At 36.5% G+C, this 144179-nt stretch overlaps 10 protein-coding genes and 1 long non-coding RNA gene across 16 annotated transcripts; 6 read left to right on the top strand and 5 right to left on the bottom strand.

Annotated features, from left to right (window-relative positions):
- Window positions 1–12458: 12458 nt before the first annotated feature.
- LOC135073851 (uncharacterized) lies at window positions 12459–15110 on the bottom strand. The gene is made up of 2 exons (XM_063968073.1): window positions 13359–15110; window positions 12459–12549 (listed from the first exon to the last, which is right to left on the bottom strand). The coding sequence occupies exons 1-2, from the start codon at window positions 14835–14837 to the stop codon at window positions 12472–12474; spliced, it is 1557 nt and encodes a 518-aa protein (XP_063824143.1). The 5' UTR covers window positions 14838–15110; the 3' UTR covers window positions 12459–12471.
- A 10822-nt stretch (window positions 15111–25932) lies between these two features.
- On the top strand, window positions 25933–34981 carry LOC135073853 (fatty-acid amide hydrolase 2-B-like). Its single transcript, XM_063968074.1, has 9 exons — window positions 25933–26224; window positions 27630–27812; window positions 28169–28388; window positions 29670–29887; window positions 30220–30349; window positions 31142–31281; window positions 31637–31777; window positions 32240–32509; window positions 32973–34981. Exons 1-9 carry the CDS (start codon window positions 25988–25990, stop codon window positions 33273–33275), a joined length of 1842 nt encoding a protein of 613 aa, XP_063824144.1. The 5' UTR covers window positions 25933–25987; the 3' UTR covers window positions 33276–34981.
- Window positions 34982–42229: 7248 nt separating this feature from the next.
- On the top strand, window positions 42230–58664 carry LOC135073850 (guanine nucleotide-binding protein G(q) subunit alpha). Of its 6 annotated transcripts, XM_063968072.1 has the most exons (10): window positions 42230–42516; window positions 42996–43199; window positions 46296–46480; window positions 47288–47442; window positions 48685–48813; window positions 48983–49111; window positions 50653–50782; window positions 51092–51245; window positions 52794–52901; window positions 54160–54302. In XM_063968072.1, exons 2-10 carry the CDS (start codon window positions 43082–43084, stop codon window positions 54240–54242), a joined length of 1191 nt encoding a protein of 396 aa, XP_063824142.1. In that variant the 5' UTR covers window positions 42230–42516; window positions 42996–43081; the 3' UTR covers window positions 54243–54302. The 6 variants fall into 6 exon arrangements, with proteins under 6 accessions (XP_063824142.1, XP_063824141.1, XP_063824140.1 ...); XM_063968071.1 differs by lacking the exons at window positions 48983–49111; window positions 54160–54302 and adding an exon at window positions 56309–58664 and having other exon boundaries at window positions 42231–42516; XM_063968070.1 differs by lacking the exons at window positions 48685–48813; window positions 54160–54302 and adding an exon at window positions 56309–58664 and having other exon boundaries at window positions 42233–42516.
- Window positions 58665–59301: 637 nt separating this feature from the next.
- Window positions 59302–61092, top strand: LOC135074181 (uncharacterized). Its single transcript, XM_063968482.1, has one exon. The coding sequence runs from the start codon at window positions 59302–59304 to the stop codon at window positions 61090–61092; it is 1791 nt and encodes a 596-aa protein (XP_063824552.1).
- A 362-nt stretch (window positions 61093–61454) lies between these two features.
- Window positions 61455–64053, top strand: LOC135074179 (uncharacterized). Its single transcript, XM_063968481.1, has 2 exons — window positions 61455–61650; window positions 62328–64053. Exons 1-2 carry the CDS (start codon window positions 61455–61457, stop codon window positions 63953–63955), a joined length of 1824 nt encoding a protein of 607 aa, XP_063824551.1. The 3' UTR covers window positions 63956–64053.
- Window positions 64054–88009: 23956 nt separating this feature from the next.
- Window positions 88010–106148, top strand: LOC135074177 (lachesin-like). Its single transcript, XM_063968480.1, has 9 exons — window positions 88010–88015; window positions 88904–89111; window positions 89544–89693; window positions 95901–96029; window positions 97174–97311; window positions 99140–99289; window positions 103921–104004; window positions 105251–105340; window positions 105923–106148. Exons 1-9 carry the CDS (start codon window positions 88010–88012, stop codon window positions 105940–105942), a joined length of 975 nt encoding a protein of 324 aa, XP_063824550.1. The 3' UTR covers window positions 105943–106148.
- A 4976-nt stretch (window positions 106149–111124) lies between these two features.
- LOC135074157 (putative nuclease HARBI1) lies at window positions 111125–112895 on the bottom strand. Its single transcript, XM_063968464.1, has 5 exons — window positions 112379–112895; window positions 112027–112308; window positions 111485–111872; window positions 111271–111404; window positions 111125–111181 (listed from the first exon to the last, which is right to left on the bottom strand). Exons 1-4 carry the CDS (start codon window positions 112631–112633, stop codon window positions 111274–111276), a joined length of 1056 nt encoding a protein of 351 aa, XP_063824534.1. The 5' UTR covers window positions 112634–112895; the 3' UTR covers window positions 111125–111181; window positions 111271–111273.
- An 803-nt stretch (window positions 112896–113698) lies between these two features.
- On the bottom strand, window positions 113699–114947 carry LOC135074175 (bombyxin B-6-like). Its single transcript, XM_063968478.1, has 3 exons — window positions 114865–114947; window positions 114288–114471; window positions 113699–113869 (listed from the first exon to the last, which is right to left on the bottom strand). Exons 1-3 carry the CDS (start codon window positions 114937–114939, stop codon window positions 113736–113738), a joined length of 393 nt encoding a protein of 130 aa, XP_063824548.1. The 5' UTR covers window positions 114940–114947; the 3' UTR covers window positions 113699–113735.
- Window positions 114948–118446: 3499 nt separating this feature from the next.
- On the bottom strand, window positions 118447–122450 carry LOC135074156 (uncharacterized). The gene is made up of 3 exons (XM_063968463.1): window positions 122370–122450; window positions 120785–120968; window positions 118447–118885 (listed from the first exon to the last, which is right to left on the bottom strand). Exons 1-3 carry the CDS (start codon window positions 122385–122387, stop codon window positions 118692–118694), a joined length of 396 nt encoding a protein of 131 aa, XP_063824533.1. The 5' UTR covers window positions 122388–122450; the 3' UTR covers window positions 118447–118691.
- Window positions 122451–126253: 3803 nt separating this feature from the next.
- On the top strand, window positions 126254–127087 carry LOC135074174 (uncharacterized). The gene has a single exon (XM_063968477.1). The coding sequence runs from the start codon at window positions 126254–126256 to the stop codon at window positions 127085–127087; it is 834 nt and encodes a 277-aa protein (XP_063824547.1).
- Window positions 127088–137398: 10311 nt separating this feature from the next.
- Window positions 137399–138054, bottom strand: LOC135074155 (uncharacterized). Its single transcript, XR_010257761.1, has 2 exons — window positions 137926–138054; window positions 137399–137737 (listed from the first exon to the last, which is right to left on the bottom strand). It is a non-coding gene; the product is annotated as an uncharacterized LOC135074155 (long non-coding RNA).
- Window positions 138055–144179: the final 6125 nt, after the last annotated feature.

Genomic DNA, 144179 nt, shown 5'->3' with positions numbered 1-144179 from the left:
TGAAACATTTGGCAAAACATACTTTGCCAAACAATAATTTGCTAAACAATAATATGCCAAAAACGACATTTGCGAATTAAAAGTTTGCAATAAGTTGTTTTGCCAAATGAAAATTTGCGAAACGTTGTTTGCGATGTGATAATTTGGGAAACGTTTTTTGGCCAAACATTAGTAATCCAATACTTTTATTTGTATCATTAAATATCACTCCCACGTCAGTCAACGTCTTTCTTCGTAAGTTTGAGTTTAAGTTTAGAATTAATTCATTCCCGGGAATTATCGATCAAGTCTTAACTTTGATTTCTAATTTTAAACTGACTCATAACTTTTGTATACCTCATTCAATACCATTGGTTTATCACTATATTACATCTATACTTATAATAAATCTGTAGAGATGTCAATTCTGTACATGATATATTTTCAAAATAAATATCAACTAAGGGGGTGATTAGTGATCGATACTAAAATTTTTGTCTGTCTGTCTGTCTGTATGTTCCTTATAGAATCAAAAACTACTCGACGGATTTTAACGAAACTTGGTACACTTATTCTTCATACTCCTGGGCAGGTTATAGTATACTTAGGAATTCCCACGGGAACGGGAATTAGCGGGAAAATCCTTTTATATGAAAAATCTAAACCGCTTAAGTTAGGCGCTTGAAATTTGGCATGCAGGTACCTTAGTAAACTTAAAGCTTAGTTACAACAGAATATTGCAAAATTCCCACGGGAACGGGAATTAGCGGGAAAATCCTTTTGTATGACAAATCTAAACCGCTTAAGTTAGACGTTTGAAATTTGGCATGCAGATACCTTAGTAAACTTAAAGCTTAGTTACAACAGGATATTGCAAAATTCCCATGGGAATGGGAGTTAGCGGGAAAAAACATTTGTATGAAAAAATCTAAACCGCGTAAGATAGATGAAGGGGGTAAAACGGGATCCACGCGTACGAAGTCGCGGGCGGCCGCTAGTTTTTTAATAATCCTTCAACCGAGTGAATTTAATATTACGGGTATTAATGCGCATAACGTTTAAACATAAACATTCAAACACTGGCTTGTGTGAAAAGAAAAAAAAGAAAAACAATAAAATTCTCAATACATTTTGTTTGAAAAAGTTTCCCGCGCAAACTTGTTTCAACTATTCCGTGTTTATTTCATAAGGTTAAGATAACTATCGTAAAATGCTTTCTATGTATATGATTTTTTGTTAATCTAGTATAGCTAATCTAATTCTGAAAATAATAGTGGATTATTTTAAAATTATAAACAAATACTTATTATCTTCCATTTTGCAACTTATAACGCCATCTATGGGTGAGTAATAGACGTTTGAAAATAAAGAGTTTCGTTAAAGTACGATGAGTTTTGTTCACTTTTTTAGGGTTCCATATTACTAAGTTTATTTATTTAAACATAAATACCATTGCTAAATAGACAAATAAAAATCTAAACATTACTTTCGAACTCATCTTGTTGCTTACCATAAGAGTTTTGTAAAGATTTTTAATTTAAATCCAATAATGGAAATAAAACAATTGAATTTAAATTAATCTGCTGAATAATATTTTTGCATAGTAAATAGGAAGAATAATCTAAATTCAGAATAATTCTCAGTTTCTTCGAAATGGGTGAGAGCTGCCATCTAGTTTCAGTTTTACTTCTCATACAAAGTTCAGTTGCCTAGCAACGCTTGTCTGGTCGTACTGGTGACGATAAAAATCAACAGATGGCGCTGCATAAATATTAAATTATTACAATAAAGCAAGATAGATGTCACTAGTACTTCTCAACATAACAGTCATGGCGGGAAATAAAACTTTATCCTCTGTGCTTTTTTCCTGTGATGCGGATTTCTGCAAGAGTGCGGATCTAGTCTCTCTAAACTGTGGTATGTTATCACTGGTTGCGAGCGTGTTGCCCGCGTAATAGGAAAAACTTGTATGAAATAATGAAATTCGGGCAGCCCGCCTGCGGACCAGAAAAAGCAAAAAATAGGAAAAAGGCAATCAGTGAGTACTCTGACTGTAGGCAAGTAGAATGTTGTCTATTTATTTATGATGATTCTGTAGGTGTTTTTCGGTATCAAATAGGTATTTTGTATAAGAGTATAAATAGGTAAATAGCTAGTTGATCGTCTATCTATCTAATTCATTCACCATTTTCGTTAATTGCGATTCGTTTCCGTTACCTTACAATATTGAATAAACCATGTAGGTAGCTAATAGATTCACTTCTCCTCACAAGAGCAGCTGCTGCAGCTGATTGATCAATTAGCATAGAGAAAATATTTTCATTAAAACTTATACATACCTACTTACGATTAAGTAGGAACATTCTGCGTGTTGCTTACAAACACGAAATAGGTTACAAGCTTTTCCCGGTTACGGAATAAGGTTAAACAGTGCGTTGAATCGTAAAAGTCGATTTCATTGTTCTCGAATCTCAATACCTCGGTTTGCGAGCCGGGGATCCGACAGACTCTCACAACTTTCACATTGCACTTTAAACACCATTAGACGCGGTATCATTCAGGTCTCTGTGACCAATTTGTAGTGCAAAAAATGTTTTGACAGTCCAACTGAGTGGGAAAATATGAAACATGATTTTGGTGCCCGGGTAGCAAGGTAAAAAGGTTGTAAGAAAATAGTTTTTATGAGACTGAGAGATAATGCAGCTGTAGATACCGTTATTTTATTATACAAGTAAGTACTCATCGTCTAATGTCAATTGAGAAAATTCGAGACTTTTTAATACTAATTATAGTAGGTACATGTGCATTGAGATTTTTGAATATAATATTTTAGATCACACATTAATATCATCAAAACCTAATTGAAATTAAAGTTTTAAGTACTAATCAGTACTTTCAGTATACAACAAACTAACTTTCAAGTAAGTTATTTTTTTAACAAAACTCCAAACCCCTTGCTTAATTGAATGCGATGTTTTCGAAAAACTTTTCAAAGATGGCCGACTGGCATCAGTGTAAACCATGTCATCAAACTTTCTTGTCATCTCAGTACTAAGTAATAGGCGGCCCAAATGATGTTTTCCTAACACTGCTACTGCTCTCGGTTGCACATTACGTAAGGGCCCTGACACACTGAATGCTATAATGTCACTATTTTTAAAATAAGACAGGTAGGTAGGTACTTAGGTAGGTACTAGATTCTAGCAGCTAGAATCTCCTTTCCACTTTCACGCACCTTACATTTTATTTATTTATTAATAGGTACAGTTACAGTACATAGTACCACTTATTTAAGAAAAATACAGCTACAAATCACCTCAAAGATGTCATGATTAACATGGACAGGTTGGATAAATTTGACAAACCTAATCAAGAAAATCCCACTACGAGTAGAGGTTTAAGTCATTAAAATTAGCATGAATATAACGTAACCAAATATGCAAGGAGTAAATTGTCAACTAAATATTTATATCAAAATTATATGGCGCTCAAGCTTAAGAATTTTATTGTTACTAAAATATTAGCATAGTGATGCTAATCCCAACTAATATTATAAATGCGAAAGTAACTCTGTCTGTCTGTCTGTCTGTCTGTCTGTTACGCTTTCCCGCTTAAACCTCGCAACCGATTTTGATGAAATTTGGCATAGAGATAGTTTGAGTCCCGGGAAAGAACATAGGATAGTTTTTATCCCGGTTTTTGAAACAGGGACGCGCGCGATAAAGTTTTTCTGTGACAGACAAAATTCCACGCGGGCGAAGCCGCGGGCGGAAAGCTAGTGATGCTATATTTTAAAAGTGTGCAAGTAGTGACTTACACACATTAATAAATTAAGCTATTTTAAATAGCCACACACTTTAAAATATTTATCGCATCAATGGATAGATCATACAATGAAGATTATTTTAAACATTTTTAGCTATTTGAAAATTCCACGTCCCTTAATTGCGTTAAAATGGTGTCAATCAACATCAACATTTAAACCGTTGCATTCCACTCCAAGATTGCAATTATTATAACATTACAATAATGTAATCTAGCCCGGTTATCCGAGTACAGTTAATTCTAACTGCATGCAGTGTGCACAGTGCATTAACTACCGCACACCGGGCCGTCTACTTTCTGTAATACGCAGCAGACATCGACTCCTGCGCATCGAGTATCGAGTCCGCTCGGCGCACCGTTCTCGTGCGCACGTTACGATCTAACTTGGAAGTGTTGTGTTTTTATTTTTTGGAAGTGCACGCAAAAAGTTGTAAGTGAAAGTTTGATTTTGATATTTTTTAAGTTACGCTCATGTGTGTAGTTTTCAGTCAACTTTTGTTGAACTGGTTTTGAAAGCTTTATGGAACTTTTGCTTCGTGTAAGCTTTGGAAAGAAAGTATATACGCAACTTTAGAAGCTTTCTGAAAAGCTACTAATCGTCAATTGGAAAATACGTGTTCTTGGATATATCGAGCCTTTACCGCCATTTTAGCGCAACCGACAAAAACCAAATTTTACAGGGGAAGGTTTTTTTTAAATATTTTTAATCAGAAGTGTGCTAATAACAAGAAAAATGACATACGTTAATGATTTTTAGAGATTTAAATATATGACTGAAAATAAAACTAAAATAATGAGTATTTATGCCATTTATGGCGCATACTATATTTTTGCTGTCACAGTCTATAGATATTCGGGCGTTTACGATAACATTACCTATCAAAATTACTATGTCCAAGAAATTAAATTTTTGAAAAAATAGGCATTTTAAAAGATGTTTAAATGAAATATCCACATAATAATCAAAAATTATTTATTCATGAGAAATTTATTCTTGTACAAATCAATTAACACCACTTATTCAACCACTTATTGCATCTAGAGATTGCAAATATTCAATTGTTTTCTATTTCGAATATTCGAAAAATTTTTCAGTGATATTCGAATATTATTCGAATACTTTCAAAAAATAAAATGCACTTAAAATATCAATGTTTTATTGCTGGTTTTATTGCTTTAAGAACTATGTTTTAACTATCCTAACTATATTAATATTAATATTAATATTAATATTAATATTAATATTAATATTAATATTAATATTAATATTAATATTAATATTAATCCCAACTAATATTATAAATGCGAAAGTAACTCTGTCTGTCTGTCTGTCTGTCTGTCTGTTACGCTTTCCCGCTTAAACCTCGCAACCGATTTTGATGAAATTTGGCATAGAGATAGTTTGAGTCCCGGGAAAGAACATAGGATAGTTTTTATCCCGGTTTTTGAAACAGGGACGCGCGCGATAAAGTTTTTCTGTGACAGACAAAATTCCACGCGGGCGAAGCCGCGGGCGGAAAGCTAGTATATTATAAATGCGAAAGTAACTCTGTCTGTCTGTCTGTCTGTCTGTCTGTCTGTCTGTTACGCTTTCCCGCTTAAACCTCGCAACCGATTTTGATGAAATTTGGCATAGAGATAGTTTGAGTCCCGGGAAAGAACATAGGATAGTTTTTATCCCGGTTTTTGAAACAGGGACGCGCGCGATAAAGTTTTTCTGTGACAGACAAAATTCCACGCGGGCGAAGCCGCGGGCGGAAAGCTAGTTTAACAATAAAGTTCTTAAAACAGTTATAAAATTCTCAAGATCATCATAATTTCAGCCATAGGACTTCCACTGCTGAACATAGGCCTCCCCCAATGACCGGTTGGCACCGGCCTGTATCCAGCGCTTTACCTTTTTCTCGAAATTTGATCTTCCTAGCCGAATCGTTTGTCAGAGGTAAACATACTTGTCAACAGTCAACAGTCTCGAGAATCGAGTTCTAACCGAAACATGGACGTTGGACAAGCTTCGTTTTGTCCATTATCATCCGAAGGCCTACCTGTTGGGAGACTCGATTAAAGTCTTCGAGCATTGTGCCAAGGTCTTCAAGCGATTCTGCCATGACCACAATATCGTCAGCAAACCGCAGCTGAGTGATGTATTTGCCATTAATAGGTATTTATGCCGAATCCTTTCCATTCAAGGAGCTTGAAAGCGTCTTCCAATTCAGAGGTCAACGGTTTCGGAGATATAACATCTCCCTACCTCACGCCACGCCGCAGAGGAATCACCCTTGTGCTTTGCTCCTGTACTCGGACCGACATGGTAGCGTTTCTGTACAGGCATTTCAGCACTTCGATATACCAATAGTCGGAGAGACTGCAGCACTGCTTAAGTCTCGATCGAATCAAAGACCTTCTCATAGTCCAAGAAGAGCACCACCACGCTTCTATACCATGCCTCTGGCGTTGTTCCCTGAAGTAAGACGGAGTTAAAGAGTCTCTGAACGAGTTTCGGTGTTCCACCTGCGTTCAAAAGCTCCGAGGTTATGCCGTCATCACCTGGTGCCTTGTTGTTCTTTAGCTGTTTGAGAGCCTTCCTAATCTCGTATAGGCTGATAATACGGGACGTCTTTGGTATAGTGTCGCGTTAACCTATCTCTTGCGTCTGTTGCTGAGCTATTAATAGGTTGGGAGGTATATAGCTGTCCATAGATCTTTTTGATCTCACCCAGAACCTCGGCTTTTGTTGACGTTACTGTCCTCCGTCTTCAGCATCGTCAGCTGACTTTGATCAATAGAGTTGTCTCTTTCAAGTTATTTGGAACCTTGGTTTTGCTCTATCGCCTCTTTTATACTATGTGTATCAAAGTAGCGAAAGAAACACAACTACGTAAAAATGAACAGAAAAGGTAGAAACAAGACAACTTAGTGTTCACAAATGCAGTCGGTAACATCAATGACTAGTTTTTTTAGTTGGTGATATGTATTTGATGCTTCCGACTGCATTTGCAAACACTAAGTCGTCTTTTTTCTATCTTTTCTGTTTATTTTTGTAATAATTATTTACTATTCGAATACTAATTTGAAATTAAAAATTCGTATATTCGAATATTCGATTGCAATCTCTAATTGCATCAGAACTTTTGCTGATATAAACAACAGGTTTTTTTATTAGTAAACGCCCACAGTGAAGCGCTAATGTCGCTTGCGATAACAAGTGCGGTCGCTTGCGATAAAATGCATGTGTCGCTTACGTTAAGTTTTAGAAAAAATGTGTATTCACGATAATTTTAGCACTTGCTGTAACTTTGTAACGGTTTTTCTTTGGCGGGAAACACCAACAGGGATGGGTCCGTTACGGTTCAAAATACTAGTATCGATAAAAAACGGTTTTTTGACAAAAGTGTCGCTTACGATAATTTGGCGGTAAAGGCTCGATATTTAAAAACACTACACACGACGTAATATACATATTTTTAATTACCTAGGTATAATTTCAGAATGCGTACTAAATACATAAAACTTCATTCAATTCAATTCATTACCTATAAATACTTAAATGCGAAAGTAACGGTCAGTTTCAGAGCCACTGACCAGATTTTGATTAACTTGGTTTACAAATGGAAGGACCTAGGATCGTTAGTACATTTGCGTTGCAAAATAAACTTTATGTGTAATAGGGGATGAAAAATAATTTGCCTTCGTAAACTGACTCTTTCAGGCGAAGGGTCTGAAAATTCGTATTTATTAGTTATGAAATCAAGAGATCTAATAATGGTGAAGCATAGTGCCAAATAGTACAAGAAAAGTAAAATGGTGGTTCCATTCTTCCACTCTTCCCGTAAAAGGAGACTACGGTAGAAATATGTAAACAGTCAGGTCTTCGCAACCTGTCTGGCAAGCGCGAGGAATGTAGACCAAATCCTCTATTAAAATTAGCCTCTGGTAAATTAGAGAGGGCCGTGCTCCCTCTAGTGGAGACTAATGCCCGTTTTCACCATCTATCCCTAATTTTTAAGTGACCCCTATGAAAACAAAATTCCTGCTATGTGTTACCATAGGGGTTACTTAAAAATTAGGGATTGATGGTGAAAACGGGCATAAGTGACCTGATGATGATGAAGTAGAAAAAAATCTGTAAGGGACCGACATTTTAAAGACATTATAGTTAGATACCGTCATTCAATGCAAAGCATTCGACATGTTGTTATGAATTAATTTAAATTAATAGTCAAGGTAAAACTTCCTGCGTAAATACAACAAATACATAAGTAAGTAAACATTTTCAAAACTGTCTTTGACGAAATACTGTAGGTAACAGTAACAAAGCAAGAAAAACAAGTCAGGTTTTATGGTATCATACGAGGGCAAAGTTTATAATGTGGTCTGTTCAAAATGGTGTTATTAACTATAGTTAGGTATAATTATTATTTTACTGCCAGTTTCTAATTAAACACCATTTTCCCTTGTAAATGTTAGGATTTAGCGTGTAGTATCTATCAATTATTATTTACGACTTATTATTATGGATTACTTTTAAAAATAACGCAGAGACATGATCTGATGCAAAATAACTTGGGTTGTTGATTGGTTAAGATGCGGCAATTTGTGAAAACTAGAGGTAAATGTAGACTAAGTCCTGAAAAATTAACTAAGTAATAACAATTATTATTTTCATTAAGCCTAAATGGCTAAATGTCTTCACTGCAGAACCACGACCTTCTTTAATTTACTAGAATGGAGGATGCTATGCTGTCCAGGCGGGCTGAGAAGTAAGGCCATATTTTATGTCCCTGAGACTGAAATCCAATAAAGCTAGAAAGTTTAGGTTTAGACATTTTTTCATAGGACCTTTGACTTTCATATTACCACTTGTTTGTGTTTTTCAAGTATGACAATGGATTGTATGTTTTACCTCGAATAAGTGTAAACATTTTAAACAGGTACAAAAAAGGTTAACTATAAAGTTAACTGTTTATAATACATACAAGTTAACTTAACATAACAAATGGATTTTTTTAATATTGAATTGTTATATCATTTTGCACAATTCTTATCGGAGTTAATGGGTTACTCCGAGACAAATGAATATTAGTCTGGGTGTTTTTTATGATTGTCTATATCAATATCTCTTTCCCATGATTTAGCTTTGTTTGTAATAAATAAATAATAACTTTATTGAATTCACAAGATCTTTACTTTGCCTGAAATTAATGAAAGCCTTTCAGTCAGCCTTTTTTTTACCGTTCCATTGTAAAATAATGGAATAATTTTTCCTTTTCTAAATGGCAGCAATTAAAATTATGCAGACATCTCGCTCGAAAGTGTCAGTTTTGCAAATGTGACGTTCTTAATTTTGGCTAAATTTGCGTCACGGCAATTAAGTCCAACGTAAAGTAACGAACGCTAGCCCACCAAGATAACACTATACTCGTAGTATCTTATGTTGTTGATATTAGTGCTATTTTGCAACAAATGCATAGTCTGATATGCTGGCGGCCTAACATAACTTTATTGTGTAATGGCCATCACACGCTCGCCAGTTCAGTTTCGCAACCAAAAAATACAAAAATGTTATTATTTACGCAATTTCTTTAAAAAATAACAACAAACTCTCGAGATGACCATGATGATAGAAATAAGTTGAAGATTTATTGTTTATATTTATACTTTGTTGATTAAACACATCTACTATTTGATTATGATATTGACTCGAAAACTTGCTGGTTGTCTATCGAATTCTCCAATTTCGATAATCTTGTAGTATGTACCTATACTTAACCCGTAAAACGCGTCGCCTCACTTCACTAGAACTTAATATGATTTTTTTCCTTTACCTGAGGACTGAGTGTGAGTTTTCATCAAACGCGCTACCTAGCGCGTCAAAAAATTACATTAAATGTATGACGGATTGTACAGCGACCCTAGCGGGAAACGTTCAAAAACTAAAATTTCCATACATTTTTTAATTTGATGTAAACTCACACTCAGCCCACTGTTGGTTTGTTGTGTGAATTGCATGGAATCATGCACCTTCTCCTTCTCTTTGTTATGGTCTATTTTTAGATAACTAATGTATAGGCACCTGCAGATGTAACTATAACGGCAAAAACAGGTATATGATAAGATCCATCTGCCAGCTCTACTAGAGCAACGGTGGAGAAAATTGCCTCTAAATGTAGGTTAGGCTGCGAAGTATTATTTTATTGCAAGCCAACATAATATATTTCAAGTTTGTATTTTATTACTGGTTTGGGATAACCAATTTCATTACATGGACATTAATCCTTCCAATTGCCTATCAAACCTGTTCTTCTACTTTTAAGCTTTGGGCAAGTACCTATAAATAATTTCAAAAGTTAAAAGTATATTGTTTTATTAAAACCACTGTTGTATGATGCAAATAGTTTTAATAAGTGAGCTTGTAAACTGTTACAATTATTATTGATATTACTTTGTTAATCACTACAAATATATCGAAATCGTCTCGTGTGAGCCGGAAGGGGAAGAGCCTCGCCTGTCATAAAAGCGACCTCTTAAAAAACATAAAAAAGATAAGGCATTGGGTGTTCGCATGTTGAGACAACACCAACACGTTCCCTTCTTTAAAATTAACAATAATATAAGTACACTGAGTAAATCCACTTAGTACTATACACTTATACAGTTAATACATTGCTTCTACATTGTACACCCTATGAAGTTAGCATAGTAGGTATGTGTAAAATATTAAGTAAACGAGCATTATGAATTTATACAATTAAACATTGATGTTACACTAAACATCCTGGCAATGATAATTTTAAATTAATATAAGCAAAATTATAGTTTGCTCTTACCTTAAATACTAGAGGTACAAAATTAAGAACTAACAGTAACACTTAACAAAACATTTTACAGTTAATGGTAGGTATTGTTAAATATTAATAAGCAACATAATCCTTTAAATATGATGGTTTCCTCGACTCTCTTTTAGGTCTAGAAGAGTTTACAACATTAGGTACTATATCAGTTTCTTCATTATGCTGAGATGAAATTGGGGCCTCCTCAGAAGTCAATTGAGAATCTATAGAAGTCTCTTCTAAAGTTTTATTACAACATTTTAAATTATGAGAGGAGTCCTGTTCTTGATCATGAGAATTATGATCAATAGCCGAAAACGAAGCTTCGTCATTATTACTAGAGGTAGTAAAGCTTGCACGAGAAGGACGTATGTGTAACAAATCTCGTCTGTATGAGGTATCATTAACATCTACAATATATGATCTATCAGAAAGAATATCCGTGACTACCCCTGGGGTCCAAGACTTACTTACCGAAGGTTGCAACTGTACAGAAACAGGTTGACCTATTTCTAGTTTGGTGGCCTTTTTTGCCCTTTTATCATAAAAATATTTGTTACCTTCATGTTTCTTTTGAATGTCTTGAGAAACATTTGTAATTATTTGAGGTTTCAGAAGCTCCTGTACCACAGGTAAGTATCCTCGAGTTCTTCTTGAGAATAACCGCTGTGCTGGACTGGAATTAATTTTATTAGGAGTATTTCTTAGAGTTAATAAATTCAACCAAAAATCCTCATTTTTATCTGTTGTCTTATGCAACAATTTTTTAGCAATTTTAACTGTAGCCTCTGCCTTGCCATTTCCCTGAGGATGGTGGGGAGAAGATGTTACATGAGTAAAGGACCATTTTTTGGCAAACTCTGAAAACTCCTGATTAACAAAGTTAGTACCTCCATCTGTTACTACCACCTCAGGGACTCCATGTCTTGAAAAGTTAATCTTACAACAGTCTATTACTGATTTAGCTGACAGATCTTTTAGTTTATCTATCTCAAAGAAATCAGAATAGTGGTCTACTGTTATTAGGTATTTATGTTGTTTACCATTATGTGTGTAAAAGAAGACATCCATTGAAACAATCTGAAACGGATATTCTGGAATTCTATGAGACTGCATGGTCAGTTTTTGTTGACTAGGTTGGAATTTGTTGCAAGTGGAACAACTTTGGATCATGTCTCTAATGTCTTTTGATATTGACGGCCAGAAGATGGCGTCCCTAGCTAATTTCAGAGTGTTTTCTATACCCGAATGTGCTTTGTGTAGCTTGGTTAACATCTTAGTTCGTAAGTTTTCAGGGATCAACACTGCCGTATTTTTTAAAATTAGGTTATGATATGTTGTCAAATCATTTTGAAAGCTAAAATAAGGTTTTAGAGAATCAGGCACATCTTTAAGATAAGTAGGCCATCCCTGATTGACAAATTGAAATAGTTTGATATAATTTTCATCATTTTTTCCCATATCTCCGATTTCCTTCAGACATGTATCAGAAATATGTATATTTTCTAAGGGATTTATTTTTTCTATGATCTTAAATATTTTCATGTCCTTAGATTTATCAATATTTTTGCAATCTAAATAAAATCTAGATAGTGCATCTGCCATGACATTTTCTTTACCTGATATAAACTGTAATTCTAGAGTATATCTCTGTAGGATTAGCAACATTGACTGAAGCCTCTTAGGAGCATGCAGCAAAGGACGTTTAAAAATGCTCAAAAGTGGCTTGTGATCCGTTTTAATGATAACTTTTGGATTACCTATGATTAATTGATCAAACCTCTTACAGGCGAAGACAACGGCGAGAAGTTCCTTCTCTATCTGAGCATACTTCCTTTCAGTAGGGGTCAGGCACCGCGACGCATATGCCACTGGACATCCCTCCTGGAATACTGCTACTCCCAGTGCTCCTTCGCTAGAATCACATTCAATGATTAGTGGATTGTTTTTGTCATAATATTTTAAAGTTTTCAGATCACTCATTAATATCTTTAGGTTTTCAAACTCATTCTGTGCTGTTTTATCCCAAACCCAGGTTGCTTTATCATGGGTAAGCTGTCTAAGGTAAGCCGATCTTGTGCTCAAATTTGGTATGAATCTACTCAGGTAAGTTACAACTCCCAGAAACCTCTGGAGTTCTTTTTTATCTTTTGGAATAGGTATATTTTTTATTGCCTCAATCTTAGATGGATCCGGTTGCAGTCCTTTATTTGTAAATAAGTGGCCATAATATTTGACAGAGGTTTGTAAGAGTTTCATTTTTTCTTTATTAAGTTTACAATTAAATTTATTTACTCTTAGCATTAATTGTTCCAGATTTTTGTTATGGTCTAATATAGCTTCCGACATAGAATCTCCTACCCCATACACTAATAAATCATCGACTAGTGCCTCTACACCTTTAAGACCTTGAATCATTTCACTCATTTTCATTTGAAAATAATCAGGTGATGAAGAAATGCCAAAGGGAAGAACTTTCCAGCGATATTTACCAAATGGAGTCCAGAATGTTGTTAGTTTACTACTCTCTTCAGTTAAATTCAAATGCCAAAATCCTTTTTTAACGTCAAATGTGGAAAATACTCTTGCTTTCCCTAATTCAGGTAAAATTTCATCTATTGTGGTAAATTGATAATTAGGTCTTTTAATTGCTTTGTTCAAGGGAATAGGATCTAAACATATTCGAAAACTATCATTTTTCTTAACTATTAAAATATTACTTACCCAATCTGTATGGTTTTCTTCTTTTGTTATGATTCCTTCCTGCTCTAGTCTTAATAGTTCCTCTTTTAGTTTCGGTCGTAATGCTACTGGGACTCGCCGTGCCTTTTGTATAACTGGAGGTATTGTGTGGTCTACTTCCAGATTTACTTCACCTGAAAAGCTTCCCTTACCTTCAAAGGCATTTATGTGTTTGTTTATTATTTCCTGAGTCTGTTGAGAATAAATACATGAAACCTCTTTACAAAATTTCACAAGACCCATTCTAGTGCACGCCTTACAAGAGAGAAGCGGAATGTGGTCCACATGGACCACCTGAAAGGTGACCTGGTACTTAGCAACTTTTCCTGACACTCGTACTCTAATCAAAATGTCAGTTTCCCCGAGGACCATGATATTATGCCCACTAAAGCTAAATAAAGTCTTATTAGATGGCCGTAAATTTTTCTTGGCAAAGTCCACACCAAACATCTTCTCCAAGTTTCTTCGTCCAATTAAACACTCGTCCGCAGCCGTATCCAACAAACATGTTGTAGTACTCCACTCTTGTTTTCCATATCTTGATTTTCTTTTATACTCAATTTCACATTCAGCCAGGTTCTTATTGTTGTTCTCCACTATTTTATTGATAATAGATATTTCTGATTCTGATCCGGTACTTGTGTCTCTTGCTTCCTGTTCTATAACTTCTTTTACTTGCTTCTTCTTTTTACATACAGTCTCGAGGTGGTTACGGCCTTTGCAGTGTTGGCAGACTTTACCCCAAGCAGGACAAATTTCTTTTTGAAATATATGCATTGTGCCACAGAAACGACATTTTCCTTTCTTTTTATTTTTTACAGCTTTGATCTCATTGGGTAAAGTTGACATATTTCTCATTTGTGAGTCCGTGGCTTCTGCAGCTCTGCACAGGTTGACTGCTTCACCCAGTGTTAAAGATTCTTTCTTCAGAAGCTCCTTCTTTATTGTATTATTTTTTATGCCCAACACTATTTTATCTCGCAGCATTTCATCCTTATCATGATAGTTGCATTCTTCAATTAGCTGTAGTAAGGAGCTGTAATATATGTCAAAAGATTCACTGTGTTGGTTGGTGCTCCAGAATAGGTATCTATTATAGATTATGTTCTTTCTAGGAACCATGACTGAGGCCATTTTATTTAGGACTTCAGCCGATGTGGTTTTTTCGGTTTGAATAATACCGAAATTTGAGTATTTTTTCAATGCTTCTTCACCAATCGCATTAAAAAGTATTCCTACCTTTCTAGGTTCCTTTTCTTTAGGCCATTCTTGAATTTGTGTGGCTCGGCAATAATTTTCCCATGATCTTAGGAATAGTTTGTAAGCATCTTCCGGATCTATCTCTACGTTTACCGGCGTGGGCCACGGAACACTAATATTTTCCAATTTTTCAATTTGTTTTTGCATCGTTTGAAGGATGGATGTTTGCATGGCCACAATCGTGGCTAGATCTTCCGCCATGATGGTGATGAATGTTTTTCTTTATTATATCCACAATCACCATCCCACTTCTGACACCATGTTTTATTAAAACCACTGTTGTATGATGCAAATAGTTTTAATAAGTGAGCTTGTAAACTGTTACAATTATTATTGATATTACTTTGTTAATCACTACAAATATATCGAAATCGTCTCGTGTGAGCCGGAAGGGGAAGAGCCTCGCCTGTCATAAAAGCGACCTCTTAAAAAACATAAAAAAGATAAGGCATTGGGTGTTCGCATGTTGAGACAACACCAACAACTCGTTATTTGTGTGGAAGTAGACCTAGAACTCAATGCCACAAAAATATAACAATCACAAAACGCGTTTTATTATACAGAGCTGCTTTAAATTAACGGTTGTGTAAAAAGGATATATTGTTTACCTACCTACTTCGTTCAATTAAATATTTTCCACTATTGATTGAACTTCCTAAAATAATTCGTAATCCTGTTCTGCTTACGGAGTTTCGAACATTTTAAAGTTATCAGTTTAAAGTAATATTAGTTCAGAAGTAAGGCCAGAAATAATACTCAATTATACAATACCAGTTTTATTTTCTTCTACAGACGGTATCACACAGAGAGGTCCTCTCGACTCGAGCGCTCGTAACAGAATGGATCGCGCGAGACCGAAAACAACCGTTAGCAACCGAGCGCATTCCAACTGACATAACTCACATTCCAACTTATTATTTCGCTTACCCGCATTTAATTATTAAAACAACAATATACATTTAAATTTCCAATTAACATCTGTTTCACAGTAAAAATGCTTACAGTCGGCCATTCTGAATCAACTGAGTCCTCCAGTTGAATTTAGTATATACAAAAATTAGAAAACTATAAACATTATTAGTAATAATAATTGTTACTTAATATTTCATCCTCATCATAATAAATCAACATTGTTATTTCATTATCATTTTACATAAACTAATTTCATTATAAATACAATAATAAAATAATACTAATATTCAATATACTACTAAATACTCATCAAAATATTACTAACTACTCATCAAAATACTACTAATTACTCATTAAAATACTACTATATACAATTTTATATTAACTATAACAAAATTCCGTTCGGCCATCTTATACCATAATTGTTCCACCAATTATAATACTGCTTACGACACAATTATAATACTACTTATAACATAATTAGGTACTCATTACCAATCACTAATAATACCAAGAAAAGAAATCCTTCTGATCATTTGCAAAACAGAATCAGTGCTATAAACATTTTTTTTTTTTTAAACTAAATCAGAATCATTTACATCACAGTATTATCTTATAAATTCTAACATACTCATAATTTGTAATTCATTATTAAATTCCACTATGTGAAGACTTATCCATATTCATCACAACATACAAAAGTAACACACTCATAATATGTAATTGTCAATAGACTCCATTGTGTGTAAATCGTTCCAACTACAAAATCATATACAATCTAACACACTCATAATTGTCAATAGACTCCATTGTGTGTAAATTGTTCCAACTACAAAATCATACACAATCTAACACACTCATAATTGTCAATAGACTCCATTGTGTGTAAATTGTTCCAACTACAAAATCATACACAATCTAACACACTCATAATTGTCAATAGACTCCATTGTGTGTAAATTGTTCTAACTACAAAATCATACACAATCTAACACACTCATAATTGTCAATAGACTCCATTGTGTGTAGATTGTTCTAACTACAAAATCATACAAAATCTAACACACTCATAATTGTCAACAGACTCCATTGTGCGTAGACTTTTATTTCACAAAATAAAATACCATCTTAATTTATCAAATGACTCACTGAAACTATTTCATAATTCAATAATTTATCATAAACGTACACATTTTAATCATTGACCTCATTATCGCTACACTCATCAGCGGTCTCAATATTGTCATCTATATTCTGTGACACTACATTTGTTTCACCCTCATCATTGCCTGCACATCCCAAATCAGTCCGACTATCTCCGCTATCAGTTAAACTCTCCTCATCTGTGTCTGCCATCCCTTCTCGAGTGAAACTCAACCAAGGGTGGATTTTGTCTAAAGCTACAACTGCCTCATATTTACGGTTTTGTTTACGTGTCAAAGGCGTATCTTCGACCGCAAACCTATCATTGTTTAAAACCTTGACAATTCTGTAAGGCCCCTGCAATTTAGCCATTAGTTTCCTAGATTTTCCATCATTACTTCCAACCTCTCTCTCAATCCTAACTAAATCACCTGTTTTATATTTCCTACCTACTCTCCTAGTTTTATCAAACCTCTCCTTTTGTTTTGCTTGTTCCTCGTCAATTCTAGCGTTTACATTCTCTCTTATTGTTTGTAAATTTTCTTGTGAATTACCTACTTCACCCTGTTCAAGCAAAGATGTAACAATACCATCACTTTTGGCTCGCAATTTAGTTCCAAATAATACCTCAGCTGGACTTTTTCCAGTACCCTTATTTATCGTTGTATTGAGACCTAGCTGAATCTCTTCTAAATGGACATCCCATTCATTTTCCTTACAATTGTGATTTTTCACCGCGAGGGAGGCCAAGATGGTACGATTGTATCGTTCCACTTGGCCATTCGCTCGCGGTGTCGCTACCGCGTTTAAGACATGTTTGATTCCCAGACTATTCACAAAATCTTTAAAACTCTTACTAGTAAACGATGTACCTCTATCACTAATCAATCTACTTGGTATTCCAAATAAACTAAAATATTGGTTCAACACTTTTATGGTCGACTTAGACTTTGTATTTTTAACTGCATATAAATTGACATATTTAGTGTAAGCTTCTACAAGTACCAATAAATAACTATTTCTAGATTTACTGCGAACAAATGGACCCAAATGGTCCATATGTACCGTGTGGAAAGGCTTATCTATTTTCGGAATTGGGTGAAGCATTCCTTGCCTTTTCCCAGCAGGTATTTTATGGTAACTACACTCTAAGCATGATTGAACATACTTCTTTACGAATTTAGTCATTTTTGGGAACCAGTAAAGAGATTTTAATTTGTCTAACGTTTTGTCTACCCCAAAATGACCAAGTTCATCATGGCATTTTTTTAGTAGTTGCCATCTAAACCCCCTCGGAACTAACCACTTTAATTGACTGTCAACAACTCTATAAACTTTACCTCCCTTTATGCGATAATTTTGATAAACCTCATTAATTTTAGGCGTCTCAGGGTCCTCTAAAATTTGCTTTACTCGCTGAACTTCTTCGTCAGCTCCTTGAATGGTTGTTAACCAATCTTCTGTTTCTACCGCTAAAATATCGAAAACAGGCTCAGGCTCGCATGATTGTGGAATTGCGTTTCGGCTGAGTGCATCAACATGACACATGCGATTACCCGGCCTATACTCAATACCACAATCATACTCTTGTAGCTGAAGCCACCATCTACTTATACGTGGTATTATATCTCTTTTGGACAAAGTAGTGCGCAATGCGTTACAATCGGTTACAATTACAAACTTTATGCCTAAAACATAGACTCTAAATCGTTGTAACGATGCGATAACAGCTAACGTCTCTAATTCGAAGGAGTGATATTTTTGTTCTTCTTGAGTCGTTTGTCTACTATAGTAGGCTACCGCTCTCCACCTACCTGTATTATCCTCCTGAAGTAGCATACCCGCTATGCCCGTCTTACAGGCGTCTGTATGTATCTGAGTATTAGCTGTTACGTCATACAAAGCTAATATAGGCCTTTTTACTAATTCGGACTTTAGTGTAGAAAATGCTTTTGCCTGTTCAGTACCCCATTCCCATCTACTGTCCTTTTTTAACAATCTTGTCAATGGATTAGCAATTATTGCAAAATTTTTAACGAATCGGCGGAAAAAACTAGCCAAACCTAGGAATTGGCGTACTTCATGTTGATTTGTCGGACACTTAAAATTTTCAACAGCCTCAGTTTTCCTTGAACCAGGTCTAACCCCGTTTTTGCTAACCTCAAAACCCAAGTAATCTATTTCTTGACAGAAAAATAAACATTTAGACAATTTTAATGTTAAGCCTGCTTTTTTAATGAGTTCAAGAACTGTTTTTAATCGTTCCATGCCCTGTGATATACTATTAGCTGGAATTATAATATCGTCCATAAATGCAAACGCTTCATTTTTGACGTCTTTTAGCATTTTATTTATTGTTTTTTGGAAAACTGAGGGTGCGTTGGCTAACCCAAAAGGCATGCGTGTAAATTGATATTGGCCATCAGGCGTAACGAAGGCAGTTTTATCCTGTGACGATGGATCCAAAGGAATTTGGTAATATCCGGATGCTAAGTCCAGCGTTATGAAATACTGATAACCACCTAACTGATCAATTTGATCTTCGATTCTGGGTAGCGGATAATGTTCTTTTATCGTTTTAGAGTTTAAAGCACGATAATCTACACAGAGTCGTTGATCACCAGTTTTCTTTTGTACTAAAAGTATTGGACTAGCATACGCTGACTCAGACTCCGTGATAATACCCGAATCCAACATCTCCTGAATCATTTCCTTTACTTTATTCCTCTCAGAATAAGCAAGTCTATATGGTCTATATACAACCGGAGTAGTGTCTTTCAAAGTAATAGTCATTTCCGTTAAGTTTGTAAGTCCTAAATCAGTCAATCCAAATGAAAAACAACTCCTGTATTCCTCCAACAATGCCTTTAGTTTAATTCTATCTTCAACGTGTAACTCACTACCAGTTTTTAAGCAATCTTCAATATGGTCCCCCTTTTCACATTCTAACATTCTAATATTTAAGCAATTGGTTTCATCAATTAAATGTGCTCTAGTCAACAACTGTCCATTTTTAAAATTAATCTCGTGTGAATTTAAATTAACTACCATAATGTGACCTTCACCTTGTGTAATTGTGTATAACCCAGGCATAACAAAATAACTATTAATACCTTCGTTCCTTACTGACTCTCTAACATAAACATTAATAGTACTGTAATTGGTATCTGTCCTGATTGGTACCATATTAATAGAATTTACGACAACATCACAACTAATTACCAGTTTATTCTTACATTTTTGATTCGCAATGTCAATATCAGGTTTCTTTTGAAAAACTAAATGTTCATCAGTTTTAATTATGACTACTCCCGCTTGTTCTGTAAACGTATGCCCTAACAAAACAGGGTGTTTTAATAACTCATCTGGTACTACTAATACCTCTACAGATATCTTAACCGATTGTACTTGTATTTGTACAACTGCTCTACCTATAGGTTCAATAATCGCTTGACCAAATCCCTTAAGCGAAGGTAGATCATTTGTACTGTATATAACATTCAAATCACTAAAGTTACTTAGACGAATCAAGGTACTCTGACTACCAAGGTCAACATAGCAAGTCATTGGTTTATCATTGACAAATATCGGTAGAATATACTTTTCGTCCAAACCTCCAGCTAATTTAATCTCCGATACTGCCTTATCCTTTTCAACAGATTTATCAACACCTTGACTATTTTTATATAATCGTTTACAATTAGCGCTTTGATGGCCAAGTCGTTTACATATATTACACGAAACTAATGGTTTAGTGCACTTGAACGATGGGTGACCAACTTCGTTACAGTTAAAACATCTTAAAATAGGTTTTGAACTATCATTAGCACCATCAAATCGCCTTTTTGTAAACGGTTGACGATATGACTTTTCCTTTGCGTCTTCAGTTTTAACTGATTTGAAAAATGAAAGCAATTCCTCGGGATGCGAGTAGTTTGCAGCCTGTGCTCCTAACCTCAATCCCTTGTCTTCTAAACCATCTAACAGACAGTCTACTGCCCTCTTACCATTGATGTCACAACGATTTAGCAAATTAATTTTATGATAATAATATGTCTCCAATGGTTCGTTAGGTTTCACTTTCCTATTAAGCATGTCATGTAAAATTTGAGCATAATTCTCAACAGTAGGAAACTGTGCAATTAATTGCGCCTTCCACTCAGCCCAGTTATACTTTAAAGTACGCAAACCATTGTACCACACTTTAGCCAAACCAGTAAATTTAGGTAACGCATAATGAAGTAATTGTGTTTCAGACCAATTATACAAAGACGCACATTCTTCTACCTTATTGATCCATATATCAACAGTTTGCTCTTTATTAGCAGGGTCAAACTCGGGTAAAGCATTAGTTGACATACTAAAATGGTTTTGTGATTGAGAAGCCGATGAGGGCAGCGATTTTATCAATTCCATTACATCCTGAATACTAAAGTTGTGTTTATCTACAGTTTTTGAAGCATTCTTTTTACTACTACCTCGATAACTATCTAAACTATCAGTACATGATGATTCACTCACGGTTTCACGACGCCTCCGCTTGTGATGTGGTGCTTGACTTTTTACGCGATGGCTGGAACTCCGTCGAACGCCACTCCTGCGATGTCGATGTCTTCGTCTCGCTCTGCGTTCACCAGAAGACTTCGAACGTGAGCGCGATCGTGAGGGCCGCGTCCTTGTTGCAGCAGTTCGTCGCGAATCGGCTCGGCGGCGTCTGCGTCGGCTCACGTCGGAGCCGTCACGTCTCCGAGACGAACGGCCTCTGGACCCCGTACGGCCCGAGCTACTCGAGGGCCGCCGCGAGGGACGGGAGCGCCGTGCACCGGAGCGACTTCTCCTTGGACGTTTGCGAGGCCGCCGCGTGCGACTGCGACTGCGGCTGGGCGGCGTTGCTCTTCCGTCTTGAATCTCCGTAATTCCCGCGTCATCCCGACGGGGTCCGTCTTGCTTTTCCATCCCCCCATGATACGTCGACATTTTTGGTCTGAAATCAGTTTGGGTGGGAAAATCACTAACTGTGCTATGAAGATTTACTATATAATCTGAGTTTTATTTTATGTCTAGTGTATATCCGTTTAAGTCAACAAAATATTTAATTTCAATTTACACTAACGTAAAATTCTCAAGAAAAAGATAGTTATTGAGGGTATTCCTCAAAATAAGTACTTATTAATAAATAATTATATTTATTAATTATGATTTTATAATGATCACTCATGAAACCACCATGATGGGGTAGATTTTTAAAGATTTACTAACTATAATTTGTACTATCACAAAAATAAAAATATCAAAGGTATTTTACAAACTGTATTTTTAATTATGCTAAACCACATATCCAATTCATTTTTATATTGTCATTATACAATAAACACTCAAGATGGACAAGATTCTTACGGATTAAATAAGAAAAAAATGTGTCACTCACCTTATATTTTCACCAAACTTTTTAACTTACTTGTCCAGTCCGTGGGCGTGATTAGAATATTAAGTAATATTCCCGTTCAATCCCACTTCTGAACTAAAGTAATATTAGTTCAGAAGTAAGGCCAGAAATAATACTCAATTATACAATACCAGTTTTATTTTCTTCTACAGACGGTATCACACAGAGAGGTCCTCTCGACTCGAGCGCTCGTAACAGAATGGATCGCGCGAGACCGAAAACAACCGTTAGCAACCGAGCGCATTCCAACTGACATAACTCACATTCCAACTTATTATTTCGCTTACCCGCATTTAATTATTAAAACAACAATATACATTTAAATTTCCAATTAACATCTGTTTCACAGTAAAAATGCTTACAAGTTATGGGTTACACCATCTTACTTTAACTTTGACAAACGTCAAAAATCTGTCAAAAAGCACCGGTTATGGTCATAGGTTACCGTTAAAGTTAGGTAGCGCATTTATTTTAGTTATTGGTGTATTTCTGTTTGACAAACGATACGTCAGCTGCGGTTGCGGCTTCGAATCCAACTAGGGGCATATTTTAGTAATAGGGTGATATCATGCGTAGCCATGGACATAATACAAAGTATTGTAAATAATTATGCACTTAAGTATGATTCTTGTTGTGTATCTAATTGCTATGGAAAAAGGTCTTCCCTAGGTTTTGGGAAAATTGTGATAGTGAAAAGGAGTCTACGGAAATAGCGATCCTCCGTAATCCCGCCAATAGCGGCCTAAGAGATCTTTTAAGTGGGCACGCTTGCCTCATGGAACTGAAACCCATTCTTCAAGGCGTTCTTTATACCTTCTGCAACGTCTACTATAACAACTGGGGATGCGTAAAGCACTTCCTCCTATAAACAAAAAGAATGACATTAATGTCAGTTTAATTTTTTCTTTACCTCTTACTTTACAAATTAATCGACACTGTCATACGACACGACACTAGCCAAGATCGAGAGAACGCCCGCGGTTTTGTAAGCGCTTGACCAACCAGAAGGCTTTTAGCAATACCTCACGTTGCCCAACTTATACCTAATACTCATAATCGCGCAACAAACAAGTCCCTTCACAAAATTGGTCGGACCTTTTAGAGGACGATGTAAATGCATTAAAATTCTCGGATTTAGCCATAACCACAGAATACATAATAGTAGCAACAGAAATTGCACTCCTTTGTGTAGGATCAGATGCCGGCATTTTAACGGTAATAATAATAATGCAAAATATCCAACGCACATGGTGCATTCGAAATCGCACCTTACTACTACGCTCACAAGAGCGCAATTTTTTTGTGTTCAGAATTGATCTACCTCACAGCTCAAGCGTCAGGGTTGTATAAGCAAAGTAAAATAAATAAAAACTTAATTTTTTATTGTATTTACGATTGGTAAACTTTAATTTAGTGGTGTTTGTATAATCGTACCATCTCTAAAGTACCTATTAATAAACTTCAGTGTTGCGATAATTCGAAATTGGACAAACAGTTTTAAAAGGTGTAGTGTCGGAAAATAGACACGGTGAAGTAAAGTTAATGTTTTTATTAGCTAAAATAATTTTTTTGCTACAGTTTTTTGTCATAAGTATTTCAAAATTATTTTAAAAGTGTAGTTTTTTATAATAATTTAAATCACTACAGTTAATTATTACTCCTAAATATTACGATTTTCCATTAAAGAAGAATAACAGTGCCGTTGAAACAATAAACCTTGATTGCGACGATGATACACCGAGCGTGTATAGAAATACGCGTGTGCTCACAGGCGCGTCACGGCGCGTGGCGGCCTTTACTGATTTGCAACTTGAAGTTGTCGCGCGCTGTAGGTAATTATCTCGGCCGGCATAGGCGAGTGACGGAGGCCTGCCATAACCTTAATTTAATGCAGGTATCGTTTTCAGACTCGACGCTGAATCGATTTAAAATGTTTAGAAATATTTGCAGAATGACTAATGCTGCGGAGATTGATCAAAGAAAATCAGGGATGCTATGGATATCCGTAACCGTAATCGAAACTTTCGGATATCCGAAATGAAAAATATCCGAAACTGTAACCGTCACCGATTCAAAAGTTTCGGATAGTTTCGGATACTTATAGGCAGTTTAAATTGTTTTTTGATAGCATTATGTAAAGGCATATATATATCCTGATTTACCTTTATAATGCCATCAAGTATACATTTTTATTTTTTTATTACCTTTTATTCGATGTAAAGTGTGCGGCCATGAATGAACCATGTTGGACAACTACTTATTGCAAATTGCATTCTAAAGCACAGATATCCGTAATCGTAACCGAAACTTTCGGATATCCGAAATATAAAAATATCCGTAACCGTAACCGAAACCGGTATAATATTATTCCTATATCCGTAACCGTATCCATAACCGAAACTACATATCCTAATATTAATTATAGCATTAAGTCCGCCACTGTACAGTGGTATGTGCAAAAGTGTAAATAAATAAAAAAATAAATAAATATCCAAACATCCATTTAAAGAAAATCTCGATTTTAGGAAAATCTATACTATTTTAGAACAGGGCAGGTACCTAAACAATGCAAGTATAAAGAGTACCTACTTATAAATAAATTCCTAACGTGGTAGGAGTGATAGGTACAAGTTTTGTTTTGTTTGGGACTAGCTGGCGCTGTGTGAGTGTGAGTGGACAAGTTTTATAATTATTTATTTTTCCTTTTTTCATTTATTCTTATCCTTTTTTCTGCAAACAGAATTATTTATCACAGTCATTTAGCAACGATCGCAAACTGGATGGGTGGGATTCCATTCTGTTAATAGCAATACTGGGACTTGACTCAGTTCTATGTTCTGACTGAACAAGTTTAGTGCTATAAATTATTATGAGCACAAAGCCAATAAGTTCAAGAATAAGTAGGTATGTTGGAGTAATCGCGTACCAAATTTTTTACATAATAAATATCATTTATTATTTATAGGTATAGTTATAACAAATATGCATGAGTTGCTATCCAACTTTTGAACAATGAATTAGGCAAGTTAGTAAGATTTGCATGAAAAATAATGAAATGGTGTACATAAGGTGAATCTAAAGTCATGTAAGTAGGTACAATTCTTAATTGTCTTACACACTTGCTGGTCTGTTAATTAGACATTTGATAATTAATCAAGTTACATGAGTGGGATAAATCTTAAGATTATGCACGTGCACTGCAGAGATAGTTTAGACACTATTGTTACACAATAACTTTTCTTATCATCACGTAATATGTAGTAACCAACTGGAGATTCGAATACCTACAGTTGATACGACGCGTAAAATTAGGTGGCTCTTATCAATCATTGATACGCTAATTTATTGTCTAATCTGGTATTTAAATATTAGAACATGGCCATTTGGTGTAGTGGTGGACTCTGTGGACTACTATGCCGAGGTCGCAGGTTCGATTCCCGTTCAGTAAAACATTTGTGTGCATGAATACTCGTATATTTGTTTGTACTGGAAGGGTGTTTTCTATTTTTAATACGTATGTAGGTATTTACAAAAAAAAAGTATTTAAGTATGTCTATACCAGTTGTCTAGTAATAACAAGCTTTGCTTAGTTTGGGACTAGAGGCGCAGTGTAAAAAATGACCAAAATTTATTGAAATACCTACCCAACGGACCTCGCTAAAACTTCCATTGATAAAGTCTCTTGAAAGATGCGCTCGCGAATCCGATGCAATCATTACGTTTTGTATAGAATACCTAACGTTATTGTAGTTTAATCTACGATAACAGCCCGTTCATTGTGACCCGACCTTCGTTCCCAGTGTATTCCTTTAATCTGTGGCGGGCAGACGCTTATTTGGTTCCCACAAAAATGATTCGGTTCTTAAATAATTTATTCAACTCCTGCTTTAACGCGGGCGTGAAAGTTTGTACGCGTGCAGTGCTGATTGTTATAAGTGCCGTTATCTATCAGCTGTTTGTTATTGTGGAAGTGTTCTTGAACAGCTACCATTTGGTGTATCCGCCGTACTTGGAAAAGCCGATAATGGAAATTCAAAATTTCATATCCAAAGTTTTTGGGTTCATTATGAGAGTTGTTGCTACTGAGGTACAGCCAGTTGCTTATTATTAGCTTACATATTAATATTCTTCTTCGTATTTATCATTACTCACTTAAACTGGCGGCTTCAGACGACGTCTTCTCTCCTTAGACTCTACATTTTAATTACTTAGTTTGTTCAATTTAAAACATTAATTAGTTTAGGCTTGTTATCGGTTTGTCTGTCTCCGGTTTTTATCTTTGACCGTCTGTCAATAACCTCACAAATGTCGCTGCATTCCACTCTCGATTGCTGAAACTAATGCCCTACTAATAGATAAGAAATAAATTAAGTCATTCATAATATCAATTTATCAATCATAATTCAAAACTCCTATAACTATTTGTATAGACAAGTAGCATTCCACGGTCAGTAGTTGACTAGTCTACAAGATTAGTCGTAAATATAAAGTACTTACTTACATTTTTAAATCAAAATTCCAATATTTAGTATCGAAAGCATTAAACTCATCTCTCCTACACAAAAATTCCTTCCGACTGAATTAAACTTTTATACAGTTTTCATTTGTTTTATTCAGATTATTATTTTAAAATGCACCACCCACATTGAATGCTAATATTAATCACTCACAACTAATCAATAAGTTTATTTTTCTGTGTCGCACTTATGAATCGGAACTAGGCTTTCTGAGTGTGGAACTACATATAGAAAGTTAATTAATTCTTCTTGTCTACTTAAATCTATGTGAAAGCTAGATACCTAAATATGCAGAAATATTTACTAGAAATCTAAAACACACCTACTGAATGAATTCAAAACGTAAAATGCGGGTCGTAGTGACAGGTTTTCACACACGCTCGACCGGTTTCCCTACGTTAATCATTATAATGATAATGATCTGTTTACATAACATCCAATGTACAAACAAACAAGTTTCCTTGGCATTGCATCAATTGAGTCCAAGAAGTGTTACTTACTTTTACTACAAAGATTTATTTGAACATCATAATGAACTTTCAGGTACCTACGATGAGGTTGTGCATTTCGTACGTGAAAGGTATTAATCTAAACACAGTGGTATCTATTATGGTTGTAATAAAAATGAAAAAAAAAAATGTTTAGTATAATGTGCTGTCAATATACAATAACTAAATCGACAGGGTCAAACAATAAATAGGTGCTGTTCAGCTAATGAGCCATCAGTTACATAATGTTGTTTTGTCGTGAAATGGCCTACAGATAAATATATTTTGAGTTTACGAATTCTTATCTAGCTACAAACTATATTTACATTACCTACTGAATGCAGTGGAGTTTGGCCGGCCTGGTGGCACGCACTCGTACCGTACGATCGCGGGTCGATTCCCGCTCAACCCAAACGTGACTATCTATTGTCTGTAAATCTTCTATGTAAAAGTCCAAAGATATTTATTTATCTTTCTTTGTCCACAGACTAACATGCTGAATGGATTCATGCGAAGGTTCCTCCGGTTCCTGGTGTCATTGTTGACGATCATAGTATATCCTTTGACATATTTTCTAAGCATAAAGCGAACGAGAAAATGTCCGCCTCCCGTAAACCCCATACTGTTCAAATCTGCTACTACTTTGACAATGATGATCAGAAACAAACAGGCAAGTCAACATTCATTTTGTATTTGGGCCCAAGGACTTTTGAGTCTTGGGTCTTAATTTGGGTATTTACTTCATTTTCTATTTACTTCATATAAATATGGTAAATGCTACATTTTCATTTCAAGAGAAAGATCCTGTTCACTATTTTTATTAATAAATTATTTTATCACCAGTTTACTTTATCTAAGACTTGCATTGATACTTGTATTATTAAACTCATGCACTTCACTTATCAAACTAAATATTATTTTATTATTATGTAAGCGATAACCGATAACGCATTCTTTATGAAAATTATAAAGGTTACAGTCAGAGTTAAGAGACTCAGTTAACTGACAAAATTATTATATTTTCAGATCACTTCAGAAGAAGTGGTAACAGCATACATAGAGAGGTGTAAAGAAGTAAATCCGTTTCTCAACGCCATCGTAGAGCCGCGGTATGACGCAGCCCTGAGGGAAGCCCGGGCCATAGACAAGATGATTGCGTCAACTACCCGCACTCCAGAGGAACTGGCGAAGGAATACCCTCTGTTGGGCGTACCCTTCACCGTGAAAGAGAGTATCGCTGTCGAAGGTAAGAAGCGGCTGACATTGTAAGCTCATTCAATGCGTCAAACCACGGGTAGATGTAGTTAGACACAGTCATGCTCACCTTGAGAAGTCCGGATACATACAATTTTCGAATAGAAAAACCTCTTCAGGTTAATGTATTCAAAATCAGTATAAAACTTGTTTACCTTAAGAATCTTGTTTGTTAAATAATTAACAAAAAAAAAACACGTCGTCTAGTAGCGACACGGTTATCACCTAAAGATTTGTATCATGTATGGTACAAAAACCATCAACTTAGCACTCTACACTTGTGTAGCTGTTGGATTAAATATAAGAGTGTCTAAATATAAGACTGTTAAGTATACATCCCCATTGTCCTGAAATATACGATTACGAGAGACAACAAGAATAGAAACAGAAGCAACTGTGGTGCAAAATCTTTCAATCGTATCGGTTACTTAACTCCTACCAAGTGCACCGGGCAAATCTAGAAGTTAACAATGAGTTTTGCAATGTTACACAAACCACCAATCAGCCGCTTGCCTGAACGGATGCCCGCACTAACCATGGCCTAGTGAATGGCAATTTAACGCACTACCTATCGTTACATCATTTTAATATCTACATAATGGAATGACATTTGAGATGTATAAGAAAACGACGAGTCCTCGTTGGCGATATTAATTTGCATTATGTAGCTGCAACACTGTGGCTGGCAACATTGCAAAGAATACCTACCAATCAGAATATGCACGTAGCCGATCATGATATGCACGTAGCTGATCATATTATATCGATCCAGGTGTAGTAGTATGGCCTATCATCATCATCATTTCAGCCATAGGACGTCCACTGCTGAACATAGGCCTCCCCCAATCCATGTTGATCGATTGGTAGCGGCCTGCGTCCAGCGCTTCCCTGCTACCTTTACGATGTTGTCGGTCCACCTTGTAGGTGGACTATGATCCTATGGCCTATGATCTTAATCAACTAAATTATTATTTTGTAATCAACTAATTTATTACGTACATAGTTAAAAGTCTCGTTATCTCAGTAGAATTTCGGATAGTTCAACAACCTGTTGCAGTTCGTACAGTCAATCATACTTCGTAGTCTTACACATTTAGAATTCGTAACAATTCGATCGTTTACTTTTAATAATTGACCTTTACAATCGTTTACTTTTAATAAATTACCTGTGCGAGACTGCTTAACGAAATCACATTTACTGCCAACATTAAAATACGTTCATAAGAATCACGATGTGATTAATTAAATAGCTTTTTTCTCTTACCTATTCCAGGCATGAGCAACGACTGCGGAACAGTCTACCCGTACCGAAACCCTGCCAAAGCAGACGCTGCGATAGTGCGCCAGGCCCGAGCAGCAGGGGGAATCCCCATAGCAGTCACGAACACCCCCCAGCTGTGCATGAACTGGGAGACGTATAACAACGTGGTGGGAGTCACCATGAATCCGTATGATCAGAAGAGGACCACTGGAGGGTCGTCGGGTGGAGAGGTTAGTTCATTATCTTTAAAATGATAAAACTAAAAACTCATAAAACTCATTTATTTCTGTAAATAGGCTTAAAAAAGCACTTTTACTTATTTGAAATGTAAGAAGTAAGAATGACAGGTTTTCGTTAATCATTCTTTTCTATTCTTTCTATCAAATAAAATGTACGAAAACCTATTTCAAAACTAAATTATTTACTTTTCCTCTCGTGATTTGCAACAACTATACCTTTTCGAAATCTAGTCACCATCCAGTGTGACAAATCCTTATCCGTTTATAAAGTTGCTTTTCATCTTTTCGAAAACCTAACTTTCTTTCTTTAACTTTAATTTCAGGTGGCGCTGATATCGTCTGCAGCTTCAGTGATTGGTATGGGATCAGACATCGCCGGGTCCCTGCGGCTGCCTCCCATGTTCACTGGGATCTTTGGACATAAACCCACGCCCAGGCTGTTATCTGTCGAAGGTAGGCACTCAAAGAGCACACTCTTAAAATACAAACTAAGTATGTACCTACTTAGATAAGACCTACATTCTTAACATCTAATCTGATCTAATTACTATAATTTTGAACATCATACCTTAGTTTCAGGATTCAACTCCTTATTTATTAGATACTAATGTCTTTATCAGATCGGACCTCGTACCTACTTCGTGCAGAAGAGCACAGAATGTAGATTATTATTTTGAACTTGAAAACTTCTAATTAATATGGAGTGTAGACCTTGACATTAGCAATAGCATAAGGCCACTTACCTTCATTGTTTCTACTCTACTTTCTTAGATAGCGTGCGTGACATGTCTATCAGTTCTGTTTATCTCTAACGGTCATACAATGAACGCGTAACGAATTCATAAACGGCAATGCATCGGCCTCGATTTCTAGCCAATTGCCCAAGAAGTAATACTTACTTCAGCCAGCGGTACTTCAGTTACTTACCTAATACGGAAATGCATACGACTGTGTAACAACATGCAACACGCGTTACAGAATTACCTACAATCCTACGAACTACAGTAAAAGTTTAACTTTCGTTCGTTTCAGCCGACTGACGTCCACTGCTGGACAAAGGCCTCCCCCAAGGATTTCCACAAAGACGGTCCTGCGCCGTCCGCATCCAGGCACCTCCCGCGACCTTCGCGAAAAGTTTAACGGCCCTACCAAAAATAGATTCCAAGTCCAATAAATTTTAATTATCATTATCTTTAAAATAAAGCAACGCTTATAGAGACAAAATTCGACATAATCTTCTTTCAGGTCATGTGCCAGACAGCAGAGACGAAGACTTCGAAGAATACTTCGCCCTTGGCCCCATAACTCGTTATGCCGAAGACCTGACCCTACTTTTGAAAATCTTGAGGCAGCCAAGCGGCCCTGACGTACCTTTGGACAAGCCTGTAAGCATCTCTCATATTATACGGTAGGATACCTACTTACCTCGTGGGATCGTATTTACATTAAATTAAGAGAAACACAACTTTAATAATAACCAAAAGATTTCTCGCGGGTTCTCCCAAGTTCATCTACGTCTATCCTAGACCAACCGCACATTGCGTGAGTTTCCGTAAATCATTTTTTTATTAGGTGGACCGACGACCTCATAAAGGCAGCAGGAAGGGGCTGGATTCAGGCCACCAACTGGCCTTTGTGAAAATCATTGGGGGAGGCTTATGTTCAGCAGTGGATGTCCTATGGCTGCAAAATGATGATGACGATGATGATTTATTTATTCTTCATATTTTTAATTTTCAGGTGGACGTAACTAAGCTAAAATACTACTACATGAATGGGGATAACAGCAACGTGACTAATTCAATAGGACCTGATGTAAGAAAAGCTATGGAAAAAGCAAGGGAATACATGAAAACTACTTACAACATTGAAGTACAAGAAGTAAGTGGAACTGAAAATTTTCCTTTGCCTAGTGAGTTTTGGCTTTGGCCCTTGAAAAGTTTTCCATTGTTTTCACATAATATCTACATACAGAGTAACTGTTTGTCTGATCTTTAATAACTAACGCCCATATTCATAAACGATGCTGCTTAAGTGAAGCAGCAAATCGAACGCACAGCATTGAATAGAGTTCTGTAATTGGTTTTGTCACCACACACATTGTCACCCTGTGCGTCCACGCTCACTGCGAGACCTCATAGTAATGTTAGTGAATATGGGCTTAAGTAAGTTTAAGTACTTAAAGTATATTATGTCCATTCTATATGTAGGTATATTCTAGGGTATGCCTTGTTGGTTGTCCTATTAAATAAATAAAAATAAATAAAATAAAAGCTATTGATAGTGACCAATTTTATCGCCATCAATTAAACATTAAGTTAACTTCTCCATGTTAACCTACAGCTCAAGATCAAGAACATCGAACACATGTGGGAGATCAGCATCCGAGTACTTCTCCACCTCAAAAAGATCCGCAACATCTACACCGACCCGGAGAACCCCGACAAACTCAAGTCAATGTGGCCTGAAGTCCTCAGGAGAATAGTCGGCCTAACAGACAATAACTTCACGTGTGTGGCTTATGGACCTCTCATGAGGTTGTCTAACACTTTACCAAAAAGCAATTATGATAAAATGATAAAGATTTTCGAAGAGGTGAAAGCAGAGTTTCAAGTAAGTAAAAACGAAAGTCAGTCAATCAGTGTGTGCTACCAGTCATGTTTGGAACGTGGCCTCTCAATATAGGCCTTATAAATAAGCTCAAAATTACACAGCGTGCTATTGAGAGGGCTATGCTCGGTGTTTCTTTACGAGATCGAATCAGAAATGAGGAGTCAGGCAATGGGCAGGGCACATAGTACGCAGAACTGACGACCGATGGGGCAGCTAGGTTCTGGAGTGGAGGCCACGTGCCGGAAAGCGCAGCGTAGGACGTCCACCCACAAGGTGGACTGACAACCACATAAAGGTAGCAGGAAGGCGCTGGATGCAGGCCGCCACCAACCGGCCATTGTTGAAATAATTGGGGGAGGCCTATGTTCAGCAGTGGACGTCCTATAGCTGAAATGATGATGATGAATATTCTGAGTAAATGCAGTAATGGAACTCGACATAAATGTTCTTCTGTTCTTTTCAGAGGGTCCTGGCTGATGACGGTGTCCTGTTCTTCCCGACGTTCCCCTACACAGCTGACCTGCACTACAGAATCTACTACAAATTCCTGAACTGCAGCTACCTCACCATATTCAATGCGTTAGGGTTACCCGTTACAGCGTGCCCTATAGATTTCACACCGAAAGGTCTACCAGTCGGTATACAAATTGCTGCCAATAAATCCAATGACCATCTAACTATAGCTGTGGCTAAGGAGTTTGAAAAAGCCTTTGGTGGATGGGTCCCGCCCAATAAAGATCTCTTAACGAACGTCAAAACAGCTTAGGGCTTCAGTACAACTTTCGGAACATGGGACAGGAAATGACTAAATGAAGGTAGTAAGGTAATAATGGTAATGCCATTTTGATGACATAGTTGTTTGGGATTGGCAGTAAATTATTGTATATTTTTAAAGCGGGACAGGACCGTGAAACAATCGGTTTACATGGACTGAGCATTGTGTTCGATTGCTAACTTGTAACGTATGTAATCCGTGTCGAACAAGACTATCTGTCAAGTAAATAGTATAAAATGCAGGTAGGTAAGTATTATTGTTTAAAATAATTTGAATGTGTGCAATATTTTAACATCACAAACAAACTTCACATAGTACCTACTACGATATTGGTGCCTATTTATTAAATTTAATAAAATATTAATTATAACTCGTAATTTTGTGGTCTAAAATATTCTTAGGCACCAATCTACATCACACATCTAAAGCTCAGACTGTAAGTGATATTTATTTGTAAGTAATTTTATATGGGACCAATTTTCTCAAGTTAATAACTACTTAGATATTCTTTAATTTTTTTTAACCACCGTTTGACAAAAGCATTAAAATTATGATTGACTGCATTGGCTGAATGAATCGTAGAAAATGATTGTTCAAGTGACAATTAATTAATCGTCGTCGTCGTCGTTTCAGCCGAAAGACGTCCACTGCTGGACAAAGGCCTCCCCCAAGGATTTCCACAAAGACCGGTCCTGCGCCGCTTGCATCCAGGTAGTTACTTCCCGCGACCTTCACCAGATCGTCGGTCCACCTAGTGGGAGGCCTGCCCACGCTACGTCTTCCAGCTCGTGCAATTAATTAATACTGTACTAGAATTCCGAAACCGAGTGTAGGTCAGTGTTTAACTTTCTCTGCACAATTAACACCTAAGGCGATGGAAAGACTACTTAAATTAATAACCTACTATTATCCAAATATACCAACGATAGAAATGTAGTTCAATAATCAAAATACAAGGCTATGATGTTACTGACACATTATAAACTTATGATAATTTTAATTGTAACAAACAATAAATCAAATAATATCTCAATTTCACGGATAAGAAGTAATCTGAATAAAATGTATGACATGTGTAATGTGTATAGAGTTAATGAATTATGAAAGCGTATTAAGCCTAGCCGCAGACTCCAGACTTTTTGTCGACCGATAGTTGAGTCGAGGTGTTATTAATCACTATGGACAATAACGAATGAAAGTGGGCACATTAGTGGGCACTAGGTACACCGATTTGATATCGTCCGATTCTTCATACTAATTAGAATCGGACCCAACTATCTGCCGACAAAAAGTCGGTGGCATACTTACAGTTTTCCATGTGATCAAAATCGATAGGTTTTGGTAACTTTTTATTCTTATATCTTTTAGGTGTCTGCTTCTTCTATGCTTTTCTCCATTAATCTGTTTTTCTTTGTTGGTGAAAAGAGGATGTTAAAATAATATAACGGTATTGTTTTAATAATTGTAATAAGAAAACCTTGCCAAATTTTAATCACTTTTTGATCGTGTTGTGAGCATGATTTGAAAGTTATTTAATTCCAAAATCCTGTGATGTTATAATTACTTTAATAATGTTTAGAACAATGTAAAATACAATTTAGTGTAGGTAGTTATTTGGAGCAGGAAGTAAAAATATACGTAAGTAATTGTAAATTAAGTACATACTTACACTAATAATGACATAAAACATTTTGTGATATTGTTGTTTCATTTTGATTTGTATTTTACTTACCCTTTGTTTCACCGTTTAGGAAAAGGAATGCTGTAATCAGAACTTTTAATCTTTGTAGTGCCAGTGCACAAAACGTCTAAAGAGAGATTTTCTACGTAGTATTGAATTGGCCTAACTTTATCTTAACCACGAAACAAGTGTTTAATTAAATTAGTCAATTTCCAAAGTGGATCGCGTGCTTCTATCAACTATTTTAAACTTCCCGCCAAAAAATGAGCATTTCGCTCTATGGTAACTCCTACCACTGACTATGGTCAATGGAGTTTCCATAAACGAAAATTATGTACTGGCCATGACCATATAAACTAGCAGCCTGAAAAGTATACTACTGATTAAACTACTACTTGTGCTACTACTGACCACTGCCAATCTCAGCCAAGTGTAGATCTATCTTTCTAGCTAGACTATTAATTTTGACCCCAATTGATGCCGCATGGCTACAGCTCACCAACAGAATCTTAATATTATGTGATTTTAATCATAGTAAAATACCAATTTTTAAAATAAGATGTCTATTTAAAACAACATTGGCAATGGCGAAGTGACCAAGATTGTACAGTGTTTCAAGGTTAATCCCGTATGTCTAGGACAAGCACGCGACATTGTGCCCCGTCGTATTACGTTCGACATACTTAGGGCTTCGCTGTAAGTTATGCAGAGTTGAAATAATCAAACGAATATTTTTTCATATTGGTTTCGAGCATACCAGTCTTTATTATTTTTTAATGATATTTAAAAAATGTAAACAGTATTACACTCACTCACATTTTAATTAAAATGGATTGATGGCATCTATTCATTTATCTTAATAATAATCGTGGATAATGCGATGAAAAACTCACAAAACTTCATATTAAAAATTGCTATTATGGTTAAAGGACAGTAACTAGTTACACAGTACACTTCATTTCCAGCTGTGATTTCCAGAGTAGGCCACCCTCTATTGTGAAATACAGGTAAGTATAGAAGTATTAACTTAGGTCATAGGACGATGAGTAGAAATATTAAGGTCAACAGCTATGATTTGAGAAAAAGGTCATTCAACGAATCTGACACAGTTGGACAGCAATTGCTTAATCTAATAAGAGCAGACATAGCAAAGCGGATTATCAAGCTGAAGTGGCAATGGGTGGTGCTTGTGGAGCTCGTAGTGCGTGATGAATTGACGGCCCGGTGTGGGTTAAGAAAGCTTTAAAAAGTGTAAACCGCACACAGGAAAGCACAATGAAGTAAGGATAGAAGCTTATTGTAGTAATGATGGATGGACCATTATTTTCTAGCTAGAGGAAAGCTAATGTTACGGAGTGAAAATTTTAATAGTAATGTTAACTAATAAAATAAGTTAGATCCACATTTTTTAAATTTATCTGTTATGGGTACGCTATAGTAATGTCTAAATATTAACTACACAAGAATTTAGTTAAGAAAAAAAAAGCACACAATGTGAAATCCAAATTATGATTCGATTGTCGATAATCGATTAAAAGCTTCGATTGCCACAACCATACCAAGTTACGTTCTATGGAAAGCATAGACCAAAGAGCATAAAAGAGTAAGAGACGGCACTCCATAGATATTTTTTGAGCTCACGCACACATATGCATTTTAGAGAACGACCCGCAAATCTTTACCAACCGCACAAACTACGGGCGGAGCTACCAACATAATGCCTTATTTTCTGACAGTATTAGTGACGTTCGTAATAACTTATCGATTATCGATACTTTGCTAGGGTTGTAATTGCATATCGATATCTAGTATAGGAACCTTCAATATTTTAATGATTACTATTTTTATTTTATACTATGTGTAAGTAAAACGAAGTTTTGTAACGTAAATTATTTATTTCGAAATAAAATAGGTATATTACAATAAGTATTGAACATGACATAGCAGTTGTAGGCATGAGGAATTATTGAAAATTATAACAAAGTACAGAAATGATAATTTTGTAAACTTTTATTTTCACAACTTTTTCTAAGAAAAAATAAGATTTTTATTTATAAACATCTTTAATTTTCTTATCAGCTGATCGAACCTCAGCCTCAAGATTACTTTTCAATGCTTTGTTGCTGTGCTTTTTTACTTTTGTCAGCAAAATTGTTTTCACTTTTTATGAAGCTGTCATTAATGATTTTACAACTTTTTCTTAGAAAAAGGTAACTTAATATTTTAAACATCTTATCATAAATGTCTTTATTATGTTGTTGACATTTAAACCAACCAAAATTACAATTTGTACTCAACATTAAGAAAATGAATTTTCCAACATTTTCCATATATATCTGGTCGGCAATATGGTCATGATAAAATTGTTTAGCTTCATTTACGGTGGTACATAATTGAATTGTTGGATAAACGAGACTTTTTTTATCATGCCACCATTCGCGAAGAGATATATATGCATACAAATCATTGTCAACAGGAGTTTTCACGCTCAAACACTCTTCACAAATTAAACAAGAACTGTTCTGTAATAGTTTGGCAGCTAAATACCCGCTTACATATACTACTGGTTGGTTTTCAAGGCTACACAAATTTTCAATGGGCTGTTCTAAGTTTTCAGGGTCCGGGATAGACAACACAGGATAAAATTCAGTGTCTGTGGAATCTTGAACATTAATTTTTATTTCTGTTGTTTTTAAATTAGTTTTTAAAATGTCTTTATATTCCAGCATATGTTTATTGTTGTCTGCTTCACAATTAGCACTTCTGCTATGAGGCACTTTCAGCCCAGTAACCATGCTTGTTTTAAGCGCTGCAGTAAAGTGCGTGATAGTGGGATTTCTATTGGTTACACTGTGTTGCCTAATGATTCCAAATAAGTTTTCCAGAGAGTCTTGGTTAAACTGTCTAAGGTTCATATATTTAAACCCTTCATTCTTTAACTTTTCCCAAATATCGTTTAAGGATTTGATAGATATTTGATATCCCTTTACGCATTTAACATTTTTTAGTATCGTGTTTTCTGCTGTTATAAATTTTATGGTTTTTAACTTATCAGTATAAAAGGTCCAAGACTCAATGTGATTACTTGATGTGGAAACATTTTCCCGGATCCCTTTCTTTACGTCATTTAAAGATGATGGACCATTTGTACAATCAAATAGTTTATCTAACTGTTCAATCACAAATGCTGTATCATTGCAATCAGAAACTTCTTTCCATGCCATCATTTTTAAAATAGCTGCCACGGTATTACTCAGAGCATGCGCAGCATACTTCACCCTCATCTTAGTTTTGAATGTTGGATTTACAATGGTACTATTCAGTTTTTTAAAATTTAAAAAATTTCTGTTGTGTTCTTCTGCAACTACCAAATGCCTCCATTGTGCAATTTTTCCATCGAAAGACATATTTCCACTTTTAAAGAAATTATTTCGTAATGATTTGAACAAGTGAGGGATGTCATAGATTATAAAAATTTTGTCATTATTTACAGAGAAAAAGTTGCTATCTATGCCTTGTCCACAGTTTCTTTTTAACATGTTAAGAGCTCCTATATTTGTAGATCCCTGATCACAAACTGTTGTTAGAACCATAAATCCGATTTCTTTTAATTTTTTGATGATGTCCGATATAATTTTTGCCAGTTTTGCTGTTGATATTGTGCCTTCCACAAAATAGTGCGCAATATATTGTTTGTATTTATGTTTAGCACCCTGTATCATAAACACTAACGCATGGTCTGCAATTTTCTTTTCTCGTCCCATGTTCTCGCCCTCTCCATAATCCACGTAGCCATCCACTTTATCAGCAATTTCGTTATAAATTATCCGTTTCTTTAACGCCATCTCGTCAAATATTAACGAGCAATATTTATTTTCCTTTGGCATACTTGATGCTTTTGCCTCTAACATATCAATTATATTTTTATTTATACCAGGCTCCATTGGTATATTTTTTAAAATCCTTTGGAGCGTTTTAGTGCTTGGTAGCGTAAACAGCTTTTGCATATAGCGGTATGCTTTAGGGGACCGTTTAAATATAGCCAAAGCATATATTTTGTTGGCTAAAGTCCACCTTTTTCCTTGTGACTTTTTTTTGTTATTCTGCACTACATCCTTTACTAACGATGTCAGCACTTCCGAATCTAACTTGTCTAAATTCACTCTTGACTTCGCTATATTCCTTATTGTTTTTTTTGCATTTTGTAACTGTCGCCAAAGCCTCTTCTCTTTAATTGTAAATGTTGATGAAGTGTCTGTAATAAAAACATTTCCATTAGTAAAAAAAACAACATTAAAGCAAATTGAATTGAATATTGGTTAATTAATCAGCAATTTTACTTAGTTTTTTAAATTATGTATGTTTTATCTTACCTTTCATTTCAATGTTTTTCTTAGGTCTTTTATAACTGTGGACTAATATTTCTGCCTGTGCATCTTGATGGCAAATGGTTTTATCATCTGAAATATTATAAATATGCAAATTAGTTTAAAATTTATTTTGTTGTTTTATGAAACATATTATTTCCAAATCAATCAATCATTATCAAGTTTTAAAAAAAATGCAAAGACAGAATAATGATAGCTCTTCTCATAAAATATGAAGCGTGGACCCACCTTCAATAACAATGACATAATATTAAATTAAAGGCATTTAGAGGTTTTAATGTTCTGCATTCTGGATGCGGTCTGCGGGTATGTCAAGACAATCTGTAAGTGGTCGTGATAAGGCAATCAGTCACGTGTGCTTTGCGTTCTTTGTTCGTATCCGCACGGTCAAATCGCATTAATATAAAATGTACAGAAACCTAGAATGTTGTACATATAAGTTCATTTTGACCTGACTGCAGACTGCAGAACGCATCCAGGGTGGCATTCTTTAGTTTGAGGGAAGGCATATTTTAGAAGGTAAATAATTAGTTTGTACACTTACCATGAGTAATGGGTTTATAGGTCATATGTTCTGGTGCATTGGAAGTAGAAGGAAGAGGTTCAAAAGTTGTTTTCGCAGAAATACCAGAATCTGGTATATCCACAGCTCCCAAACATGTTGAATTTAGTTGTTTGGTTGTAGTTGTAAGGGGAACTGAAAGCAGATAATGAAATGTGAATTGGGTAATAAAATGTCATGTTCTTTTCTTACCCAACTTTAGGGTACAATCAGTCTAGTACATGTCTTGCTCACATTAAAAATTACTAGCTTATAAATATTATTAAACTAGCTGACCTGGCTAATTAATGTAGATTGCCTAAAATTTTTCAAATTGGTCCGGTACTTTTTTTGAAGAATTTGTATTACACAAATTACTAAAGTCCCTCTAACTCAACACACATTCTAAGCTAAATTGTGTTACGAGTGGGTTTACTACAATATTCAAGCTGTGGGGTTCTAACCCGCACTTTAGGCTATCTTGGCTTCGAGTTACGGAGCCGATCAAATACAAACAAACAATTAAATATTTCCTTTTTATATTATTAGTATAATTTTAGATAAACATACCTCGTTCAACTGGATTTGACTTCTTTGGAATGCAATATGAATGATCATAAAGAACTGTAACAAAGTATAGATATAATTAATAATTGAAATTATATATTATTTATTGATAAGCGTACAACACATGTTTGTGGTTACAAAGAAAGAACCTTGTTAAATTGCAATCGGTTGGTTTGTTTTGGAAACCAAAGAAAATTAATTAAGACATCTAAATAATTCAGAAAAATTGATAGATAGTAAATTAAATTTAAAAAAAATAATTGAAGTCATCATCATACCTGTCTTGAGGTTTTCTTTATTGGAGTCTTTTACATGAAGAGGAAACTCTGTCAAAACTTCATCTGGCAAGATGGGATTGCTCAATTCCAGTGTTGGAATAGCTGAGTTCTTCAGCCGAGTTCCTTTGGCATTGAAGGATTCAGGAGTGAAGTGCCCACCACAAACAAACTTCAGTTGGTGTAACTTTTCAATAGGTACATATGCTAAGTCTTCTATGCCAGCATTTTTAACCCACATTCGACAACTGAAATAAGAAATACCTATTAGAAAAGAAAAAGAATAACAAACTGAAATTTATTCATCAACTAATTTCTTTTAGTATTGTTATGCAATTCATTTACAGAGTACGAAACAAAATACTGAAATTAAAAATTGGTTATGGTTATTTACTGTATGATTAAAAATATTAATCCCAGCCTTTAAGTTTACACAATCAGTAAAATTATCTTGTAATAAATGAGTGTTATTAGAAACTTACCGGTCAGAATCCAGAGGAAAACTACTCAAAAGTAAGGGTGATCCACCACGACTTCCCCTCTTATTACAAATAACGCACTTCTTGTTGTTTCTACTCTCCATTATCAGTAGAAGCCTAAAATGAAATAGGTATTAATTAAACAAAGCCTATAATTTCTCTCCAACCAGTGTCAATGCCCTGGTTCATGCATTTACCAGTTTTGATAGTACATTTACATTTTCATCACATAGGGTTGTTTTTAATGAAAAATAGATTTGTAATAGATCTAATATTTCAAGTAAGTAGATAACATACCCATTAAACAGAAAAGTAAATAAGAGTTTAAACTTCTGTAGAAGTTGAAACACAGCTTATTTAAAAGAGTCTCTATCTCACAAAAAACATAACACTGAACAGCAAACTTTATCACGCCCGATACGGAGGAACTTAATCAACTCAACGTAAACGACAGAAAAGTTTATTTACAGTAATATTGCACCAAATCTGAAAAAATAACTTCACACGAATCAATTCGCCGGTTTAAAACTCAAACTCAATTGACAGACATTTTTTTTCATTTGTCAAACTAACAATACTACCAACATAAGGACACTAACAATTATTTTTAGTATGGTGGTATTGATCCGCGGGTTCCCCTGCTATAGTGAAATCAATCCAAAATGCACTTTATTACTTAAGGGATAAGGTTGTATATCAATTGCTACATATAGAGACTAGTTTTTGTATGAGAAGTGTCTACCCACTGGCATAGACAGCCAACTGTTTTGTTTTTTCTGTCGGCTCCGTCGCTAATGTGATCAAGGAATACGTCGTGATGCTGCTAAAATATATTTATCGGTCATTTAATTTATTTAATTATTTAAATAAAATACTGAATTTAATCTCTAAATTCTCAAAAATATACTTTAATTTATAAATTAAAAATTAAAACGTAGTAATGATAAAAATCACTTCAAAAAATGATGAATGAAATAAAGTTGAATGACAACTGACAGATAATCTGTCATTAAATTTGATGAACATGGGAATTAAATTCAATTTTCGTCTTCAATTAATCAAAATTTACATTTACTGAATTAATTTTCGCATTTTAGCAGTTTTTTAAAATCCACCCTGAATTCCAGACAACTATTTTTTATTTGCTAATACTCTTACAACGCACGCGCAGAACATCTATCGCCCGAAATTTCCCAGCGCCATATTGAGAGGCGGACGTTGTATGACTTGAGTGATTAATCGTGGTTAGTGCAATAAATTGAAGTGGAACAGTTGATCGTGCCCTATGGATATACATTTGGGTACGTAATAAGTTAAAAAATGCAAAAACAGTGCCTCAAATATCGTGCAGTGAGCCTTGGCGAGTCACATCGTAACCTAGACATAGGCCGTTCTAGTTATCAGTAGATTACCTAGGTATCATCAATCCGCTGTTTGCTTACAGTTTTAATCTTATTAATACACACGTGTGGTGAATAGCCATAGGTTTCTTGAATCTAGTTACATTAACGAGATTATACGATCGCTCCGCAAGGTTCCACGGTCGTATATAAACGGATTTCGAAGTGTTTATGTCGGCAGTTGACAGAAGCGTTTATGTATATGACCGATCATAAGTCACCACACCCAGTGACCGCCGGATTGTCGGTTTTAGTATAAAATAGTTCTTAGTTCGGATGATTGTTCGCGCGTCGTCGCGTCGGTGCGTGAAATAGTGCGAAATGGTGGTTTTCGTGACACGTAAAGTGAGATGAGAGTGTAATTGTAATATAATTTCTAGGAGTGGTGTGCCTCGGTTGAAAGGCCTGCCGAAAGGACAGGGCTCCGCGCGCGAGGACGGATTGCGGCCCTCCGCTCTGAGGAATCATGGAGTGTTGCATGTCAGAAGAAGCCAAAGAACAGAAAAGAATCAATCAAGAGATAGAGCGGCAACTCCGAAAGGACAAACGCGATGCCAGGAGAGAACTCAAACTGCTACTGCTTGGTGAGTCTTTTTCTAGCTATGTTACTATTTTCAGACACTATTTTCCATGTTGGACATGGTACCCAAAGTTAAATTTCTTTACTAACCTCAAACAGGTTATCATTGGTATGGCAGATTTAGTGCATCCAATACTAAGCTAATTATTACTTACCAGATGAATAAGCATAATAGAGTAGTACTTGATATTTTTGAGAAATGCAACATACCGACTAACCATAAAAATAATTTTGCTTACAGTACATTAATAAATTATTACCAAGCTGAAAACTTATTTTATAGGGCTTTACAAATCCAATTTAATGTTGCAAATTATGTCAGTTTTTTGTCTGAAAAACTGTAATATTTTTGACGTAAATTCAATAGTTATTTTCGCAATCAAATATCTGCTAGAACAAAGTGTGATTTATTGAACCAATAAATATGCCTACTTTGCTTGTAAATCTGCACGGAAGAGGAAAAAGTGGGTTGACCCCAGTTAAACTTGACAAATAATTATGGCTGCTGATCTGATGAGTCTGTACGCTTATCTATCTTTGAAGTGTTTACCTTATCTGTAGAGTAACATTCAAATAACTTGATTTCCCTATTAAGAAATGCATAAAGCATTATTGTATTTCAATATCACTTTTCTGCCCCGAAGTATTGAAAAATGAAAGTATAAAATGTATTGTTAATTGTTATAATTAATTTGATCATATAAAAATAATAGTAGATCAGATGCAACATCAATGAATAAGAAGAGACTTCTCTAGCTATAATTGATTTTTTGTTAGAGTAACATTTTCCAGCTTGTAACATATGAACAAAAGCTGTTAATTACTCGGAAAGAATCAGTCAAATTGCATGAATATAACATTCCTTGGTTAGTGTGACATCTCATCTATGATTTTTAAAACAATGAGAGAAAGGGCACTATATCAGCTCATAATATGAGTGTCATATAAGTTGATCAATATCTCTATAAATTGGACTCACTAACTTTCTTGTTACAAACAAGAGCTTTTAAAGATTTTCTTGTTTAATATTCCTCTATAAAAAAAAAATAATTCGATTTAATGCAGTAGGATTCAATTCCAACCAAAACTATTTTTATGGCCATTTTCAGTAGCTCAAAAAGGGTCTAAATTTATCACTGATACACATTGAACTGATACAACTGATACTGAACAGTTGATTAACATTTAGGTATTTGATTTGAATTTTTCTATCAAATCGTTTATTGTTTCGGTCAAGGTTATGCTGTAAATTGACCTGATCACAAGGTCTGGTTCAAGTAAATAATTGAACATAATGATCTCATGAGAACAAAAATACCTACTTTACAAGTCTTATAAAAATTTTCTCAAATATATTAACTAGGACCAGGTTACGTTTGAGCAATCAATTATATTATTTACTTACTGCCTTATTATCTAACAATGTATGTTTAGCTCAAAATACTATTTTAGTTATAGCTAAGTTTAACTCAAATACTAAATTATATTTTGAGAAATAATTGGGTTTGGTGTCATAAATATAGCTTTACCAAAAACCCACAAAACTGCACTGATAACTATTTTATTTCTACCTTCTAACTACTAATATTAATTGAACCATGACTGCATAATAATTATAAATTACATATTTTTATAATCATTGTATAATCCAACATATCATTCCTCATTTATATATTATTTTTAGTTTGTAAGAGCAAAATTAAGTAATAAGTTGCCCATCCCGAACTCCAGAACTTATAAAATGACAAAAAATAAACTGATCGCTAAAATGAGCCGACTTAAAAGTTAGTAGTTTGGCTTCTGTAGGCATTAATTTTTGTGTTTTTTCTAGGACTGTTATTTTAAGGAAAATATTGTAAATATTCATGCCATTATTTAATTCGAACACTGGTTTTCTATTTTGTTTGAGTCTGGCTGTTCTGGGAGAAATCAAATGGCAAATAGCCCAAATAAAAAAATATAAATGTAAAAACATACCTAATAGAATTGTACATGGCATTCGCTTTTGAGTTCTATTGGTGATACATGATGTCACTGTCAGATTCACCATGTGAATGAAGTTCATAATTTCGAAGCGAACTGACTGCCCAAATCACAAGGAATTGTCACAAGGAAACATATTTAATAAATTATAAACCATCATAAGTTATATATCACTCGCCAAACCACAATTATTATCACAAAAATGTGAACATTGGACTATTATGTTTATTCAGTGTGAGAATTTAGAAATTAATTTCCTGACTTTGAAACCAAAATTAAGTTAATATTCATACAGTGTGTTATTTTTATACTTGATCAAAGAAAAAGGATTGATTCTATTGATAAAAATGCAACAATTTTTTCCAAGGTCCAAAGTTAAATTACTTATTAAGTAAAATAAATTCCATACAAATTATCATCAGCACTCAGTCATTTAATATGGGGATGTCACTTTTTTTGTATTCAGCCTGTAGAAAATGTAGTTGTATTTTTTTTTTCGAATCCGATCTTTTTGTTCATATTAAAAAAATAACTAAAAGCACTCTCTATATCATTTAGTTAAAGAGCATACCTAATATCGATTGAAATAATAAAATTCCCATGACTATCTTTAAAATTTATCAGATCGCTTCAAACACGCGTATATTTTAAAGGAGAACCTCTCATCAACCATATAAAATTACTCAGCTCATAAAATCGCTAATTTAATGACTTACTTCCGTTTTCGTTCTTATTGCTAACATGTTCGTTCAAAGAGTATAAATTGCTAAGATCTTCCTAGGTTATGTTACCATCATAGAAAATAGTTTTTCTAAAGACTTAGAGTATTTCTGTGCTGCATGTGGATGCCCCTACAATTCGGCATCAACGGGGTTATTCCGAAAAACGTTAATAAAAGTTTCGAATGTTGCCATCTCTCTCACGAAAAGCGAGTTGCCAGCATGAGTAATGGTGACAGATAGACCCGAAACTGGATAAAATAGCGTTTCGGAATAGCCCTGCTGATCACTCGATTGTTTTTGAACCTTAACACTAGACAAAATAAGGTGGCAATTGCTACTGCCATATAAAGGTGCGTTTTTTATTGAAGCACTTAACATTCTACCCTCATCATCAGGTACTGGCGAGTCCGGCAAGTCAACATTTATCAAGCAGATGAGAATCATCCATGGCTCCGGCTACAGCGACGATGACAAGCGTGGATTCATCAAACTCGTTTACCAGAACATCTTCATGGCGATGCAGAGTATGATACGAGCGATGGATCTTCTTAAAATACAGTACGGGAATCCGTCCAACGCTGTAAGTTCATATACAACATTAAGGGCCCTCGCCCACGGCGACTTTTTGTAGAGATGCAGTCGTGCTGCTGTAGCGCGTTAGTAGCGCGTTAGCATTACTTCTGTACTGCGTTGCAAATGCGACTAACGCGCGTTAGTATCGATGCTGTCGCGTGTTTCGTAAACGCACAAAAAGTCGTCGTGGGCGTGGGCCTAAAGTCTTATAGGTAACTCCTCTGGAGATGCTGATGAGAATGGGCGTGGTGATCGACCATCATTTACACACATGCCTGTTTTCATACGTGTACATATGTATGCAAAGATGGGCCTCTTTTAAAAAAAGCCAGTTAAATTGGGCACTTTCGCCTAAACTAAGCTGCATAGCAACAGCACTGCAAAACCAGATACTTTCGACTGTTAGTGTTGCAGCACTTCTAAGACTGTTTGCAATTTGTTTTACACAAATCTACATCCTAAAAACATGAAAGAAACCTACAAAGTTCAGCTTCATAAATTCTTGTCTCCCACTAATCAGTTGAAATTGGCTAAATCACACAGCATTGTGCCTCAAGCATTTTATGCCATGTGAGTCCAAAGTATTAACACCAGTAAGGCCCAGAACAGACGGTGAAACGCAACTGCAATGAAACTGCAACTTTCTGATGATTCTGATGAATTAAACTGAAACTGAAAGTTTCAAACTGGTCGCGTCATGTGTGGTCTCTCAACGGACGCTATGGCAGAAACTTAGATAGTTGCGTTTCACCGTCTGTTCTGGGCCTAAGTCTTTGACTAGCTTTAAACAAAAAATATGTTTAAACCTTTGCAGGAGAAGGCAGAGTTGATATCATCAATCGACTTTGAGAGTGTTACAACGTTCGAGAGCCCGTATGTGGAGGCGATCAAGGGCCTATGGGCCGACTCCGGCATCCAGGAGTGTTACGATCGCAGGCGAGAATACCAGCTCACCGATTCAGCCAAATAGTAAGTCATCTGATATTTTTAGTCTGTAGTGTCAGAATTTTGACAAATCTTAATGATAATTTGGAAGTTAAAGTTGAATTTACACTAGTCAAATGTGGTCTGTCATGTAACCTCGAAATGTCCCATCTGATTAATGTAATTTAATCTCAAGATAATCCAACTTTCACTGGTTGGGTGTGATAAACTGCCCAAAGTCGTAAAACATGACCAGGATTTGTGCCATTTGCAAGATACTATTTTTCAATACCTTGTAAAATATTTAGAGTGTACTGTATAAAGGTTTGTTCAGACACCAATCAATCTAAATTAACTGGTAAAAAAATTACACTTTTATTTCTGCAATGACTCAATAGCAGATTGTTTTACATGAGGATCTAAGTTCTGTAGTGAATTCATATTTTTCGCCTGTGTTGTAACAGCACAGGCGTTTGACTCTATGAGTTGCCATGCCCATTGTTTCTCATAACCACATACTATTTTTTTTACCAGTTACTTTTTATACACCCTACTTGGACCCAAGTCACAATATTGCTCACATAGTAAAATTAATAATTATGTATGTTAAAATAACTTTTTTTTGTCTCAATTTTTGAGGCTTTACACATTTTTTTGTACCAAACATAATACATAAATAACTTTGGAAATACCTGTTACAAGTTTACAAAACTATGCTGAACATCCACAATTAGATGAACACAGCGATTACCTCATTGATATTACGAGCTATTGAATTCGCTGCGGTATACATGTATCACTCACTACTCTGAGTAATTGCAGATTGTAATAGGTAATTATCCTAATATAAATAATGGCATGAAATGCCTTAGACGACGATAACCGTAATGACCAGTATGGAGTATAGACTCTAGGGTATTTTTTAGTTATTGGCACAGATATACCTATAACATTTTGTTTGCTACATCAAAAACTACAAGACCTAGTATTAGCATATTTATTTTTAAACCAAGTTTTTGTATTCTATGCTAATGCTGAATCTATAAATAAATGAAAAGTTTATAAGCTAGCAATGGCATTGGTTTTAAGTGTATTCCCTACATTAGTCATGTTGACCCATTTTAGCATGTTCGAAACTGTTTCTCAAAATAGTGACACGACAGATCGAAGTCCGAATGGTTTCCAAGATAAAAGACGCACCGTACACCTAGTTTACACGGCGTCGTCAATAAACTATGCTTTTGATTGTGTTTATAGAATGGTGTCTAAGATATTGGTTTTCTGTAGCTACTTGCAGGAGATAGACCGCGTGGCGGCTCCGAATTATTTACCAACTGAACAAGACATCCTCCGCGTGAGAGTGCCCACAACGGGCATTATAGAATATCCGTTTGACCTGGAGGAGATAAGATTTAGGTAAAACAAGTGCGAAACGCACGCTTCGCTTCGATGCATGTTATGTGTTGCAATGGGGACTTTCAGCGATTTCTCTTTGGTGTCATCGTGAATTTACCGTTGTATAACGGTGAGTTCTCGAGCTGCATGTTACTCGCTTCTGTTTAGATGTGCATGAACTCGATTTCAGTTATTTAAGCGATCTGGCCAGGATCGAGAAAGACGATTATCTGCCGACCGAGCAGGACATCCTTCGAGCTCGTCAGCCGACCACCGGCATTCTAGAGTATCCGTTCGATCTCGACGGAATCATATTTAGGTATGTGCAGATGGTTTTAATGTACCGTCCAGATGCTCCGCGCGTCCCGGCTAGAGGCGCTAACATACCACCGTTTGATAACGTATTTAGATTCCCCTTTGAGTTCGGTGTAGTTCAGATGTTTCACAGGTTTGTATTTGCATGCTTATGGTGTTTTAACATTGTCTGGCCTTTACTAACATAATACCAATCACTTATGACATAAACGTAATTTTATCCTACAAATGAGTCATGACAAGTAATTGTTTGATTTACTCACTGCCGTAATTTTGCTTTACACCGTATTACAGGATATTCTGGGTGTCATGAGTGGTTAACGTTTTATGTGGTGCTAATAAAACCTCTTAGCGAATCATACTCAATTTTGGTGTTTGTGCTAACTTCACCTTATCGGTTACTGTTTATAGTATTTGTTGTAATAGAAACTGGATAAATTGAATCATAAGAACAGAAACCGCCAGTCTTGATACATTAGATTAGAGGATATGTTAACCAACTTTCCGCAATAAGTGATCTATGTGATCGGCACTTTATCATTCTATATTTTAAGTTTAATTTTGACACGGAAATTGCTAGCGCTCTCTCCGAGTGTGAGCTCATGTCATGTTATTAAAGCATTTTACCTGTTGAGTGATATTTCCTGCAATGTGTCCACTAATGTATTTAATTTCGGTGCAGTGAAATTAGATAATTTTCCCGCATTATATTGGACCTAATAACATACATAATAAGGTTTAAATGCTGTAAAAATTAAAGCTTGTTATATATTTTTTTCTTAGATAACAATATTTTATGTGCAATTACAGTAGTCTAATTTAGGTATACAAACAGGCAAAATAGCTATGACAAATAGTCATTGTTGTAAAATCTCTTCCCTAAACCACTGCTTGTTCCTGTAGCCAAGTGCATCATGAATCATCCTTTATCAGCTTATTGTTATAGAGAACTTGTAGAATGTGAATTTATATTACTATTCTTTTTCTTATCTGTAATATTTGATAATCTTATCTTAAAGTGATGAAATATTTATTTGATAGCTGAGACTTATCTCGGGAACTGATAGATTTGTTTTTATCTATTTTTATCAGACGAACAGCAGCACTGTTTAGTGTTCTATAGAAAATTACCAATTTTATTGAATGAAACTTATAGAATGCAAATTATCTGCGGAAGTGTGTCATTAGCTGACACAATGCAGGTGCATGACTACAAGGAATTGTTTGTAAACCTTTAGAACCACTAAAAATATGTAACTGATTAATGAATATAATTGAGTACGTTTTTTCTTGCTTAGCTGCTGTTTGTGTCGTAATGGCTACCATGATTTTTTACATTATAAAATGTAATACAAAATTAATGGAAAAAATATTCCATAAGAATGACTTATCAGAATCTCATGAGAGAGTAAGAAAGAAAGTAAATATGTTTGATGTAATTTCATCACAATCTTACAGTACATTTTTTATACTAGTCATTTATAGGGAGGATAAACTTGGTTCGTGTCAATTCGTCGAAACTAATGCAATATATTTTCCAAACAGAATGGTGGACGTCGGGGGCCAAAGATCCGAGCGAAGGAAGTGGATTCACTGTTTTGAAAATGTCACATCTATCATATTCTTAGTAGCTCTTAGTGAATATGATCAAATTTTATTCGAATCTGAAAACGAGGTAAGCATTATTTTGATTATTTCTTATCATTCTAGTGAACATAAAGGTCATAAGAACTTGAGACAGATTTTTTGTGTGTACCAACCGGAGCAAACCATGCTATTATACTGTATACGTCTAAATATTCCATCGAAATATCAAGTTATCTGGCGAATCGAAATGTCAAGATATCCATCTGATACTGTTAAGAAGGTTCTGCAGCCGCCAGCCATCTAAAAATCATTGCCATGTATAATCTTTTATCTTAAGTGAAATTGCATTTCCAGTAACTTTTCCGCGGTACTAATAAAATATCAATATTGTTTCCAGAATCGAATGGAGGAGTCAAAGGCTTTGTTCAAGACGATCATCACGTACCCATGGTTCCAGCACTCGTCGGTGATCCTCTTCTTGAACAAGAAGGATTTGCTCGAGGAGAAGATCATGTATTCCCATCTAGTGGACTACTTCCCAGAATACGACGGTAAATATCTTTTACTACTGCTTTTTCTTCTATTGTTGCGACAACCAGGGGGCTACTTGAAATGGAGGGGCTACCTAGATTTCCATAACCCTGTCAGACTTTGTGGCCATAAAACCTGACAAGACTCGTGCTTTTGCACACTTTACTAATATTTTCAAGGACCTAAGTCCTTGATTGAAGCCTGTAATATTCAAGAACTGGGAACAAATACGCAAAGTGTGTGTGTGTGTGGTCTGATAATTACCGAAATTTTGTTTGAGTGTACCATAAAAGACACGAAACATGAGACCATGCTCTCTGTCAAAAGTAGTACAAGTTTGGTCCATTTTTTTTGAAAAGGCAAAGTGAAATGTTTCTAATGTTCAGGTTCTTCTTCTTCGTCCATGAACATGACACAGTAGGTGGAAATCATTGAGGGAGGCCTATGTTCAGCAGTAGACGTCCAAACATTGTCAGGTTCATTCTTTGCACTACAATGGGAATCAAAACTAAAGTTGATTTTGGTTTTAACAACAATTCTAGGTCCAAAACTAGATCCGCCCCCAGCAATGGACTATATTCTGCAGAAATATCTGAAAGAGAATCCAGACCCGGACAGGTCTTGTTACTCTCACTTCACGACTGCCACAGGTTGAATAAGACCCCTATGATATAATACATAAAACTGCTAGTTATTCCGTAGTTGAGCTAGAATGTTTTTAAGCCAGAGGTTTGGGATACTCGCTAGTTTTAAGCTCTTTTATTCACTGCGTATTCGGATTTGAGTCTTCATTGGTAAAATTACCGGTAATTTGATATTTTTACATGGTATATTTGGCAATCCACCAATGTTTTAAAAACTGTGCTCTAAAAACATAACCCTCCTAACGCAGCCGGTTAATGAATCCGATATTATGGTTCGTTCTGTCTCGAGTAGTTACAGTATATTGAGAAAAAGAGCTGTACTCGTGTTATCTATACTAATATTATAAAGCTGAAGAGTTTGTTTACTTGAACGCGCTAATCTCCGGAACTACTGGTCCGATTTGAAAAATTATTTCTAGTGTTAGATAGCCCATTTATCGAGGAAGGCTATAGGCTATACAACATCACGCTACGATCAATAGGAGCAGAGCAACAATGAAAAATGTTGCGAAAATGTTTTCACGCGTACGAAGTCGCGGGCACAGCTAGTAAATATGTTCGGATCAAACTCCCCGCACCCCGCGCTTCCATCGACCATAAAGTGGTGGGGGGGCGCGTCTTCGTGGATGAGACGATCTAACGATCGATCTTATACCTTTTGTGCAATTGCACCAATATTATTATTGCTATTACGATCAACGTTTATGAGCAGAACATTTGTTAAAACTTCGACCACAACCTAATTTTTACCACACCAAAATTAGTTCAAGTATCATGTTAGAAGTAATCTATCGGTGGATTGTTGAGTAATTGTGTCCCATTTTGAGCATTAATAATTAAATAGTTACGATTAAATATAGTAAAAGTTTTACCATTGAAGCAAAAACAAGTAGAATCGCTAGTTCATCCAGTGTGGTGTGACAGGTCCCCAGCGCGACGCCATCACGGCGCGCGAGTTCATCCTGAGAATGTTCGTTGACCTCAACCCCGACGCCGAGAAAATCATCTATTCGCATTTTACCTGCGCGACAGGTAAGACTTCATTTTTGTACAAGTTTTGAGATTTTGGCAAAGGAAATTGTAAAATAATTGACATTATATCATTGGATCAAAAGAAACGAAACGGCTGCTAACAAATCGATTAGGATCGAAGTCAATTTAAGAAAACAACATTTTGCAACATGACACGTCATGGTTATGGTTATTATACAAAACGATAACAAAAATATCTTCATTTTATTCGTTACAGATTACTCTTACGATATTTTAATAAAAATAAGTTATTTAGTGAAACATCTGCTGAAAGTATAGCTCCGAAAATTCGTCTAAATAGCACATCAGCTAAAGTTTCGTGGCGTTACGCGTTACTTTCGTCTAACAACAGCTTGCTTTCGTGAACCACCAATACTTAGATTTTGCACTTTTGCGTCAAGTGCGTGTCCCTGCTCTAAAAAAGTTGTATGTATAGTGAAAGTTCATTAAATCTTCCATCTTGTGGGTGGTCATCTTCTAACAAGACTGGTGTCAGATTTTAAAGGCTGCCGTAGGCATCTGCCTTGATTTTTGAAAACGTATATCATCTAACATGCGTTTAAATATTCATAAATTAACATGTTTAAGTTATCTGGAGTACATTTCTTATGGACACTGAGGTGAGATTGTATGTGTGTTGGTTTTTTTGTGTTGCAAGCGAGTAGATTATGTATTTAGACGTAAATAGTAGATCTAGACATTGCTTTAGTTACACGCTTGTTAAAGGTTTTCTTTTCTTTGTCTCTTGTTTGTGGTCTACATGCTATAGTATCTGTAAAATCAATTTGCTTATTCCTAGTTTAAGTTTTTAATGTGGTTTTTGCTTTATTTTATCCTTATTATTGTTATTGATTAGATGAGAATGCCATTACAAAGTTATAAACGGCCAATAAAAGAAATAACTCATTATTAATATTTGGCCATGTGTGTAGCATGATTATACAGCAATTTGTAGATTTTAATTGTGTAGCCAATTAAATAAGAAAAGTCCGTACTATGTACGATTTGGCTTGTAATAAATGACACTATACTCAAAACTTTATTCCAACTCAAGCACACGACAGTTTTGAGTTAGAAAAAGAGATTAATTTCAAGTATCAAGCTATATCAGTTTGATGCTAAGGCGTTTAATATGTAAACGCCTCTTTACAAGTATTTTTTGTCATTCAACAAATATTTTTATTTGCTTTATGCCTTCTATTGCATGTACTTTTATTTATTTTTTTACTTTTGCATGCTACCTTGGATATTTTTAAAGATACGGAAAACATTAAGCTTGTGTTTTGTGCGGTAAAGGACACCATAATGCAGTCCGCCCTCAAGGAGTTCAATCTCGCATGAATTTACAGCTTACTTATATTTATGTTGTTAACACCATTAAACATTTATTTTTAATACTAATCGCATGTTGTTTATTTATTTTAACCCTTTGTTGTTTTACTATCCTGAAGATGAAGTTTTAGCGCAACTATACATTAGGGCACCCACCACAAATAGCGAGATACAAATACATTTAGTATATTATCTGTGATAACTATAATAGGCATGATGACAGATTGTAAAGTTTAGATAAAAATTACTTTTATAAACTTTTGGTTTGAATACTTGTTTTACTAAAAAAAATGCAAAGATGCCAAGAAAATTACTTACGAAATGAATAAGAAGGTGAGTATAGACAGGCCTGGCTCACTCCGCGCGGTACATCCGATAGTTACCTACAGCGAAGCGCCCCGCCGGCGGGTATTATTATCAGTCGAGTGTCACGCGCGCGCCCGTCAGGACGCTGGCGTGCGTTGTAGTACCTAACTAATTCTATGATCGAAGTATTATTACAAAATGGACATAAAGAGAAAAAAATATTATTGTGCGGCGTTCGGGTTTTTAAATTCGAAAAGAAATCTACCGGATTTATCTCTTTTTTCACTTCCCAAAGATGCTGAAAGGTATATTGGCCATGTAGGTAATCAATAATTCTTAGGATAGTATAGGAATCTAACCTACCATGACTACTGCTCAGAATGCGTTCGTTCGTTTCAGCAAATTAATGACGTCCACTGCTGGACAAAGGCCTCTCCCAAGGTTTTCCATAATGAATGCGTACTTACCTACATACGTACCTCATTACAAATAAGTATATTAATTATTTTTTTACTAGACACTACTAGACAGCAACCCTAACAGCGTAAGAAGAGTTCAGAGGCACGCGATAGAAAGAGACAAAACTTGTAGGTGAATAAAATTGTAGGTACGTGGTGCTGTGCGAGCTGAATTCCACTGTATCGCGTCGTAGCAAGACTCGCATTTATTTAAATCGTCTTGCGGAGTAATCCTTCTGTACCTGTACTATTACTTATTCTGTGGTATAGACTAGAGTATGTAACGTTGTTACGATACAGTAAAAAAAATTACGACATTCGGTTCGTGATAGTTGATTTGATACACTTATAACATTTCATAGAGCGGCTCGTTGTTCTGTTACAAGTAAATGCTCTAGTCTATACTCACCTTAAATTGCTCGAACGTGACGTCATAGTCAAGTAGTCCGTTATATGAGATTTGTACGAGTATATCTAGCTAGGGCATCTTTATGCCTTATTCTTCAAATAACAATATAAAAATTTGTAATTACTATTTCCAAAACTATCTAGTATTAGTCTTATTATCTAGTGATTTGAGAAAACTTATCTTTAATCACAAAGTGAAGTAATATTGGGTATACCGAGACAGGTAACTGTTCTAGTAAATACGTCTCATCTCTAATATCGTAGCAAAAACTCAAATAATTCCGAAACCTGAGGGGCCTGGAATTTTATTTTTAGGGCACAATTAGGTTTGAATTTAAGCTATATTTTTCATCCACCTAGACCCAACAGGTAAAATTGGTACACCATTTTTGTAGTAGTAGCTGGGATAACGTTATCCTGGCAGAATCCGTTTTTCTTGTAAACGGCTGAAGGCTCGAATTTAAAATGTCAGTCAATAAGAGGTCCTAATTATTTGCGTCATTAGATTTTTAAAAGACAACATTTTGCTGGGATAACCCACACAGTGGCCCAACTGGTGTATTTTTGGATTATGAATATGAATAAATATTTTTTACACTTCCACACCAGTGGCCACCACATATGATTACACCTAGAAGGCACTTTATTAGTAGAGGTATGTAATACATTTTTATCTTTGAAATTATTTAAAGAATTCTGGCAGATCTTCATAATTTTAAGTAAAGTTCTACAGAAAACGTCTTCGAACAGTTTGATGCGTCAATTATTTTACAATTTCCACGTTATTGTTTCGATATCTATTATAAAAATTGTTTTATTAAAAACATACAAGGTTGTTCTTCCGAATTATTTTGTGTTCTGCACTGTGATATAGGTACATGAATGTTGTTTTAAAAATTTCAGATACTGAGAACATCCGGTTTGTGTTCGCCGCGGTCAAAGACACAATCCTACAGTCCAACCTAAAGGAGTACAACCTCGTCTAAGCGAAACCACCTGGTCACTGACACAAATCTGTGATTGTGTAAAACACATAATTTAAACATCATCACTTCACGACAGAATGTGTAAATTCACGAACTGAGATCAGACGAAGTTTTCATCTAAAAAAATGATTTAAAAAAATAAGTATAGATTGTAAGTCATTTAACCCAAACTAGGATCGGGGCCGGCCCGCCCCGTCCACGGATCGCGCGACGCGCCAGGTTTTTTGACATGTTTTTTTATGATGAAGTTATTCACAATTTATGTAAGTGTCTGTATCAGTGAATATTAAATTGTGCATTTTAAAGTTATGGTGAGTCTTGGCCTTACCATGAGCTGCTTTTAGTCATTGTTTTAGGATTTTTGTAAAGTTTGTTGCCATATCTTTCTACATTAGTATACATTTTTATTGTGTCCAGACGGATTTGAACAAACTAGTCCAATAAACTTATGCGTATTTTATCAACCTCGTGGGTCGAGACAGTTGTTGCTGTTCTATCGACGATGATGTAGTAGTTCGTGGGAGCCTCGTCATAGTTTCGATGTCGGTATCGATGAGGCGGCGCACGTCTCGAACCCTCGACGCGCCCGGGCCGCGTGTCCCGGGCCCGCTACCTCGCCGACTGTCTCTATACAGATATCAATATAACATAATAATATATCACTACCGTTTGTTCTGTTAGCTTGGAAGATTTATATATTTATTATTGTATTTAAAGATTACGTTACTTTTGTACATTGGAATTTTATTATTTAAGCTGTTTATATTTAAAGATGGTGTTTTTCTACACGAATTGACGTCAAGCAAATGATTTATGTTAACTGTAGGCTTTATGTATGCGATGGTCTGGTGTATTTGGTTTTTTTCCTAATGTGTACGAAAATTCCAATCAGCTAGCCGTACGTGAAATATAGGAAGTTAACTACGTTAGTTGTTTAAGGACATTTTTGATGCATTTGATATAAACTTTTTTTACTAGAAACCCAAGGGAAATACCAATAAAGCGAACGTGAAAAGTAAATGTAAAAACCGAATCAGATGTTTTTTGCACGAAAGCTTTTACCACATGAATGTAATATATTGTACATTTGGGTCTAAATGTGTGTGAATAATTGAGCTGACAGTGCAGTGCCAAGTTTTGCTATTGGCATTCTTTTATATTATAAACTTAAGCACAAATATACATACGTTTATAAATGTTTTCCATATTTTATAGTTCTATCATTCTATGCTTAATTTAGTGTGTTGTGTTACTTTAGTTATTTATGTATAGTAAGAAACAAAGTTTCTATTTTGGTATGTAACATAATATTAACTTATTCGTTGTTGTGTCATTATCATTATTTTTTATACATTTTAAGCATATCGATTTCTTCAATGTAAGCACACCGTGACAAACTGACCTGTCAATAGCAAAACTGTATGCTTTTTTTAATATACAGCTGTCTGAAATGCTCAAAATAATGTGAAATATAATAACTTATCGCACAAACTTTGTAATTGATGTAATAACCCACTGAAGTGCAATCTCTGTGTATGCCCTGTACATAGAAACTATATTTCTTTTGTGCAATTGTACAGCAATATTGTGAATTAGTTTGGGCCCGGCGTGGTAACCGCGCGCGTGACGACGCGCTGAGGCCACACACGACTCTGTGCTTTATAATCATGCGAATAGATCAGTATTTTCCATTCGCCGCTTTATTCGTAAAGCGGTAGTAAGGAGCAGTGCGTTCTCTTGAAATTCGTAACTGATCGTCTGGGCGCGTGTATTCCTCCGGCATTTATCTTTGGAGATGATTTAATCCCGCCCAGCACGCGAAATCGGAATGTTAGCTAAAACAAAACTAAACACAGCACAAAATGAGCAGAGGTCAAAATCCGCTAAACGACTCGATTTATGTCGGCTCCTCTTTCGCTCAAGCCGTGCAGGCGGTATGGGTGAGGGAGACGGACAGTTTTTCGGAGGCTGCCTCTAATATTGGGTACTAGCAGTAGAGTAGGCGCGTGTCGTGGCCGCGCGTCGCCGCGCCGACGCCGCGGATTCGTATCTTCCTTACGAATGGACTGAAATTCATGTATTGGAGATTCTGTTTATTTTTACGGTTGGGCGATGACTACAGAATATTGCTATAACTATATTATAGTCTAACGTTGCTTTACCTTTTGCGTGAGATTGTGAGAATTTTAGCTTAAGTTCCGACTGAAGATGGATGCCTGTATGAAATATTGTAAATTATAATTTCTCATAAAATATAATTTTTTTCAGCTAAAGCGAGTTGTTTTCTTTATAAAACTTTGCCATACTCGTAGAATAAGTTAAAACGTATTTTTTTGCTATAGGTCGCGCACCAAAAATTGAAACAACACGTAAGCAAAGATTGTATACGTTTGTTGCGCATATACAATCTTTGCTTGTGTTCAAGACTTCATCTGGCAACTTCTGATTGATTTGTATGTTCTGTTCTAATATTATTACATCAGTGTTAGTATTATTCGCCTCAACTTTCGTTGCGCGACCTATATTTTTTCATTACTTCAAAATTATTTTGAACATTTGTTTTTCTGTTTTAGCCTGTTTCTACATAATTTTTGTGAACTTGCTTTAAATACTCGTTTCATTTCTTTAGACCACCATTAAAAAGTCGACTGATTTTCCGGCAGATCATTTTTCATTCATGGTATCTTAAAATTTTATATCGAAATAAACTTAAAGCTTAACAACTGTAAAATGGAGCTATGTGAACCAATAAGCAAACCGAGAACATAATGGACTTTAAAGTTTTAATTACAATGCAATGAAACCATAACGTGCTGGGTGGGTACTAATTCACTTCCGTGACTCGATACAAATCGCCATTGTTATCCAGATTTGTACAACTATTCTAACGCGGTCAGTTCAACGGACATCATGTTCATTGTCACCAACGTGGATTTTAATTTACTTTTGCCCATCGAACCACCCGACGAAATTGCAGAAAGTGCTGCGAAGATAGCAATCTACAACTTTCAATGGAGTTACACAACGTTCGTGCTTTTCAATTCAACAGTCGCTGTTAGTAGTGTAAGACTATTTTTGCGTCTATACAAAAAAGGACAAATTATAGGAAATGGATCATTTTATCCTTCCTTTGCTGAGACAACAAGACAATTCGTTCTATTCGGCACCGACCTTGACAACATTGAATTGATGTTGAACTGGATGAAGTCTCATAAATTCGACAACTCGGGTAATTTTATCATTCTCTGTCTATCTAAAACGCCTCAAGAATGTGATGAAACTAGAGCTGTGAACATGTTTTGGAACCATAAAATAGTAAACGTCGTTTTTATGAAACAGCCAACGAACGAAGTGACCGGATATACGTATTACCCTGAAGAAAGTTGTCACATTCACAGACCGGCCAAAATGGACTCAGTGCCGTGCCCTAATAACAACACATGCTTCGGAATATTTCCTGAGAAGATGGGTAACTTACATTGCTGTCCGCTTATAGTCACCACTTTCAAGCAGATGCCGTATATGAACATAACAAATGGGATACCACATGGTGCGGACGGCGATCTATTACTTCTCATCGCTGAGCGTCTAAACGCGACCCTGAAAATGATGACCCCTCAAATAGGAACTGGCTGGGGGAGTCTCGGTGTCGATGGCGTATGGACCGGATCTCTAGCAGACTTATTAGATGATGTCGCAAACTTTTCCATGACATCAGCTGCAATCACCCTAGCCAGATTTTCACACTTCCAAATGTCAAACGCATATTACTCAGTAAATGTCGCCTGGATCACGCACCCAGCTGAAAAGAAGCCTGCATCATTGAAACTGTTTTATCCCTTTCAAACATTGTCGCAGATTGTATTGGCTATTAGTTTAATTTTCGTCGGCATGTGTGCTTGGTTTGTCAATAGCAAATATTGGCCGACGCATAATTCTGAAGAAGTAAGCAAGTCTAACGGAATACTTTTCTATTCTTGGATGATATGTATGGGACTGCCCTCTACAAAACTGCCTGCAAAGAAAGAATTTCTATATCTGGCTTTAATTTGGATATGGTACTGTTTCCTTATAAGAACACTATACCAAGTTTGCCTTATTAACTCCTTACAGGGGAACTTTTATTATGGTGAAATTAATACTATTGAAGAAGCATATGACGCTAATTATTCATTTGGTGGAGGTCTAGCTCTGAAAGAATACTTTATTGATTATCCATTAGTTTATGACAACTGGAAAAATATTAATCCTTCTGACATAGTACCAACTTTGATGAACCTATCAGGAAAAAAGTTTGTGCTGGCCATGAATTTAGAAACTGCGAAATCGGTCATCAAGAAACATAATCTGTCTGTACATATTCTACCGCAAAACATTGTGAATAGCCCAACGGTGATCTTTTTTAAGAAATTTTCACCTGTCGCTGAATCTATAAACATAATTTTGAGGCGCTTGGTTGAATCTGGTTTGACGGAGAAGATATATAAAAAATATGCCAGTAAAAAGACTTTAACGTCTCAAGGCAACGAACCCATTACTTTGGAGCACTATACAGGGTGCTATGCTATTCTTTTTGTTGGATGGGCTGTGTCCTCTGTAGCATTTATGATAGAATTATGCCATAGCCACTTTATAAGATGGAAATGCCGTGTGAGTGTGAAATTTAAGAAGAAATTCCATCGTAGTAAAATCGAAATTTAGTGTGTGAGTACTTTAGATGTAGATACTTAGGTGCTATAGACCACCTCTATCGATAAAACATGAAGAAAAAATGTAACAAGCTAATATTTTAACGATGCAATTTTACAAAAAACTGGTATTGTAATGTTGTAAAGTTAAATCATTTCATCCATAAATATCGAACCGTCCATTTTCATAATTGCTCACTGACTGATGACGAATTTATACCTAGGAAATTATTTTATCTATTTATCTACTATTTCACTTTTTATAACAAAGCAACATGTAAAATCGCAATTAGAAGCTACATTAACACTGTTATAACTACTATGTAGCGGATAACAGATTGCACGGCATTTTGCTTTATTGCTACAACTGCAAACATGGACGTCGACGTGTATTCGGATAAAATTGAAACATCTGACAATCCCAATGATTTGGTCGGTGAACTCGAAGATCCAGAAGCTATAGTGAAGATTGGTACTATAGCAGCAAAAGTAGCCTTCTACAATTTCGAGTGGCGGTTCGTTACACTTGTCATGTTTAATACCATGCTTAATATCGGCGTAGACAGGCCTGGCTCACTCCGCGCGGTACATCCGATAATTACCTACAGCGAAGCGCCCCGCCGGCGGGTATTATATCAGTCGAGTGTCACGCGCGCGCCCGTCAGGACGCTGGCGTGCGTTGTAGTACCTAATTCTATGATCGAAGTATTATTACAAAATGGACATAAAGAGAATGAAATATTATTGTGCGGCGTTCGGGTGTTTAAATTCGAAAAGAAATCTACCGGATTTATCTCTTTTTTCGCTTCCCAAAGGTGCTGAAAGGTATGTTGGCCATGTAGGTGATCAATAATTCTTAGGATAGTATAGGAACCTAACCTACCATGACTACTGCTCAGAATGCGTTCGTTCGTTTCAGCAAATTAATGACGTCCACTGCTGGACAAAGGCCTCTCCCAAGGTTTTCCATAATGAATGCGTACTTACCTACATACGTACCTCATTACAAATAAGTATATTAATTATTTTTTTACTAGACACTACTAGACAGCAACCCTAACAGCGTAAGAAGAGTTCAGAGGCACGCGATAGAAAGAGAAAAAACTTGTAGGTGAATAAAATTGTAGGTACGTAGTGCTGTGCGAGCTGAATTCCACTGTATCGCGTCGTAGCAAGACTCGCATTTATTTAAATCGTCTTGCGGAGTAATCCTTCTGTACCTGTACTATTACTTATTCTGTGGCGTAGATCCATTTTTAAGGGGCTACAATCAAACGGTCTATTTAAAACTGGGCAAGTTCATCCCAAAACATCGTATACATGTTCCTCAATTTGTTATCTTTGGACAAGAAACCACAGAAATATCAGAAACTTTGCAGTGGCTAATCCAGAACCGATACGACAACACTGCTATGTTCCTTATAATCTGCTCATCTGCGAGTTACAAATGTGATGAACATGACATATTTAATACATTTTCACGATTGTACATGCCAAATGTAATTTATTTGAAACCAACTGAATATGGGAGTGAACCTTTGGTATTTACCTATTTCCCGGTGCTCCCAGGAAATTGTAGGAACAATAAGCCGATACTAATAGAACTTTCCAACTGTAACAACGACGTTTGTTTCAAGAATTTGTATCCGGAGAAATACAGTAACATGCATAAATGTGCCTTTATTGTATCTACATTGGAGCAACCTCCATTCACGCATCTTACAAACGGAACGAACGGCACTCTCGTTCTATCTGGTGCCGATGGTGACATAATAAAACTTCTTTCAGAAATACTAAACGCAACATTAGTGATAAGAACTGCAGAATCCAATGAATGGGGCTATTACAAAGATCATAATTGGACGGGATCCTTAGGGGACGTGTTCAATAAACGAGCTCACGTTTCATTGTGTGCAGCTCCTCTCACTCCACAAATCAATGGGAATTTCCAAATATCCTTCACGTATGCGAGTATCGATATAGTATGGGCAACAAGATTACCTGCCCTTAGTCCATCGTATGAGAAACTGTTTTATCCTTTAAAAGTTGAATCCAGAATAGCTCTGTTTTGTATATTTGTTGTCATAATATTAATGAACTTTTTCATGAATACTAAATTATGGGAGGATATTAGACACATATTAAGTATTGGATCTACTCATTTTAGTTTATTTTTTTATTCGTGGGCAGTGTTTTTGGGAATGCCTCTGGTTAGACTACCCTCGAAAGTAACGTTAAGGGTCATAATTCTCAGCTGGATATGGTTTTGCTATATTATAAGAACAGCGTACCAGGCTGCGCTTGTAAGCTCTATGAAGGTTCTATTGTATGAGGATTACCTGCAGAATTTCGATGAGGTATTAAAAAAGAATTATCCTTTCGGTGGATTGCAGTCATTATGCGATTATTATTCGGAAGATGAAACCGTATTTGAAAAATGGGATATTGTACAATTTGGCGAATCCCAGCTCATTCTAGATGAACTATTAAATGGAGCTTCTGATTTTGTTATAGCAGTGAACAAAGAGTTCATGGTACACAGCATGATGCGGTACAATGGCACAAAACGACTGCAAATATTGCCTGAAAAAATTGTCAACAGTCCAGCTGTTTTGTATTTCAAGAAATTCGCCCCTCTGCGAGCTTCAGTAAGTCATATTTTAAGTAAAATTGTGGAAGGGGGCATCATAGACATGATTTACTCTCATTACTTGGATCGAGGAGATTATTTATTTCACCACGAAGAACTCCAAGGTGATGAACCTTTAAATCTGAGCCATGTCAGCAGTTCTATGATCATATTAGTTATTGGTTGGAAATTATCCATCCTTTATTTTGTGGTAGAAATATTAAGTAAGAAATTAGAGAGAAGATAGTTTGAAACGATTAATTAAGATTCACAACCGACACTTTTAGGTAATTAGTACTGTTAAATTATTTAAACTAAAATAGGTAAGTGCCGCCAACGCAAATCATTTACAAGCCATTTGGTTAATACGGCTTAACTGCACAAAGTTTGTTAATTAACTTAATAGACGCTTTTAGAAAGAATTCGTTTTATAACCTTACAAATTAAAGTAATTGACTTTTTATGCTTTTCTCTTGATACCTTAACTCTTTGAAATGTTTCTTTTTGCCTTACATTTAAAGGTACTTTTAACTATCGAACTTTTAACAAGATACTGAAACGTGTCAATAGATATGATTCTTGAAACTTATTTCCTTCTCAGGTTCTGGTTTAGGTAATCGTTGTAGGAATACCAAGAAAGTATTTTACATTATTCCATACGCCTTAAAAATAAAAGGCACTGAAAATGTGAAACAGAACTATCATAAGAATGCAAAATTGCCTGGACGTGTTGCCAAGTGGAAACTATTATTTATATTTCTGGTACTCGGTGACACCGGCGTCATGTCTGCATAGATCGCTAGCCAAAGACCAATTTCTTAACGGGAAAACCCATGTTTATCTAATTCTTATTGAACCAATCACTAAATTCCTGTTGACTCTTTATTAAAAAAAAGGTTCATTGTGTTAGGTAGGTACGTTTCAGTCAAATGAAGTCCACTGTTGGACAAAGGCCTCCCCCAAGGTGCGCTGCCCGCATCCAGGTACTCATTTCCCGCGACCTTCACCAGAGCGTCGGACCACCTAATAGGAGGCCTGCCCAGACTACATCATCCGGATCATGGTCGCAACTCGAGAACTTATCTACCCCAGCGGCCATCGTAAGGCTACGATCTCTCTCTCTCTCTCTCTCTCTCACTCACTCTCTATGAGCTCTACCTAAGCTAAAGCGGAGTATTGTGTAGAATAAGATATTTACGAACACCTCAATAATAAACAGTGGAATGAATTGTATGAAGTGCTTATTAACCTACCTATCACTTCATTTATTGTTAGAAATATAAGTCGGTAGCAAGAATGACTTCTCGTTATGATTTTAATATTATTATCGCACATTGCGTAAGCAGGCGACGAAATAGGAATCGAGATAATGGTCGTCAGTCCCATAAAAGTAATGCACTTGGCTACGCTGCTGGCATGGGGTGCAATCGGTCATTGGACGCAGCGATGGTAATAGGACTTGGCAGTCTCCACAAGTTACACATGCCTAATATCGCGTTTCAAGGCTTATTGTCAACTACATTATACACATTTATAGCCTATATAGGTACTCGTAGTATAGTGGTCTAGTCAAGAATACTAAAATTATGAAAACCTTAGGAAATATAGAGGTCCTCGATTCATGTTATTATCCTGTAGTTAACAAAATTACAGCAAATCATTTCTAATATTTAAGTGTTTAATTTAACATCATAGGATTGTAATAAAATGCGGGAAGCTGTTTGCTTGTTCCAGGAAAATTATCTGACCATTTACTTCCTAGGAAAAGCAATTACCGCCTAATTTAGTTGTAGGTAATAATAAAATTATTCAAATCAAAATATTAGTTCATCATCTCGTAATCAAATTCAATGTTGCTTTTTGTTTCATTCGTATTTTTCATCGTTTCACTTTTGATTATTATATTTAGCATGCAAAATATTCATAGGTATATTTTGAACCGAATTGCCTGTCTACTCTACTTATAATATAACCACTGTAATATTTTCGTTTTTACTTTATGCAGTTTCGATCATATTTCTTTGAAAAACAAGAGTTATTTTATATTTACATACATACAACAAAAGCAAGAAAGTTAATAACGCATGCGCGTCGGGGTTCCTCTCGAGCTACAAAGTAAAGGAGTATTTTGCTCAGTCGAGGTGGTATATCAAGTCGGTTCACACTGGCCACTTTTATTCCTTCGCGCGGCCCTCTATACCACGAAAAACTTTTTCTACAATTGGGCTGGATTTGCCAGCAATTGTCTGTGTATTCTGTGAAAAAAAGAGTGAAAGTTTACCACGTTTCAAATAATTGTTAAAATGAGTTATTTCAAAGTTCTTATTCCCGCTTTGCTGATATGCTTCGTGTGTGCGAAAGGTAGGTAAACTTAATTTATTTTTGTAAGTCTATGGTGGTTGAATGACCAAATTCTTAACTAGTTAAAAAAAGTTTACTCGCTTTTGTTTTTAATTATTAGGTTTTTAATTAAACCTATTACTTTGAAGAATTTTCGCATTTTGTAAAAGGTCCAAATTAGAAAACCACGTACAATACTGAACATAAATTGCCTCCATCGAATAAGCTTTTCCCAAAAATATATTGATATTGCAAAATGCCTTCACAAAACTGAAGGATTTAAAACTTGATTGGTAAGACGTGTTATTCGTAGTCTAAAGTTGCCTACAAACACCCTTTACTTATTTACTTAGTTTTAAATTAAACCGACACCAGACATGTGAAAGTAAATAAAAGCTTGTAAAGGTGCATTTACGTGAAAACATTTACGTGTTAATCGGTCAGTGTATAGGAAACGGGGCGCTATGGGGCACGAGACTTAGAAAAATTTTTTTTTGAATTTTTGGCTTTTTTTGCCGGGAATGTTTAGAATAGATAAAAATAAGACTAATCTTCAGATAACTTTTTTTTCTAGGACCAACCGTTAACTTTCTAGAGCCAATTAAAAGTGCGCTATCAACACTTAGAATAATTTCGACGAGTTTTTTTTTTCTTCAATTATTCCTTGTTTTCTTGCAAGAATCGCATAGAAGACGTAAAACAAAGCACAAAAGCTTATATGGTCTACCTCTCTAAAACAAACGCTTTCAGATTTAGAGCCAATTAAAGGTGGCTTCCGACACAGAATAATTTCGATCAAAAAATGTTTTCCCGAAAGTGGCGATTCTTTTGATGCCATCATGTAGGGGACCTCAAACCAAGAAAAAAAGGTCATGTACTTCATCCCCGTAGGACCAACCCCCGACCCTCTAGAAGCGATTCAAGTTTTACGGTTTTTCCAAAAAGTTCTAATTTTCGCAAATCTATGCTGTCATCGTCTAGAGGATGTCGAACCAAGGAGAAAAGGTCATGTAGCCCAATCCCGTAGGACCAACCCCCTCCCGTGTAGAGACGACTGAAGTTCTAAAGCGTGCTTGTATAGGAACCGGGGCGCGACACTTAGAATAATTTCGATCAAAAAATTTTTTCCCGAAATTGGCGATTCTTTTGATGCCGTCATGTAGGGGACCTCAAACCAAGAAAAAAAGGTCATGTACTTCATCCCCGTAGGACCAACCCCCGACCCTCTAGAAGCGATTCAAGTTTTACGGTTTTTCCAAAAAGTTCTAATTTTCGCAAATCTATGCTGTCATCGTCTAGAGGATGTCGAACCAAGGAGAAAAGGTCATGTAGCCCAATCCCGTAGGACCAACCCCCTCCCGTGTAGAGACGACTGAAGTTCTAAAGCGTGCTTGTATAGGAACCGGGGCGCGACACTTAGAATAATTTCGATCAAAAAATGTTTTCCCGAAAGTGGCGATTCTTTTGATGCCATCATGTAGGGGACCTCAAACCAAGAAAAAAAGGTCATGTACTTCATCCCCGTAGGACCAACCCCCGACCCTCTAGAAGCGATTCAAGTTTTACGGTTTTTCCAAAAAGTTCTAATTTTCGCAAATCTATGCTGTCATCGTCTAGAGGATGTCGAACCAAGGAGAAAAGGTCATGTAGCCCAATCCCGTAGGACCAACCCCCTCCCGTGTAGAGACGACTGAAGTTCTAAAGCGTGCTTGTATAGGAACCGGGGCGCGACACTTAGAATAATTTCGATCAAAAAATTTTTTCCCGAAATTGGCGATTCTTTTGATGCCGTCATGTAGGGGACCTCAAACCAAGAAAAAAAGGTCATGTACTTCATCCCCGTAGGACCAACCCCCGACCCTCTAGAAGCGATTCAAGTTTTACGGTTTTTCCAAAAAGTTCTAATTTTCGCAAATCTATGCTGTCATCGTCTAGAGGATGTCGAACCAAGGAGAAAAGGTCATGTAGCCCAATCCCGTAGGACCAACCCCCTCCCGTGTAGAGACGACTGAAGTTCTAAAGCGTGCTTGTATAGGAACCGGGGCGCGACACTTAGAATAATTTCGATCAAAAAATGTTTTCCCGAAAGTGGCGATTCTTTTGATGCCATCATGTAGGGGACCTCAAACCAAGAAAAAAAGGTCATGTACTTCATCCCCGTAGGACCAACCCCCGACCCTCTAGAAGCGATTCAAGTTTTACGGTTTTTCCAAAAAGTTCTAATTTTCGCAAATCTATGCTGTCATCGTCTAGAGGATGTCGAACCAAGGAGAAAAGGTCATGTAGCCCAATCCCGTAGGACCAACCCCCTCCCGTGTAGAGACGACTGAAGTTCTAAAGCGTGCTTGTATAGGAACCGGGGCGCGACACTTAGAATAATTTCGATCAAAAAATTTTTTCCCGAAATTGGCGATTCTTTTGATGCCGTCATGTAGGGGACCTCAAACCAAGAAAAAAAGGTCATGTACTTCATCCCCGTAGGACCAACCCCCGACCCTCTAGAAGCGATTCAAGTTTTACGGTTTTTCCAAAAAGTTCTAATTTTCGCAAATCTATGCTGTCATCGTCTAGAGGATGTCGAACCAAGGAGAAAAGGTCATGTAGCCCACCCCCGTAGGACCAACCCCCTCCCGTGTAGAGACGACTGAAGTTCTAAAGCGTGCTTGTATAGGAACCGGGGCGCGACACTTAGAATAATTTCGATCAAAAAATTTTTTCCCGAAATTGGCGATTCTTTTGATGCCGTCATGTAGGGGACCTCAAACCAAGAAAAAAAGGTCATGTACTTCATCCCCGTAGGACCAACCCCCGACCCTCTAGAAGCGATTCAAGTTTTACGGTTTTTCCAAAAAGTTCTAATTTTCGCAAATCTATGCTGTCATCGTCTAGAGGATGTCGAACCAAGGAGAAAAGGTCATGTAGCCCACCCCCGTAGGACCAACCCCCTCCCGTGTAGAGACGACTGAAGTTCTAAAGCGTGCTTGTATAGGAACCGGGGCGCGACACTTAGAATAATTTCGATCAAAAAATGTTTTCCCGAAAGTGGCGATTCTTTTGATGCCGTCATGTAGGGGACCTCAAACCAAGAAAAAAAGGTCATGTACTTCATCCCCGTAGGACCAACCCCCGACCCTCTAGAAGCGATTCAAGTTTTACGGTTTTTCCAAAAAGTTCTAATTTTCGCAAATCTATGCTGTCATCGTCTAGAGGATGTCGAACCAAGGAGAAAAGGTCATGTAGCCCACCCCCGTAGGACCAACCCCCTCCCGTGTAGAGACGACTGAAGTTCTAAAGCGTGCTTGTATAGGAACCGGGGCGCGACACTTAGAATAATTTCGATCAAAAAATTTTTTCCCGAAATTGGCGATTCTTTTGATGCCGTCATGTAGGGGACCTCAAACCAAGAAAAAAAGGTCATGTACTTCATCCCCGTAGGACCAACCCCCGACCCTCTAGAAGCGATTCAAGTTTTACGGTTTTTCCAAAAAGTTCTAATTTTCGCAAATCTATGCTGTCATCGTCTAGAGGATGTCGAACCAAGGAGAAAAGGTCATGTAGCCCACCCCCGTAGGACCAACCCCCTCCCGTGTAGAGACGATATTATTACCACCTAGGTAGGTAGGTAGGGTCATTGCGCTGGTTTTCCGTCCAGCTCCTGTTTTCGTCCATTTGACCGAGTTGCCACAAACAAATACGTAAAATTTGAATACAAAGCTACCTTTCCGTGCAAGTTTGAACTTATTGCAATCTATAATATCTAAGCAACAGTTCTACCTACATACAAATGTAATTTGACAAGTAGTGACTCCAAAAAACCCTACAAAAGTTGTTGCTGGATACAGGTACTGAAAACGTCATCGGGTTATAAAAAATGTGCCGGCGGTGAACTTTCACGGTGAGTAGGTATATTATATTTTATTTACTGTTTTAGCTACTTTATGTAATGTTTTTGGCATAAAATATGTCTAATTAATAGCATAATAAACACTATTTTAAAGGTTTATTAAAGTTTTTGTACAAAAATCTTAGATAAATGAAGTTGACTAATAATAGGAAACCCTAACACCTAGTAATATTTTGTAAAGATAATTTTTTTTCTTCCAATATGATCTTCATTGCTATTACTTTAAAAAGTTTAGTTTACGTCCACTTTTTCACAGTGTTATACGTTATACTTAGGTACCCACTATTAAAAGGATGTGGACGGAAACTAAAAACACTAAAAACCAGATTGTGACAGTGACGAGAACCGGCGCAATGACCCTACCTACCACGTGTTGCGATAAAATTATTAGGATTAGGTACCTAAGAAGCGAAGCCGCGGCCGCGGTCCGATAGAAGCTACACTTGGCGTCAAACTTAGATTAATAAAGCGCGTCAAATTAATCGCACCTCCCGCGACAAACACTTTCAAACGGCAAACGTATGTACCTATCCCCACATCCCACCAATATATTGGTATCATTCTAAAGCCTAGATCTAATTAAACTTCATTTCATTATAGGAAAGGTTTTTACCTCAAAAATGTGTCTTTAGAAGGATCCAGTGTCTCTTTTTAAAGCGACAGGTAGTTACGCTTGAGCCAACTTTTATGGTTATAAATCTGTTTTGGGATTTATCGCTATTCGCTATCCATCTGTTAAAGAAGACGTCGAGTGTAGTTGGCCAACAGCGAGCGTGTCAATATTCTACCTAACCTATCACAATAATAGAATGCTACATCACTGCCTACGTTCTACAAAAATCTTCCATTCCTATCTAGCTAGCTAGGTAATGCAGGCTAAGTAGCCTACCGTTTTCGTTAATTTTATTCAATCATCAAAAATGCATATAAAAATTATCTTCATACAAAATCATTAAACCACAAAACAACTTATTGTCCCTGTAGGATAAGCATCAGGGTCAGGTTTCTTTACTATTATAAAGTTTTTATTTATTTTTGGTAGGATAGACTAGGAGCTGACTAATTTTTTTAATCACCTATGTCATGTTAATATTTATTTGAAAAAATATGATTAAGTAAAATATGGGATTGAATCATGTGCCTACCTATTTATTCAAATTAAATAATAATCGTGTAATTGTATTTTTTATACTAGTAAGTATTACTTTTTTATTTCTCTACTTATCAAAATTATAATCCTGGCGCAGACGGGTAAAAATGATGAAACACTCAAGGAAGGATATTTTTCTGTTTAATAGGTTACACCTCCAATATGGTTTGTAGTTTTGTGTACAAACAAATACGTGCGGGCCGCGGTATTACGTTCAGCGCCGCGGCCATAGTAGAATCCGCGGCATAGCCACGCGAGTCCTTCTTAGCAACGATATTGTCGGTGTGTGCGTGGGACGACGCATACGTACGGGCGCGCTCACAAACAAAAACAGTGCTTAGATTGTCACCCTTAAATCTCGTTGGGTACCGCTACGCGTAAAAATGTACTCAATTATTCCGCCTATAGAGTCTAGACTTGGGTACTTCCTGAATGAATGATACAACTGAAGTAAGAAGAGTAAAACATAGGTACAAAGAGCGAGACAGATGCACGGCCCGGATCGCGTGACCCCGGTCAGAGTTCAAGCTAGTTTCGCGCCTAATCCAATCCAACTTTAATATTTGAGACAGTGCAAGCGGAAATATTCTTTATTGACTAGGAATTAAGACTTATTTTTTTATGGTTTCAGTATATCTCGGAGGTGATTTTTAAGTAAAGTTTGTTTATTTTTGTAATTTTTGCTAGTTGAATACAACTTGTTTTAATATTATTATTGTGACCGACCGAATTTATTGATTTTTAATTACGCCAACCTAAATTTTTGACTGCCGATAATCTCCAGCTCCAGCTCCTAAATGTTTGATTTGTAGTCATTACAACAATAGATAATACATAAGCAATGCAATTTAACTGAATATGAAGTAGTAGTGAATAGGTAGATACCTACTACATCTGCTGAACTTGTTTGTTGTCAAAACTAGGTAGGTACATGAAGTTTGTTCAATGCCGATAAATTTTGACATGGCCGATGATGATGAGATATTTTGAAGGTGTATCTACTTGACGTAGTAAAAGAGTTCGCAACTGCGCTAAATAGCTCTTAAATTCATAATAAGAGTAGATAGGTACCTAAAACTTTATTTAATCTTACTTAATCTATATATATAAAAATGAAACCCGTTTCGCGTTGTCACGGCATCACGTGTGAACGGCTGAACCGATTTCGATAATTCTTTTTTTTTAATGTTTGTGGAAGTCCAAGGATGGTTCTTACGGAAAAAAATATTAAGAAAATCTCTACGCTAAGGCGGTACGAAGTTCGCCGGGTCAGCTAGTCTAAAATATATAACTCAAAGGTGACTCACTGACTGACATTGTGATCTATTAACGCACAGCCCAAACCACTGGACGGATCGGGGATCGGGCTGAAATTTGGCATGCAGGTAGATGTTATTATGACGTAGGCAAGTAGGCATCCGCTAAGAAATGATTTGACGAAACTAACCTTATGGGGTAAGGGGTACTATTACCACTAAGTAGGTACTTATTTTGTGCCCACGCTTACGAAGTCGCGGGCGGCCGCTAATCCTACTAATATTATAAATGCGAAAGTTTGGATGTCTGGATGGATGTATGTTTGTTACTCTTCCACGCAAAAACTACTGAAAGGATTTTGATAAAACTTTACAGCAGTCGTTTTTATAACCCAGAATAACATATCCTACTAATATTATAAATGAGAAAGTTTGGATGATTGGATGTATGGATGTCTGGATGTTTTTTACTCTTTCACGCAAAAACTACTGAACGGATTTTGATGAAACTTTACAGATTATCCTACCTAATATTATAAATGAGAAAGTTTGGATGTATGGATGTCTGGATGTTTTTTACTCTTTTACGCAAAAACTACTGAACGGATTTTGATGAAACTTTACAGTACCTAATCCTACTTAATATTATAAATGCTAAATTGGATGTATGGATGTCAGGTCTGGATGTTTGTTACTTTTTCACGCAAAAACTACTGAACGGATTTTGATGAAACTTTACAGTAATATTATTGTTTATAATCCAGAATAACATAGGCTGTAATTTATGACGATCTGTGACAAATGAATTTTCACGCGGAAATTAGAACTTTTTGGAAAAACCGTAAAACTTGAATCGCTTCTAGAGGGTCGGGGGTTGGTCCTACGGGGATGAAGTACATGACCTTTTTTTCTTGGTTTGAGGTCCCCTACATGACGGCATCAAAAGAATCGCCAATTTCGGGAAAAAATTTTTTGATCGAAATTATTCTAAGTGTCGCGCCCCGGTTCCTATACAAGCACGCTTTAGAACTTCAGTCGTCTCTACACGGGAGGGGGTTGGTCCTACGGGATTGGGCTACATGACCTTTTCTCCTTGGTTCGACATCCTCTAGACGATGACAGCATAGATTTGCGAAAATTAGAACTTTTTGGAAAAACCGTAAAACTTGAATCGCTTCTAGAGGGTCGGGGGTTGGTCCTACGGGGATGAAGTACATGACCTTTTTTTCTTGGTTTGAGGTCCCCTACATGACGGCATCAAAAGAATCGCCACTTTCGGGAAAACATTTTTTGATCGAAATTATTCTAAGTGTCGCGCCCCGGTTCCTATACAAGCACGCTTTAGAACTTCAGTCGTCTCTACACGGGAGGGGGTTGGTCCTACGGGATTGGGCTACATGACCTTTTCTCCTTGGTTCGACATCCTCTAGACGATGACAGCATAGATTTGCGAAAATTAGAACTTTTTGGAAAAACCGTAAAACTTGAATCGCTTCTAGAGGGTCGGGGGTTGGTCCTACGGGGATGAAGTACATGACCTTTTTTTCTTGGTTTGAGGTCCCCTACATGACGGCATCAAAAGAATCGCCACTTTCGGGAAAACATTTTTTGATCGAAATTATTCTAAGTGTCGCGCCCCGGTTCCTATACAAGCACGCTTTAGAACTTCAGTCGTCTCTACACGGGAGGGGGTTGGTCCTACGGGATTGGGCTACATGACCTTTTCTCCTTGGTTCGACATCCTCTAGACGATGACAGCATAGATTTGCGAAAATTAGAACTTTTTGGAAAAACCGTAAAACTTGAATCGCTTCTAGAGGGTCGGGGGTTGGTCCTACGGGGATGAAGTACATGACCTTTTTTTCTTGGTTTGAGGTCCCCTACATGACGGCATCAAAAGAATCGCCAATTTCGGGAAAAAATTTTTTGATCGAAATTATTCTAAGTGTCGCGCCCCGGTTCCTATACAAGCACGCTTTAGAACTTCAGTCGTCTCTACACGGGAGGGGGTTGGTCCTACGGGATTGGGCTACATGACCTTTTCTCCTTGGTTCGACATCCTCTAGACGATGACAGCATAGATTTGCGAAAATTAGAACTTTTTGGAAAAACCGTAAAACTTGAATCGCTTCTAGAGGGTCGGGGGTTGGTCCTACGGGGATGAAGTACATGACCTTTTTTTCTTGGTTTGAGGTCCCCTACATGATGGCATCAAAAGAATCGCCACTTTCGGGAAAACATTTTTTGATCGAAATTATTCTAAGTGTCGCGCCCCGGTTCCTATACAAGCACGCTTTAGAACTTCAGTCGTCTCTACACGGGAGGGGGTTGGTCCTACGGGATTGGGCTACATGACCTTTTCTCCTTGGTTCGACATCCTCTAGACGATGACAGCATAGATTTGCGAAAATTAGAACTTTTTGGAAAAACCGTAAAACTTGAATCGCTTCTAGAGGGTCGGGGGTTGGTCCTACGGGGATGAAGTACATGACCTTTTTTTCTTGGTTTGAGGTCCCCTACATGACGGCATCAAAAGAATCGCCAATTTCGGGAAAAAATTTTTTGATCGAAATTATTCTAAGTGTCGCGCCCCGGTTCCTATACAAGCACGCTTTAGAACTTCAGTCGTCTCTACACGGGAGGGGGTTGGTCCTACGGGATTGGGCTACATGACCTTTTCTCCTTGGTTCGACATCCTCTAGACGATGACAGCATAGATTTGCGAAAATTAGAACTTTTTGGAAAAACCGTAAAACTTGAATCGCTTCTAGAGGGTCGGGGGTTGGTCCTACGGGGATGAAGTACATGACCTTTTTTTCTTGGTTTGAGGTCCCCTACATGATGGCATCAAAAGAATCGCCACTTTCGGGAAAACATTTTTTGATCGAAATTATTCTGTGTCGGAAGCCACCTTTAATTGGCTCTAAATCTGAAAGCGTTTGTTTTAGAGAGGTAGACCATATAAGCTTTTGTGCTTTGTTTTACGTCTTCTATGCGATTCTTGCAAGAAAACAAGGAATAATTGAAGAAAAAAAAAACTCGTCGAAATTATTCTAAGTGTTGATAGCGCACTTTTAATTGGCTCTAGAAAGTTAACGGTTGGTCCTAGAAAAAAAAGTTATCTGAAGATTAGTCTTATTTTTATCTATTCTAAACATTCCCGGCAAAAAAAGCCAAAAATTCAAAAAAAAATTTTTTTTCATAAAAATTTTTCTAAGTCTCGTGCCCCATAGCGCCCCGTTTCCTATACTCCAACCTGTTAATCTAGTTTGTTAACTTTAAACATGTTAACCGGTGTTATTTTGAACTTTGTTAATTGAATTTCCATATTTTCCGAGTAACCACCACAATTAATTAGCCGTTTCGTTCGTGTCACCTTCGTGACTGTATGAAGGTAAATCGCGCAATTGTAAAGGTTACTTCATCATCAGCCCATCGCAGTCTACTGCTGGACACAAGTCTGTTAATTACATTAATCTTGTAACTGTCTGAAATAAATTGATTTAAGATTACCTAACATAAATTGTGGAACTAAGTACGGCCGCAGGTAGATAGGTATAGTTTTTACGAGGTGTACAAAGCACATCTTCTCGCTCTACGTTCTACCAACATATTATTATTCTGTGGTACTACTAAATTAGATACCGATTCTTATTTCATTTTTGCTGAAAAAAGTTTTTTCTATTATCTTAAAAAATATTATTACTTCTCCATATCTATGAAAGGCCTACTATTAATTTACGCTCACTAAACATTTTCTGATTTTAATCCATTAGGCAACTAAGGTAAACGGCTACTAGTTCGTGATAGTACGTAAGTTCGTAAGTTTTTTTTCTAACTCAAATAATAAGCAAATGGAATATTATTTATTTATAAAAATTCTTCATTACTACAAAAACTCTATTATTTAAGCTATCTAAAAAACTAAGTACCAACATTGTGGCGCCAAAAATGAGAGCAATACGAAGCTTCAAACTCTCAGAGAGCCAAAAACAGCCGTGCGGCGTGCAAAGGTTGCTCTCACCGTAAGGTTAGCGCTCCAACTTCTTAAGCTTATAAAAAGGCGAGGGAACGTCCATTTCAATAAAACTTGTAATAGTGGTTTCATGTGTTCCTTGACAATTGATTTGGCATAGAAAAAAGTTATATGAAAACGTAGAATTCCTTTAAAATTGACTCACGAAATAGCGTGCATATTATTTTTCGGGTGTCCCCTATTTCGTGACACTACCGATCCAAGGATATTATGGATAACATTTTGATGCTTGGTGTTTAAATAATCATTTATGATAATTTAAATGTAAGTTATGAAACAAATAATGCATTTATTTAAGTTTCTCATGACCTAAATTCGGTATATGTTTCGTCCACTAGAATTTATATGACACGAGTTTGAAGTTCACATATATGACCAATTTTAAGATAAATTTGCATAAGTAGTACCAGCATAATTTTGTTTTTATTTCGTTTTGTTTTATTTATCTTTGTTTATTTGTATTATACAGTGTGAGTCACGTTAAAGTGTACATATGAAAATAGATGAAACTAGACCTCTCTTTATCGACAAAAAAGAGGTCAAAAAATTTTTGAGATTTTTTTTAAATTTTTTATAGAATTTTTTTTCTTCCAATTACTTATTGTAAAGAAAACGTAATAACTTTTAAACTAAGCGGTATATCCTGATAAAATAAAAACAGTAATAATGCTAAATAACAAGCAATATTAAAAAAATACATAAAATACACAAAAAATGCCAACAAATAATAAAAAATGATACTTTTTGAAAAAAATGTGCTTTTAAATTCGTGTTTTTTTGGTTATTTGATAAATTTCTCCAAAAAATGCCCCATCAACAGGTGGTTTTTATTACTTTGTATTATTCGTTATCGTATTATCTTTGTAAAACCACAAATTGCATGTCTCTATCCCAATCACAACATTTGCTATGATCGTTTGAACAAAGGCCTGCCACAACATTATTGTCCGCTACAGGTAGAGACAATTTTAATTTTAACTAAAATGCTTATTTTACTTCGAAATCTTGTTTTTATTTGAAATATAACTCGTCTTTATCAAAATTACAAATCTAGAGCCATTTTCAGTTTCGTTGTTAACGAAGCGTTGAACGGCGCGCCCGGAGAGGCTTAGTTCAATCGATCATTGCAAACGTTGTGATAGGGATAGAGACATGCGATTTTTGGTTTTACGAAGGTAATACGATAGATAATAATACTAAGTTGTAATAAAAACCACCGGTTATAAGGGCATTTTTTGGGGAAATTTATCAAATAACCAAAAAAACACGAATTTAAAAGCAGATTTTTTTCAAAAAGTATCATTTTTTATTATTTGTGGGCCTTTTTTGTGTATTTTATGTATTTTTTTAGTATCGCCTGTTATTAAGCATTATTACTGTATTTATTTTATCAGGATATATCGCTTACTTTAAAAGTTATTACGTTTTCTTTACAATAAGTAATTGGAAGAAAAAAAATTCTATAAAAAATTTAAAAAAAATCTCAAAAATTTTTTGACCTCTTTTTTGTCGATAAAAAGAGGTCTAGTTTCATCTATTTTCATATGTACACTTTAACGTGACTCACACTGTATATGGGATAGATAATAGTTAATTGACACACTTTGACAATAATCCATGAATTTTACTTGGGGAATTTGGAATAATCAGTATCACGAAACAAGGAACCGTATTATTGTTACTTTTTTCCAAGTTCGTGATATATAAATGTATGGTGTTAGGTACTTTTATGCCACATACCATCAAAGAAATCGACATATTTTTTAGGTTTTCAATACTTACCTACCTAAGAAATTAATTAATTACTTACTTTTTATTATGAGTCATTGGCGTATCTGGGGTTATTTTCAGGGGGGGGCTACCCTCACTTAAAACAGCTCCAGGGGTGGGATTATGGGGAGAAGGGGGGGGGGGGGCACAAATCAAAATTTTATGGGTACGAAGGGGGGGGGGGGTAAGTTCCCCCCCCCATACATTTCTAATGGTTATATAAATATTTTCACATATTGTTACAAATAAAAAATCAAAATATTATACTAGACTCACATTATTTCTTATGAATATTTCAGGTAGGTAAGTAAAATCGTCAATTTCACATAATTATTTTATTCTAAATTGTTATTATCGTTTTTAAATTTATTAAACCCTTAAACATTATTAAAATATCCTAACTGGATGCATAAAACCTTATCCCGAAATAGGGGACATGACTTCACGAACTTAGAAACAGAGCAAAATTTTGTCACGAAACAGGATCCAAACATGAGGTCCGCAGAACAATTAATATAAAAAAAAGTTCAAACTAATAACTATAAATTATGTATTAACTTACTGTCAAAAGACCAAAGTTTAGCATACAAAAGCTTTCATACTGATATCATGCTTGGTTATTTTTAAATAAAATGTTAAAGTCGTAAGAGCCTTAATATACCGAAGTAGGGGGCACTTACCTTAAAGCTTTTATGTAACACTCGGAGCCTTAGTAAATATCGAGTGACTGGAAAATCTACTTCAATTAAAACGGTTGCATGATTAAATACCCCAGTTAATGCTTTAGGTGATTGGAAAATACGAACTATTTCTAAAGATATTGTGTTACCAAGGACCGGTACTTCAGACGCCCACAACATTTCGCATAGATCGGCAGACAGACGAGCTAAACATTTATCAGGCAGGCGTAATAAATTAACAACCTTAGGTAGGTAATTGGAGTTTTCAAGAATTAAGTCGTATCTTGTGGTTTTGTTAGTTGCCCACTGAACATGTTTTAAATTAACAAATCTTTCCAGAATTTTCTGACCTGTTTAAAAACGTTCCTACCTAAAAATAAAATTGTGCTTTAACGATGACTTAGTTAAGTTTTTGGTTATTTTGATATTATCCAGATAATAAAGTCTCATCTTTCAAGATTTTACTTACCCGATTGAAAATGTCAGTCACATTACTTTTGATCTCTGACTAAAACACAACAATTGTAACGTATAACGTTGTTTTGTAACAATACCAATACGATCTCCCAAATGTCTCCAATGAAGCATAACTTCCACTGCTATTCAGCTGTGAACACTTTCATGTAGGTAAGTAAATTTATTTCCATTCGATTGATGTAGAGACAAAAGCCAACCAGTTAGAAGATTGATACTTATTCAAGTATAATTGTCTGAACCCTTGCTTGCCTTGAGTTCTTTTTTGTTTCCAATTTGTTAAACATTCACTGGATTATTATTCTCTAAACTATGTACGGTTTATTAATTTATTTAATAGTATGTACCTAAATAGGTAAGTAATATTAATAGTTTAGTACCTACTTAGGAAACTATCGTCTTTGTTTTAAGGAACGTATCCTCAAGTAAATTGCAAAAATATTGATTAGAAAACTGTTGTTATAGATTTTATAAGCCACTATAGTATAGTAGCCACCTATGCAGACATAGACATAGTCAATAGTATATAATACATAAATTAAATATTAAGATATATTCTGTATTTATTGTAGGGTTAGTAACCTAACCTGACCAACCCTTTCTCGCTTTTGCAGGAATAAACACTTGGATGAGCAAAACATGTTCAGTGATGACTTACAGAGACCCTAATATAACATTTAGGGAGATACGACGAATACGTAATTTTAGAAGACAAATACAAGATAACGCAAGCAGAATAATGGGTGTTAAATTATCTCGCCTACTTACTTGATAAATTAAGAATTAAGGTTGACAAATTGTTCAATTAAGATGTACCTACTCGTATATAACTCAGTAATATCATGAAGCTGCAATCAAATTGGGAGATCGTAGGATCGTAAAATTTGAATTACCTAACTAATAGGATATATCTACTTAACATCCATAATTATATTCGAATCAATTGTTTTTGTAGTTGACTATATTTATTTTGTACGTTTCAGGAAGCTCAGTGCAGGTACTTATTTGATATTCATTTTGTAGATAGTATGATAGTACATTTACTTTGCCTATAAGTACCCTTTCTGGAGAAAAAAGGGTTTTGACAAACTTTGTGACAGACAACAAAGGGATTATTATAAGGGTTTTTCCCGTTTTCCCTTTTTAGATACGGAACCCACAATTACTTATACCTAAAGCAAAATAAGTATTTACTTCTTAATCAGTCCAAATAAATTATGGACCGCCATCTTGGTAGTCTACTTAAAATTGTACGAGTATAGCAAAGAAAGATGTGCTTAGATAGATCAGTATCTGGATTCTTGATAATTTATTGGGTACTTCTTGTGATAAATTCAATTTGTGTTTTTCTGTGAATTTCGCCTCTAACGGATTTGGGATAAGATAAATCAATTAAGGTAAGGTGCAATGTTTCTTTGGTTCGGGAAATATTAAATTAGTCCCATCCCATTAAGTTAGGTACCTAGGTAAGTACTTAAATAGCGAAATATAATATAATTTTTGAAGTGTTTCGTATACCTACGAGGTTTTGTGCAGGGTTCGAAAATATGCTTATGATATAATATATCGGATATATATCATAAATATCGGATATTTTCGAACCCTGGTTTTGTCACAAGTACCTATCAAGATAACTTTGTCTCGAAGGAGAAAGTACCTTAGATAAAAATCCTTTCAATAATAGGGTAAAATAAATCCCACCAAAAACATAAGTGCCAAGTTCTATGCAAAAGCCAAATATGTATTTATAGGAACAAAATAACATAATGAACAAGTATTAAACTCTATTTCTTTGCTTTATTGGATACTATAACAATATTTCTGTTATTTAAAAATGTGAGATCTTGTGAGTGAGTGGGTACACTATACTTTACATTCCACGTGATATAGACACGAGGAAATGACATTTTCCACTACACGATGATAGATTAGAAAGGCCTATTAGATGAAGGTAAAGCTGTTCAGTTTTCGTACAAAAAGATGTAGCGTATGCCGTGCCAAAAGCTCATAATGTTTACAGTGTTCATGTTGCTTAATTTATTTATTTATTTTAAGGACAGCCAACAAAGCATACACCTTATCTAATATCATAACCTTAATATATCAAACACTAGCTGACCCGGCGAACTTTGTTCCGCCTTAATGGCAAAAAATAAGCAGACTTTTTTTTAATTTCGAACGGAATAAAAAGTATCCTATGTCCTTCTCCTGGCTCTAAACTACCTCCCTGACAATTTTCAGCTAAATCGGTTCAGCCGTTCTTGAGTTATAAGTGGTGTAACTAACACGACTTTATTTTATATAATAATAATAATAATAATAAGCCCCCCAAAGTCCAACCTTTCGTCCGTGCTTGACCATCTAAGCCACGTGGGGGGCGGACACTCGCAACAAACTTACTTTGCGAGTGACCAACAGGGCAATGGCAAACCCATCATGGAGAATGTCATTAAGGAAGTATAATTTGCGGCCGCTGCCCGGGGGTCGCCGGGGCGCACCTGGAGCCGTTGCTGGGTGTCTCAGCATGCGAACCAGCGGCGACGAGGAGTTGAGCAGGCGGGCTCCCGTCGACAAAAATACTACAGCCGAAACAACCGATCCATCTGATACTCAATCCCTTTTCTCAGATGGTTCATCCGTTTACCAACCAGATTTGTATAGACCATCATCCTCTAATAGCAGTGAACAGACCGAGGATGTTGTGCAGGATGTTCTCGATACAGCAGAACCTGCACCCACCCCGAACAAAGTCTGTACGCGTAGAAGATGGACTAAAGACATGAACGTTTTTATTCTACGCACCTACCTAATGTTAACTAATATGGAAACTGACACAAAAAATTACATCGGACCTCTACACAACCAATTTTCTGAAAAATTTCCAGACATGCAGGTTACTGGACAACGTCTAGGTGACCAAAGAAGAGCTATAATACGCAACAAACTCCTACCGCAACACACAATTGACACAATTTATATGGAAGTTCAAAAAGATTTAAACCTTACATTCCCGCCTACTCAAAGTCCTAACACACAACACACATCCATATCACAAGTTACATCAAACACTAGCCAACGTATGAGGTGGACAAACGAACACAATGAGGTGATAATGCGATCCTACTTTAGAGCTACTAATCTTGAAAGAGACATCACTGCATACAGGACAAAAATACACGAAGAATTTTTAAATATTTTCCCAAATTTAGGTCACATTTCCGAACAAAGAATTGCAGATCAGAGAAGACTCATCGTAATGAATAAATGGATCAGCTCTGCTAGGTTGAAAGAAATAAGACAGGAAGTTGCTGAAGAATTACAAGTAGCCAGAAGAAATGAAGAAACGCAAGACCTTGAGGAGCACTTTAGTAACATAAATGTAGGAATAAGCCAGTCAACTACACAATTTGATCAAGATCGGACTACACTACATACACAACCATCACCAGAAAACCATACACTTAATGAAGAAATTGCTAGTGATAATAACGACAATTCCACAAACCCTTACATATTAAATCTTAGCCAAAAAATACAAAAAGAGTTTGAATATGCCCTCGATAAGTTTAAAGACAGTACCCCTACGGATAGGCCATACTTACCGAAACAAAAAATATCTAAGCAACTTAATTTCATTGTAAACTACCTAAATACAAAAATCCTACCCAAACATGTGTCTGCCGAACAAGACTTCAACAACTTGCACACTTTAATATACTGCGCAGCATATACAGCTGCTATATGTAATGGCACTATAAAACACAATAGCAATAACCACTCTAATCATCGAATCAATAAACCGCATTGGCAACAGAGACTCGAAAACAAAATCAGTAAATTAAGAAGCGACATAGGACGACTAACACAATACATGCTTGGTAACAGAAGTGCACGGGTCATTAGCGCAGTCGAAGATATTAAAGCCAAATACAAACAACATGCCCAGTACGATAACGTAAATGCCGACCTAACACAATTTATGGACACCCTTAAACAGAAGTTAAGTACCACGGCTAGTAGACTGAAAAGATACCTCACTTGCACTAAAAGAAAAAACCAGAATAAGTTATTCAGAAGCAACGAAAAATCATTCTATAGAAACTTAGGACAACCACAAACCGTAAATCCTACTACTGAAACACCTACTACCCAATCGCTACATCATTTTTGGGCACAAATATGGGAAAACCCTGTTTCTCATAATACCGAAGCAGAATGGATCCAGAAAATCGATAACACAAAAATAACCGACATGACATTTGAACACATATCAGTTGACACATTTATCAAAGTTATTAGTAGAACACATAACTGGAAAGCTCCCGGAACCGACAAAATTCACAATTTCTGGTACAAAAAACTAACATACATATACCCATATATACATAATCATATAAATAACTTCATACAATATCCCGATACAATACCTGAATATTTAACACATGGTATTACCTACATGCTTCCTAAAGATAAAGACACCAAAAACCCTGCTAAATATAGACCTATCACTTGCCTTCAAACCATTTACAAGATAATTACAGCATGCTTGAGTGAAACTATATACAACCATCTGGAAGAAAATGATATTTTATCCGAAGAACAAAAAGGTTCGCGTAAGTACAGTCAAGGGTGCAAAGAACAGCTCATCATAGACGCAATAGCCATGAAACAAGCACACACTAATAGGAAAAATATACACACTATGTAGGGGAAAGTAGTACGAGATGATCCCCTTAAGCGGGAATCGCTGTAAAATACATATTTTTCAATGTAAACCAAAAATAAAGACGATTACTACTAGTATATTTATCTATCCAACTTTCCTTATACTCAAAACCAGAAATTAATTGAGGTTTCATTAAAATATTTCATTTTTTGCAAAACCTTACAAAGTGATCATCTTGTACACCCCTGTGGGTAAGATGATCCCCGAGGTAGGGGTAAGATGATCCCTATGATTCTATTTTATGATCTATTCTTTTCTGGTTGTATTCCTTTCGGAGTACCTAATTATCCGAACAAATCGTTAAAAAGTTAGAAAAGAAAAACATTTACGAATTAAATAATGAAAATAACTTATTCTTTCTTAGTACCTGCTAAAAAGCGTTTAAATAATTTAAACGCTTTTTGGCTGGAGCTGTGTTGCATATATCACAAATAAATTCACCTGCTTCATCACCCTCTACCCCAGCACATGCTTTATGGCCCCATTTTACACATGCATAACATTTTATCCATCCTTTACCCTTGGTATCGCTTGAAAACTTCTCTGTTCAGTACAGCCATTCAGTATCATCTTCTTCAGACTCAGGTGAGTTATATGAAGTTCTCTTTCTTTTATTTCACTTCCCTTTACCTACTCCATTAACTTTTTTGTTCTAATTCCCAGGGATCATCTCGTACACATAGGAAGGGATCATCTTGACCCAAGTCCCACTTTTTGTTAAATATTTGCTACAATAATCTACAAGTACGCGGCCATGTTTTTATGGCCAAAATATTAAAATTAAACATAATAGAAAGCCTAAAGACAACAGTAGTTACATTTTACATTGTTTGAATAAAAGTAACATAAACTCAAAGTCATGCCTATTTTAGATCAGAAGTACACAATTTTTCTTTTTTCTCGTCAAATTCGATGTATCGCTCACGCCACCATTACGATTTGACTGAGGCGGGGAGGTGTCCAGAGCTATGTTTTACCAGTGAAAGAAACTAAATGACGTTAGTGGTTTCAGCACAATCGCAAAGGATCATCTTACCCCAGGGGATCAACTCGTACTACTTTCCCCTACGTAGACTATCAAAAAGCTTTTGATTCGGTTCCTCACAGCTGGCTTTTATCAATTTTAGAAACATATAAAATACACCCGCTTCTAGTTAAATTCTTAGAAACAGTAATGGATAAATGGCAGACAGTCTTAAACATTAGAAATTCGGATATAGCGACCGAGCCAATAAAAATCCAAAGAGGCATATTCCAAGGAGATGCCTTAAGTCCTCTTTGGTTTTGTTTAGCGCTTAACCCTCTCTCACAGTTATTAAACGATGCTCATTGCGGATTCAAACTTAAAAGCAACAATTCATATTTCAATTTATCGCATCTCCTTTACATGGACGATATCAAATTATACGCGTCTAATAAAAACGATCTGTACAAACTTGCTGATTTAACAGAAAGATTCTCACATGACATTAAAATGAATTTCGGGGTCGATAAGTGCAAAATATTTTCAGTACATCGAGGGAAAGTAGAAAACAATAGCTATATGTTACAAAATCAAGAAATCATAGAATCACTCGGAGAACATAATACTTATAAATACTTAGGATTTCAACAGGCAAAACAAATTAATCAAAAACAGACCAAAATAGACCTAACTCAAAAATTTCAACGTAGGGTAGATCTCATCCTTAGAACAGAGCTTAACTCAAAAAATATTATAAAGGCTATAAACACTTATGCAATCCCGGTACTAACGTATTCTTTTGGCATAGTAAACTGGTCCCAAACAGATTTAAAGAAATTACAACGAAGCATTAATACAAAACTAACTAAAAACAGGAAACACCACCCAAAATCGTGCGTTCAGAGACTTAGTCTACCAAGAAAAGATGGAGGAAGAGGGATAATTGATATCCAAAATCTACACAACAGACAGATCACGACACTCAGAAACTTTTTTCACACCAAATCACAACACTCACCATTGCATCATTTTTCCGTTTGCATCGACAATAATTTTACACCCCTAAATTTGCATGATACAAATCTACAAAAGAACGAGCACATTGTAGATAATGAACAGAAATTTAGAGCTTGGGCTGAAAAGTCACTACATGGCAGGCATAAAGCAGATCTGGATCAGGAGCATATCGACAAAGATGCCTCAAACAAATGGCTTCAAATAGGAGACTTGTTCCCTGAGACAGAAGCATTTATGCTTGCCATACAGGATCAAGTAATAGCGACACGTAATTACAGGAAATTTATTATAAAAGAGCCTAACCTTCCCACTGACTCATGCCGCCTATGCAATAGTTCAAGCGAGACCATACAACACATCACCAGTGCATGTAAGACCTTAGCAAACACCGATTATAAACACCGTCACGACCAAGTCGCTGCAATCATACACCAGGATCTAGCACACCAATACAATTTTATCAATCAAAAGACACCTTATTACAAATACAAACCGCCACCAGTACTAGACAATAGAAAGCACAAAATTTACTGGGACCGCACAATTTTAACCGATAGGACAACTCATTACAACAGGCCCGATATTACCATCCACGATAAAGAACAGAATATAGTATACCTTATAGATATTGCAGTACCGAATACCCATAACATACAAAGCACAATTAATGAAAAGCTCACAAAATATACAGATCTAGCCATACAATTAAAAATACAGTGGAAAGTAAAATCAGTCCATATAATCCCCATAGTACTATCAGCAACAGGCGTAATACCCAAATCCTTAATAAAGAACCTGGACATCCTCAAATTAAAAAGCAACTCATATCACTTAATGCAGAAAGCTGTTATTTTGAATTCATGCCGAATCACCCGAAAATTTTTAGCCGACGCGCGCTCCACATGTAACGAGTACTAAATTAAACATCATATCAATGCTATCCACTTGGTCTCGACCCGTGGATAACATTAATACCAGCATAAAATGCTGAGAATTTAAAACAACTCAAAATAATAATAATAATAAATAGTTTATTTCCAAACCATAACACTAATACAGCTTAAAATCTTAATCACGTTAATTAACAACTTCGTGTTTAAGCAAATTTGTTGTTCCCCTGACCTTCAAAATAGGAAAAACCTGAGCTTTGAAGGGTCAGTGGTTCGGCTCGCGATATATATATATAGATTATGTGATCTTTAGAGCCATTATGTGGTGTTGCCTTCTAGTAAGGCAACACCACATAATGGCTCTAAAGACTGCCACGACATGTAAATAAGTGTACTACTAATAGAAGGCAAAAATATTTTTTTCTCTTTTACATAAATCATGTTTAGAGTCTACAGTTCGTTTCGGATACATAGTCCAATCTTTAGACTATTTATCCGAAACGAACAAGTCATGCAACTTAACATTTTTATGCTGCAGATGAGCCGAAGTTCATGGGAACCAGCACTAACGTAACCGTGGTCGAAGGTAGAGACGCGACGCTCTCGTGTCGAGTAGAAAACTTGCACAAATATAAGGTAAATATTTATTCAAGTATCGAACTACAGATAGGCAAAAACACGTCAGTCGGTCGGTTGTTAGATAAATAACAATTCACATTTAGACCTATGTGAGCTAAATAAACGCACACAGGACTTTGTGTACACTTTAATTTTCATGCGATCTAAACCAGTCGATTGGGTAAAGAGTTCCATTTTAAAGCCTTCACTCAAAGAATGCGATGAAGCGTAACAACGCCTCCCAAGTAATTCCGTTACACCGGTGCCCATTTAGGGTGTTAGAGGCAGACTCAGCTTGTCTATTTACGTGTCCCATTACCAAGACTAATAGTTTCCATAATTCATTTCCCGCAGTAATGCGTTTCCATTCAAAGCGGTACACCCTCTCTTAGGAAAGGTTCCTCCTACAGAGAAATCCCCACACTCGTAAATATTAAGCCAAAGTGTTGGCACATTTGTCCCTTAGAAGAGCAATTATGAAGGTAAAGTTACTCCATTTAAGGCAACAGGCTTTGCTAAATGTAGAACCATTGTTCAATGTTCACTGCCAATTCCACTCCATGTTTTATTTCCAAACCCTTGTCGTCAGCAAGTAATCTGAAATCACGTTTCCTTTATTAAAGCCAGATTTTACAGGATCCGATTTAGCTATAAATTGTGCGCAAAAAACCATCTCGTAAATTCAATAGGTCGATCATTTCGTTACCGCTATCAATGGAGCTTTTGATAGGATCTCGGGTTGGGTTCAAAGCGGTGCGATGAAAATTGCTAAGTTGTAATTTTTTGATAAAATCATGTGTATAGTTCAAAATTCAGCCTCCTTATCATATCAAAATGTAAATAATTGTACCGCGGGTGTTTCTGACGCGAATGTCATAAGAAATGCACGTTAAGCCATTTTGGCAACCACTTATCATATTTTCACACCGCAATGAACTCGAGCAATAATTCCGCAGGTCCCAGATTCTGCAAAATATGAATCGCTCGAGCCATAAAACATGCACGGAGCTGAGGAAATTTAGCGAGAAGGTAGCACCGCTTTTGTTGTCGGAATACTTGATTCTGGTCCTGTGCTATTGTGCCTTTGTGCTGGGTGAACAACGCTGAACGCTAATCGTTCACATCTGACAAACATCGACTGAGTAATTAACTTAAAAGGGTGGAATCTATTGAAGTCTTTGAAGATTGCAAAGAGGATATGGCAGGAAGTGGCTCTAATTTACTTGTTAAAAGTTTACTTAGTGATATCTTATCTTGTTGTTCTTCCGCGTAAGTCTAAGAGACTCATTAAAATGAAAACAGAGAGGCTTAAAACAAGCCTGTATAATTTATAAATAATTTTACCTACATACTTATTTTTCCGTCAACAGGTGGCATGGTTACGCGTGGACACCCAAACCATTCTAACCATAGGTCCGCATGTGATAACAAAGAACCATCGGGTGAGCGTGACCCGCGGGGACCCCCAGGCGTGGGCCCTCACTCTCAGAGACGTGCGGCTCTCAGACGGGGGCCACTACATGTGCCAAATTAATACCGAGCCAATGATCACGCAAACGCACCACCTACAAGTTTATGGTATGTAAAATTTATGTTTGAAATACATAATGCATTGACGTTAGTGTTACTAATATCATTGGCTGGCTAAATAAATGTAGGTACTCGTTCAAAGTACAGACAAAATATCTCCAATATTTATGTTGGGGCGATTATAATTAAGATTTTAAACTGTGTCTTTGTCTTACTATTTTAATTTATTTTAATTAAAGTAAGTACATAGGCTGACTGTAAATCAGAATCCAATGATTCGATAGTGAGACTAAAGGTTCCTTCTTGATTATATCTTAATTTACTTCGGTACAATATTCTGTTTATTAATAATGCGATGTGGCTAGATAAAGCTTCCGTTATAACTTCGCTACGTCTATTTTGCTTCGTGATGCGATGGCGAAATTGCATTGTCACCTATGTAAAGGCAGGCAATTTGCTATCTCATTCGTTCTCCACCAGTTCCACCAGACATTACCAGCAGTAGCAGCGAGGTGATGGTGCGGGAAGGAGACAACGTCACTCTACACTGTGCCACCTCTGGCACTCCTCCTCCCACCATCACCTGGAGGAGAGAAGACTCAGCACAAATCCGAGTTGGACTTCAGAATGGTAAATAAAATATTTTGGTTCACAAGCACAAGATGATGGAGATACATTAATAACATAGATAGGCAGTATTAATCGCTATAACAAACTAGCTGACCCGGCGAACTTTGTTCCGCCTTAATGGCAATAAATAAGCAGAATTTTTTTTTATTTCGAACGGGATTAAAAGTATCCTATGTCCTTCTCCTGGCTCTAAACTACCTCCCTGACAATTTTCAGCTAAATCGGTTCAGCCGTTCTTGAGTTATAAGTGGAGTAACTAACACGACTTTCTTCCCAACTATCCCAACTAATATTATAAATGCGAAAGTAACTCTGTCTGTCTGTCTGTCTGTTACGCTTTCCCGCTTAAACCTCGCAACCGATTTTGATGAAATTTGGCATAGAGATAGTTTGAGTCCCGGGAAAGAACATAGGATAGTTTTTATCCCGGTTTTTGAAACAGGGACGCGCGCGATAAAGTTTTTCTGTGACAGACAAAATTCCACGCGGGCGAAGCCGCGGGCGGAAAGCTAGTTTATATATATAGATGATTCTCCGGTCAAAGACTGCAGCATCTGGAAATGTTATTCGTCTTTTATTGGGCATACCTTTACTTACTTTATAAATAGTTCAATAGTCAAAAAACCAGCTGATAAGGGAGAGTCCGCTAATTTGGACCAGTTTTTTTCAATCCCATTTTACACATAGTTTTCTTTTGTTTTTGCTAATGTCCATGGTATATAATAAAAGATACATTATTCAACTTACTATTTCATAAGTATTAATTAACATGATTGTTGTATATTTAGCACAAATCAACAAAGTACGAGTTCAGAGCTTCGGTCCAATTTAGCCAACCGGTTCGATAATTTGTACCACAGGGTTACTAAATTGGATTTTAATAAATTTCAAGCCTATAAAAAAACTAGGGCAAAATATTATACGATACATTCTTAACAAATTAGGAAACGAAAAGGAACAGTAGTAATAACATAGACAATCCATATTGTTTTACACGTTATCACGATTTTGAGTACAAGTTTTGTAATTTCAATTATCGTAACGCACACTTGTACCTAATCTACTTTGCCAGTCTTTTGCTTTCATTTATTGTTAGTCAAACATAACTACGCTATTATAACTTCAAAATATGATTTACTAAAAAAAAATTCAAAATCCTTTGGTAAAGTTCCATACAACTTGATGTGGTACAATTTAGCCGACTAGTATCACCTAGTCGGCTAAATTGTAAAAAATCGGTAAAAAATATAGCTTATAAATACCGAAAAATGTTTCAAATAATTGTAATCCACACTAATTTACGCTTCTAAATAATATATTAGAAACACCCTGTGATTAAATTTAACAAAATTACAAACTAAATATGTATTGTCAAAAGTTACTTGAAAACAATGAAAAAATACTTTTCAAAATAAAACACACGTGTTTGTTGTCACGGCAAAAACCACATGGCCGATATTAATTGATTTTAGTTGAGTATCGCTGAGTGTTGCAATTACAGACATTCAATAAATACTTTACGAAATATGAGGGTGGTACAATTTACCCGGCGGTACAATATACCGAACTCTCCCCTATGAGTTCCCGTTAGCGATACCTGTCTGAGCTTAAAAATATCCTTAAGTCCCAAAGAAAAGTGCCGCACACCCGTGCCAGTGAAAAGTTTCTTTTGTAACTAATTTGTTTTATTCCAACGACAACTTTATCCCTTTGTTCTTAACGTGATCCGAACTGTACCAAAACAAAAAAGTTTAATACTATGTTAGCACACGTATGACAAGGCGCCGAACCCCTTGTAATAAATGGTATTGAATACTGAACTTGAAACACCAAGAGGGCGAATCTCCCTTTTGGAGGGTAAGCAAAAACGTTGCCGGCCTATAATTAAAGTTTCGGGGTATTCTAATAGAGTAGCATATTTATACAAATAAAAACAATTTCAGACACTCTGTTTGGATTTCAACATGGAAGGATATGGGAAGCTGAAATTCGTGAAATCTTACCTGAAAGTTACCTGAATTTTGGCCTTAGGTAATACAAATGTATCGCGTACCTGTTACTACAAATCGTGTCTGAAGTTTCACTTTATCGATACGTTAAAGAAGTAATTTCTTATTTATTTAATGAGCTTAGAAGAACGTCGTATTTTTAACCGACTTCAAAAAAGGAGGAGGTTATATGTTCGACTGTATGTATGTTTTTTTTTCTATGTATGTTCACCGATTACTCCGTCAATTGTGGACCGATTTTCAAAATTCTTTTTTTGTTCGATTCTGAGGTGGTCCCATTGTCACCAAGTCAGGATCTGATGATGGGATCCTAGGGAAATCGAGGGCAACCCTCAAATTTTATAGGCACGTATATCGTATTTCAAAATTTTTCTTAAGTTATTCAAGTATTTGCTCCTGGAAATCATCATCTCATATTGATGAGGTGATGATAGAAGGTACAACTCCTTAATGCTTAGGAGTTGGAGGATAATTCTTTTAATTTTATAGATAACTATAGTTTCTAAATTTATTCAAGTGTTTGCATCAGATAGTCATCATCTCATCATGATGAACTGGTCATGGTAGGTACAACTCCTTAACGCTTAGGAGTGGGAGGATAATTTTTTAAATATTATAGGTACAATAGACCCACAGTTGTATTCTTTCATGTTTTTAAGGTAGGCTGACGGTTTAAGGTCTTTTTAGGTTGCCGATATGATAACCTGTATTTTGTAGGGAATATTATTTTACACTTGACATGAAGAATATAGTCTCAATGTACTGCCTACCTTCAGTGGTAACATCAAGGTTATAATTAGTTAACTAAAAAGCAAGAAATAAGTAAATTTTTATAAAAAAAAAAAAAACCGACTCCAAAAAACAGACACTAAAAAGTAGAAAAATAATTACCTACTAATTACTTATTTATTAGGACGAATTAATATTTATGTTATACCATGATTGATACTTTTGGAGTCGGTGCAAGCAAACTTCACACGTTTCATAATCTTGGCACCGACTCCAGAAGTATCAATCATGGTATAACATAAATATTAATTCGTCCTAATAAATAAGTAATTAGTAGGTAATTATTTTTCTACTTTTTAGTGTTTGTTTTTTGGAGTCGGTTTTATTTTACGTCCTCGATTTCATATAGGGTGATTGCTATAGTAATTGGCCTGTACATAGTTATTGGCCACCTTGGCTAAAATAAAAATAAACAAGCATATGTACGTTATTAAGAGTGGAAAAGAGACACAAATACTTTCTCTGAGCAATACGCTGTCCAATGTAGTATGTCAGAGTAAGAACAGATGGCACTCTAAACAGCAGAAGCTTTCTTTCGACAACGAGTCGTCCGAGTAGCCGCATGCTTGTCAAAATTTTAAGGTAAATATTTATGAATATTGTTCGTAATTTAATTGTTTTTGCTTGTTATAGTAATTTTACTGTTTTTTTTTGTAAAGAGATAAATGGTAGCTTATGTAAATAGATTAAGTTACTTTGTTTTGGAATAAAATAACTTTAAAATTATACCGGCCAATAACTATACCACGTTTCAATTTATTTCAGTTATTGGCCATGGGTGGCCAATAATTAAATTTTACTTTTATTGTATTTTTATTCAAGATTAAGTTAATTTAACCCTTTAATATTTGCTATTAAAATACTAACGTCCTAACCTATTAGGATCAGTAATTAGCCGGGGGGCCAATTACTGACACTTATGCACGGCCAATAACTATTTTTATTGATTTGTGGAGGACTTTCTACGGATTCCCCAAGAGCCAACTCGAAAAGGGAAGAGAAATATATCGCGATTACCGTTTCACATATCAGGCCAGAATTATCAGAGGATTCTGGAAGAAAAAGCTTAAGAAAAAGAAATCCTCAAGAAAGAAAAAAGGGAACGGAAATTGAAAGAGAACAAAAAAGAGAGGACAGAAAACGGAAAGCCGAAGAAAAGAAAACTGCTAAAATAAAAAAAGTAAGAATAATGTATCTGTATCAAAACAATAATAAATCTGTAATATTTGCAAAAAGCTCATAAAAAATAGACTTTTAGTATGCTCTGAATGTCACCGTGTCTTTCATAAATCTTGTGCAACAGCATATTACTGAAGAAGAAGGAGACAGTTATCTTTGTCACAATTGTTACAATGTTACTGAATGTACTGACGATGATGAGATAGATGAAGAAATCGATAAGAGTGATACTGATGACGAATTCTTAGCTAATCTTAAGGAAAGACAAAATGAGTTAGGATTACAAAGTGTGAAGTTTCAGTGATTTTTATGGGTTTTTTCGGTGGCTAATAACTGTACTTCTAGGAGCCAATTACTGTGTTTTTGGGGCCAATAGCTAAATTTAATGTGATCTCTGATATTTTTAAAATTATTATTGTAATTCTTATCGTATAACACCAAATAGGTACTAGCTTAAATAGCAGCAATATTGTTTTCTCATAATAAAATATAAAAAGTAAACAAAAGTCGAGTTTTTGTTACATTTTACACAAGTTAACTTACACAACGCTCTTAAAGGGCCAATAACTGTAGCAATCACCCTAGGTATATATTAGGGTGGAGCGAAAATTTTTTTTTCAGATAACTGTAATGTAATAGTCAAAATTTTGTGCCTTTAGGGCTTAAATGAAGTCATGCAAAATATAAATCAATTCGGTTTAGAGTAACTGCCTCCGCATCGACACTGAATTTATAAAAAAAGTTGGTTTTAGACCTCACTTAGGCGCCACATATCTGTGCAATATTTAAATAAAAATACTATTTTTTTTATCACAAATCGTTTACTGATATGCTATATTTTCAATGTAAAATACACAAAAAAAGCCAGGCTTTGGGTTTATAATTTTAATAAGGGCAGTGAGGGAGCGCGAGAAGATAATTTTTCTGGCCCTTTTCGCGACTCGCGTCTTTGTCAGATAGTCTACTGGAAAAGCTCTGGAAACATGTGAGAAACTGCCTATCTATAAATTTGAACAAATTGAAGGACAAATGTGATCAGAAATGGCCAATTATCTGAGTACTGATCAGCAGAACTTGCATAAAATTGCTTCGGCGGTAATTAGGCGTATTTTCACAAAATCTCGCAATAATTTCTCCTGGTGAATTGTAACATGCCCGTTAGATCACACGAGCGTACCGAATACTACGTTTGTATTGTAGGAACTTAAAATCCAATAGAAATTTTGATACCTCTGGCTACTATTGTGGTTAAAGTCTATGCTTCGTCCTGGTTTTTGATTAAGAACAAAACCATCATGCAAAGATGGCACCCGTCATCTGTTTAAAATAATTATGGCCTCGAGAGTTCTGCCAGATACCCTATGAAAGATTAAAGAACTAGTTACCCGGAGAAAAAGCTATTACGAGTATCCTGATAGCAGTCTTCTTACGATGTCAGAGAGCTGGCCGCTCGTCGCATACTAAAGTCACACAGTACGAGTTACCCTTCAATACCTAGAATTTTTTAAATACCAGTGATACACTTTAATGCTATTTTATATATTGATTTATTTTACTTAACCGAACAGGCGCTTTTGAGATATTTATTTGACTAAGAAATTCAGCACATTGTCAAATCTGGTGGTGAGAGCAAACCTTTGTTTTAACGCTTCTCTACCTCACTCAAGCTGTTGAGGGACCTGTGAAGATTACGATCAAAGATTCTATTTCTCACTGCATCCAGAAAGTCACTAATAAGGTGCAATAAAAGTCAAGTTGGAATCGCGAAACGTGATGCCTAAATTTTGATTAAAAAAGGATTTTCAGGCATAATAATTAAAGTAATTTATCTAATTCTTGTATGTATTTCTTGTTATATTACCTTAGTAAATATCTAATCTATAAATTATCTGTTATTTAATACCTTCTTACTAATAAATAGAGCGCAATATTTCACCTTAGACGACTTTCAACTTTAAATAAAATTTTAAAATTTTGAAGTCACTGCGGAGGCAGAAGATATTCATTAAATGGGATAAAAAATTACAGTTATTTATACTTTCATATAAGGCACAAATCCCCCCCTATTAGAACTTCGAAACTAAAAAAAAAATTTTTCCCATACAACCGTGCTCCACCCTAGTATATATCCTATCCCAAGAGTCGCGTTGTCTGCATTTTGTTTGGTTTGTGTTTTGTTCCTATAGCTAATTTAATAATGAGGCGAGGTGACATACCAATATGTTTTTAGTGAGCAAATGGAGCGGTGTTTGGTTGAATATGACCGACGTCCGCCCTGAACTGAACGGGGCCTTTCTATGTATCGCCACCAATGGCGTGCCGCCGTCCGTTAGCAAGAGGATACTGCTGCACGTCCTATGTAAGTGCACTTCTTACTATAGTTTGTTACTACTCCATTGGTTGTGTTTTTTATGGCGGTCAAGCTGTATAAGTATCCTGGCTACACAGGAGTTGCAGCGGTGGGAACGAGAGTTGGGAATAGCCCCGTATAGTTTGTTACTAATTTACATCCTTTCTAAACTGTTCTGGACCTATTTATGTCCCTATCACACTACACACCAAGAACATGACTAGCGTTATCTGTATTTAATACGGCTTAACTCTGTATTACCATGAATGGCGTGATACTTTTCTTGAAAGGGCTATGAGGACATCGATGTGATTAATCGATATGTTTTTAAAACATTGATAATATGGTCATTAGTAAAGTTCCTTGTTTTCTGTTTACTTCATTATTTAAACAGATACTTACAACACAATGCATCTAGAAAAAAAATTTAATTAGAATAATGTGTTTATCAACGATCCTTGCTTTTATCACAAGTGTCACAAGAGTAGCACAACATTACATTATTCCTATGAAAACGGAGCGAAGCTCTACAAAGTTGCTAAGCCTTGTGTCATGCACTTTACGACGTATAAAGTCTAAAAAAAGAGTAACATCAGACTGTATATGTACTTGTATACTACTCTATACTACAATTAACCAACAAATATTCATTTTCACATGTGAGTAGGTTACCTTAAATTCGACACCATTATAGATACTTAAGTACTCTTCAATGACAAAACAATATGAAACCCGCTTGTTTTCAAACAAAAACGGAACAAAGAAAAAGGGACCGAAAAAGAGCTTTGCTAAGCCTCTGGGTACACGTGACTACTTATATGTATTTTTTCTCTCTCTTTATGTGTTTGGGAACATTATTTGTTAATCCGTACTTTCACATTCATTACACACAATTTCAAGGGCATCTTTACCGACTAAACTCAGTCCTTACTCCATTTATAAACAGATTCAACCCGAAGAATTTCAAATCAAAAATAATATTCGCGCGAACCACGAGTATAACCCAAGTTTCCCTTTTTGTCGCTAGAGACCCACTTAGGTCTAAATAGTCGAACAGAACATTTTGGCTATGTGCTTACGATACATACCAAATTAGGGTTTAGACCCAAGTCTCTTACCCAGTCTGTGAACTAATGAATATTTCATTTCCCAGGTAAACCGTCCGTTCGGGCCACACACAAGATGATCGGTGGCTACCTTGGGGATCCTGTAGTTTTACGCTGCACGATGGAATCGAATCCTCCGCCCGCGGTCTTCTGGACACATATTGATGGCAAAAGACTTCAAAACGGTAGGTGAGATATTGTAATCCTTGTCCCCTGAGACTCGGAGGAAAAATACTCATACCTCATCGCTCTTATACTTTGGCACCTCTGACAAAAAATAAAAAATCTTTACACTTTCCCAGAGGGTTCTATTTTCACTTGTAAAGTTTCGTTTCGAACGAATCCGCCACAGCGATCTGTAAGAGCTTTTTTGTATAGTACCTACTTAGGTATTGTTTATATTTTTGTTTGATAGCTACCTAGCTATAATATAATAAGGCATAGAATCGAGATTGAGGTGGGTACCTCAATCTATGCCTTATTTTTTCTTCGGTAACAAACTTGAAGGTTTTCTTTAATCACGTTCATGATTGTGAGTTTATGAAGCCAGTTATTAGTTAGATCATTTTCTTTTCGAAAAACACCAAATGTATTTCTTCTATTCTTCGTTATAATTATTATAAATCCCTTTAAAATCAGAATAGATAAATAACTAAGATGCAAAATAGCGACATCATTTACCTACTGAAAGAAAATTTTACTCATGACAGATTGACTTACTTACCTAATTCAATGTAAAAAATTGTGTGCTAAATATAAACTACACCTCGGAAATCTCATCTCCATCACATATTGGTGCTACTACCGAGTGAAATGGTAGACCTAAAGCCTCTACCAATATAATATCGACGGTAAGCGTGTCTTTATAAGAAAAGATGGAGGCTGTGGGTGGGTATTAATGTGTAGAAAGAAATGTATGTCGCTTACGCAGGAAATATTTGATCTCTATTCCTTCAAAGGTATTATGGATAAATAAAATGTGTTTACATGTGGGTGATATTAAAAGGAAACCAACTTTTTACGTAGGTAGTACCTACCTACATGATGTATTTTTTGCACACTTTTCATCTTTCATTCTTATTACTTATTATCTAAGATTTTTTATATCTGAAACCATTAAAATGGACGAGTGAACTTTCAGATAAGTAATCAGATAGGTGTACCTAATGCCAACGAACTGCTTATTCCATTCCAAGTATATTCACGAATATACGTGGTGAGCAATGTAAATTAAGTTCAATGATTGGGTAGGTATACCTACTTCTAAGAAATCTTTTGATACGCTTGCCTATACTAAAATCACTAAAATGCAAAACTTTCAAGGTTCACAAAATACAGATGAACCTTTCTAGTGAAAGTCAAATTAAAGGCTTTATGTTGTTAACTAATCAGAGGGCCTAGTGTGAGATTTTTTCAAACGCGCTCACGCGCGTCAAAAAATGTCATTAAATGTATGACGGATTGTACAGCGCCCCTAACGGGAAACTTTCAAAAACTAAAATTTTCATACATTTTATAAACGCGCTCACTAGTGAATGCGTTTGATGTAATTCTTATTTATTTGAATATATTTGAAGTATTTCTTACTTAGGGCTAGTTTCACCAGTTTCTGATAAAGTCAGATAGACTTATCACGCTATTAAGATGGTCGCGGGAAGCACCTGGATGCGGGTAGCGGAGGACTGGTCGTTGTGGAAATTTTTTGGAGAGGCCTTTGTCCAGCTGTGACGTCTTTTGGTAATAACGATATAACGCTACTTAAAAAATAAAGGTTGTTGTTAATTACTGGAGATTATTATTCTCGTTTTCCCCATCAATTCCTAATTTTTATGTGACCCCTATGGCAACACAACAGGAATTTTGTTTTCATAGGGGTCAATTAAAAATTAAGGATTGATGGTGAAAACTTGCATAATTCTATCAAAAGATTCTGTCAAAAGATCCCAATAGGCTATCAGGGAGTTTATCAATAGCTGGAAACATTCCATAGTTACAAATAACCCCGTATAATAGGTACAAAGTACCAGGCAAGCATGACGTCGCAAGGATACAAGCACACTGCAGCGCTGCGGATATGGAACGTGTCTCGGGAGGACATCGGGGCCTACCACTGCAATGCTGACAACCCGCTCGGCAGCGCTAGAGACGACATCACACTTTACAGTAAGTTTTATTCATCATCATCATGATCATCATCATCAGGTCATTCTCTCTAATTTACCAGAGGCTTGACCTGCACTCCCCCGCGCTGGCCAGATAGCTAATTGCCTCTCAGTCGCCCTTTACGACATCCAAGGTCTCTATCATAAGTAATCATAAGCTGATCTTTTTCTACACACTGACAGGTTGAATCACATTTGAAGATAGTGGCAGTACCTAGTAGCGAATGAGTTATTTTATTTTATTTTATTTATTTGGTTCACCAACAGTTAATTACACCAATACAATTGTATAAATCTTGACAAGAATAGGTACATGTTCAATGTATTAACTAATTACAGGCAAACACAGCATGCATTTAACGTAAAGACTAATATTATATATTTGTTTGTAAATAAATATGATAAAGATAAACTGAACAGTCACTGAGCTGCTTCGGTAATTTTACCAAGTACCTTTTCACCTTTCAATACAAAAATCTACTCAAACGAGGTCTATGGATGGAAGATTTGGTTTTTTGTGTTAGACGGCAATATTAATAATTTACGAGTAGGTACTTATAAGATTTCCAAATGCTATTAGCGAGGATTACTTACTATACCTACTTGTATTAATGAAGTATGTAATGTCACATAATATTATGAGTATTTCTGAGAGTCGAATCTGCTACGCTAATATTGTTTATCGCGCTCTTCTATCCAATTTATAGTTACCATTGACTTATTATAACTCCACTTATGTAATTTATGAAATAGCCTTTACATGTTGGCTTGAAATATGGAAAGCTAATTTTAAACTCGTAGTCTTCATAATTAGGGTTCAATTAAATGGCCATTTACTATCCAATAAAATTATTTCAGAAAATATTAAGTAAGTATAGACCTAAAATGTAATCAGAATTTACTTCATTAACTAGATTTTGCATATTTCATGAGTAGCGTTTTCAAATATTGATATAGGCTCATTTTATGAACTTTTATTTTAAGTTTTGTTTTAAATACAATGTTATTCAGAGCTCTTAAAGTTTTCTTCAGTGATGTTATATTAACATCTTTTATTGTACTCCTAGCAAATGGCTCACGGAGTCACGGAGCTAAAAGTATGACGTATTAGTTTCTACGAAATATTATTATGGTTGGCGCTGCTGTGAACATCAGTATAATAAACAAAGTTGAGAGCGCCTGATACACGAGCTGTCGTCCATATTCAATTTAGCATGCACTTATATTCTGAGCATAATTTCCAGTATCCTGGTAATAATATTACTCAGAAATTAGTATTGAAGTGTGTCTAGATAATTGTTCTTAGTTTTCTTATACGATATTAACTCTTTAATTTAGGTAGTACAATCGTCCGCACAATTACTTTCTTATTATTTTATGAGCCATCATAACGTTCAAAATCCATTATGAAAATTCGCTATGTACCTAGTTGATTTATGTAGTGATTGTACTATTATGCTTACTTCATGTAAAATATAGGTATCTTTCGTATTTCACAGTAAAATTATTCTCGGCAGTATCAACTATCACTTCCTCAAACTATACGAATTCAGTATAGTCCAGTCAATAAAGCATTATAGATGGAAAACTGTAGAACACAATTTCTGACTTCAGGACTTTATTTAGACTAGTTAGGAGGTGAACATAGCAAAAGTCCCCGCCCTTAGCCCTTGAGCCGGCGGGGAGAGGGGGGTTTAAAGGTGCCACTTTTCGGTTTTTCGCTTAATCCTTGGAAACTATGCGTCCTAGTGACATGACTACTTTGGACCAAAAAAAGCATATTCAATTTGCTACAGATGAGATAGACAAGTTTTTCTATTTATTGTATAGTTTTCGCGGCATCTGCTCTAGAAGGTCTGTAATATTGGAAATTTTATTTTTGTCTTACATGTTCCCATCAGGAGAAAATCGACTAAATCAACACTGAGCAATCATTCTAGACATGCGGGAGCATGTTAAGCCTAGTTCCAGCGAGGGGACTACACCGTGCGTATATTTAAACGAATCACTTTGAGCCACTTTTGAGTCCTCATCACTCAAAAACTACTGTGCATTAACACTTCAAATTTGGCTCATGTGTTGAGACTTACAAGATATACATCAGTTTCAAATTTCATAAATCTGCCTCAAACGGTTCTTTAGATATTGACGTCCAAAAATCTACATGTCTGACCTATAGACCAAATTCTAACCACTTCCAGATGACCTCGAAGGTTCAAATTTGCCATCCAGAAAGGTAGTTATGTAAATACAAAGGAACAAATAAAAAACCAGTAAATTTTAACATTTCACATGTGATAGATAGATAGTAGTGCTCTAAATATCGATTTTTGAACGTCAATACCTAAATAACCGTTTGAGGTATATTTATGAAATTTGAAGCTGATGTACATCTTGCAAGTCTCAATACATGAGCCAAATTTGAAGTGTTAATGCACAGTAGTTTTTGAATGATGAGGAGTCAAAAGTGGCTCTAATTGGTTCGTCTAAATATACGCACGGTGCAGTCCCCTCCATGGAACTAGGCTTAACATGCTCCCGCATGTCTATAGTGTTTGCTCAATGTTGATTTAGTCGATTTTCTCCTGAAAGGAACATGTAAGACAACAATAAAATTTCCAATTTTACAGACCTTCTAGAGCAGATGCCGCGAAAACTATACAAGATATAGAAAAACTTGACTGTCTCACCTGTAGCAAATTGAATAAGCTTTTTTTGGTTCATAGTAGTCATGTCACTAGGACGCATAGTTTCCGAGGATTAAGCGAAAAACCAAAAAGTGGTACCTTTAAACCCCCCTCTCCCCGCCGGCTCAAGGGCTAAGGGCGGGGACTTTTGCTATGTTCACCACCTAACTAGGCTAAATAAAGTCCCGAGGTCAGAAATTGTGTTCCATGGATTTCTCTCTACACCGTCGTTAAGGCATTCATTGACTGGACTAGTAAGCGAATTACTGACTATGAAATTTAAGCTCATCTCATTATAATTAAAATTCATTCCTTTTTAGCTCCAGTCTATAACGGAAAATGCTCCATCCATTTCCCGTCACGGAACAAAATTAATTCTCTTAAAAATTAGCCCGACAGCTTTTACTAAAATAATATATCCAATTAATAGTTACTTTTGTGAAGCCTCAATGTAACCTTGTTGGTGTTCAAATAAATAAATAAATAAATAAATTGTGGTTTAATTAATTAAGGTGTTGGGTCCACGGAGCTACTAACAATGTTAATTAAAAGCATTTCCTCTTCGGTTGCGAATAGAAAATATTGTTAGGAGCCTGTTGTTACTCGCATCTTAATCGACCATACTTATTTATTTTAATTAAAGGCTCATTATCTCTTATTTACAAATGGTAATTACCTACTAAATTACCTTACATCAACGTAGTACTATCAGGCCTGTTCATCTCCGCGAGTTTACATCGAAAACAAAACACGCACGATGGCCCACCTACAGGATACTATTCGACAAGGCCTCACATACGAGCGAACATTGACTCACGCACGCGTATTCTTGTGTATGATGGAAGAAAATAAAGAAAATGGTGTACTAAATACTGTGCAGTATTTAACTGCCTAAATAATAATAAAAACACAGAATGTACTTTTTTAAGTTGCCTCAAGACACTGAGAGGTAAATAAGTAGTTAATATTATTCATGATAATTCATGCTAAATCATGTATTTCCTCCGCCATATTCCGCAGTTTGGCACCTCACGTCACATCATTTTACCGAAGTCAGCCCTATAGCTTCGGCGCAGTGCCGATCACCGACGTTTGTCAACAACATGGTGCTTGACTCTTGAGACAGGCTAAATTACACCATATTGTTAATGACATTGAGCATACATTTTTTTAAATACCTTCGCGAAGTAAAACTTCTGTACGTAGTACTTATTATTATTCTGTGGTACTATAAACAATACACACATTAAGCTTAACGCTGTAGCATTTTAAGTGGTTCTAATTGGGGCTAATTTGCAAAAAAAAATATAGTCTGATGTGCTGTTGACTGTATACCTAGACCTACTCAAGTAGTAGACATACTCAATATTCGTATAACAAAAGGAATTCCTTAACCTCCTTTGTGTTACCGAACCAAACAATCATAAGGCCTTCAATCTACGAGTAAATAGCCTTCTGGACAAGATTACCTGACACCTGGATCTGATTGTTACCAAGAACACATTTTTTAACAAAACATAAATATCTTCACATATCCCAAGTACACTCAATATGTAGGTACATATTGCAAGACAGCAAACGCGTGTGTTAAAATACTCGTAAATGTGACGAAAAAAACTAAACTTTAAAGCTGGGTTGCACTGTCTTACTTTAACTTTAACAAACGTCAGAAATCTGTCAAACTCTATACAAAACACACCGATTATCGTATAGTTACTGTTAAAGTTAGGTGGTGTAACTCAGCCTAAGATCATTATTACCTCAAAAGTAAAAAACGGAACCTTTATTTTGTAATAAGACACTAAGGCTGAGTTGCACCACCTTATTTTAACCGTTACAATTACAATAACCGGTGCTTTTTGTATGGAGTTTGACAGATTTTTGATGTTTGTCAAAGTTAAAGTAAGATGGTGCAACTCACCCTAATTGTACATTCTCATTTTAGCCCTTGTTACGACGACTTCGACAACCACAACGATAGCGACGGAGCCCACGACGAGTGAAACGACAGTCGCCACAACGCTGCCATGTAAGTAGTGTGACAAACATTCACAGTTTCATTGTAATATTTTGCTAACGATGTAATTTCATGGTGTACCTATGCTGTTATGTTTCTTTTTGAAGTTGAGTTGGTAGTAACTAGTTACTTTTGATACGTAATACTTACCTAATTATATTAATTATAAGCATCATGCGACGCTTTAATGTAATGTGTTCACTAATACTTTTTAGCCATACATACAAATTTTATTTAAAACTATTTTAAATTAAACGAACATTCACAAGTAGGATTGCACTTGTTCTTTTTAGTTGAAATCGTTCCAGCTAGGTATCTTCTTCTTTTTACATTTATTTGGAAGCATCGGTGCTATTCGAGTGAACACTGATTTTATTTAATTAGGTACTTTTTGCCTTTCGCCTTAACTCTTCTAAGCTTTTAGATATTTTCTTAACCTTGGGAAAACATTTGGTCAGTAATATTTTTCCTTGGGAATCAGAAAATATATTATTTTGGTACGAAGGCCCATCAACGCTAATACAATGAAACATTGATTGTGAATACGAATTGCTCATACACACAATATCTCGTATTTACGTGCTTACGAATAAAATGAATATCCAATAAGCCTTTGTGTGTAGCGGTTAGATCAAAGCTCGTTGCGAAATAACGTTGAAAACTCGATTTAGACAGATTTCTGAATTAACAATTATTGAGTGCAGATTCAAATTAAATTGTGATTGAAAATTCTTACTCTAATTCTTTATTTAGTAATGATAATGTTGCGCCCTTTTTAGGGTACTTGCACCCGTCCCAAATATAGCTCGCCCTACCACCATTTCTGTGAAGTACCTACTTAAGTACCTAGCTAGCGCTAAGAAGTGGTGAAAGAAACTCAGTCACCTTTGCGCTTCGTTATTATAACATTTATTCAATTTTAGAAATAATTTTTCTTGTGTATTTATAATCTCTGTATAAAAAATAATTATAATATAATACGAGTATAACTGGCACAAGTACCTACCATTATGATAGGTATTTATCGTTAAAACAATTTTACAATTTAGATAGCGACTGAAACGCTACGAGTACTACGAACGCTGTAGCATTACAGCTACGAAATTTTCGTAGCTAATGCCATGCTTCGTAGCGTTCGTAGTTTCACCGTAGACGTAAATGTTCATGAAAAGTTACATTGCAAAGTGCGAGTAATTAAATTGTGAAATATCATTTATACCTAGATACTGTAGGTTAAAACAAATATTTTGTTCTCTAGACGTGGAGCTAGAGCTAAATGAAGAAGAGCCGGAGCCATTCTCGGATGACGTCGTGGTGGTACTCAGCCAACAACAAATGCAGAATTTGGGTATGACGAAGAATTTACCTATTAGGGACTACACCTTCATTCTAAGCGTTCAGATTAACGATTTTTTTTTTGTAATCCAAAAAGGTTATCCTTCCACATTTTTACAAAAAACTTTTTCAAATCTACAATGAATTGAACAAAATTTGTTTCATTCATAATATAACTTGTGAAAATGGTAACGCAATCCAAATCTAACAATTCTGGCCCTCATTCTATATTTTCCCCGCGTTTTTCCTCGTTCCCAACCCTTTGCCATGTTTCTTTGATTAAATTTTGTCTATTACCTACACCTATTATTTTCTTATATTTTTCCTTTACTTTTAAATATTGCAAGCGATATTTTTATTTCTTCTTAGATAACTGATTTCAACAGCAGTTATAATTTTGTTACTAAATATATCGTAGAAAACGCCGAGAATTTTCTAGTGAATTTTAAGACACTTAAGTCTATAGAAGTAGTTTTCTTTTGCTCACAGATGTTTATAGTCTCTAAAATGTTCCTTGGCAACTCGCCAAAATCTTAAAAGGCGATGAAAGTTGTAATAGAATTTTTGTAAGATCGTAATTAAATCGCTTTTACAGATCTTTCACCGAGTTCGTGACCAGAGAGCGGAGACCACTGGTCCATGTGGTCTGCCGGGCATCGAACCTCGTCTTCAGTGCTCTGCGTTTGCTTTGTTACGGCTTTCCAAAGTCTGTGAAGTGCAAAAACTATGAACACGCTGTATATTCATCATTATGGATATTTTGTTACAATTTTTTAACAAACTCAGTGGCCAAAGAATAGACCGTCATTAAAATTGTAATTAAATAAATTGTTGCTAGAACGTCATTGCTTTTTATTTCAAAATATTTTTTCGCACAAACTCAAGTAGAACAATGTGGTAATTACTCAACACGAATAAGTAGTTTCTGATTGCGTATAGGTATGTCTTTTGTTTCAGCGACGTATTGATGAATCAATTAGCACTCCCTAAAGTCAAATTACCGAAAGTTTGTACAAGTTGTTAGAGAATAGATGGCACGAATAATTAAACTTCATTAATTGAATATTAGAGTGTACTACTGTACTATACATTTGAGTATACACGAGTATCATGTATATAGGAATTGAACTTTCAGTAAGTATAAGTATGTATTTTAGTATAAAACTTTACACAAATTGCTTTCTTAGTAAAGACAGGCCTGTTCATCTCCGCGAGTTTACATCGAAACCAAAACACGCACGATGGCCCACCTACAGGATACTATTCGACAAGGCCCCACATACGAGCGAACATTGACTCACGCACGCGTATTCTTATGTATGATGGAAGAAAATAAAGAAAATGGTGTACTAAATACTGTGCAGTATTTAACTGCCTAAATAATAATAAAAACACAGAATGTACTTTTTTAAGTTGCCTCAAGACACTGAGAGGTCAATAAGTAGTTAATATTATTCATGATAATTCATGCTAAATCATGTATTTCCTCCGCCATTTTCCGCAGTTGGGCACCTCACGTCACATCATTTTACCGAAGTCAGCCCTATAGCTTCGGCGCAGTGCCGATCACTGACGTTTGTCAACAAAATGGTGCTTGACTCTTCAGACAGGCTAAATTACACCATATTGTTAATGACATTGAGCATACATTTTTTAAATACCTTTGGGAAGTAAAACTTCTGTACGTAGTACTATTATTATTATTCTGTGGTAAAGATAAGGTAAATTGTTTTTACACACAAATTGACAGTCACGAGTTGATCTTTTAAAATCTTCGAATACGTTCTATAGTATAATATAAACCTTAAAAAAAAAATCTTATTCACCATTAGTTTTTAGGGTTCCGTACCTCATAAGGAAAAAACGGAACCCTTATAGGATCACTTTGTTGTCCGTCCGTCCGTCTGTCAAGACCCTTTATCTCAAGAACGCGTGAACGTATCAAGCTGAAATTCACATGAAATACTCAGGTCTATTGTCCCTTTAAGCTGTGAAAATATCAAACTTCTAAGCCAAGCCAATCAAAAGATACAGCCGATTATGTCGATATTTTCAACAAATTTTCGACACTCGCAAAGGAATCAAAACCTACAGGATACTTCCCGTAAACTCAGAATCTTGAAATTTGGCATAAAGCATTGTCATATAATGCAAATATAGGGAAAATTGCGAAAATTTCATTTTTTTAGTTATATAATATAATAAAAATATTTTAATAAAATGAAACTTACTACCTTATTTCTCACGAACGAATAAAGGTATCAAATTGAAATTTATACCAAATACCTAGATCTATTGTCCCTTTAAGAAGTAAAAAAATCAAACTTCTAAGTTAACGCGATCAAAAGATACAGCAGTTTATACCGACACCTTAGACGAATTTCCGTCACACGCTAGGGAATCAAAACCTACAAGGTACTTCCTGTGAACTCAGAATCTTGAAATTCGGCACGAAGCAACGTTATATAGTACAGATAAAGGAAAAATTGCGAAAATGATAAATTTGAAGTTATATACAATTTAAAATATTATTTTTGCTTACATGACATAAAATATTTTTTTAATAATTATAAACTTACTACCTACCCTTTTTCACATGAACGCGTAGAGATATTAAAGTTGAAATTCATATCAAACACTTCTTAAATCTAATTGCCTCTAAACTGTGAGAAATTCTAAATCAACGCAAAAATTCAAAACGCTGAGGTAGGTACCTACCTATAATGCAAATATAGGAAAAATAAAAAAATAAAAAATAATCATACCGCATATTTTGAAATTCGCCACTACTCGCAACGGAATCAAGTAAGTAATTTGATTTAATACGTCATAAATTGTAAACCGCTACGTTTGTACGGCGGAACCCTCGGTGTGCGAGCCCGACTCGCACTTGGCCGGTTTTTTTTTATTTAAAGAACGGAAAGCCACGTTATATTTTATTATTTTCAATCTTATTTGCTGAATTAAAGTAACATTAGCAATAAGTATAACTGTTGTTTCATAAAAAGAAACAGCACAGGGGCACAATAGAGGCATTTAAATACGTGATATTTGGCTGGAATATCGTTTGGGTATATTGCGGTAGTAAGATCCCCCAACGATTCAATATCTGCAGCGGGCGCAATGCAATAAAAAAGTTATGAACTTTGCCTAAACGAATGTAGATATCGAGTAGGACTTTTATTTGAGTCAAGTCTAATTAGTTCTTGAGCTAGTTTAATACACAACTACAACAACCTATAGAAATGGTATAATGGTAACTTACATTGTGTGTGAAGCATTGTGGTTAGCACCTTACGTGAGAATTTTCACTAATTAACTTATAAGAGAGAGCCTCCTTGCTATTGAACGATGCCTTACTGATAGTTTATAACATAAAGTCTGATGGTATTCTTAATGTTTTCAAGACCTCCTCATAAAATAAGTACCTACACAATATGTTCAGTACCTACACAATAGAATGCTTATAGTCATACCAAAAGACATAAACCATCATTTATAAAACATAATGTTTTATCTTAATACTTCAAACAACGCAGGAGGCCTGTGTGGCTGTGTCTAAAAGGCTGTAAAGTAATTGATGATTATTTATTATAATTATTTAGTACCTAATGACTTACGGTCTTATTCATAATAAAATGCTAATATAGGTTTAAAACCTACATTAGCTAAAACGTTTGATAGGCTTAAAACACTCTTATAAACCTCTGATAAAAAACGTTATTCATAATCGTTTACAAACCTTTGATAGCTAAAACAGAGTTTAATATTTTCTTTCCACAGACTATACAAAAAGAATGAACGAAAACAGCTTTTTTGGTGATTTAACTTGATGGACCATGTAAAATCATAGACAAATCGCAGAAAAAAAAAACAAAAAATTGGCAGCTGTGACGTTTTACTTACTGACATTGACATTTGGCACGAAAATTTAATAAAGTTTTCGGTTTTTTCGATCAACTCCCAAGTTTTATCAAACTTTTATAAAACTTGGGATTGTATGTTCTGGATTCTGTACCTCTTACCCTGTACTCTGCAATAAGCTCTTACGACGACCCGGATAGTTACATCGGATACTAATTATGTCCATGACGAAGGAGAACAGACCGCCTAAAAGGCAACGATCAGAAAACTGGTTGGAGGAAGATAAGGTAGTACTTATTTTTAGCCTGATAAAGTGCCTACTAATTTTTGTAGCATGGTTTTATTTATGTTTGACGCCTAGTGTTTGCTTTTCAGTATTTGCTGAAAGAGTTGGTGAAAGAAAGAGTAAATGCAATCGAAAATAAAAATACAGACACTAACACGAATAAACGGAAGGTTGCGGCTTGGGCTGATTTACAAACAACGTTGGTACATCTTTTGATTTCTGCCTTCAATATAAAATTTTGCCTTTACCTGTAATTCAAAATCCTGTCATTTCTTTTTCAGGTTTAATTCAATGTGCGCTGGTATGAACCGCTCCATTACCCAGTTAAAATCGCAATGGAGCCTCATAAAAATCAGTGCGAAGAAAGACAAGACCATTGCTAGGCAGGCTCAAATTAAAACTGGCGGTGGTCCACCATTATCAGTGCCTGACGATAGGGCTGATGATATAGCATCTTGGTTGCCCAATGAATTTGTAGTCGATGTTAACAGATTTGACTCGGACTCAAATAAAAGTGAATTAATTAACATTCAAGAGGAGGAATCAACTCAAAATACGCAAGATCAGGAATTGATAAATAATGAAGAAATCCAATATGAATTGGTGGTACTTGATGAAGAAATAGAAGATACACATGCTTGTACTACTAGAGGCATATTGGAAGATAAAGAAAATAAAAAAGTAGAGGCAAAAGAAAATAAAGCAAAACCTAATTTTAAAGCACCAGCAATAAAAAAAAAAAGGAAACTGTTAAACAAAGAAGGCTTAATTGATTTAAGCAAAGTTAGGATTTCCGAAATTGCAGAAACAGAATCAAAATGCCGGATTGAACTGCATGAAGTTCAAATGGAAAACGAACGGAAGAAAGGGAGAAACTTGGATCTTGAGCATCAATTATTACAGGAAAAACTTAAATATTACACTCACATTAATAAAGAATAATAAGTCTTTTGATGTTAAAGTTTTTCAAGTACTAACAGATTCTAAATAATAAGTTAGTTCCTCCCTTACTTCTGTTTGTTTTTAATTTGTATTTTATGCAGTTCCAATCCGCATTTTGATTGTGTTTCTGCAATATATTTAGACGGCTATGAATATGTTTACTAGTCATAACTTAATAAGAGTTTGAGATTACTATTAACTAGCTGTTGCCCACGACTCCGCCTGCGTAGACTACTATTTCTGTAACCTACAGGATCTGTGCATTTTTCCAGGATAAAAAGAAGCCTATATGTTATTCGAGACTATATAATCTATCTGTTTTAGCAATTTATTTGTTTATAAGAATTGAACTGTGATTTTTAGTAAGTAAGTTTAATAATTGTACTTAAATTAGTGATATAAAGTAAATACACATATGCCTAGTCACAAACATTCGCCTTTATAATAATAGTGTAAATTATGGTTATTTTGTTTTAAATGTAGAAGGTTGATAACCTCCGAATAGAAACGTTTATACTTAAGCAATTTCTTTGTTTTAAAGAATTGAACTGTGATTTTTAATAAGTAAGTTTGTTGAAACTAATTGTACTTAAATTAGTGATATAAAGTAATTTGTTTTGAATTTTTGCAGAATAATTGCTTTTTTAAAGAGAACTACAGGTTTTGTTTTTGTGATAGTAACAAATTGGACTGAAAATTGAAATACAGGTATTTTTCAATCAAATATTCTTTTTATTTTCATTAAGATGCCAGGAACAGTATCTGAAAAATTAAAATACAACATTTTCATGAACTCAAATGACATTACATAAAAGTAAATCGTTGGAATTTATCAAAATGTATTTTAGTACCATTCAAAAATGTTGATTTATAAAATTTTGTAGTATCAACTGCGACCTACGCCTCAACAATGAAGGTCGGTTGTCGTGAACACTGTTCTCCGTCGAAAGTTGCGGAGTTACAGGGACCTGCTCCATATGTTGTTCTGAAAAATATTATGAATTTGTCAACATTTTGTCATAAAGATTTGTATTCCTTATGTACAGTCAAATTGATAACATTTACCTAACAATGTGTCATTCATATCAATGGCTATATTATGTAATACAGCCAATGCTATGATCACAGCTTTTCCATTTTGGAGGCTTACTGGTAAGCCATGGAGTAGGCATTGGAACCGCTGCTTCCACACCCCAAAACACCTTTCAACAGTGTTCCTAGTTGAGATGTGAGCATTATTGTATGCTTCTTCTTCTGGACGACTAGGCCTTAAAATAGGTGTAAATAGATATGGCAGAAGAGGGTAGCCCGAATCGCCAATAAGGCGTCCTCTAAACTGCCTATCCTCAAATCGTTGTTTTATATTGCTCTCCATAAAAATTCGACTGTCATGTGTACTGCCTCGCCATCTAGCCACTATATCCATTATTTTGAGGTCAGCATCACAGACAACCTAAAATAAAAAAAACAGTATCCTGTAGGTAATCCATCCAATAATATAGTGTTGAATGTTGCTAAAATTTAGATCATACAAAGTAAAAATTATAGACATTATTAAAACAAATCTTTCTCTGTTGTAAACTGTATAAAATCAAAATATATTTTACCTGAACATTCAGGGAATAATAGCCTTTTCTATTAATATAGTACTGGGCCATGTCACCTCCGGTTTTTTTAATTTTAATGTGGGTGCAATCTATGGCTCCTATCACCCCAGGAAAATTTTTAATTGCTCTAAATTTGGCACTAATTCTTTCCTGCTCTCCTATAGTGATAGGCATTTTGATGAAGGAATTTGCCTTATTCGCGATTGCATGCGCGACTCTGGCGCATATCCGGCTCACTGTCGGCTGACTTAGGCCATGGAGGTCACCAGCATCATCTTGTACCTGAAAATGTATGAAAATAATTATAGCAGCCACGACAAAGGGATAAAATAAAACACTTTTTTGTGCTTACCTCACGACGTCCCCAACATCTTATGGCCACTAAAACTTGCAGTTCAGGACACGTGCCACCACCTCTAGCGCTCTGAACCAGATCATCTTCCACCAAATCTATGATGGTGCGCACTGTGTCCTTATTGAACCTATATTTTATTTTAAAATTTAGGTCCCGCAAATCGAATGGGTTGCTTCGTTGGCGGTAGAGCTTTCTACGTCGCGCTGGGTCGGCATTATTGGCTAAATGCACAATTGCATTTATAGCATTCATTTTCACAAGCAAGGATCACAGCAAGGATATTTTGAATAAATAAACCAACGAAGTGACATTCATATGAAATGACATTTATAAAAGTTAGGTTAAAATAGGTTTATTAGAGCTTTAAACAAGGCCCGAGCTCTCGATAACTTATCACACAGATAAAAGAGGATTTTAGCGCTAAATGACGATTATGAATAACAATTTTTATCAAACGTTTTATAAACCTCTAATAAGCATTTGATAAAATGTGAAAAATGATTATGAATAAGACCGTTAATTTATTATAAACAGTGGTTTAACACCAATACCCTACAATTTAAAATGTTATAAAAGTATTTGACTCAAATATGGTTGAAAATTCATTTTTCAGTTTTTCTGGTTAAAAACATTTTCTCTTTCTCGTTATTCGAAATTACATCCTCACAAAATGGACGTTAATATCGCAAAGGTAACATTAAGATATTATATTTTAAAAATTAAATATCCACCGAACCTCGAGTTCAACCAACTTTTAGAGTTCCCTCTCTCCAGGGAATTTTCCTGTTTTGACATATTATTATAATTATTAATTACCTTCCACGAAATGTGCTTTCATATTAGGGTACACGTTCCAAAAATATGAGCTAAGTGTTTTAGTTGGCATGCCGAACATTTTACAATTTGACTCAGAAATCGATTTCAAAATAATTTTGTGTGACATTTTATAAATAAAAAGTATAGCTTATAGCTTTATCTCTCAATGATTGGAATGTAGGTAGAGTGTAAAAAAATGACAGCCTATAAAGGTTCGGTCAAACCATCACCATAGCCATTAGCCATCATGCATGCTGGCTGCAGGCGTTTGATTTGGCCAAACCTTGAGATTTTTACTTGATATCAACCGTTGAATTGTTCTGATAAAACGTGATGTAATTTAAATTTTGCCCGTAAAAATAGAGCATTATTTTTCTGACCAGTGTATTACATGGATGTTTTCTTGAAGGAAATTAAAATACTTTTGTACGTACATCAATAAACTTTATTTACACATATTTATATTTTTACACGCAGAATACAATAAACATGAGTAATTACAATGGATATAATATGTGTAATCGTGTCTGGTGGGGGCCTAGCAGTAGGTCCGGATCACCTCCGTGGTGCAGGACTTAAGGCAGCACTCGTCCACGAGGCCTCGCTTGTGGCGCCCCCAACGCGCGCCCAGGGCATCGCGCCGCCCGCCCCATAGCCAGCCCTGGTCGTCCGCTGTGAAATAAAAGGAAAGATTAAAGTGGAGGTAATTAAACATTTACTATTCGTTACTTAGAATTAAGTAGGTCCGTAAATAAGGACTCTGCATTTGATATTTAACAAGAAACCGGATACCTATCCCTATTCTCTGTGCATAATGTGCGATATTTGTTCTTTGATGAACCAAAGCTGTGTTTAAAGTTTGGTAATATTCGCTATGGTGTTTGTACAAATATGATAAGTAGCATACTTAGTAATATTTAACAGTTTTCTCTAGTAAAGAGTTTTCTCTACTGATGCTATTGAATTAAAAGCTTGATTCAGTATGATGAATCTCTCCTTCGGACTAAGTAGTTCTCAAAAAAGGCTGGAGTTTATTAGACACATGTAAATTGAAGCATAATACATGGTATTATTATAATGGTATACTCACATGGTTCCAGTTGATCCACGCTTCTTTTAAACATGTATTCAGAGCCGAAGCATAGAAGCACCCTGGCCCGCGCCAGTTCTCGGCCACACAGCATCACCTTCTGCTCCTCGCCTGCAGCCGAGAGAACCACCACAGCCAGAGTGACCAGGACAAACGACTTCATCTTCCCGGGGTAACGTATGGTCTGAAATATCAAATACATTACAAAAAGTATTTTTGGCTTGTGAGAATTCTACTGCGTATTCTGTTTCACATTCTAAACAATATCAATTCTACGGTATAACTTTTTTATACATTCTAATAATTGAGGCGTGGAATTCACAATTGGGCTGAGTGCCATAAATTGTAGGCACTTTACACCTTCCATAAGGAATGGCAGTCTTTTAACACCTTCGAAAAGCAAAAACTTGATTTTGCTTCTTTGGCACTTAGCCCAATAGTGAATTCCACGCCTCAATTATTATAACAGTTTTACACACCATTCCAACAGATATTTAGTAACAATTTAAAGGATTTTGTAACTCTTTTAAGCTGTTAAAATTGGCATGGCTTAAGTAAATCAAAAACTTTAACTTACCAAGTTAAGAAAGCAGGAGATGCGTTGTGGTCTTGCGAAATATTGAAAATACATGCAAATTTCAGATTGACTCATCTTATATAGCGTCCCGGGGGTGAAGAGGCATGAATCACATTAGATGAGCGGGCGATTAGTGCTCAAAGCTAATGCACACCCTTTAGAAACCCACCCTTAATTTGACAATAACAAATTACAATAATCGCCACAAGATTAGTAGCATTGTTTGCTGTCTTTTATGATCCGTCGTGTTTGTATCTTTATCAATGTTTTGTGTAAATATTTTTAATTATGTGTTTTCCGCTAAAGCTTATCAACATGCTTATCCATTTTGAATAATAATCTCTATCCAACATGTTAGTTAAACATAGATGTTTCTACCTGTAACAGGTAAATAGTCCAAAAATAGAATATCGAGTGGGTTTGGACACTAATCTTTAGTGTCATTAATTTATTCTCCACGTAAATGAACGTCATGCTCTCATTTTGTTGTTCACGAATCACTGGTTACATTAAGTGAGTTATAAAATAAGTTTCTAGAGAGCACTTCGCAAAAATAACTTCGTATTTAAAAGTCATTTGGTTCGTGAAATAAATGTTTTATGTCCTCAAGACAGATGAAATGGAAATTACTTCTGTGAAGTACAATTTTCTGTTCGTGATGTCTGGATAGTCAGAGGTGAGCTGAACTACGTAGATGAATAATAAATTGAACAAAACATAGGTACCTACATCACGCGAGTTCAGGCGAAATGTTGCTTATGAATTAGTTAACCCGCTTTGATTGATGCCTGTTTCCAAATAAACAGTTGCTGGATGTATTTTTTGGTTTCTTACGCCCGTATTCACAAACATTACTATGAGGTCTCACAGTGCGCGTGGACGCTCAGGGACCAGGGCCAGGGTGACATACGAACCAATCACAGAGCTCTATTCAACGCTGTGCGTTTGATTTGCTGCTTCACTTAAGCAAATATCGTTTGTAAATACGGGCGTTAGTGATTTCAGATGCGATAAAGTCATTTTTTTAAATAACTAATCCAGAATTAACATAATTAGTAAAATTAAAATTTGCTTATTATCACCAATTTATTATCACAGGAACTTTACATTTATGATTGCTACTTACTTTAGTGTCAGTGAGTTCCAAGTCCAGTCGCTAGCTTATTAGACTATAAATAGATTGAATCATGTGCAACGAGCACTTGGACGGTTTTTATTGCTACCTGGCAAGATACCTACCTACCTATTCAAAAGATAACTAATTCTAAGAAAAAGGTAATAAAATTGGAGCTGGATCTTTAACTGATATTAAATTAATTAGTATCGTGGGGATAATTAAATTATATCAGCAGTCAATGACCTTCATTTGTGATAAATAAGAATATATTTGGATCCCAACTAATATTATAAATGCGAAAGTAACTCTGTCTGTCTGTTACGCTTTCCCGCTTAAACCTCGCAACCGATTTTGATGAAATTTGGCATAGAGATAGTTTGAGTCCCGGGAAAGAACATAGGATAGTTTTTATCCCGGTTTTTGAAACAGGGACGCGCGCGATAAAGTTTTTCTGTGACAGACAAAATTCCACGCGGGCGAAGCCGCGGGCGGAAAGCTAGTAAAAATATAAATAACAACATATAAATAATATCAGATCGTTTATTTGATATCCTTAAATTCATAATCGGCGGGAACAAAATGTGATTTTACAATCGAAAACACAATGTTAATTAATTAATAGGTATATTTTCACTACTTTCATAGTTTTCATCAATTACATTAGGTAATGAATACATTATAATACTCTATTAAGGCCAGATTTGGAATTAGGTTATGGGTCACATTTAGATTTTGTAAAAATCTACTCAGATTGAAAGAGCATAAAGTACTTAGATTTAGATGAAATTTTAAAAAATCTCTAAAAAAGATTATATTATAGAGTACCTACCGAAATTGGCCTTTGTAACAATGTAAACTTAAGATCGTTGCATTAATTTGATCATATCATTCAGGCTAGTAGGTACGTCTCCTGCAAGTTAACCTACCATAAAACGACGCAATTCCTCAAGAGATTTTGAACATTGAAGCTTTTTAATAATAAAATAATATTTAATTAATTAATTATTTTCTGGTTAGGTGAATGCGTTAACAAAAAATATTTTATTTTAATAATTATTACATTACATAGGTATACTTTATTGAATAAAACTACAGCCAGAATTGTTATGTTTACTAAGTGAAAGATTTTTTTTTACTACAATTTAGTGAACTAATGTTAATGTCATTATTGTTAATGATATTTAAACGTTGACTTAGATATTATCTAGAATGTATAAGGCTAGTTATTTTATTGCTTATTCGAGCATAATATTCGTTAATTTATAACCATCCTCCTTATTGAAATTGTCAAGGTAGTTCTATGATAACACCTACCACGAAAACTTTCGCTTTACACAGCCAAAACTGTCTAGCACTGTGACTAGTAATTAATACGAGTATGTCCGCACACATAATATTAATTATTAGTATGACACAGGTAGAAACAGTAATTTATATTTGAAACAACAGCTAGGAATATTAGAATAATAATTAGACTAATAGATAGTAACGTTTCTGTTTGTTTGTTACGTTTTCACGCCAAAATCATTATTAGCTCAGTGGGATTTAAATGAATTTTGGTTATAGATAGATTGCTGGCCTATAAAAACTCTACATATGCTACTATCTCTAGTCACAAACAACTATAAAGAGTATTTTTTTATGGAAAGCCCATCATTTCTTTTATTAGGAATTGTATGTAATATGTATATTTTTTGTAAAACAATAATATGGTGTTATAGGAGATCGCGAGAGAATAATGAACTTTTTACGTACAGTTGTCTGTTAAAACGGCTTGAGGATGGTTATTGAAACTTTGAGCATGATTACTAAACACTTGATCGAATAATGATCGATTCACACATATCAGTGAAACCTCAGTGAAGTATCAGTGCTATGCAGTGATTCAATTTACATATTCAGTACTCAGTTCACGGAGCTTCAGTGATACGTCCGTGATTGCCGGTATCGGCTCTGACACTGACAAGTGGAGTTAAGTTCATAGAGAATGTTAGTTCCATTATACTGAACTGTCCTATCCATGACATTGACAGCGGGGCGCCACCGTCAATACCGGATCGCTGGCTCCGATTTTTGCCATGTTGGAAACCATATAGTTGAACGATGGTAGCGCTCCCCTGTCATTGAGTTTGGTGGGACAGTTCAGCCTGGGTCATCTTTAAATTTATAAACCCTGTAACTTTGTCAAAGCTGTTTACGTGACATTGGCGAAATCATGGTTCTCAAAACCAAATTGTTGCCAAAATAAAAGAAGAAGAATGTAGGAAAGAATATTTCACACTATACCGGTATAGATGACCCACGCTGAACTGTCCCACCAAACTCAATGACAGGGGGGCGCTACCATCGTTCAACTATATGGTTTCCAACATGGCAAAAATCTGAACCAGCGATCCGGTATTGACGGTGGCGCCCCACTGTCAATGTCATCGACAGGACAGTCCAGTATTTTGGAACTATACTGTGCCTGACTTCACTGTTATGTGTGAATAGACCTTAGCGGCCTTATTTACAAAAAAAGTTAAACCTGGGATGAGCACTGGTTTAAAGTCATTTTAAACTAGAGTCCAACTTTAAAGAGTTAAACTTTTTGTATTATAGAAATATCAATCCTTAATTTTTTGGTGACTCCTTTAAAAAAAATTCCTGTTGTGTTACCATAGGGGTCATTTAAACATTGGGGATTGATGGTAAAAACGGGCATAAGTGTTTAATCTTGGAAGATGTCGGGCCTCTCCTTAAACAGTTTGGACTCCTCCGGGCAGTATTTGATGATGAGGCCGACGTTGCAGGGCTGGTCGCAGCACTCGCTCGCGATTTGTCTGCGCACACGCCGCCACCGCTCCTGTTTACGCACGCGCTCTTTGTCGCGCAACTCGAGCAGTGACTTTGGCGATAGCCTGTCTGTAACAAGGAGATAGGATCGTGATGGATATTCAAGAAACGCAAGGCATGATGTAAATCTCTTATTTGTGGTAGCCATTTCCTATTATTTGGGGTCGGCTTTCCTCTTTCTGCAGCACCAGGACAGTCTGTCCTGGGTTGTCAAAACATTTTCTAAGCTCTAACTACCAAGGCATGAGGTAAATAAACGCGTAATTAAAAAGATCGTCGGTCGGTCGTCTGCCACAAAATATCACTTGATTTCTTACGACACTGACTATTGACTGAAATGGTTGAAAATTACAACGATTTCAGTATTATGTATTGGTTGACGAATGTCCAAAAGGACATAAAAGTATTGCGACTCCATGAACAAGACGTTCAGGATGGAATCAAAATATGGCGGCGCATGACTGGGAAAACCGACCGTAACGTTAAGTATAAGGCGAGGCAGAAGAAGAAGAAGAGTTATAGTTATAATGTATCTGATGAGGATAGCGTTGCCATGTCCAAAATCACAAAAGCCGGACTTTATGCTTTCATTTGGCCGGACATTTTACCCTAAAAGCCGGATATGTGTGCAATTAGTGTCAGTAGTTCATGAGTGAGTACTATCATCATCGGTTGCTATCCAATATCCTGATGCGTGCGCTTCATATGATTCTGTGTGTAAAAAGCCTAACAAAAGCCGGACAAGGCAATATTTGGCCGGACTAGTCCCTAAAAAGCCAAACGTGTCCATGGACGCCTGGCAACCCTAGATGAGGAAGCAATCTGGTACCTATTCACAAAAAATAACCTGCTCCTTTTATTTTAGTTCCAGTTGGCTAAAACAAGATTATGCTAAGGAATTTTCCTTAGCATAATCTTGTCTATTTAGATAAAGTGGTCAACCACAGCGTTTTGAAGACAAAACATTATATATAACTTATGAAGATTACTGAGAAATGTATCATTCGATTATTATTTATTACCAAATAATCAAAATGGACCCAACTAGCCACTTATAACTCGTTCCTAAAAGAGATAACTCGAAATATAACTTGAACTTACAACCGCAAACGTAAACAAAACCTACGAGATAGTTCTTGAATATTACAAGTAATTACACAATAATAATCTATTTGTGTTTAAGATAATTGCACGGTAATGTGCCTATTAATTAATGTATAAATATTTACAATATGTCCGCATGAGGCTATGCTCGATTTGTTTCCTCGTGGTAAAAAACAATCTTTGTCACTTTACAAACAACACTTTCATATTGCATATGGTAGCCTTAAGAAAAAGAAAAAAAACATGTACCTATTGTGTGTCGTCAACTCAACATTACAACATCATCAACTCATCATCATCAACAACTCTTTACAGTTCACTGCTGGACTATAAGTCTTCTCCAATTAGGTGGAGGGTTTTTCCATAATCTCCACGCTTGGCAGGCGGGTTGAAGATCGCAGATTAAAAGATAATGTGATTGTGAATTGTGTGATTTATCAGAGAGCTCTGCTGCCCGTTTTCTGTTTAATGTGTGTTCCTAAGCTTTTTTTTTAAAGATTATTTAATAGCAATTTGTTATTGCAAAAATTACTAATAGTCCCGTTAGCCCCTCGTACTAAGCTAAATATGCTTGTGTCACGAGTGGGCTCACCACAATAGTCGAGTTGCGGCGGCCAGTCGAATAAGTGTTTAGTTCACTGTTCGGCTATCGTGGCTTTTGTTGTCTCTTACGACATCCGTGGGAAGAGTTGGTGATGTATTCTATTCTGCCTTGCAAAATTAACGGTAAATTAATGCCTCATGCCTGGACGCAGGCCGCTACCAATCGATCAACATGGAAATCATTGGGGGAGGCCGATGTTCAGCAGTGGACGTCGTATGGCTGAAATGATGATGATGAATGCCTGATTCAATGCCACTAACCTATCAACACAGAGCTGGTGTCCCTCTTGACGATCGTGATTAAGTTGTCGCAGAACCTGGTGATGATTCGCGACAGGTAGCTGCTGCAGGTGTACACAACGTCGGTCATGTGGGCAAGGCCGAGTTCTCCTTCCTTCCCGAGGACGCAGATGTATTGCCGCGATAGGAACATCGCGATGTACAACTGAAACAATGGGATTAATATAGAATACCTACAAAAACATTTAGGCTATGGTCTCCTATCTTCTATCTAGAGGAATGATCCGCCAAGTGGGAATTAAGCCTACCCTACACTACTTAGTCGTAACTAGGACAGACCAGGGAGGTTAAATCAGGAGGATAGGTGGTTTAAAACCAACGCAACGAAGAATGGCAAAGAACAAAGAATGGTTTGAAAGAACTAGTATTTATGTTCAAATAATACTATTCAGTTTTGCTCTACTTACTCCTGAATATATTTAGTAAAATCTCAATTCCAGAAAAAAGATCTAGTAAAATAACGTGATTTCACGGAATCCTTAAGCTTACGGAGAAAGACCGTTTGTTTAGTGTGTTTCCAAAATATTGTCCGTATCTGAAAATTGTTTCCCTTACTGTTTAAAGAGTTTTGGATCCGATAAAGAATATTTATTAAAGCCATAACTAAAAAAGACTAGGTAGATTTAAAAATATTCGTTTATATCCTGATAAATTAAAATAAGTATTATTAAAAAAAAACCCAAGCACAAAGTTGTTTCTCTTGTTCACAGTTTCGTTGATAATAATTAATTATTATCTATCCCTGAGGGGCATTTCTTAGATTAGCTAGTTAATTGACCTGATTGTGTTAAAGCCGTGTGCAACAAGTTTGTTCTACGAAGGTACTTTCTATCGCATAACAATATTATTCTTTAGTTTGAACGCGTAAGCTAAACGCAGCATACCCGAGAGAATTATAACGTAAGTTCTGTGTACCTACTTTAACTTTGTTACACTAGTTGTTTGAAAGCTTGAGTAAATTGATACGTCAATTTCCTTTTGTTTGGTATACCTATTGATATATTATGAGGTGTGTTAAACTTCATAAATTCGTAAGAGCTGTTTCCGGGTTGCTCCGTTCCACGAAAGCATTGAACCAAAATACCCAAAGCTTCCGAAAATGTTCACGGTTTCTGAAAAATCTTCGACAAAGTTCAACAAAAGCCATTAAATTCGCGAATATGGTTAGTATGATATTAGATAATGGGCAAAGAATTAAAAATTCACATTTTATACTTTACCCGCGGCTTTACGTATGCAAAATTTAATAGGTACAGTACCGCGAATTCTTAGGAAATCGTGAATAAAATAAGGGAAGATGAAACTAAATCCACCATCTAGTGGCGAGAGCAAAAGGGAAATATTTGAATAATACGATAATTATTTTAAAAAATTTAAAAAAATATTTTAGAACTGGACTGTTGGTAAAAATCATAATTACCTTACCATAGTAGACATATACATAAACTAAGTACAGTACCACTTCAACAAACATTTAACGAAAACAACCGAAACTCCAAGCACATAAAAACAAATTGACAAATAAAATAAAACACAAATCACGTACAACATATTGCAGCTTCATCGCGACCGGTCCTGTCCTGAGGATGGAAGACACGGCACAAGAGCCCCGCTTCACCACAGCCCGACGAATGGGGCGCTCCGCCTCGGGCTCCAGCTAAAAATAACCCCTTAAGGTCCAGAGTACGGAATTACTTAAAACTTGTTTATGATGATAACGCCGTTTACAAAATATTGTCATAGCAATAAGATAACAGATCCCTCTAAATAGCTTTTTGATTTATTGCCCGCCCGATTTTAGACATAGATGTTAGAACTGAATTTTGCTTTGATTATTATAATTTTGAAGTGAGGGCTAAAATTCTGATCAAAAATAGTTACTTTTTATAGATTGCTAAGATAAAGTTAACTAACTTATTGTTATTAAAATAACGAAATGAGCTTTCACACGTCATGATGTTAAACTTTTTTTAATTCAGCAAAATAATTTAAAACTTATAGAAATTATTTACATAGGCCTTTATGAAACACTATCTACACGGTCCAATGAAACTTTATCATTACAAAAACAAAAGTGTCACGATAACATAATATTACGTTAGTAAACATATTTTTGGTTAATTTTAGTTTTTAAACCAATTAATTTCACTATGATTAAAGTACCAAAAAAACTTTCATTATTAAGCCACTAGACACGACGTGTATTTTCAACAAAAATAATTATTAAATATTTTTAACTAAATCATTAACAGTTTCCAGCAAATCTCAATTTAATAACACAATACTCTTTTCATAAGAATAAGGTAATTTAATACGATAGTCGAGGTAATACACCGAGAAATACCAGGTCATTTCTCTCCCTACAGATAAATACTTTAATAATATAGGTAATTATGTTATTAATATAAACAAACGATATTAAAAATATCGGAAATGTACCGTGAAGGCATAATAAAAGATAATTACTTTGTTTATTTATTTTATTGTTTGGAATGTGGGCATTAAAAGGTAATACTAATGATCTAAAATAAATAAAATTAATAGCTTCTCTGCATTTATTAATCGAAAACTAAAATAACTAAGAATAAATGTTCGACATTTTTTTTACAGCTCCAAAGGACCTTGGGAATTGGGAATGCAGACTTGAATGTCCATTTGGCGCAGTGGCTTAGAACTTTACATACGTACGAGTGGCCGCGAGTTCGATTCTAGCTTATTACAAGTAAGTGCAAGAACATTATCTGAGAGTTGAGCTGGGTGTTGTCTACCATACCTACAACATTTAACATGAAAAGTTCTGTTTTCTGGGACCAGTCCCAAACCAGTACCAGCACTGGTCCCCTAATAAAACTTTGCTTAGTTTGAAATTGAAACCGTGGTATTAATCATAATCATAATCATAATCATTTATTGATTAAATGCCAAATGCTTATTAGTTTAGGCTCATCAGTGAGGGTCCAATATAATAGATTATCTTGTAGGTAAGCCAATAATAATGGTACTTAAATGTAAAACAAATAAAAATCGTTTAATTACAAATTATCGGTGCAGTCGCCTCTAAATGCACTTCACTCTACGATGGCATGCCCTGGTACAGTCAGTGCACATAGCAACGCGCCGTCCAAAATACGATATCTACCGGAACTATGAGACTAAAAATAAAGGGTCACAGGCCAGCATCCAAACGATGTTTGTTTTTCTCAAAATTTGTTTGTTGTTGTCGTTAATTATTTATTATGGTCGATGATTACAAATAGTCTAATTACGATAGATAGATTGTTCCCCAGACGCCATCGGCATGTTTGAGGTTACAAGTAGGTACCTTACGAGCTTATTTTACTTGCAATGTATGTTCATCTTGCAATGGAGCGTGCTATGCTCGGAGTTTCCCTGAGAAGGTCGCGGGAGGTGCCTGGATGGTGCCGGTCTTCGTGGAAATCCTTGGAGGAGGCCTTTGTCCAGCAGTGGACGTCTTTCGGATGAAACGAACGAACGTAATATGTTCATCCGATTAAGCTGAAAGCACAGACATGTACCTAATTGAGATAACAATGCAACATAACGATGAGCTGATCTGATTATGAAGCCGGAAGGTGGCTGTAACAAAACGAGGAAACCCTGTAGACTGGGCTCGTTTGATTTGTATTGACAAGTAGGTACTCTGGTCTTGGATGATATCCAGGGTCTAACCATAATGGAGACAAAAGGCAGCCGTCATAAAATCTTGTTTTTAAAAAGTTTTATTACCATAATACTTACTTACCTATTCATTGATAAAAATGTGAAAGCTCATCCAAGTTGAATCAAGTCTGCCGTCAAAATAGGTGATGAATTACTGATATCGCTAATTGGTTTGTTTATTGAATTAAACGGCTGATTGGATTTATGGACGTAACAACAAACAGTTATTATTAGTAACTGCCCTTATTAGGAGGCGTCATGCTAGTTCGGAATTGTCTGTAACAGACGGCAATATTTATTAATCGTTATAATAGTAAATTGACCTAACCTTAATTTGTTGTTATTGTTCGTCGGCGTGTGATAATGACATCCCTGGTGGCGCCTGATAACCAGGAGTGAAGGCGTAAACAACCATGGAAATAATGCATCTGGACGTGAGAATGTAACGGCAGCATTAAGGTAAAATTTATCTGTATATTGGAGTTTCATAGTTTAACCAACTCCTTGTAAACCTTGGTTGTAAATATATTAATAACTAGCAGCTGCCCGAGACTTCGTACTCGTGGATCCCGTTTTACCCCCTTAGGGGTTGAATTTTGCAAAATCCCGTCTTAGTGAGAACGTTCTAAAAGGAATCCCCATGCAAAATTTGAGACTCCTAGCAGCAATAGCAATCAGCGACCTTTCGCTTTTATAAATTTATATAGATTACTGAAATATTTTTCATCATCATCTTTTCAGCAAAATCAGCATTCCACTGCACTGTAAGCTTCTCAGGAACGCTGCGCTGCCAGCCATCTTCTTCAGGTTAGTCTTTATTTTATTTACTTGAAACAGTAACTACATAATGATGCAACTGATGCAACCTTTGCAAGACGTGGAACTGCCATGAGAAAACGGCATATAGCCAAGAAAGGCTACATATTATGGCTAATAGTGAAACTTTTGACTAGAGTTATGCCAGGAATACAGGTTTATTTAGGAACTAGCGGCTGCCCGCGACTTCGTACGCGTGGATCCCATTTTACCCCCTTCATCTATCTTACGCGGTTTAGATTTTTCATACAAATGTTTTTTCGCGCTAACTCCCGTTCCCGTGGGAATTTTGCAATATCCTGTTGTAACTAAGCTTTAAGTTTACCAAGGTACCTGCATGCCAAATTTCAAGCGTCTAACTTAAGCGGTTTACATTTTTCATACAAAGGGATTTTCCCGCTAATTCCTGTTCCCGTGGGAATTCCTAAGTATACTATAACCTGCCCAGGAGTATGAAGAATAATTGTACCAAGTTTCGTTAAAATCCGTCGAGTAGTTTTTGTTTCTATAAGGAACATACAAACAGACAGACAAAAATTTTACTGATTGCATTTTTGGCATCAGTATCGATCACTAATCACCCCCTGATAGTTATTTTGAAAATATATTTCATGTACAGAATTGACCTCTCTACAGATTTATTATAAGTAGATGACAACTTTTTTTCACAACATTGCGTAAGAGGCTGCTGATGTGACATTCTAACTCAGTAGTTACTCATCTAGTAATAATAACTAGATCTATGTAGTTGTGCCGTATACACACATAAGTTTTCTATGTATTAACTTCTATTTAAATAAGTTGTCATGTAAATTGAGTCAGTGTAATACGATTGATCGGAGCAATAAACATCGTTCAAACCACAAGAATTGTGTCGTCTCTCATTAATTACACTCACCCCGCGCATACGCGCGCACATTGGTGACCCGCGACATGCAGTCCACGCAAGCAACACCAGAAGACAAAATGGAACTATCAGCAGTGACAGTGTCTTCAAGGATCCCTGATTTTTGGCGTGACCAACCCCGACTTTGGTTCGTGCAATGCGAGGCGATACTGGGACCGCAAAAATTAAGCGACGAAGCGAGATACAACTTGGTGGTCACAAAATTGGGAAAGGAGGTCGTCGAACAAGTTAGCGACATACTACTGAAACCTCCCGAGTCTGGAAAATTCGAAGCCTTGAAAACTCGCCTAATGACTGTCTACGAGGAATCGGAGATGCGACAGTTCCAAAAACTCTTAAGTGAGATGGAACTTGGCGACCAGAAGCCCTCCCAGCTCCTGCGTCGCATGAGAGACCTAGCTCGCGACAAAATACCCGACGAGACTCTAAAAATCATGTGGCAGAGCCACCTTCCGTCGTCCGTTCGAGCCGTGCTTGCCGTCAGCGATGTCCAGGTTTTGGATAAATTAGCAGCCATTGCTGATAAGGTCATGGAGACCTCCAGACCCATACAAATATCCGAAGTTCAGGCGTCACCTTCAACCAGTTCAAACGGTGACCATGCTTTTATTTTAGCTGAAATAGCTAAACTAACCATGAAAATTAACGACATGGAGAGAAACAGAAACCAATCAAGGAATTTCAACAATAATAGAAACCGTTGGCGATCGCGATCCACGTCACGAGGTCGTAACCAGAGCCGACGCACGCCCGACAGTCCTAATTGGCTTTGCTTCTATCATCATAAATTCCGTGGTAGAGCTAAAAAATGCGTAGACCCGTGCTCCTGGAAAAATGATGATCATCGTCAGGAAAACTAGATCAGGTGCAATCGCAGGCGGAGATATGCACCATATCACCTGTGAACCGCCTTAGTGTGACCGACAGCCGTAGTGGTTTGAATTTTTTGGTGGATACAGGTGCGAACATTTCTGTATTACCAGTGCCTAGAAAACCATTTTATCAAAATCAGTGCAGTGACTATAAACTTTATGCTGCAAATGGCAGTGAAATAAAGACTTACGGTGTCAAAACATTAGAATTAGACTTTAAATTACGTCGATCCTTTCGCTGGACTTTCGTGATTGCAGACGTTAAACGCCCTATTTTAGGTGCCGATTTTTTAAAACATTATAAACTATTGGTGGACGTGTATAAACGAAAACTTATAGACTCAGTGACTAATTTACGCTCAGAGGGAACAGTGACGTCATCGCAACAAACCTCTATTTTCACCATAGACTTACGTAGCGAATACAGTGATCTTTTGTGTGAATATCCGGACATAACTAAACCGATGTGTTTTAAAGACACTCCTCGCCATTCCGTAGTGCACCACATCGAGACCACAGGCGCACCCATTTTTGCGAAACCGAGGCCATTGCCTCCCGATAAATACCAACGTGTGAAAGCTGAATTTCAAAAAATGCAGGCAATGGGCATTTGTCGTCCATCTAACAGCTGCTGGGCAAGTCCCTTGCACGTCGTTAGCAAGAAAAACGGCGATATAAGACCATGTGGCGACTACAGGAAACTTAATGCCATAACTGTACCCGATAGGTATCCAATACCTCGCGTACAAGACTGTACGTACCTACTAGCCGGAAAAACAATATTTTCACGCATAGACATACAGCGAGCATATCATAACGTGAATATTGCTGACGAAGACATAAAGAAGACCGCCATAACAACCCCATTCGGTCTTTACGAATTTCCCAAAATGATGTTCGGATTAAAGAATGCTGGACAAACATTCCAGAGATTTATGCATGACGTCGTACTACGCGATATAGACAATATATTTATATATATTGATGACGTCATCGTAGCTACAAACTCGGAAGAAACCCACAAACAGCAGTTAAAAAAAGTATTTGAACGTCTAAATAACTTCGGAATGTCTATTAATTTGGCAAAATGCGAATTCGGAAAATCAGAATTAAACTTTCTCGGATTTCATATATCAAAACAAGGATTGCGACCATTAGAAGAGCAAGTAAAAGTTATCACAGAATTCCCAAGACCACAGACTGTTCAAGAACTTAGGCGATATTTGGGAATGCTAAATTTCTATCGAAAACACCTTCCACGAGCAGCAGATCTTCACGCAACTTTGAACTCATTTTTGGTCAATTCTAAAAAGAATGATAAGCGACAGATCCCTTGGAGCGATAACAGTATCCAAGCGTTCGAACAAAGTAAACTCAGCTTGAAAAAAGCGGTAACTTTGTCCTTTCCATCAGCTGACGCACCGATTGCCTTAATGACCGACTGTTCTAATACGTGCGCTGGAGCAGTTTTACAGCAGAAAGAAGGAAACAAATGGAAACCATTAGGATTTTTCTCCAAAAAACTCAGTGACGCACAACAAAAATACAGTACATTTGACCGTGAGTTGTTAGCAATATATATGGCTATCAAACATTTTAGATATCTCATCGAAGGCAGAAACTTAATCGTGTACACCGACCATAAACCGTTGGTTTACGCGTTAATGAACAATTCAGTTGGCAAAAATGACACACCTCGCCGTATTAGGCATCTAGATTTCATCATGCAATTTTGCTCATCGATTCATCATATAACTGGAACAGATAACGTTGTCGCAGATACTTTGTCACGAATTTCATCTATAGAAACATTAGAAACGCCATCTCCAATAGATTACAAGGAAATTGCCAAAGCTCAAGTAAATGATGAACAACTGAAAGAAATGATGCAATCGAACACAATTAAATTGAAACAATTATTTCTACCTAATTGTGACATACCCATATATTGCGAAGTATCGAAAGACTCAGCGCGACCATATTTGCCACCACAGTTTCGGATATCTGCCTACAAAGCGATTCACGAAATCAGTCATCCAAGTATTCGCGCCACTAGAAACATGATTCGCGATCGATTCTTTTGGAAGTCGATGAATAAGGACGTTACCAAGTGGACAAGATCTTGCCTAAACTGTCAAAAGTCCAAAGTCCAACGTCATACAACATCACCGTTTGGCAATTTCGTGCATAGCAACAGATTCGAACATCTTCATATGGATATAGTGGGACCCTTAAGTTACTGTGATGGCTATCGCTATATAGTAACCATGGTGGATCGAGGTACAGGCTGGCCAGAGGCCTATCCAGTAAAAGATATCACAGCCGAGACTGTAGCCAACATCATATTCTCAGGCTGGATTTCGAGATTTGGATGTCCATTACGTCTAACCACAGATCAAGGTAGACAATTTGAGTCGTGTTTATTTAGCCACCTTGCGAAGAAAATGGGCATTTCAAAAATTAGGACCACTGCTTACCACCCTCAGTCGAATGGACTCGTAGAAAGATGGCATCGTATGCTCAAAACAGCTTTAATTTGCCGAGGAAACACAGATAATTGGGTTACAGAATTACCTGCAGTACTTTTGGGCTTAAGAGCAAGTTTACGCGACGATACGCAAATAAGCGCCGCCGAATTAGTTTATGGCGAAGTACTGAGGTTACCTGGAGATTTCTTTCAGCCGTCAACGCAAGATATCTCTGAAAACGAAACTTTCTTACAAAACCTTCGACAGAAAATTTCACACTTATGCGCTGTCCCTAGAAGAGAAATCAGACAAGACAAAATATTCGTACATTCTGGTTTAAAAGACTGCACACACGTATTTGTACGTGACGACAAAATAAGAAAACCATTAACGCCACCTTATCTTGGCCCATTCAAAGTCATAGAGAGATCGGACAAATATTATAAAGTATTGCAAGCAGATACAGAAAAAGTTGTTAGTATAGATCGCTTGAAGCCAGCATTTACAATTGAGTCTGAAGAGCTCTCACCTAATAAGGAAAGGCATTCTGTAAACAATCCGATAGTTACAAGATTTGGACGCATCAGCAAACCTGTCGTACGCTTTGCGTTATAATTATTCGTTCCCGAGCATTACGTACATCACGTCACGTTCTACTCGTCAATATTCAGTCAACTTTATTTCATCTAAACATGGGAAAAGGGTCAAGCAAAATCGAAAAAGAAGAAATAATCATCGCACAAAATGGTGCTGGAAATTCTGCATCTGCTGCTGAAGCCAATCACCATCGCCAGACGCTCCAAAGCATGGAAATGTATTCGACAATAACTGTCGTCATACTATTCGTCATCGTTGGATATTTCTTATGGAGACGCTGCAAAAACAATTATGGTAGATACATGCGGCGGGAGCTCCAAGAGCTTCCTACCTGCATCGTCGAGCCCACGACCAGAGCTGAAGGCAGGCGCAGCCGCCAAGGCTACGCACCTTCGCAAGTCATCGGATAAAAGTGAAATTGTGTCGTGCAGTGAAAAAGTCAATTTATCAGTGAATCTAAGTGTAATAATTCAGTGTAGGTATAACAAGTGTAATCGCGTATCTCTATTAGATAATATTTTTGAAATAGCAAATTATCCTATTTTAGTTTAACAAAATGTGTATTTACTGTGTACTAATGTATTTTAAATGGTATGTATACTCATAATATTTTTATTATCTACACTAACGTCATTGGTTAAAACTCTCGAAAATAATTGTAATATTTATTACGTTCTTTACATAATGTGACTTATATTTTTTTTCACATACTTTCTTTCAAATTAATGTGTCATTACTTAGTTTCTTATTTTTAAATTATATTCACGGAAATTGTATCAATATTATAAAACATTACAAATCTTGTAATTTATGACATAAAAATTAATAAACCCGTTTGCATAATATATTTTTTGAGTTTGTATAACATTTGAAATTTTAATAAATGTGTAATCCGTCACTTATTAATTAATAAAATTATATCAATGTATACGAAATAAAATCAATATAAAATGGATAAACATAATAAATAAAAATGTGGACAGAACGTTACTAATTTTTAGCAAATTTTTTAACATAGTTTTTTTTAACTTACTTTATACTTATTAATTTTATTTCCTTTTCAAAGGGGGAAGTAATGTGCCGTATACACACATAAGTTTTCTATGTATTAACTTCTATTTAAATAAGTTGTCATGTAAATTGAGTCAGTGTAATACGATTGATCGGAGCAATAAACATCGTTCAAACCACAAGAATTGTGTCGTCTCTCATTAATTACACTCACCCCGCGCATACGCGCGCACATAGTCAAGGATTGGGCGCGTGTCAAGCCAACTCGCCTGCATGACACGATTCAGCCAGTTCCCCTGGATGCCGCAACCCCGCACCCGATAAAACGTTCAGCGTTGACTCATTTGCGAAACAGCATACAAATATGACATTATCTACACGCTCCATACAATTTTATAGCCGCATAAATATTATTGTCCTTATCGCACTGTTATTTTTACAATCGAAGTCTCGACTTGGCATATCGCTTTTGGTAACCTACATTTATTGTTGTTACATGAACGCTTGGGCAATATGATTTTAATATGTAAACAAAACTTTATTTTTCTTTTACTTTTATACAAGCTTTTGGTTAATATGGAAATTATTCTTCGCGTAGCAAGCAAAGTGTAGGTACAATAATAAATTGTTAGAGAGTTCTTGTAATAATGCTTGTTAGATAATTCTTTATATTGATAGGTACTACCTTTGTTTCACAGAAACCAGGAAAATGCTTTATACTCGTATTAAAACTGAAACAACACTTATTCTAAACGGTTTGTTATAGAAGAAAATAAAAAAAAATTAAACGAAACCAAGACGTTGAGATTTTTGTATTTTAAAAATAATCTTATACATTTTTGACCTCGTAGTTATTGGAAAGTTGAAACAACAAACTTTTTGTTTTTGTTGAGAAAACAAACTTCTGAATCCTAGGCTGAAACCCTATCTGAAAACTTATTTCATTCAATTTACTGACTCTACATATTTATTGGATTATGTTTATTTGACCAAAAATTTAACAATACATACTTATTTCATAAACATTGTAGTTAATAATATTACGCTTCCATAAGGTGTCATAAGGAGCCGGTCTGAGCGTTGCCTTCCTGAGTAATTTAAGTAATTATATTTCGCACTACGCTTAATTGACTCTAACTATAACTCAATAAGCGCGTATGGAAATTGGAATATAATTAGTGATATGTAGAGCTACGTAGATCGGTTAATAACTTAATGCACGAAGACGCTGATTCTTTAGACCACAATTCGGTTTAATATTTGATTACTTACTAAATATCTACTTACTTCTTTATATTTTACCTAACCTAAATATTATAGGAAAAAGCTGCGTGGAACGTCCACCCACAAGGTGGACCAACGACCTGATAAAGGTAGCAGGAAGGCGCTGGATGCAGGCCGCTACCAACCGTGCGATGTTGTAATTCATTGGGGGAGGCCTATGTTCAGCAGTATGGCTGAAATGATGATGATGATGAACCTCATTATTAGTATGCAGGTACTATACTCAATTAAAATCATCATCCAATAAACTGATCTACAACGAAATACGACATAGCGTCATTTGTTAGATTTACTACGAATCGCTTTTGGATTTAAATACTTTAATTGGATCCATGGAACCATTTCAGAGCAACTTCAAAATGAGCGATTAGTGAATTTACCGTATTTGAATCCAGGAACCGGTACCTAATTATGTTTAAAATAAATTACTTATCGGAAAATGACAGGCGAATTTCAATTTAGAAATCGTATTCGAAACGCCTGGTAGAGGCATATGATTGGAGTGTTGATAGATTTCGTAGTAGGTACTTGGACATTGATGGACTTTTGGCAACACTTTGGAGGCGATCACTATGTTCTGGAATACACACTATAATCGATGGATGACTATTAGGTATTTAGCCATTAGTTATTTAGGGCCATAATGTACCTAATTGTTTGTTGTCCCATAGACAAAAATAACATCTCCGTGCTTCAGCAGGCACATTAAAATTGGACTCTGTTAATACGTTTTAGTCGTTAAGACTACTCAAAGGCTGTTTGACAATTTCTGAAAGTAATTGTATTTTACACAAACCTCCACCGATACGCGGTAGGTAGAGAATAGCCTGAGCTACCTCACAGTTGGGGTGAGGCCATAAACTTTGCTTTTTGGTTTTGCTTCAAGGACTGCATTTGCACCTTGATCTTATACAATCTATGTACCTACATTGCAGTGCTTCGTGATGGATTGCCCGCCTTACCGCGTCTCGGGCGGTTAGCGCGACTCCCGCCCAATGACGTAAAGCACTTCATCACAAGGATTACTAATTATTATCAAGCCTGCACACCACGCGCGTGTTTTTAACGTTGGAACGCGCGTTTTTTTAAACGATTATGCAAATAGGAAATGTGAGTGCTTTGGATCAATCTGTAAGCTCATTTTCAAAATTGAAATGAAAGCCTTTCACTGTTCTGTTGCAATCACTGACATCACAACACAACAAGTTCTTATGATAGGCTGAGATCAAAGTACCCACTGTAATTCATTTAAATTACCTGTTAGGTATTATAGAGCGTTAAAAATAACGCGCGTTTTCTAAACACTCGTGCTAACATCTCCTAGTTACCGATGGATAAATTATAGGCTTCGTGGGATAGATGACGTAGATCTAAGCGATATTGTCTGCTTATCTAATATCTGTTATGTACTTAGTTTCACCCTAATATTAACTAAAGAGTTGATAAGGTCATTCAAGTAGATACCTAACTACTTGGCTGTTTGACATAAGTTTCTTTGTATAAAATTTGCCTAGTAACTTATAACAAGGGTTTATTGTAATATTCTTATATTGGTATAAGAATATTACAATAAACCCTTGTTATAATAAGTTACTAGGCAAGTATTTTATATTATATCCAGTATATTAATCCTTCTTGGAAGTTATCCGACAAACTCAACACGTTTTCGCAAGAAAATGTTGGCGACAGATCTGGTAACACCGGTGCTAGGCTGTGGTCTATGGACGGCAGCCTAGCAACGGTGTTAGCCATCTTGTTTTTGGATAATTCTGTTGCTTTGCCTTTTGTGCTTTTTATGTGATCTGAATACAGTTTCGTATTTTAAGCTGAGCATTTTCCATTTATGTAGCTAACATTCTGTTTCGAGCCGGATCTGATTTAAAAACCAGTTTTTCAAAATTCTAAATTCTTTTGCTACAAAATGCTTACAAGATCACAGGCCCGTGAGGCCAAAAGCCAGGCTCGCTCCTCATCCTCTGCGTCATCGGCCACAACAGTCGCCCGCCTCAAGGCCGCGGAAGCGGCTCGCAAACAACATCTTGCCGAAATTGCGAAGCGGGAGGCTGCAGCTGTCGCGGCGGCTGAGCGAGAGGCCGCCATTGAAGTAATATTACTAGGTACGTATAGAACAGACATCGCGAACAAAATATGTGCAGTGCGGGGTGCGGGGCGGGAATTTGACGGACAGCTGTCAGTCAAATCCATGACTATCAAGTTACATAATTTATGGCGATAAAATCTGCACCAGAAAATGTCGTACTTCATTGCTAGGATTGCGCGAATAGTGACGTTCCTGCAGTCGCCTCATCATAGACATTATGAATCGATTGTGAAAAAAAAAATCGACCAAATTGTGTTATTTATAATTTTCATGGTGCTCAATAGCAAAAATGTTCAGCGACTTACATTATTTTCTTTTATTATATTGTGCGTTTCCTGTAATGTAATCTAAGCGTCCCTCCCTTAAACTAATAATTAGCCCTCCTAGACAAAACGTGGCAGTTGAAACATTCGAAATCACTTCGCTCTGCCGTTTTTTGGTGTTAGTTACTTCACTCTGTGATGCGATTTTAAAATAACAACTGGCGATTCCGAATTCACAACTGAGGGGACTGAGGCTAATCGTGTTACTTGTGCTACAAGTGCGTATGGGCTTCATACTGATGCTTAAGCCATTAATTATTTTTCTTCCCGATTAAAATCTAATGTAATCGATAATCGCCTTGAGAATCTGGTATTTTCTAATTCGATAAAAAAATTACCCATCTCTAGTTTAAAACTGTCATCCAACAGCGCACGAAATATTATGAGTTATAGATAATGATACCATTACAGAGGCGACACTTCGTTTACGTTTAGTTTCTGCCTATTGAATTGGATACTGTAAGGAAACATCGTCATCATCATTTTAGCTACTGGACGTCCACTGCTGAACAAAGGCCTCCTCTAATGATTTCCACATCGCCCAGTTGATAGTGGCCTGCACCCAGCGTCTTCCTGCTATCTTCAGTCAGTCCATCTTGAGATTTTAGGAAAATTCCCACTCGTCACGGTAGGAACAAAGCTAGGGATGACCCACGCCTTCATTCCAGAACCTATTGTTAACTATCTCAGTGGTTGAGTACACGTATAATAGCTGTGAGGTAGAAGTTACGGGACTATTCCCACCTCTCCTTTTCACCGCTGCATCTCCTGTGTAGCTAGCACCTAGACTAGTTGATTTAAAGCCAAGGTATATCAGTTTTTAGGTAATGACTTAGTGCATCTAAAAATGTAAAACTTTCTAGTTTTTTGTAACATTGAAAAATCTAAAAAGAAGCATCGTTTTTTTACGTTCAAGTGTTTCTAAGAAATTTAAATGGAAGCTTTTGATGACAACGTATTGCTTACTTTTTCAGCTGTCGAACGAATCACTTTTATACTCATAGGTCCTGTACATCGGTAGATTTGGTAAATAAATGAATCCATCCGGACTCAGCAACTAAAAAAATTAAAATAGCTGTAATTTTTTAATACTGGATTTGTCGATTAAATTGATCATATTACTGCGCCCTAACGGGTCGGACACTAGTGACCAGACACACTGTACAATTATTATAATTTTAGCCTATCTCGTGAGCTAGGTGACAATAATTAGGGTGATTTACTAACTAACCAGTCGCATACGAACAACAGCAGTGAGATTCAAACAAGTTTGATCCATGATGCCGCACGACTATTGTGTGAGCCCACCCGTAACCCAAGCTTATTTAGCTTAACACAAGGGGCTGGACGGGACTATTAGTAATTTTTGCAATACAAAGTGCTTATAATCTTTAAAAAAATCTTTTTATTGCTGTATTTAACCTTCCTTTCGTATACTAATTTATGCGCCAGTGTCAAGTCTGCGATTTTTATTCTTTGAAATTTTCGTAAAATGGCTGCCGCCGCGGTGACGCCTTATAATTAACAAATTAAAATTAAATTAGTGTTTTAAAGTGCATAAATGTACAACTTAATGGTAAAAAGTCATTCCTTGATTTTTACTTAATATGTATCTGGAGTTATTTGAACAGTATATTCGTCTATAGGATGGCATATTTCAAAAAACAAAACTGCACTCAAGCGTGTTGTCACAGCAACCGCTGAGCACATACTAATTGAATTTCGGTCCATGGACCTATTTGCGTGCCAGAAACAGTCTAGTTGACATGTCTTCTCTAGTACGTAGTACATTATAACTCAATGGAGGCCGCAGACGCCACTTTTGAAGCGACTGTCGCGGCTATTGAGGCAGAGGAAGTAGTCAGTGCAAGGAGCAGAGCCACAGCCGACTGGGTTGAGAGAACTTTTACAGGAGCAGCATCAGTCGCAGCTAGCGAGCCGCCCGATGAGGTTTTGCCGTGTGGACACGGTGAGGTTGATGTTTCCGTGCATCCTGCCCCGGTTGCGGAGCAGGTGCACGACGCCTCACGACGTTCACCGGAGATCACTCGCCAGCTGCATAAAGAGGCCCTGCGCTGTGATTCGTGTCCCCAGCAAGGCAATAACGGTAACGATAGCAAGGCCCCGGTAAGTGACATCACGAAACTGGCAGAAGCTTTGGTATCATTGGCTAAACCGAACGTAAAGGCTTGCAATACTGAGCTTCCCAAGTTCAGCGGCCACGTCTCGGACTGGCTTTTATTTAAGCGGTCATTCCATGACACCAAAGCCTATTTCAGTGCAGGCGAGAACATAGCAAGATTACGCAATGCTTTGTGCGGGGATGCCAAAGAGGCGGTGCTTGCCCTCTTGCTATGTGCTTCTGACCCCGAGCCTGTAATGGTTTCTTTAGAGTCGCGTTTTGCTCGGCCTCAACAAATTGTTCTTAATGAACTTAATTCAATAAGAAGCCTACCAAAAGTTGGGACTCATCCTAATGCATTGGCTATTTTTGCTAGCAAAGTAAGAAACTGCGTTAGTGTAGTCAATTTATTAAATAATTCACCCTACATACATTCACCAGAACTTATTCACGTTCTAGTGTCAAAATTGACCCCGCTACTGCAAAGCAAGTGGTGCGACTACGCTGCGGAGCGCTGCCTGCCCGGTCATCCGCAAATTGAAGTCTTCGCGCGCTTCCTGGAGGTGGAAGCCGATAAACAAGCGAATTTCGGCCCGTGTGACATCTTCAACGCTCCACATCAAGGCGACAGGCCTAGGGCGACGACACCACAGCATACTGGATATCCGCAGCGCAGTAATTCGTATCCGTTCCGCATTACACAGGCTCATCATCACACAGTTTCGTTTCCATCTGCAGTACCATCAAATTTGCCATCACTTGGCAATGGGGGGCCCTTGCAGTGCTTGTATTGTGCTGCCGGAGACCATGGAATCAAGACGTGCCCGAAGTTCGTAGCCCTAAACGTGTCTGATCGGGTAGCATGGGTTCGCGAAAGTAAAACTTGTTCAAAATGTCTACGCAGGGGCAAGCACAATTACAAGTACTGCAGGGCCAAGCCATGCGGAGTCGACGGATGTGAAGAATTCCATCATAGACTTCTGCATTTATGTAAATTTTCACAATCACAAACTCATAATGTAAATAATGTCATGTCACCCGTCAGTCAAACTCCGTTGACATCAACGTCTGTCAATCCTTTTGACAAACAAAAAGAAAGAAATATTTCAAAGGAGGTTTTGACTCAAGTCAGTGAGTTGTCATCAAATTCCGTTTCTATGGATCGGAATCACGCAGGTTCGGGTGCCGCATATTCTTGCATGCCGAAAAGCGAGTGTGCATCCAATATACTTTTAAAAGTTGTACCAGTGGTACTTTCTGGCCCAAAAGGCGAAATAAATTCGTTCGCTCTTTTAGATGATGGGTCTACGGTAACCCTCCTTGATTCGGAGTTGGCAGAGCAGCTAGGTGTTACCGGGATCGAGGAAAGTATGACTATTGATACAATCACTGGCACAACGAGTAACATTCCGGTCAAATTCATTGACTTTGATATTCGCGGAAAGCACGGGAATGAGACGTATCGGGTTCATAAAGCTCGTGCCATTCCTAATTTAAAGCTGCGACCTCAGGAGGTAACGATTACTGACACGAATTTCAATCATCTCCGGGACTTATCTGAAGACTTGATCTTTAGCATGGCGACTCCTAAGGTGCTTATAGGGACCTCGGATTGGCCCTTGCTGATTTCCCGGGAGAATAGAGTGGGCAACGCGCATGAGCCGGTGGCCACTCGCACCGCTTTAGGTTGGGTTGTATTCGGGGAGGTGCCACGCAGCGTTTTTTTTACCCATTCTTTCAATCACGTGTCAGACAATAAACTGGATAGTCTCATTAAGTATTATTATGAACTAGACTCTTTAGGCATCAAACATGAAAACAAAGTTAACAAGGAAGATGCTAGGGCCATTAGCATATTAGAGACAACAACACGTAGGCTCGAAAATGGGAGGTTCGAAGTCGGTCTGCCGTGGCGCGAAGACGAACCTAATATTCCATCATCATATCATCTAGCCTTGTCTAGGTTTGAAGGCTTACGTAGGCGTTTTGCAAAAGATAAAGAGTACGCCGAATTATACAGGGTGAACATAGAAGCATATGTTGAGAAAGGTTACGCGGAGGAATGTAATGACAGCCATGGTAACTCAAGTTCGTCGTCGCGCCGCTGGTATTTGCCCCATTTTGGGGTGACTAACCCGAATAAGCCGGGTAAGCTAAGGATAGTGCACGATGCTTCGGCTACATCCTCGGGCGTCAGTCTCAACTCGCTCATCCTCCCTGGGCCTGACATGTTACAATCTTTGCTAGGCATTTTGATGAGGTTTCGCGAGGGTCAAATCGCTTTAAATGGCGATATACGCGAGATGTTTCCACAAATTAAGATCAGGGAGGAGGATCGAGATTGCCAGCGGTATATTTGGCATTCTCCGGATGGACAGCTGAAGGAGTTTAGGATGTCATATTTAATATTTGGTGCATCAGCTTCCCCATTCACGGCTATTTATATAAAAAATAGGAATGCTAAAGACTTTCAGGATAAGTATCCCAATGCTGCCGAGTCTATTATTCGCGATCATTATATGGATGATTTCTTGGGTTCTTGCGATGATTTAGATACAGCAGCGCGTCTAGCAGCTGATGTGCAATTTGTGCACCAGCAGTGTGGCTTTGAGATGCGATCCTGGGTGTCCAACGCCCCTGAAGCTTTGAAATTTATCCCTGTTCAATTACACAAAACCAATACCACTGATGTCGACCTCAATTTAGATGGGGGTGCACAGAAAAAGGCAGATGTGCGCGTCTTGGGGATGCATTGGAATCCTCGAGACGACACATTTGGTTTTAAAATTGATATTGACATTCCGTTGCCTTCAAAATTTACTAAGCGTCAGGTTCTTAGAGACCTCATGCGTGTCTATGATCCTTTGGGACTTTTACAACCCATAGTGACTCGAGGTAAGATCCTGTTTCAAAGAACGTGGCGGCTAGTAAGTTCTTGGGACGCTCTGCTTCCTCCTTCAGAGCGAGAGCTCTGGGAGGGGTGGTACCGTCGCATAAAGTCGATTCACGCTTTAAGCATACCTCGCTCGTATAAACTTATCGCAAAGTGTGTAACCCAAGAACTTCACGTGTTCACAGATGCGAGCGAGGTAGCTAATAGCTTATGCATGCGTCGCGTACTGGCGCTTTACATTTGTCGACGGTACCACTCATCTCGCCCTGATCGGAAGCAAGTCTAGAGTAGCCCCCTTAAAGTCAGCCAGCATCCCTCGACTAGAGCTCCAGGCAGCCTTGCTTGGTGTGAGATTAGCTGGGACGATAATTATGTAGTGAACACCGTGGCCAAGCTTCTCGTAGGGTATTTTGGTGTGATTCAAAGACCGTTCTTGCTTGGGTGAGGAGTGATTCTCGTAAATACAAAGCCTTTGTTAGTCACCGGTTGGGCGAAATTGCAGAGCAGACGCATGTGGACGAATGGCGTTGGGTACCTTCAGCTCTAAATGTGGCAGACGACGCCACTCGTTCTAATTCAGTCTCTCTAGATAGATGGTGGCTAGGCCCCTCTTTCTTAAATCAAGTAGAGGAAGCTTGGCCTCGGGAAACCGATCAAATCACGTCTACAGACGAAGAAATGAAAACCAGTGAAAAGGCTGTTAATATTAATTGCGTTGCTTTGTCTTCAGAACGGTTTTCGGATTGGCGGCGCCTACTAAGGACAACCGCACGTGTTTTCCAATTCACGCGTCTCCTGAGAGAACGCGAGACACGCGCGGCCGACACAATCGGCTGTCCCGGTCATTGAGTTATAATGTACTACGTACTAGAGAAGACATGTCAACGAGATTGTTTCTGGCACGCAAACAGGTCCGTGGACCGATCTTCAATTAGTATGTGCCCAGCGGTTGCTGTGACAACACGCTTGGGTGCAGTTTTGTTTTTTGAAAATATACCATCCTATACACGAAAATACTGTTCAAATAACTCCAGAAACATATTAAGTAAAAATCAAGGAATGACTTTTTACCATTATGTTGTACATTTATGCACTTTAAACCACTAATTTAATTTTAATTTGTCAATTACAAGGCGTCACCGCGGCGGCAGCCATTTTACGAAAATTTCAAAGATTAAAAATCGCAGACTTGACACTGACTCATAAATTACTATACGAAAGGAAGGTTAAATAAAGCAATAAAATATTTTTTTAATGATTATTAGCAATTTGTATTGCACAAATTATTACTAATAGTCCCGTCCAGCCCCTCGTGTTAAGCTGAATAAGCTTGGGTTACGAGTGGGCTCACACAATAGTCGTGCGGCATCATGGATTAAACTTGTTCGAATCGTTTTAATAGTTTTAAGTACCCAAAATATTGTAAAGTTATCTCCTGGCCTCCACGAGACAGGCTTGCCTAGTGTGGAGTCCAAGATTAATATGAAAAATGTAATTGTTTTTCTTGCAATAAACGATTTTATTTATTTATTTTTTTATTTATTTTATCTCACTGCTGTTGTTCGTATGCGACTGGTTAGTTAGTAAATCACCCTAATTATTGACACCTAGCTCACGAGATAGGCTAAAATTATAATAATTATACAGTGTGTCTGGTCATCAGTGTCCGACCCGTTAGGGCGCAGTAATATGATCAATTTTATCGACAAATCTACTGATAAAACATTTTATCCCTACTATTTAAAAATTACAGCTATTTTAATTTTTTTATTTCTGAGTCCGGATGGATTCTTTTATTTAGCAAAATCTACCGGTGTACACGACCTATAAATATAAAAGTGAATTCGTTCGACAGCTGAAAAAGTAAGCAATACGTTGCCATCAAAAAGTTTACCAAAAGCTCCCATTTAAATTTCTTAGGAACACTTGAACGTTAAAAAAAAATGATGCTTCTTTTTAGATTTCAATACTCAATACGTTTATTGCTTCCATAATAGTAATATAGGATTTTTCAATGTTACAAAAAAAATTAGAAAGTGAACTTACCTTTTTTCTATTTTTAGATGCACTAAGTCATTACCTAAAAACTGATATAATACCTTGGCTTTAAATCAACTAATCTAGGTGCTAGCTACACAGGAGATGCAGCGGTGGAAAGGAGAGGTGGGAATAGTCCCGTAACTTCTACCTCACTTTATATAGAATTGAGGTACCTACAGCTATTATACGAGTACTCAACCGCTGAGGAGCTCAATAGTTGACAATAGTGACAATAAAATAACTGAACGTCAGAAAGGTTCCGGAGTGGAGGCGTGGGTCATCCCTAGCTTTGTCCTTACCGTGACGAGTGGGAATTTTTCTAAAATCTCAAGATGGACTGACTAAAGATAGCAGGAAGACGCTGTGTGCAGGCCACTATCAACTGGGCGACGTGAAAATCATTGGAGGAGGCCTTTGTTCAGAAGTGGACGTCCAGTAGCTAAAATGATGATGACGATGATTCCTTACAGTATCCAATTCAATAGGCAGAAACTAAACGTAAACGAAGTGTCGCCTCTGTAATGGTATCATTATCTATAACTCATAATATTTCGTGCGCTGTTGGATGACAGTTTTAAACTAGAGATGGGTCATTTTTTTATCGAATTAGAAAATACCAGTTAACGATTCTCAAGTCGATTATCGATTACCTACATTAGATTTTAATCGGGAAGAAAAATTATTAAAGGCTTAAGCATCAGTATGAAGCCCATACGCACTTGTAGCACAAGTAACACGATTAGCCACAATCCCCTCAGTTGTGAATTCGGAATCGCCAGTTGTAATTTTAAATTCGCATCACAGAGTGAAGTACCTAACTAACACCAAAAAACGGCAGAGCGAAGTGATTTCGTTTCAACTGCCACGTTTTGTCACTTGTCTAATATTAGTCTAAAGGAGGGGCGCTTAGATTACATTACAGGAAACGCACAATATAATAAAAGAAAATAATGTAAGTAGCTGAACATTTTTGCTATTGAGCACCATGAAAATTATAAATAACACAATTAAGTCGATTTGTTTATTTTCACAATCAATTCAAAATGTCTATGATGAGGCGACCGCAGGAACGTCACTATTCGCGCAATCCTAGCAATGAAGTACGACATTTTCTGGTGCAGATTTTATCGCCATAAATTATGAAACTTGATAGTCATGGATTTGACTGACAGCTGTCCGTCAAATTCCCGCCCCGCACCCCGCACTGCACATATTTTGTTCGCGATGTCTGTTCTATACGTAGTAATATTACTTCAATGGTCCCGGTTTGCGTCCGCTACTCGCACGTGACGTCAAGAACGCCGAGTTGTATCTCCTTAAGCAGACCCAACGCGACTCCTTCGCCGAAGAACTCGACTGCCTGAAGCAAAATAAGGACATTCCAAAGAGGAGCCGGCTAAACAAGTTGGCTCCCAAGTTATGCCAAGATGGCCTGTTAAGGGCGACCGGCAGAATCAGTTCCGCTCCAGAAGTTGCCATTGAAGCTAAAGAGCCGATTATACTGGACGGCCGACATCCCACGATCAGACTCTTCATCTCTCGTTATCACATTTGGGCCTTACATGGAAACAACGAGACAGTGGTGAACGAACTGCGTCAAAGATTTGCCATTCTGCACCTTCGGCCAGCAGTTCGCTCTATCGCCTCGCGGTGCCGAGTGTGTCGGATGAGGAAAGCCACGCCAACAGTTCCACCGATTGGAGATCTGCCCATGGAACGACTACAACATCATCACCGGCCCTTCTCGTTCGTCGGATTGGACTATTTCGGCCCGGTGGACGTTGCAGTCAGAAGATCGCGAGAGAAACGGTATGTGGCCCTCTTCACGTGCTTGGTCACAAGGGCCGTACATTTAGAAGTTGTTGGGAGTTTGTCAGCGGACAGTGCGATCATGGCCCTCCGCAGATTTATCGCTCGGAGGGGCTGTCCCACCAAAATTCTCTCTGACAACGGGACAGCCTTCGTTGGTGCCAACCGTCTTCTCAAGGAAGCCTGGGCCGAGATTGACCACACGTACATCCGGAACTTTGCTGCTACCAACAACATCGAATGGGAATTTATACCGCCGGCGTCGCCGTTCATGGGCGGCACTTGGGAGAGGTTGGTGCGAAGTGTGAAGCGAGGCCTCGCTGTTGTACTTAAAGAAAGGGCACCTAGAGAAGAAGTCCTAGCTACGCTGCTGGCCGAAGTAGAGCAGGTGGTAAACGCCAGGCCCCTGACGCACGTGCCCGTGTCTCACGA

This window comes from Ostrinia nubilalis, chromosome 8, assembly GCF_963855985.1.
Source record: "Ostrinia nubilalis chromosome 8, ilOstNubi1.1, whole genome shotgun sequence".
Taxonomy (NCBI): Eukaryota; Metazoa; Arthropoda; class Insecta; order Lepidoptera; family Crambidae; genus Ostrinia; species Ostrinia nubilalis.
Note: the sequence above shows the minus strand (reverse complement) of the source record. Positions and strands in the feature narration are given on the sequence as shown.

Excerpts from the sequence above, each read along its gene's own strand:
- LOC135073851 (XM_063968073.1), bottom strand. The coding sequence starts at position 14,837 with ATGGCGGAAGATCTAGCCACGATTGTGGCCATGCAAACATCCATCCTT. Across the intron at positions 12,550-13,358 it reads AAGAAAACCATACAGATTGG|CGAAGGAGCACTGGGAGTAG; the intron begins GTAAGTAATATT and ends ATGTGATTCTAG.
- LOC135073853 (XM_063968074.1), top strand. The coding sequence starts at position 25,988 with ATGATTCGGTTCTTAAATAATTTATTCAACTCCTGCTTTAACGCGGGC. Across the intron at positions 27,813-28,168 it reads TGATGATCAGAAACAAACAG|ATCACTTCAGAAGAAGTGGT; the intron begins GCAAGTCAACAT and ends TTATATTTTCAG. Across the intron at positions 31,778-32,239 it reads ACAACATTGAAGTACAAGAA|CTCAAGATCAAGAACATCGA; the intron begins GTAAGTGGAACT and ends GTTAACCTACAG.
- LOC135073850 (XM_063968072.1), top strand. The coding sequence starts at position 43,082 with ATGGAGTGTTGCATGTCAGAAGAAGCCAAAGAACAGAAAAGAATCAAT. Across the intron at positions 49,112-50,652 it reads CTCGACGGAATCATATTTAG|AATGGTGGACGTCGGGGGCC; the intron begins GTATGTGCAGAT and ends TTTTCCAAACAG. Across the intron at positions 52,902-54,159 it reads GCATTTTACCTGCGCGACAG|ATACGGAAAACATTAAGCTT; the intron begins GTAAGACTTCAT and ends ATATTTTTAAAG.
- LOC135074181 (XM_063968482.1), top strand. The coding sequence starts at position 59,302 with ATGTTCATTGTCACCAACGTGGATTTTAATTTACTTTTGCCCATCGAA.
- LOC135074179 (XM_063968481.1), top strand. The coding sequence starts at position 61,455 with ATGGACGTCGACGTGTATTCGGATAAAATTGAAACATCTGACAATCCC. Across the intron at positions 61,651-62,327 it reads TATCGGCGTAGACAGGCCTG|ATCCATTTTTAAGGGGCTAC; the intron begins GCTCACTCCGCG and ends TCTGTGGCGTAG.
- LOC135074177 (XM_063968480.1), top strand. Across the intron at positions 89,112-89,543 it reads GCACCACCTACAAGTTTATG|TTCCACCAGACATTACCAGC; the intron begins GTATGTAAAATT and ends GTTCTCCACCAG. Across the intron at positions 89,694-95,900 it reads CCGAGTTGGACTTCAGAATG|TGAGCAAATGGAGCGGTGTT; the intron begins GTAAATAAAATA and ends ATATGTTTTTAG.
- LOC135074157 (XM_063968464.1), bottom strand. The coding sequence starts at position 112,633 with ATGAATGCTATAAATGCAATTGTGCATTTAGCCAATAATGCCGACCCA. Across the intron at positions 112,309-112,378 it reads GATGTTGGGGACGTCGTGAG|GTACAAGATGATGCTGGTGA; the intron begins GTAAGCACAAAA and ends ATACATTTTCAG. Across the intron at positions 111,405-111,484 it reads TATGAATGACACATTGTTAG|AACAACATATGGAGCAGGTC; the intron begins GTAAATGTTATC and ends AATATTTTTCAG.
- LOC135074175 (XM_063968478.1), bottom strand. The coding sequence starts at position 114,939 with ATGAGTCAATCTGAAATTTGCATGTATTTTCAATATTTCGCAAGACCA. Across the intron at positions 114,472-114,864 it reads TCTCCTGCTTTCTTAACTTG|ACCATACGTTACCCCGGGAA; the intron begins GTAAGTTAAAGT and ends TTGATATTTCAG. Across the intron at positions 113,870-114,287 it reads CGTGGATCAACTGGAACCAT|CGGACGACCAGGGCTGGCTA; the intron begins GTGAGTATACCA and ends TTTATTTCACAG.
- LOC135074156 (XM_063968463.1), bottom strand. Across the intron at positions 118,886-120,784 it reads CACCAGCTCTGTGTTGATAG|ACAGGCTATCGCCAAAGTCA; the intron begins GTTAGTGGCATT and ends TCCTTGTTACAG.
- LOC135074174 (XM_063968477.1), top strand. The coding sequence starts at position 126,254 with ATGCAGTCCACGCAAGCAACACCAGAAGACAAAATGGAACTATCAGCA.